This window comes from Protopterus annectens, chromosome 1.part1 (genome assembly GCF_019279795.1).
Source record: "Protopterus annectens isolate FY-2018-M chromosome 1.part1, PAN1.0, whole genome shotgun sequence".
NCBI lineage: Eukaryota > Metazoa > Chordata > Ceratodontiformes > Protopteridae > Protopterus > Protopterus annectens.
This window is the reverse complement of record NC_056726.1, coordinates 1,226,489,529-1,226,633,707: the sequence shown is the minus strand read 5'-3', so window position 1 is coordinate 1,226,633,707 and position 144,179 is coordinate 1,226,489,529. Positions and strand designations below refer to the sequence as shown.

General features: G+C 40.4%; 1 protein-coding gene across 1 annotated transcript; it reads right to left on the bottom strand.

Moving 5' to 3' along the window:
* Nucleotides 1–51,950: 51,950 nt before the first annotated feature.
* LOC122809462 (flt3-interacting zinc finger protein 1-like) lies at nt 51,951–130,019 on the bottom strand. The gene is made up of 2 exons (XM_044080991.1): nt 129,674–130,019; nt 51,951–54,257 (listed from the first exon to the last, which is right to left on the bottom strand). Exon 2 carries the CDS (start codon nt 54,199–54,201, stop codon nt 52,426–52,428), a length of 1,776 nt encoding a protein of 591 aa, XP_043936926.1. The 5' UTR covers nt 54,202–54,257; nt 129,674–130,019; the 3' UTR covers nt 51,951–52,425.
* Nucleotides 130,020–144,179: the final 14,160 nt, after the last annotated feature.

Sequence of the window (144,179 nt, the reverse complement as noted above, 5' to 3'; positions counted from 1 at the left end):
AGTATTAGCTATAGATTTATGTGCTCTTCGATACCAAAAGAGAATGCTTCTGGTAAGTCTAAAGTTTTAGGGAGCCAAGTTGTTAAAAAGAAGTAATATTGTTACCTTCAATATTTTCTGGCAGTCCAAAAATCCTAATGTTATTGCACCTAGATCTATTTTCCAGGTCATCCAGCTTTGTTTGTAAATGTGTATTTTGTTTCAGCAGAAACTCAATGTTGATTTCCTCTTCTTGGATTCTATTTTCCATGTCATTCACAGCTTCTTCTATGCCTGTCATCTGGTTCTTCTGTTGTTGCAGGTCTGTATGTAACAGGTCTATTTGTTTTGTAGTTTTTCTATGAAGGTGTCTATTTTAGTATCCATTTTATCCATTTTATCAGTAAGTTGCTGGATTATAATTATCAGAGACTGAAGTTCTTTCTTGATGCTGGAGTCTTGAGAATTTGTCTTACTGGAACTCATTTCAGACTGATAAACTGACAGGAAAATTTCCACAGTGATTTCTGACAGGAATATTGTTAAGATTTCCTTTCTTTTTTAGATATAGTTCAAGAACTATATAAAACAAACGTATTTAGAAAGAAAATTACTTCAAAAATTAATTTTTTAAGTAATTAATTCCTGTCAGTGTAATGAAATTGGTGGAGCTGAAGAAATCTGCTGCTATCCTGTGTTCATCCTTGGCCACGCCCCCCGGAACTTGGACTTTCTGACTGAACGGTTTAGGATGCTGAGGTCCAAGATGGGCCTCAAGTCCCCGGTCTTTTTTGGCACCAAAAAGAATCTTGAGTAAGTCCCTAATCCAATCTGGTCTGCGGGGACCGGTTGGATGACTCCTTTTTGCAGCAGCTTTGAAACTTCTGAGGCTGCGATATCCCGTTGACTGGGTAGCGGGTCCGGGATTTTTCTGGGCTGAGGGGGGTTGAGAGAATGGGATGGAGTAACCTCTGGCTATAATCCGAAGCACCCATCGGTCCTGAGTGATACCTTCCCAGGCCTTTAGGTGCTTCGAGAAAAGACCCCCGACTGGCTCCGGAGCTGCACAGCCGGGCAATCCCTCAGGGACTATGGAAGGCTGAAGAGCCACGAAACGACTAGCGGTCTCCAGTGTTGTGAGGGCCTCTGCCACCTCTGGGATGGCGTCTTCCGGAAGAATTTCCCCCTCCTCTGCCTCTAGAAGGGGAATCTTCCTGCTGAGAGGGGTAAGGCTTCTGAGATCTACGGAACCACATTTTCCCTCCTCTTTTAGCCTTGGGATAAGGCTGAAAGGGAGTGGAAAATCGTGCCCCTACGGCAGTCAGAGTCTTACCCTCCTGTTCACAGCGGGTTAGTGTGTCCTTTACCTTGGGTCCAAACAGGGAGGACCCATTGAAGGGGGCGTCGGCAAAGGAAGACTTAAAGGCCTCCACGAAATGACACAGGCGGAGCCAGTCTTGTCTCAGAGAGCAATGCCTGTACTGCTGCTACTCGCCTCTCGCCGCATAAGAAATGAGCCTCATGGACGAGTTCAAAATGGACGACATTGTAGCCAGCTGAGAGCCAACCGTCTGGGCCAGCTCCTCAGGCAGGTTACCCAAGAGGGTATCGGATAGCTCCTTAATCAGATCCCTCTGAAATCTGGTAAAGTGCGTAAGGTAGTTCAAGGACCTCAGTGTAAAGGCTGCTGAACTGAGGGTGCGCTTTCTGTACCGATCCATGCTCCTAGACTCCTTATTAGGAGGATGGACGGACGTCGAAGCCTCTGCTACATCTTGCTGGGTAGCAGATGCCACCACCAAAGCATCTACAGCCACACCTTTAGTTAGAAACTCTTTTTCAGGGGGCGCCGAAAGGAACTTATTCGGATGAGCAGGCACCGGTTCCACAGAGTCTATATGTTCCCACACCCTTCGACAGATCAAATCCAAGAGCTCATTGAAGGGCGGAGACACCCAGGAGGCGGAGGGCTGAGCCCCGAAGGCCTTCAGGAACACCGACTCATCAGCAGAGGGAGGTTTGGACTGCCAGCCGCCTCGTTGTTTTAGGGCTTCAAGGATGTCTGCAAAGGAGACATCATCCGAGGATGACTTAGGGGAACCCTCTGCATCATCGAGATCAGTGTCGGATGTTAGAGACTCATCAGGGGAGTCAACGTGCTTCCTCTTGCACAATCTTTTCCTGGGGGGTTCTTCCGAAGAGGCTTCAGAAGGACCTCCAGGAGGGGAGAAACCCCAGCGGGGTAACCTGAGGCCCCGGGGCTCCGCTGTCTAAGGACGGGGGACTGCCAACGACCCAGTTTCCGTATGCAGGGAAGGAGCTGGGGAAACCGTGGAGGTAGCCAAGGAAGATTTGGCTAATGCACTCCTCATAGCCCTGAAGGCGGGACCACCAGAATCCTGGGAGGGTCCCACCTCCATAGCCACGACAGTGGATGGCACTCCCGCTGCCGACGCACCAAGAGGGAGACTTGGGACCGAAAGCATCAATCCCAAAGCCTCCCCTCCAGGGCCGAAGGAAGAAGTCCATGTAATGAACTCCGACCCAAGAGCCGGAGTTGGAGCAAGGGTCGGGCCCGACCCTAACACCTCCACAGGTTCCACCAGCACCGGCTCCAATGGTGCCGAAGCTGTTGGAGGAGGAACCACAGTAGGGGAGCGGACCATTGGCTCCGAAGCCGAATGGGCTGGAGCCGAAACTAGCTTTTGGAACACCGGAGACTGGAAGAGTCGAAGGAGCACCCTGTCGATGTCCGAATCACACATCTTGGATGATCTAGAGGATACCAATCGGGCCCGAACCGATTTCTCCATCGGCTCCGAAGGGCTCGGGGACCGGCTCCGAATGGACTCAACAACTATCGGCTCCGAGGAAGATCTCAAGGAAATTTCTCTCGGTGCCGATAAGGACTTCAGCTCCGAGGGGGAAGAGTCTGAGCCGGTAACCCTTATCGGCTCCAATATCAGTGGAGCCGATGAGGGTGACCTGCCTCTCGATGCCCCAGACCTCGGCTCCGAAACCAGAGGGGTCGAGGCTGGAGGCATCGAGGCAGACCGTTCCGACCTCGGCTCCGAAGTCCGTGGAGCCGATGGAGAAGTCTGCTTAGATTTTTTAGCGGTCGGTTCCGACTGACTGGTCGGAGCCGATGCTTTCTTCTTTTTAGAAGGAGACGGAGAGGAAGATAAAGCCTCCTCGAAGGAAGGCTTGATTAATCCCTTGAGGATTAATTTGTTCTTCCTCTCCTGGAGGACTCTTGATGAGAAGGCGTGGCACACACTACACGATTCTTGTAGGTGCTTGGCACCTAAGCAATAGACGCACGAGGAGTGGTCGTCCGTTATGGACATTTTAAAACCACACCTCGTGCATTTCTTAAACCCGGAGGGTTTGTGTTCTTTAGACATAACGGTCTATCTAAGTGAAAAAAACTAAACTTAGCCAAAAGGTAAAGTTAAATTCAACAAATTTAACAAATATATATATATATATTTTTTTTTTTTTTTTTTTTTAACACTAAACAGTTAAACAGACAGAAAAGAGAGAAAGAGAGTCAAGACCCTCTAACTTAAACGGGTACTTGACCCAAGAAAGAGACACTAGTAGCAAAGCAACAGGGGAAGGCCCCTCTAACTAAAATGGGAAACCTTCCCTGACTAAAAAAATCATGAATTTCTCAACAGAAATTAACCAATCACACTTATATAACAACAATAGCTGTTAAAACAGCTTTTGGGTTCAAAGTAAGGAAATTTGTGACAGGAAAAAGCCTAAATAAATAGTACTTAGCCCAGCCAAGTTGAGACCACGTCTAAGCTTTTTAGTGGCAAACGAGATCTGGGGGATTAGTGGTGGTGCATCCTGGGATAAAGATAGCTCAGCCAATAAGAGGCCTCGCTCTATAGCATAAGCGTGCCGAGTCGGAGCCGAGGGATCGGCTCTGAACCCATCAGTACAGAATGTAGGTGAGATAGGATCACATAACATCTGGCAGTTTAAGGCCCTAATAGCCAAGGTTGCAGAAGTGTATACCTTCTTACCCCATCTATCCAGCGCCCATGAATCTCTATCAGCGGGGGTAGGATGTTTGGCAGTAGTAGCCTTAATGCCCTTGGGTCCCTGTGAAATGGTCTCAGGATCCGCAGTAGGATTTTTAAAGAGGAACTTGTGAGAGTCAGGCACCCTGTAATACCTATCAGGTTTTCTGGGAGCAGGACGTAGAGAGTCAGGGGCCAGGCTAGATTCCGAGAAGGCATCATCTACAATGTCCAGTACAGGAGGAATAGCTAAAGGCCTGTGTTGAGGCAGGAGTAAGAATTCCCTAAGTCTCTTTTTGGAGTCAGAGTAATCCTGGCTTTCCCAGCGAAAATGTTCCCTAAGAGTATGCAAGGTTTCACCAAAAGAGAAATCCTCTGGAGGGAAAACAGAGGGAAGTGAGTCCTCTGCATCAAAATCCTCATAGGTAGATAAGGGCAAATCCTGGTCATCAGAGAAAACAGAAATTTCAGAATCCTGATCAGAAGAATCAGAAGGAAAATCAGTCCTAGGTCTCTTATTGGGGGAAGGATGGCTTCCCCTGATTAGAGTAATAAGGTCTTCAGCCATTCTTATCATTTGTTTTTTAGGCATAGGGGCCTGACCATGTGGTCTGGGTGTCAGTTTTCCAGTCATGGATTGAGTTTTAGGCCTTGAAGAAGACGATGGCGTTGGTTTAATATGCAAGTCAGTAGGCCAGAATACACCCTCAGATGTCGGTGCCTGCACAGCTGCACCGGACCCATCCAAGGTAGAGACATCTGCAGGTTCCACAGTCGAAGAAGCATCTTGCAGCATACTGGACTCCGAATGGGTCTCAGTAGAGGCCTGTGAATCTGAAGTAGCGAGTATCAGGGGCTGCAAAAGTGCCTCACTGAACTGGCGACTAGCTTAGGAGAAGTGTCGCCGGCAGCTTTGGACCTAAGCGGTCTGTCTCTGTCTTTATCTTTGCATTTTTTCAGAATGTCGGCAGTCGAGTGGCTTACCGAAGCAATTTCTGGATAAATGAACAGAGTACCAAAATATTTAGATGCATAAATGAACAGACGATGAATAGTATGACGTTTGAATAAGGCACAAAACCAACAGCGAGGTACGTTGTGGTCTGGGCCTAAGCAAGGAATGCAGTATGAATGAAAATCTTTATGAGGTAGTTGCTTTCCACAAGAAATACAATTGTTAACTTTTACTGACATCAGTTTAGAGCAAGAAAAAGGATCCCCAACGGGGTACTTAGCTTAGTTGAAGACTTCGGATCTGAAACTCGAAAACGAAAATTTCAGGAGTCAGCTGACCGGCACTTGCGAACTGCTTCTGCTTTGGGCACCGCATAACAAGAAAGACTGATGTAATGGTGTCAGCTGCATGCTTTATACCCCTGACTACCTGACGTCATGGAAGATGAGACAGCAACCGATGCAGGACCCAAGACTTTGATAATCAGATTGACTGAGGACTACTGCAAGCAGATAACCCAAATGTGATGACTGCAACAGTGAAACACGAAGAACATCTGATAGTGCATACAGCCTGTCCTGAAATGTAGATATTTCCTGAAAGACTCCCTTATGAGGATGTGCAGATAAGCTTCTTTTAAGTATAGGGTGACTAACTAGGCATCCTTGGCTAGCATAGGAAGAAGATGTTGCAGTGTTAGCATTTTGAATTTTGAGACCACCAGAAAGGTGTTGAGAATTGATAGATCCAGGATAGGGTGCCAAGAGCTCTCTTTTCTGGGCACCAGGAACAGTCTGGAGAAGAAACTCTGTCTCCTTTGTTCTACTGGAACAGGTTGAATAGCCCTGATATGGAGAAAGGAAATTACTTGCTTTTGAGCCTCTGCCCACTGGTTTGGAGGAAGGTCTGCCAACCCACTTGGGGTTGGCAGTGAGTGGAAATAGAATCTGTATCCCTGGGATACAATGTTTAGAACCCATCGGTCCTGAGTAATGGACATGTTTTAGACATGAAGGGCAGTTTTCCTCCTGGGGGTGCAAGTACTTGGGCATGGCTGGGAAAGATAATTGGAAAGTCTTTGTGAACTTTTTCCATAAGGGGGTGGCTTACCACTCCCTGTTTTTGAGGTGGGAACACTCCATTGTTTAGATCTCTGCATACCATGAGATTGCAGTTTTGGGGGTCTGTTTCCCCTGGGTTTGGACCGAGAAGGCCTGGGAGGGACTAGAAAGGACCTGTTTTTTTGAAGACCAATGCCTACTGAATCTAGGTGGCTGCACTTGTAAGAATTCTTTGATAGTTTGCATAGATTTAGCTTTTTCTTCCATCTTTTTAAGAACTTCGTCTTATTTTGTGCCAAACAAACGATCCTGTTTTAATGGAGCATCGCTTTGACATGGTCTGGCAAGACTTGTTCCTTCAGCCAAGCATGCCTTCTCAGTACAGACCCAGTGACAGCTGCCCTGCAAGATGCTTCTAAGGCATCAAACCCACACTGCAGAGTATGTTTACTAAATTGGTTTGCAGAATGCATTAACTCTTGTAAATCTTTATTTTCTGCACAATCTGTAAGTAACACCATTTTTTGTTTAATTAGTTCCATAATATGTTGCTGATATTTCAACATGTGAAACTGGCAATTCAAAGCACTGATGGCAAGAGTTGCAGAGGTATATACCTTCTTACCCCATCTGTCTAAAGCTCTAGAATCCCTGTCTGAAGGGGTAGGGTTTTTGGCTGTAGTAGCCGTAATGCCTTTAGGTCCCTGGGAAATGATCACTGGATCCGCAGTAGGATTCTTAAAGAGAAATTTGTGAGAGTCAGGTACTCTGTAGTACCTGTCAGATTTTCTAGGAGCTAGAAGTAAAGTGTCAGGAGTAAGACTGGATTTCACGAAGACATCATCTACAATATCCAGGACAGGGGGTATAGCTAGAGGCCTGTGCTGAGGCAAATTTAAAAATTCCCCGAGTCGCTTTTTGGACTGAGGATAGTCCTGGAATTCCCAGCGGAAATGCTCTCTTAAGGTATGCAAGGTTTCACCGAAAGAAAAATCCTCTGGAGGGGAGGCAGAGGGAATGAATTCCTCTGCATCTGAATTCTCATAGGTAAATAAGGGTATGTCATGGTAATCAGAAGGGTCAGAGTCATCGGACTCCTGGTCTACAGAATCAGAAGGAAATTCAATTCTTTGTCTTTTAGCAGGGGAAGGCTGGCTTCCTCTAATTAGAGTAATAAGGTCTTCAGCCATTCTAAGCATTTGTTTTTGTGGCATGGGAGCTTGAGCATGCACTTTGGATGCCGGTTTTCTAGGCGTAGTGCGGACTCTGGGCCTGAGAAACGTGGTAGTTTTAGTTAAAAAATAAGTTGTTGGTTTAATACGAATTTCAGTAGGTCGGACAACACCCTCAGAAGCTGGTGCCTGCACAGCGGCTCCGGACCCATCCAAGGTAGAGACATCCGCAGGTTTCATAGTTGAAGAAGCATCTTGCGGCATACCAGACTCCAAATGGGTCTCAGCAAATCTGTAGAAGCAGGCATCAGGGGCTGCAAAGGCACCTCATTCTGTACCGGCAGACTGGCGACTAGCTTAATGGAAGCGTCGTTGGCAGTTTTTGACCTATGCGGTCTGTCTCGGTGCATTTTCAGAAGATCGGTAGTTAGATGGCTTACTGAAGCCATTTTGGAATACGGAGAATGAGGGTGAAAGAATTTAACTATAAAAATAGCACAACGATAAATGGTTCAGGCGTTCACAAGGCACAAAACTGACAGCGAGGGACGTTGTGGTATGGGCCTAAACAGGTGATGCAGTAAGAATGAAAATCTCTATGAGGTATTTGCTTTCCACGGGCAAGACAATTGTTAACTTTTTCTGACATCGGTTAGAGCAAGAAAAAACAATCCACAACGAGGTACATAGCTTTAGAAGACTTCAGGTTTGAAACTCGAAAAATGAAAATTTCCGGTAGCGGCTGACCGACACTTGCGAACTGCTTGTGCTTCAGGCTCCTTCTCGGCAAGAAAGACTGATGTAATGGCATCGGCTGCATGTTTTATACCCCTGATGACCTGACGTCATGGAAGAGGCATCAGCATCCGAAGCAGAACTCCCAAGACTCTGGTATTTAGGCCGACTGAGGGCTACTTACAGGCAGATAACCCAAGTGTGATGACTGCAACGGTGAAACACGAAGAACATCCACAATTAAAGATTTTATTAAGAATAATTGACATACACAAGCTTTCAAACATTACCATGCACATTTTTCAAATCAGATGCGGTTGTGTGCTCAAAATGTGGATCAGTTTCTTCAACATAAAGTAAACATCACATGGTGGGACTCTTGTCACTTTATAAGGGGTCAGCACAAGGAGGTCCCTTGCAAGAAAGCTTTGCAAGCCTTCAAAGAAGGCTTAACACTGACATGGAGGAAAGACATCTAAGATGCCTAGGTACCATGGAGTATCTGCCCACTGTAACAATCCTCACCCTAAGTCAGAGATGTTGGAGATAATTTTAACCTAAGAAACTGGCAGTTGAAAAGGACATTAAAAACAGACATTAAAAATGTCATCTGGCTAAATTTGTAGCAATTTGGTTTTGTAAAAGGTAAATCCTGTCTAATGAACCCAGACCCAGTAAACTTAATATAACACAAGCTTCTGACAGTGGTCATACTGTACATGTAAACCATCTTGCTTTGGCGAAGACCTTTGACATAATATCCCATGCTAGCACAATTAATACACTAAATGTGTCACAAGTAGACCCCTGTCATATGATGGATAGTGGACGGGCTAAAAAAAACAGAACCTACTCGGTGTGGGTGACAGAGGAAGCATCAGAGGATATGAAGGTGGCCAGTAGTGTTCCACAGGGCTCAGTGTTGAGACCAGATTTGTTCAGCATTTACTTATCTGACCTATAAACTAAAAAGCAAGGCCTATGGCTAACCAGATTGGTGGGTGACTACAAACTGAAAGTCATGTTTAAATCCTTCTCTATCACAGAAGCCCTGCAGCAGCAAATTCTGAACACTTGGTGCACTAAAAGTGCATAAAGTCAAATTCTAAAAAATGCAACTGACTCATCTGGCTGATGAACCATTCTCCCCGTATACAGCATTGACAATACCTCTCTTCAAAATAAAACTGTAGTTAGAGATCCACGATTCTGGGTTGATAATTCCCACTTCATTGATTATCGTGCAGCAGCGGTTACCTCTCAACCTCTTAGAGCAAGAAATCTGGACAAAGCCATAAATAAAAGTGGGACAATGGACCAAAAATAGGGTCGATTTTTAAATATTGTTCTTACAAACTTAGAAAATTGATAGAATAACAAGTTTTGCATTAACATGAATTTTCTGAGGGATATGAAGTCTGAAACTCAAATGTCTGTCATTATTTCTGAACTTCAGTCTCTAATGATTTACCACTAATTTGCTAAAAAACACAATTTTATGAAAAACGGACTAGAAATATGAGCCCAAAATCTGGACATTCTGTGAAAATCTGCACAGTTGAGAGGTATGAGGGGTTGAAGGTAGCCTTCTACATGATGCAGTCGATGTCAAAGGAATACAATCCATATTTAAAGATGTTATCACTCCCTTCCACTCAGCATTGATCAGACCAGTTAAAGAATACAATGTCTTCCTTTGGGATGTACCTTTCCAGACATCAAACAATTGGGAAGACCCCGGATGATTCTAGACATCAAACAATTGGGAAGACTCCTGATGTTCCTAACAAATCACAGTCTTAAAATCCATATACTTACAGAAAAAAAAATAGTAGTACTGTTCCTATTTTCTGTAGCTTATAGCATTTTACGCCTTACCTTCTAATCAATTAAGGGCTCAGGAGTCTGGGATCTGTTGTACCATCACAAATCAGACAGTCACAAAAATAGAAAAAGGATCAATAAAACAAGGTGAAGCAACAAATTCTTTACTCAGCATCTCTAGTACCACTGTAACAGCCTTCCACTGCAATTAAAGCTGTGTGAATCAATATCTTCCTTCAAATGGGACTTGGATGATTGGATAGGTGTTCATAAACCATCCCACCCATGACTGGCCAAGCCCACCTTTTGTGGTGAGGTACAGTCTAGCATGGGAACTTGCAAGGGAAAATGGTTGCAATTCTCAGTATCCTTGAACTTTGATTCCTATGACACCTTACTTGGAAGCTCACAACAGTTGTCCACTGGGCTAAGAGTGAGATGGAAAACATTGCTGGAATGTTTATTCTATGGAATTCTGAGGATCCACTGAGGAACTCTTGGATGACGTCCTGCATAAAGAACAATGAAGACTAATGCTAAAATCAATCCTAGAGTCCTTAGGCAGGATGTGGGGAGGTCCCCTGGGCTCAATGGGACAATTAGTATCAAATCCGTACTTAAACTAAGAAGAGCAAGGTTATAATTAAGATTCATATGGATTTTAAATACCCTATTTTAAACAGGGTTTTAATAATAACAATAATTTTTAGGTATTGTATTATCTATTTATATTTTTGGTACTTGTTCGATAACATGATCATTGTTCTATTCTTTTTATATACAACACAATCCTCATTAGATTTTTTAGGGGGCCCATTTTAATGCATATTAACAGGAACATTTCTAAACACAAATGTCTTATGCAATGTATTTAAATTTTTTTAGGAGCCCATTATTATTTTTAAAGATTTTTTAAAGATGTTTTTTGATAAACTAGAGTTTGTTATTGTAAATAATTGTGTGTACTTATGGTTTTTAACAGGATATCAATATTGTATGAACAGTCTATTATTGATCTATTTCCAGCATGTACAAATCTTGTATGTTTTTGTTTTAGTTCTAAACAGAACATCCTATATATTTTTAAATGTAAGTTTACCTTTTAGTGATCAATTGACAGCAGATGTTTTTAATTTAATGTAATTGGCTAGGTATTTAAGCTGTTGTATTGAGTTAGAAAGGCATCATTTGAAAAAGCTCAGAATTCATCTGAGCGAAAGCGCTTGTGTTTGCAAGTCTGGTTGTGTTTTGCTTAATAAAGAGCCTTGATCTACATCCTCATCTTTCAGCTGCTCTGTTTCCTGGCCTTGGATTTTTGTTTCGTTGGTTCGTTTTTTTCACTAATTTTAGGATTCTGATAGTGCTGACTGGGAGGACAAGATAAGAGATGCTGAATGGCTGAGGCACAGGTATCTCGTCTGTGACATAAAAGTCCAGAAATATCCTTGTATTGAAAGGATAATGGATGAAAAAGTATAACCTGAACCAGGAGCAGATATGAATTTGCAAGCTTTAATGTAACAATGAAACAAACAGTTGAAGCAGAGATTCTCTTTGCAGGACAAGACATTTCCTAGGTCACAACAGCAAAAAACACAGTCAAGTTAGATAAGGAAAATCCGGCATCCCTGCATTCTGAGTTGGAATGCTAGTGTGAACATGCATAAGTTGAACATCCTGGTGGGGGCAGAGGTGAGCCAAATGGTAGACTCTGCCACTGGCAGTAGCTGTGAATAACCAAAAAGTACAGAAACATATTCAGTTTCTTGAATATTTTTGTTGCAGATCTAGGATTTTGGAGATTCAAAGAGCACATTATGTCTCCTCTGAAGTGACATGGAAGGATGGGTCCACTTTGACCCATTAAAATTACACTTTGTCAAAACTAAAATAAGCGATCCTAGTTCAGTGAAAGTGCATTTAAATGAAAATGCACTTTCACGAAATGCAGTACACCGAACATAAACAAAAAACATACACACACACAAAAAAAAAAAATAACACAAACGTAATTATGCATGGGGGCAAGCCCCCCCTGCACCTCCCATGTGGGGGGCTGTGCCCCCCATACCCTTGCTACTTATATATACTAACTCCAAAATTGCACTACAATGGGGAAAGGGAATATTCCCTTATTCTCACTGTACTGCGATCTATAACAACTACTCGATGTGCTAAGTTTCTCGAAAGTGCGTTTTCATTTAAATGCACTTTTACTGAAGTGGGATCGCTTATTTCACTTTTGACAAAGTGTAATTCTGAGGGGTTGAAGTTGACCCATAAGGCTACAGTGATCTGTGACCACACTAAAAAACTTTTTGGAATAAAGGTTCTTAAAGTCACTGACATCCAGATTAACCCCGAGAACATCTTTCCCCACATCAGGACGTGGTGGAGAACAAACCACTCCAAATGTCTCCTGATGGAGAAAGTTGTGCAAAGGACTGCTGTAATCTACTATGGGACTCCTTATGGTCTTCTGGAAGTGGTCATGGACCCTGGCCTCTGGATATAAAACTTTGCTGGGTAGTATGTCTAGTGTGGTTACCTGATCCCACCATCCTCCTGAAACATATCCAACACTGGCCCCTCTGTATTCAGGAGAATGACCTCCATGAATAGTGAAATTTAGCACCCACAGCCAATAGGCAATAGTTTTTCCCTTCATATCAGTGACATGGCATTTCATTCCTGGCCAAACAGAACAGGGATCCTAAGTGTGTGTGTGTGTGTGTGTGTGTGTGTGTGTGGGGGGGGGGGGGGCATCCAAAAAAGTCCTACTGTCGCCCTTGGCAAAAAAATGCAGCCAGAAGTATCTGTGAATGATGGTACTGGATCCTGCTGCCCTACTAGTCCCTTCTGCAGCATTACAGGCCACTAAGTTGCTCAGAATGGATAAAGCAGCCGGACCTTAATTTGTTCCTTTTAAGAAGCCTTCAGGCAATTGTTCAGCAGCATGCTTTAATTTGTTGCAATCCTATGGAAAAAAAACCCAGCAAGTCAATGAGGTAGTTCAATGCCCACAAAGAAAGATGGGAAATACAAATTCATCTTTCCCAGCTCTGTCTATAGCAGGTTCTTCTTGTCTGGGGGGTGGGGGGGTGGGGGGGGTGGAAAGTTAGGTCTGTAAAACAAAAGCATTACTGCATCCAATAATAGCAACTTCCCACTTAAGATTCTTTGTCCAATCAGTCCACTCCTTTGGATTCTGGTAACTCTGGTCTGCATTCTTTGTACTACTGTTCCAATATTCTTTCTGGCATTCTGTAGGCTGTCCACAATGAGAAAAGCCGGGTCTATATTAGAAAATATAAGTTTCAAAACTTCGAATGTTCTAATATCAAACCCTATTCAGTGAAAGCTGAAAACATCGAACATACAGGAACAGCGATTTTTTTCCTAGGGAAAAAATTTGCTGTTCCAAAATACATACATACAATACAAGCACACCAAACAAACAGCAATCCACACACATACACCTAAAATCTTACACCTAACCCTACACTAAACTATACACACACCACTAACTATCCACTTACCTTAACCCAAACCCTAACCCTAAGGTCTGTCACTATCACACACTCACCTCACCCATGCCCTAACCCTAACTCACCTACCCCGCCCTAACCCTCACATCCACACAATCGCACACTTACCTGACCCGCGCCTCAACCCTAACTCACCTAACCCACCCTAACCTTCACGTTCACACAATCGCACACATGCCTAACCCGCGCTCTAACTCATCTAACCCACCCTAACCCTCACATCCACACAATCGCACACATACCTAACCCACACCCTAACCCTAACTAATCTAACGCGCACTCAATCGCATACTTACATGAACACGACCCGTAACTTTCCACCACAGCGCTGAAAATACCGAAGCAACAGAAACGGACAACAGAATTCTTTCCCTAGGAAAAAAATCAGTTTTCTGTTGCTTCGATATTTTCAGCTTTCGCTGAATAGGGTTCGATATTAGAACATTAGAAGTTTTGGAACTTCGATGTTGTAATATAGACCAGGAAAAGCCACCCAGAAAAAAAACACACACACACACTAGGATGGGAGTCAGCACATTTAAGGAGTCTCCTTTTTCGGGAGAATACCAGTTCAGTGGGCAAACACCCTCTCTGCTGTATTACTGGATACTGGATACTTTAAAAATGTAGGGTCAGCAGTGGAGAAGCAGGGGAACTGACCATATCTTCATTATTACCACTGTCATCATAAAAATCCTGGACTGGAGAATCTAACAGAAGTCTCAACTGAATACATCTACAAGATGATTTTTTGATGCTTCTTAGGTTGGGGGTTATGGTTCACAGGATTCTGGTAGCTTCTAAAGGACTGGATTAGTAAGAGAACATTTCAAAGGAGATGGGGGGGGGCTGAAGGTTGGCAAATGATGGGGGGGGGGGCTGTAGGTTGGCATATCGGTAGGCAAAGTTGTCAGATGGTCAAAGTCTGGAACAAACAGTCCCAGCAACAAAGCCCTTAAGAGGCAAAAGGTAAGGGAAAAGTAATGGAAAGTGATGGCACCTGAATTGTCTCTGTACTAAAAGAATCATAGCTGGGGAAGACAGCACTGGGAAGACTGACAATACAGAAGAAGATGCTTAACAAGTGGGTGCCAAAAAAAGGTTATGTAGAAAGGAAGATGGTTTGAAGCATTGTCATTAATGGTACCTAAACTGTTTGCGCCAGAGAAGCAGATGTCAACAGCATCAGTGCTGTAAAGCTGACCATCAAAACTGGAAAACTGCTGTCCCAGGAATCAAGGCTGGTCATGAAAGGTGGCTATCAGTGCTGCAAACAGACCAGCACCTGAGTTGGCAGCATTGGGGAAGAAGCAAGTAAATCTGGGAAACTACGTTCCCCCAAACCATGAAAACAATTATTGACCTAGACTGGCATTTATACAGTCTTTAGAAGGTAGAGGTTATCAAGTCATAGTCAACTGGTAGAAATGTCAAAGACAGCTGTAGTGTAAAAAAAAAAAAAACAAAACAAAAAAAAAAAATGAGACAAGCCCAATGAGAAGAAAAAGGGAAGAACAAGGAATCCAGAAACAACAATCTTCATTACTACAACAGGAAGCTTAACAAACTCCACTGGCACACTGCCAATGTCCGTTTACCACTAACTTAGCACAAGACTACTCTGGCAAATGACTTTTAGCCAAGTCTGACTTGCTGGCTGAAGAAGACTGTTTGGCCGCTTGTGGGAACCCATTGATTTTTTTGCAGCACAAGTTCTGCCTGCTGAAACTTGTTTCTTAGAAGAACTATGTTATTAGTATCAAGATGAGAAATAAAAAATGAAGGCGAAGGCAAATTAAATTTTTTAAATCTTTTCCACACCAATGTTTTGTGGTAGAGTTAATCTTAGCACAAGTGCTGGTGTCCTGTGTAGGACCTTAAGTGTGCACATCAACTGGTGGAAAGAGCCTACTGCAGACACACAAAGATTACAAGATCATCAACTCAGAAAATGGAAGGCCAAGGCAAGAACTGTAGGGGGAAGCAATAAAATAAAAAAAATGATTTTCCCCATTAAGGGAGACAAAGGGATCACCACCAAAAAAAAAAAAATAAGAAATAATCTACAGTACTTACAACTCCAAACATGTTCAAAATCCACACAAAATAGACAAAGCAACCTGTGGTTGTTTCCGCTCTATAGCAAAATATTTCTGCAGAAAAAAAGAACTGAATGGATGGCTTACAAGTTAAGCAAATGAAGGCTGGAGAGTAGTACTATGTGATGCAACAGAGGGAAGCTGCTGTAGTGCACAGAAGTCAGATTCAATCTGCATTAAATGGGGGATGGGGAGGCAAGATGTGTTGAAATGTAATCTGGAACAGAAAGGGGTATTTAAGTGACTTCCTTCAGGTGCTAGGACCAATAAAATGCAAAGGGAAAATTTCATTTTAATGCCACCTTCAATAAGAGAGGCCCCCACAATATGTCAGCACCAAATCTGGTCAGGCTTAACAAAGCTTAGACTAAGTGGCACAAGGAAAGTGATTCAAGAGGGTGGGTAAGGATTTACCTTTTCAAGAAACTGGAAAAAGTAAACCAGTAACAGACTTCCTCTGACCAACATAACATCATACAAGGGACAACTGGAAAGTTATCTTTGAGTCATGGTGAAAGCACTTGGCTAAATGGGGAACACTGGGAGTGATTCAATAACAAGGTAGAATATTTATTAACACACTTTTATCGGGTAATCGGATAATTTTATCGATTTTATTGGGTAATCGGGTATCGGATAACAGATACTGATAATATAGGAAACAGCAAGAATACATATTAGGAGTCAATACTGATATGTGAGTTATACATACATAAAAAAGAAGCTACATTGAAATGAGAGTTATTCATATATAAACGAACTGTAAATGAATAATGGTGGAATTGCAGATTACAGTCAATGCTTATATTCAGAATGGTTAAAAGATGAAGTAGGCAAGTATACACTGGAAAAGGAGACAGATGGAAAGAGAAACAGGTAGACAGTTTAGTGGAATGCAGTCAGCATAACTTGGTTATGTAAGAATTTTTAACCAGAAGCAGAAAATGGATAGGTGCCTGACTTTTCAGAAGCTACATTAGGGGAATGTGGCTAGTATTCAACAGGTTAAAAAAAGAAATAGAAGTGAGAAAAGGGATACAGATGGATGCAGAGGTTAGACTTGGAGATGAAGAGACCACACGCCAGATGGTGGAGAGAAGATTCAAGCAGCATTGTCAGTAAATATAAAGACACTTGAAGAATGTGGGAAAAGTATGGATTTACAAAGCTGAAATGACAGGAGGAGAAACATGATGGGTAGTGTCAAAGGGTTTGGAAAATGTCTTAAAGGGACGGGTCATTGATGGGTCAGAAACGAAGACTGCTGCACTGTAGTGATCCAGTCTTAAGAAGTTAATGGGGTCTGAAGGAAGACCCTTAATGCTGAAAATGTGGGAAAGAAGCAAGGAAATTACATGAGCTGGACAGCTACTGAAGTTAGGAACTCAAGAGTTCCTTGGCATAGTAGGCGAAATAATTATATGGAAACCACAAAAGGATGGCTAGGTCCTTTTTCTTTTATGATGTAGAAAAGCAGGAAGGGACAGACAATGTGTCCGGAAACACAGACTGAAGGTTCATTGTATTGGAGGGGTAATGAAGATCAGAAGAGGTACTTGTTGGAAAAAAAGAGCTATGGGCAGCAAACATAGAGACTTCATGTGTGCAGCAGGTGGAAAAACTATCTAGGGTAAACTCACCTAGTGGAAAGGGGATGCCGTGTACGAAGTAAGAAAGTTTGGAATCATGCAGATATCGGAGCAAGTAGAGAAGGGAGAACTGGTGTGAAAATCCTGCAATAAGGGGTTCCCATACAAGACTTGGAGGAGAAGTATGATAGATGATGAAATCTAACATACCCACATTCCACAGTTTGCTTAATGGTAGTGTATATGACAAATTATGGATCCTTTAGTGGAAAGACCAAAAGATAAGTAGAGTGTGAGGAAAGAACTGAAAAAATATAGGGTGAAAAAAAAAAAAGAGTATTTACCCATGTCCCTATCTTGGGATTAAAGGAAACACTGCCAGAGCCATTGAGATTTATGAATTCAGCTATATTGCTTCTTCCAACCATCTATCATGTCATAAAATTTGTTCATATACATTACTGTTATAAATTAAATGAAACATAGTTCTAAAGGCATGTGCATACCTTTTTTCTTCTGTAAGCATGAACTTTTAAAAAAAAGGTATTTTCAAAAGTTATCGTTACTAAGTGATTTGCTAAACAAGCAGTGGTCACTGTGCCTCATCTGCTCTTACTCTATCACAATATCGCAGGTTTACTAAAGAACTTGGGATCAGCTGTCTGAGCTAACATCTGTCTTATAAAGTCATCTAGAAATCCTGGCACAGAGGTATGCAATTTGACAGTATATGGGAGCTTTTCTGTTTTTCATCTGAACAGTATGTTTACTTGAATGTATCTTCTGTTCAACAAGAAAACTGGATGCACATTTACATTTTTGACACCTATTGGAGAGGAGTCCCAGAATAAAACACACTGGTTTTGTATTAGTCCCTATACAGAAGATGAATCTGGTAAGTAAACTAAAATGAAATTGATTTCCCATATCCTCGATTTGGCAATTAAACATTTTTTGTGATCTGATGTAAATGCCCTTTGAGTGATTGAGCTTGGAGTTTCAGCATTTTGGCAGCGCTACACTTGCTATGCCTTTGCAAGATTATTCAAACTGAAGCCTTGTCTCACCATATTTACAGTGGAAGATGCTTCAATGCTCAGGACTAGGACAAATTATTACCCACAATTTCACATTGTATTTATGCAGCTTGTCTATTTTGGATATATCAGCATAATGCCCCCCCCCCCCCAGACAAATACTAGCCCCCAGATCACTACATTTGTCTTTTTTATTCTCTTCTGTACATTTGTAGCATGAATTAAAAAATGGCTTGTGCGGCTACAAAACTTCTGATGTCCACTAAGTTGCTATGTACATATGTCACTATCTTACATAAATACAGCTCATATAAAGAGAGAAATAGTTCCTTTCTAAAGCTAAACTCCTTCAAATTATACTGCAAATTTTATGGCAAGCCTTCTCCTGTTCAGTTACCATCTTCCTTACCTATGGAGGCAGTAGTTATTTTTCAACTACAGATCAGCTGTCATCACCTGAAATAATTACTATTTAGGCAGAATTGTCCCTCTCTGGTTTCAATCTAAAAGCCTTGAAAAGCATCAGAGATCAAAGTGTAAACCTCATGAAGAGTTTAAGCATGTTAGTGAGCAGAAAGTTTGGTTGTATTCCAAAGCTTTGTGGAATATCCAACTAAAAAAGCTTTCAGACCCAGATACTCGGCATCTCAAGCTGCAGAACAAACTGGAACCTTTCTCTCTCTCTCTTTTTTGAAATTATACACACACGAGATTTTGGCTTCTAGTAATCTCACTTCTTATTAAGATGCTGACCAATTTTAAGTCCATAGCAAATATTCACATTATCTGTGTGCTTGAGGACTGAACTGTAAACATAACCTTATTAAGTAAAATACCCCTGATACTAGGTACAGTGCATCAAACTAGTTAATATTTGAAGGACATTGGGCAGAACAGTAGCTAGACTATTTATTCTAGCAGTTCACCTAAGAGCTAGCACTGACAAGTCTTGTCTTCCACTTTTAGATATAACAGGTAATATCGCTTATGCTATAGGTTGGGGATATGTAATATGCCCTATTCAATGTAGAATCTTATTAGTAATCTGAGCTGCAGGCATATAACATCCTGGTCACAATGCATCTTTTAGCTGAATTTTATAGTTGTTGAGCAGTGTCAGTGGCTCAACAGGTAGCACATCAGAAGGTCGTTGAGTTCTATTCCCACCCCAGGTAAATGGATTAATTTTCCATTACTGTCACTGCAGCATTAGGGGGTGTTGCACATCAGCTCGGGATGACATGATCGACAGACCTTGATGCTTTGCCAGAGAAGGTCTTCATCTGTCACCCCTGGGATTTCTGCTACTGTCTAAGGCTCTTGCCAGTCCCATAGTGCCTTTTTAGGCAGCGTCTCAAGGGCAAAATTCCCAACGTAAAAACTCCATCTAAAAACAACCTCAAGGTTATGCTGCTAAATACTGGGAGTCTCAACACAAAACTGCATTCACTGGAAGCTGTCCTCACCTTGGAAGACACAGATATTTGTGCAGTCAGAGACACATGTTTCAAGGCTATGGAAAGCACCCTAGCCATACCAGGCAGGAGCTCCTTCCACACATTCAGACCTCAAACTGAAGGCATGAAAACTAAAGGAGGTGGTGTATCAATACTCATTAAAGATAAATACACCTGCAGATTGGTTAAACAGTATGATTCTCTGGAGACACTTCAGGTGGAATTAACTGTTGGTAGGACACCTATTCAAGTCATTGCCAGCTACAGGGCCCCATCCATGAATCAGGACACCCACTCTGCCTATTTGGATCTACTTGAGTCTATCAAGATACATCCAAACACCATAATTTTGGGTGACTTTAACTACTTAATCATTGACTGGGTAAATTACTCGTGCTCAAACTCACTTGCCCAAAGGTTCCTCAACTTCATTAACTCCAGTTCCCTGGACCAGCTGGTTGACACCCCCACAAGGGGTGCCAACATCCTGGATCTGGTGCTTACTAATACGGCGGACCACTCCAACACCCCCACTGTGAGGTCCTCCTTGGTGAGATCTGACTTTTTTTGAAATTATACACACAGGAGATTTTTTGGCTTCTAGTAATCTCACTTCTTACTAAATTGGTCTTATTCGAAGTAACTATCACACCTACCCCCCCCCACTAGAAGCAACTAAACTAAAAAACTTCTCCAAAGCATATTATAACCTCTTACAGGATGGTATAAATAATTTCACTACATCTCCTGCCTCAGATGGAACTGGCAACTATGCCAAGCTCTACACCAATGCTTTATACAAACACCTGTATACCTGCATGGTCGTAACAGATAGGAACAAAACAAGCTCCTCAAGGAAAAGCAAACCTGCCTGGTTGACAACTGCCATTACAGGCTTTACAATAAGAGGAAGAAACTGCTGTCTAAGAGTAAGAAGGAACAAACCTTCCTAAGCTGGAAACACTCCCTCCTCAGCTTAAACAAGCAAATAAGACTTCTTGTGAAGTTCTCCAAAGCAAACTACGAGCACAGATTCACTTTCTCAACAAAGGACAACCACAAGGCATTTTATACTTAAATCCATAACCTGAAAGATAAGACCCAAATTTGTGCCGAACTGGTAGTTAATGATATCACATATACTGATCATGTGGACATAGCTTGCCTGTTGGCCGACAGGCTCTGTGAAAACTTCACTCCCATATCCCCACCACAAGTACCCCATGACATCCCTAACACCTGTCCCCTACCTTATATCTCTAAAGAGCAGGTCATAAATGCCCTCTCTAAGGCCAAAAAACGCAACATATATGGGACCTGATAACATCCCAAGCTGCGTCCTACATGGACTCCAACATGAATTAGCAACACCATTAGGTACTCTTTTCAATCAGAGTCTAAGCACCAGCTTCATCCCAGCTGAATGAAAACAACCACCATTACTCTTTTGCACAGAGGTGGTGCTTCCACTGACACTGGGAACTATAGACCTATTAGCCTGACTAGCCTTATCTGCAAGTCCATGGAATGAATCATCATGGACCTTATCAACAAAGATATAGGTAATCTTCAAACACTTGACCCTACTCAGTCTGTATTTGTCAAAGGGTGATCATGCCTGTTAAACCTGGTGGACTTCTTTGAGTCAGTCACCAAGGCCCTGGAAGAAAGGAAATCTGTGCATACAGCCTACCTGGACTTAGCAAAAGAATTTGACATTATCCCCCACTCAGGCATCAACAAACTCACCCAACTAGGCATCGACCATTATATCGTTAGATGGGTCACTAAATGGCTCACTGACAGAACTCATGTAGTTAAAACAGGGGACTCCACCTCCCACAGCAGACCTACAACCAGTAGTATTTCACAGGATCAGTCCTGGGACCTCTACTGTTTGGAATATATTTCTCTGCAGTACAAGCAAAAACTAAAGGTCTCTGGCTGACAAAGTTTGCTGATGACTGCAAACTGGGAGCAGTCATAGAATCTCCAAATTATGTCAACATCTTACAAGAGGGTCTTACACAAACAAATGATTGGTGCCAAAGTCATGGCCTTAAACTCAATGCAAAAAATGTATTATCATTCCTTTCGGTAAAAGCGAAGTTCCTGCTAACTACCACAATCTCAGTGGTGAGAGACCTTGGCACACAGATTGACAGCAACTTTACCTTTGACCAACATGCCTCCACAGTGGTACAAAGGGCAGTCTATATTGCTCATCTCATACATAAGGGCACTGTCTCCAGAAAAAAAAAGAAGTTATAACCTCCCTGTAGTCTTCCCTCATCAGGCCAACAATTGAGTACAACTCCCTTTTTGGTATATACCTTTCCAAGCACCTGCAGCAACTGGGGAAACTACAAAGGTTCTTCAGAAAGAAAATTCAAGGTCTTCAGCATCTGTCCTATGGGGATAGTCTGAAATCACTGCCACTTTAGTCTGTTTCATACAAGGCAATCTCTGGCCCTGCTTTACTGGAAATGCTGCATATCCGTAAGTCAAATGTTACATGGGTTACTCACTCTAAAGTCTTTAACCTGGTATGTGACATTAATAAAACTTGCTGGAAGGACAGATTTGTCTCCCAGAGGTTACCACACCTTTGGAACATACTCCCACCATGTCAAACAGAGCACCTTTTTAAATGCAAACTGGACAACTGAATGGGTGACCGTAAATTCATCCCGGGATCTATTTGTGTCCCTCTTGGACAGGGGCAATAGGTGCTGATCGTGGAAATAAGGGCAAGAACCTGGCTAGGCTTGTAAGGGCCCCAAGACCGTTAGCCTAGTAACTTCCTATGAGTGTGTCATCCTTTGAGGAGAGTGTCTAAACATAAAACTATGGAAGTTAGCGCTGTGGCCTAGGCAAACTGGGTTCAAGTATAAGCTCAGGTGCCTAAAGTGCTAGCAAACAGGGATAGTCTAGTTCATTTTGGTGGGGAGGGTATACAAAACAGCATACCCTGAGACTGATCTCTGACAGTGGTTAGGTACATGATAGAGGGTGTTATTTTCGGACAGCCGTGGCATTGGTTAAGTCGCAGCCATTTCACTCTACATCAATTTCATTTTTCTTTTGGTGCTTATTGGCTAAACACATTTTACAAAATCAAAGCAAAGCATGTGACTATGAGAATAGGTAACAAAATATAAAAATCACTTACTCTGAGTAAATACAAAAAAATAAAACACAGAAGCACACACAAACATACACATCCATATATTTACACAAATATACAATCATACTACATAAACAATTTTAAATTGTAAACAACAAAAACAAAGCAATCCAGAAATAATAATAATAATAAAAAAACACATAGGTTAAAAAATAAGAGGTTTCCTCCACAATGGTGCAGACAAGGATCCATAGAATTACAGACAGCAACAATGAATGAAGTCAGTATTAAAAACACCCTCACCCTCACTGTGAGATAAATATAGGCACTATGAGGTTAAAGAGTCTGTCCAACTGAATGCAAATACTCCAAGGAAAAATGAAAAAAGGAACAATGCCAACATCAAATCCTAACTATGGGGCACAAAAATAAACAATCCAAAAAGGAAAAACACTCTGGAACCCTTATATTTCTACTTATTACACAGTGTGTGCCTTTTTTCAGTATTGAGAATATACAGCAAGCTAAATAGACAAAGTGAATGGAGATTATATAAACAAGGTTTCTGGAAAGGTTTGAAAACATAGCATTTTAAGTAAGTTCAGTGCAGACACATGTAAAATGTTGTATCTAGGGAATGGAAACTCAACAGTGCACAATTGAGGAGGATACGGAAATTAAAAAAAATACAGATCGGATTACTTAAATGCATTTAAAACAACAGTGTGAAGATGCCAGTGGGGAAAGCTGTTCAAGGATGTATAGGGAGAAAGACAGAGATCACCAGCAGAAAATAGAGCCCCCCCAACAGGTCTTTGGGGGCACACTACTCCTTTAGGACGTTCTGATGTGCCCTTTATGATGGCATTGGAAAGAACTGGACTCACCACTGACTTTTGTGGTAACAACAGTAGTTAACCTTTCTTGTATATGGACCTGCAAACAACAACTAAATTAACTGCTCACTACAAATACTCACTACAGCTCATGAACATGGGTTGTTTTACTGGGCAGCATGGCTTACTAATGCAGACAGCCCTGCAAAACATGGAAGGGTATGGCAAGAAGAATTTGGCCATAAGCAGCTCATCTACAAGACTAAACACACTGTCCACAAGCAGCTACCCTGTACTACTTATCCAGTGAGTGCTGTCTTCCAGTGTAAATGACTCTACTACACATCTTGGGGATACCTCCAAGTGATTATTTTGGTTTTAGATGATGCAGATTCTGTAAAAAGGGTACTTACTGGGGTTCCTAGGATGGCAGATCCTTGTGAGGTAAAGGATCATATTCAGGATACTGCTTAACACAAATAGTCCCCTTCAAAACCTGGGTACCACAAATTTAAATGATCTAATCACTGAGGGGCGACTGGGGATTTCCAGAATTTGTGTGACACTTGTGGGCCTGACAGCTTTTTTTTTTTTGGCTGCATCTCTCTGTCTCCTGCCAATTGGTGAAGACATCACCTCCCTCTATGAAGCCTTCAAGAAAAGAAAATATATAGGTTATTCTACAAAAAAAAAAAAAAATCACCTTGACTGATTAAAATTGTTGCTTAGCTTTGGGTGTTTTAAGATCTGTTAATTTAGTGTTTCAATACATTTTAGCACATTTTTGCACTGTACTATATCACTTTACTGATTTTACACTGCATACCAGTGACTCAAGATTTTAAAAAGCATGTAACAAATATGATGTGATCTGAAATGAATGTAGGATGGCTGGTGCGGTACTTCAAACATAGAATCTAAGGTATTATGACAGTGAGTTGTGAGTCACAAACAGGGTATTCACTAGTGTTGAGGAAAGTCAGCTGTTTGGCTGACAGGCTAAGGCTTGAGAACTGGCATAGCATCATACCTCTCAACTGTACAGATTTTTGCAGAATGCCCAGATTTTTGCCTTATATTTTTGGTCCATTTTTCATAAAATTGTGTTTTTCTGGCAACTTATTGACAACGTAACATGAAAAGAGTACCTGCACGTGAGGCAGTTGCCCGGTTCCAAAAGTGACATGAAGCAGAAAAAAAACAGAACCAGCAAACCATGGATCCTGAAAATAACAATTTATTGTGACAGGTTAAAAACCTACACATATGCAACACTTTTGCAACACAGACCGGTTTCGGTAGGGTATACACAACCTTCTTCAGTGAAAATAAGAAAAACAAAAGTGTGACAAGAATATAAAGAGGTTACAAAATGCCCATTGGTTAATTCAAAAATTGTCATTAAGCCCAGGTGGGAATAATCCCCCCAGTTTGATAATCCATTTATTTTCCTTACTATTAAGAATTGAATGCCAGCCTGCTTTGTTTGTTCTGTTCCCTTGTATGATATCAATAACCATAAATGTAAATTTGGCAGTAGTGTGTACCAAGGAATGTTTGTATAGAGCATTCGTTGTCTTGTGTGAACTGATATTACTAATGTGTTCTGTGATTCTGATTCTAAGTGGCCGGGAGGTCTGTCCTACGTAAAAAGCACCACAGTGACAACTGGCCAGATAGATAAGCCAGTCACTGCTGCAGTTGGCAAAAAATTTTATATTATAAACCTGTGAACAATTCCGACTGGAAAATTGTTTGGATTTGTCAATTTTGTCACAATTGGTGCAGTGTCCACATGGAAAACAGCCTATGAGTGGATCCCCTGAGAGTGTGGTTTGTTTGAATTGAGTATTATTGTGCCTACTGCCATGCTTAAAATGATTGAAGAAACCCCCTAAATTTTTGCCTTTCCTAAATGAAAACTGACATCGATCTGGAATGAATTTAGAGATGTCAGAATCATATTGTAAGATGTTCCAATGGTTGTTGATACTGTCAATTAGTTGATTCGAATTCCGGGCATAAGTGGTGGTAAATCTTAATGTGGTGCTTTTGTCAGAGGTATGTTTCTGATATTTAAGAAAATCATTTCTGTTATAAACATTTGTCATATTGCTGGCACTGGACACATGGCCCATAGGATAACCCCTGGACCTGAATCTTTCAGTAAGATCCCTCCTATGATGTTGAAAGGCATTATCAGTGGAACAAATGCGTTTGATGTGGATGAATTGTGACTTGGGGATATTGCGTGTGACATGAGGGGGATGAAAACTGGAAGCGTGTAAAATAGTATTGTATTCAGGATGTTTCCTGAATACTTCCATAGATAGTGTGTGGTCAGGCAATTTGGTAATTGCAACATCCAGAAAAGTGATTTTGTTGTAATCATAGTGTACAGTAAATTCCAAACCCCAAATGTTGTTATTTAGGTAAGAAATGAAATCCGTTAGACCTTGTGTGTCTCCTCTCCAAACCATCCAGCAGTCGTCTAGATAATGGCGCCAAATGTCAATGTGCTCCAAATAAATGTTGTTCCGAGAATTGTAAATTATGTGATGTTCAACAAAGGCCATAAAAAGGTCAGCATAAATGGGAGCAAAAGAAGCTCCCATGGCTGTTCTCTTGACCTGCCAGTAACATTTGTCTTGATAAAAAAAGACATTGCTGGTTAAAACAAATTTGGCTAATTCAACCAGAAAAGAATTGAAAAGGGGTTGATATAAACCAGCTTGATCTAACCAGAAGGACAAAGCCTCCAAGCCAAACTTGTGGGGAATGTTAGTATACAAGGAACAAACATCTAAAGTGCACATTAGCCAGTCCTCTTCCATCTGACTATCAGATAGAATGTTAAGAAACATGGTCGTGTCATGTATACGTGATCGTACAAGAGTCAGCAAGGGTTTCAAATGTTGAGTAAGAAACAAAGAAAGGGGTTCTGTGATGTACCCTCTCCCAGACACAATGGGACGACCAGGGGGATTGATAAGACTTTTATGGGTTTTCGGTAAAAAGTATATGTATTGTGGAGTTGGGTCATGGACAATGAGTTGTTGTGCAGTTTCCTCTGTAATGATAAGTTCATCCCTGGCCCAAAGAATGAAGTCTTCAATCTGTTTCTGAAACCTGGATGTTGGATTAATTGTCATACGTGAATAGTACGTTTGGTCAGACAGTTGTCTGGTGGCTTCCTTATCATAGTCAAGCCAGTTTAAAATCACCACAGCACCCCCTTTATCAGCTGAAATAATTACAATATTCTCATTTTTTTGTAAATCAGCAATAGCCTGCCTTTCGGCTAAAGAAATGTTATTTGTTTTCCAATGTGAACCTTGACCAGAAAAATGTAGATCTTTGAGAATATTGCGCTGAAATTGAAGTACATTTGGATGCATTGGTGGATTAAATTTGGATTTGTGATAGATGAATTTATCACTCATAGAACTACCTGAATCACCAAAAAACAATTTCAGATTTAATAATCTGCAAAAAGAAAAAACATCCTGAGCCATGCTGTCTTCAGTGATGATAAACCCAGGTACAAATGATAGACCTTGACAATTGAGTGGGAGAAGGTACAAAATCAGACAGATTCAAAACATTGTTATCAAAAGCAGCATTTATTTCTCCAATACCATTTTCAATAACCCCTGAATGTTTGTGATGCCTTCTGTGTTTCCTGCCCCCCCCTATGTTGCTTTGACCTAAAGGGACAAAACCTGGGGTTCTTTTGGGGGCTGGTGAGCCCAAATTGGACTGTGGCTCACTATCTGTATATGAGGATGCATCCTCAGTTGATGACCCTGATGTATGTCCAGATTTTTTGAGAATAGATCTAGATCTTTTCTTCCTAGAAAATCTATTAAAATTGGAGGTAAACCTAACTTGTTTCGTATTCACAGCAAAGGGATTGGAACCCTGATAGTCACCTTGATCCCTCTGGAATTTTTTAATCTTTCTGCTACGTAATTGTTCTTCCAATATTTTGATATCCCCTGCTATTTTGTTTAGGTGAGATTTAAAAAATGGTTCATCCTCATAGGGTTTAATAGCCTCAACCAATCTGGTGACAGACTGGATCTCAGAGTCTATGGTCCTGTCATAGAATTTAGATAATGATTCAACAAAGGAAATAGTCGCACGTTGTTGAATGGATGACCACTGTTCAATAAGTTCCTCATCCGCATTTGAAACCAGGGGCTGAATACGCACCCTTAGCCCCTGGGTGTGATACCCTTGGCTAGATAGGCCTTGAATAGTTTTGAGTGCCATATATTAGATCTCAGGGTTTTAAGATGTATAAACAAATCTTGAAAAGCTGAACAACATTTAGATTCAGCATCTGAGGATCCCATATTGTTGGTCAAATCACCAGTATTGCAACTCAAACCAAAAACCCTGAGGTCTTCCCTATCTGCAGATAGTCCTGAAATGAAACTGGCAAAATCCATATTTGAAAAGAAAAGCTGACAATATTAGTCATAAAACTAAGTCAGCAATCTAAAGGGACAATGACAGCCCAAAAAATGTATATTGACCAGCTGTGTCCCTGATATCAAATCAAAAATTAAATGGACCTCTGAGTTGTGAAAGATATATTTATGTCCTATAACAGTATCATAGTCAAAAATCATATGCATCAAGTTTTGCACAAAGGGGCCCTAATGGGGATGAACCAATGGGGTACAAAAATTGTCAAAAGATCAGCCACACAAATCATAAAGAATTTTGTAAGCATACAAAGCCAAGATGTTAGAGGGAATACCTGAAAGGTTTAATAGGGAAAGTGCAAAAACATAATGCAGCCCATTTGGCCAAATGTAAAAAAATATAAAATAATATTGAAATTCTAAACAGATGTTATAATGCTATATAGGAGCCAATATACCTAATAGCATATATATAGAAAAGGCCTGAACCCATGGGCTGCTGGCTAATATTCTGTACTGTGTCAAAAATAGTGAGCCAGGGTCTACTGAAGCAATGTTATAACCATGTCAGGCATAAAAGAAAGAAGTCTGTAAAGCCCCTATGACCAAAACACTAAACAAGGTCACTATACTAGGTATGAATGTTCCCTGACAACACAAATGAGATATTAATAACATAAGGTCAAATATTGACACATATGTGTTGCCGTCCTAAAAATAAGATGGTCTGAACAGTGGGATAAAGATTGATAAACAATGTTCAAACCAAAAACAGACAATGAGATGTATGAATCTCAACATTGATGAATGGTCATTTGAAATTGTCAAAATCAATTATAATAACTGTAGGACCAAACTATTATCCAGTACAGTATTCTGCAATCAAAGAATGATAATGCAATATCCCCCAATGGTGTGACAGCGATAGACTTGACACAATGCGTGGTTAGAAGTCTTAATTTGCGCTCTATCGAGTTATTAATATAATCACGCTAAACCACAACAGCTCATACCAATTGTGTAAACAAGTTCCCCAAATAAGTTGTTGTTAGTGTTTCCAAAAAAAGAAATTTAAACACATAAATAGTTTAAACATATAAAATAAATCGCCAGTCAATCCAAATAGATGCTAGACCAACATAATTGTGATAGTGAGTCACATATATGCATCATAAAGTCATATCGCCATATAAATGTGAAAAAATGTGTTGAACAAAACCTTAAAGTCCAAAGTAGTCAATATTGTTCCAAATGCTGTATCACGAAAAATACGTGATATATAATTCCGTTGTACAGTACCTTTGTAGGGATCAAGTTAGTAGGTAAAAGTAAATATACACCAAAACCAACAGAAGACTTGATCCAGTGAACGATGAATGATCCACACAAAAGTACAGTTGAAAAGTAGAATAATACCCTCAGCGGGACACAAAAACAACCACGATACTGTTATAATCGTAAATGAGCTCTAACATCACCTGCAATGAGTGGTATCTCTCCTGTTGGATGGAACGAGTCAGGCATGAAAAATGGCGTGTGCGCTCGTTCAATTAGAAACGCCAAATAAAGTAAAAGTGAATACACTCCAAGTGAACGATAGATAATCCACACAAAAATAACATAAAAATGAGATAATGCACTCTGCTGGACACAAAAGCCTTCACAGAACTGTAATAATCCTAAACGAACTCTGGCATCAACTGTGATAAGTGGCGTCTTGCCTTTTTTAGATAAAGTAAATCAGGCATAGAAAATGGCGTATACGCTCGTTCAGTTAAAAAACGCCAAATTGAGTAAGATGTAAGTAAATAAGTCAGTAAGACATATCCTACTGAAAAAAGAATGGTCAAACCAAAAAATATAAGACCTGGTAGAATAATCCAATGGCTAAGTAAAGTAAATGCGTTAGATCCAAAATGATGAAACCTCCAGTCAGTCCATAGTCTGGATCACCGGCCCCCAGCAGGAAGTGAGAGGGAACAGCGTAACATGAAAAGAGTTCCTGCACGTGAGGCAGTTGCCCGGTTCCAAAAGTGACATGAAGCAGAAAACAAACAGAACCAGCAAACCATGGATCCTGAAAATAACAATTTATTGTGACAGGTTAAAAAACCTACACATATGCAACACTTTTGCGACACAGACCGGTTTCGGTAGGGTATACACAACCTTCTTCAGTGAAAATAAGAAAAACAAAAGTGTGACAAGAATATAAAGAGGTTACAAAATGCCCATTGGTTAATTCAAAAATTGTCATTAAGCCCAGGTGGGAATAATCCCCCCAGTTTGATAATCCATTTCTTTTCCTTACTATTAAGAATTGAATGCCAGCCTGCTTTGTTTGTTCTGTTCCCTTGTATGATATCAATAACCATAAATGCAAATTTGGTAGTAGTGTGTACCAAGGAATGTTTGTATAGAGCATTCGTTGTCTTGTGTGTCCTGATATTACTAATGTGTTCTGTGATTCTGATTCCAACCTTCTATCTCTCAATCAACTATCCTTAGGCCACAAAATTATCTACCACTCCAACAACTGCCCTGCCATCTCCTCTTTAGTTCAACCTAATACTAACAGCAGATCCGTTAGATCTTCCAACAAACTCCTACTAAAAGTATCCAACTCCCACAACCAACATGGCGACTCCCTCTATTCTCACAGAATATCCAAACTCTGGAACACCCTTCCAGACACAATAACAAAAAATCCAGTACATAACCAATTCAAATTTCTCCTAAAGGAACACCTCACCAGTCACTGGCTGTGCTCTTGCCTTTCCCCAGGTTAATCCACTTCCCCACCCTTAGTTACTTTTATCACCAATCCATCTAACATCCCTTTTGTAAACTTTAATTTATATATTATCAACTGTTTTTTTTTCTCTTGTACAGTCCTACTGATTGTATTATTATATTTACTGCTACTGGATTGTTCCTGCAACTATAATGGTGCAGTTCTGCTGATTGTATTATATTTACTGTTACTTGTTTGTGTTTGTACTACTATGGAGTTTTCCCCTGGGTCTCCACTAGTTAAAGGTACCTTGATTTGTACCGTTTCTAGATGGTGTAAAATAATTCTATTGTACTGTTTACTGTCACTATGCTTTGTATATTGTCATATATTATTGTGAAGCTTTTCTCCCCGGGTCTCCACTGAAAATGGGCCCGTGGCCCAGTTGGACATACCCGGTCAACAAATGTAATAAACAATAAATTATATATGTATATAAAAAAAAATCAAATTCAGAAATATCTGTTTGTAAATAAATCAAATACCCTGCAATTGTAACTATACTTTGTCCTATGCACAGGAAGAAGGGAAGCTCAACTATTACGGTGATGCCACTTTGAAACACAGTGTTATAGTTTGTACCTTACATGAATGTGAATGACTGTAGAATGATAACTATGTCCATGTACCATGCAGGGAGGAAGGGAAGGGAAGACAGAAAATTTACTGTTACACTGACTGTTCCGAGAAGGCCTCCTGCTATGGTACGTATCTTAACAACTATATTACCTTTTTTTAGGGAGAATCACTGCAACAGAAAATTGTGATATTTAGGTAGGATCTCAAGCAGAACTTAGGTTACTCCTGGACGGTGGACAGTTACATGATCCCCTGTAGCACCACCAAGCCAAATTCCCCCCTTTCCTGGACTGTATTTCCAACTTCAGCCATTTAGTGAATGTCTGGATTGCAATAGGCAGCTTCCAAAATAGCTTAAGCAGAAACACTTGTGAATTAAACTGCTGATGTTGCTGCCCTGCTGGAGTGAACTACAGCACTGCCTTGCAATGATTTAGTGTATTTACTGTAGCAGTCAGCTATCACTGCCTTGCAATGATTTAGTGTATTTATAACAGTCAGCTATCACTGCCTTGCATTGATTTAGTGTATTTACTGTAGCAGTCAGCTATCACTGTCGTGCAATGATTTAGTGTATTTACCGCAGCAGTCAGCTATCACTGCCTTGCAGTGGTTTAGTGTATTTACTGTAGCAGTCAGCTATCACTGCCTTGCAATGCTTTAGTGTATTTACTGTAGAAGTCAGCTATCACTGCCTTGCAATGATTTAGTGTATTTACTGTAGCAATCAGCTATCACTGCCTTGCAGTGGTTTAGTGTATTTACTGTAGCAGTCAGCTATAACTGCCTTGCAGTGATTTAGTGTATTTACTGTAGCAGTCGGCTAGCACTGCCTTGCAGTGATTTAGTGTATTTACTGTTGCAGTCGGCTATCACTGTCTTGCAGTAATTTAATGTATTTACTGTAGCAGTCAGCTATCACTGCCTTGCAATGATTTAGTGTATTTACTGTAGCAGTTGGCTTCCACTGCCTTGCAATGATTTAGTGTATTTACTGTAGCAGTTAGCTATCACTGCCTTGCAATGATTTAGTGTTTTTACTGTAGTAGTCAGCTATCAATGCCTTGCAATGATTTAGTGTATTTACTGTAGTAGTCAGATATTTTGACAAAGTATTTGGCTACAGGCAGTCTCTCTTGTTGCTTCTTGAAGGAAAATAAGGAGGAGTATTTTCCTTGGAGCGTATTCCTCTTGTTCTTGGTTCAAAAGGAAAATAAGTCAACTTTCCAAGGATAAAGAGCAGATCTAATGGTGGAGAACATATCTTCTTAAAGATCTTAAATGTAGACCAACTTTCAAGAATGCGTTGTCAATTTGGTTAACTCATAAAAGACTAGGAAACATGCAAATAAACCTGAAGCAGGCATTGTGAAGGAAGAGGTTAGGGTCAAAGAGTTGATTCATGTAATCTAATATTTTAGGAATAAGTCAGTTCAGTTGGTGCAGGCCTGTTGCAGATATCCAGGAATTTAACTGGTTTTCATTTTTTGTGGCAACATTGTGAAGGAAGTCAGATGGCTCATTAACAAAAAATCCTGCCGTGGTTACATGGACAGGACTGAATCCCTCCAGGCTGAAGGATTCTTAGTTTACAGCTGGAGTACATCATCTTGTCTTGTTGTTCAAGAACAATTATATTTGAGGCCTTGAGCCATGGACAGACACAGTGGCTACCTTCATTAAAAAAAAAAAAAAAGAAATATCGGTCTCTGCCAACATGGCACCATAACATCGGTCTCTGCCAACACAGTACCATGAGGAATCGACTAGTGCTTCCCTTTCTTGCTTTGAACAGCACCCTCTTAACGAAGGTAAAAGGGAGAAATGTGGAAAGTAATTTTTGATACCACAGGAATGGAAAGGAAAACATATTCTATTCTGATATGTGAGGCAAGAGGGCACACAATATCGGAGATGTGCAGCAAAGAAATCCACCTCCGATATGCATATGAACTCTACAGTGCCTTGTAATATGTGTGGAGACACACTCCATTCATGAGACAGTTACCCAATTACTGAAGGCATTTGTTTCTTTGAAGGCCTGAAAGATACACTATTAACAGCTGAGGTTGTGTGCTGAATGGCCCACTTCCATATCAAGCTTGACTTTAGTATATCTGGTTTGTTAACAAATCACATTTTTGCAATGTTATTTGTACCGAACTGCAAATGCTTGAAAAGAAATGTCTTCTGAAGCCACTCAGGCTTTGTACACTGACTTTAATTCCTTCAGATTGTTGTGTACATACATTTGTGAAACCTGCTGCTTTAACACAGATTGTTGAAATATGCTCCCCAAGTATAATCCAAAGAGTCTGTTGTCATCTGCCGACTTGCTAGCGGGTGGCGGGCATCCTTCAGGAAGGGACTTCTGGGTTGCTCTGAAACTGATGTTCTATTTGGACAGGTGTAGTAGAAGGAAATGTTGCATTCAAGGCATGCAGTGACTGGTTCTGTGGATTCCTTAGGCTTTACTGTCATCTTCTGATGTGTAACCTTGCATAGGAAACTGGAAGAATATGGGACCATGTAGCCTAGTGCACTGAGGCATGTTCTTGCCATGGTGATGTCCTTTTGAGAGAGGGTCAAATTCAGTTTCAGAACCACCCTGTAAGATAAAATACATTCACTTTACGCCTCTACAACAGCCTCTAGGAAGATTAACAAGGCTAAAGGTGTTAGAGGTGACCTTTTTGTAGTTTTAGTGATTCTTACACATACCATCAGGGTAACAGTGGTTGTGATGTGCTATGGTGCTGGCAGGAGATCATCCAGATAAGATGAGCAATATTGGAGCTAAACATCTGGTATAGACTCTGGTGGCTTTTGATTACCAAAAAAAAAAAAAAAAAGTATTTCAGTATTTGAACCTTACACTTTGCTCCAAGATGGCCTTAGTGAAATATGAAGGTATGCATCCTTCATATCCAGGGCTTCCATGTGAAATCCTTTACCAACAAAAGATAAAAGTTTGATTCAGAACTGGTTTTGAAATATCTTTTTGGGGCACTGGAAATAGCATGGAACAAAAGCCTTGCTTCTTTGAGTGGGTTCATCAACAGCAAGGCCTGAAAAATGTAAAAGTGGGAGTATCTGGAACAGAAGGAAGGTGGACAATTTGAAATGTCATTTATTTTAATGACAGTATAGACAGTAATAGAAGCTTCCACCCAGGGCATTTGGGGGTACCAATGGGAAAGCAACAGCTGCAGTCACGTTGGTGATATATTTTTAACATTTTTCCTTTACTCCTGATGTCTGCTGCCTCTTTCTGTACTGCTTCCAGTTATGGGCCTGCTGGACAGGTAGAGATTTTCCATACAAGGACTTTTTACTCATCTAAGAATTTCTCTGGAACTGTGCACTGCTACACTGTAGATGTCTTAAGGAAAGATCTATTTTTTTCTTTCTAAGTCAGCAAGTGGTTTGACTGCAGGTTGACCAAACAAACAAAAAATCATATGACTAGTGCACTGCTACACTGTAGATGTCTTAAGCAAAGATCTATTTTTTTTTTCTCTCTAGGTCAGCAAGTGGTTTAACTGCAGGTTGACCAAACAAAAAAATCATATGACTAGGGTCTTCAATGTCTTACAGTTAACATCTGCAGGATACAATTCCTTTCAAGCAAGCCATGTCGTCTTACGATCATCAGCAAGTGGTTTAACTGCAGGTTGACCAAACAAAAAAATCATGTGACTAGGGTCTTCAATGTCTTACACTTAACATCTGCAGGATACAATTCCTTTCAAGCAAGCCATGTCGTCTTACGATCGTACTTTACACAGCTAACATAACAGGGATATTTACAACATGATAAGCGTACTTCAAAAATACAGTTTAAGGTTCTATAGTTTTTCTCTCTTTTCTGCGTATATTACCTTTTGGAGAGTTTCATGAACCTGTTCCAGAAAGATTACTGGAAGCATTGACTGACCTTCCATAACTGTATCAGCAGTATTAGTGGCGCAACAGGTAGCATGCTCATCTTGGTGCTGGAAGAATTAAGTATGTGGGTTTTACTACCACTCTAGATGACTGGATTGCTACCACTGCAGTGCATCATTAGGTGGGGAACTGCACTCCTGAGTGTGTCGTCCTTTGGATGTGACATTAAACTGCGGTCCTATCTCCCATCTGCTTTAGTTACAGGTAGCTCAGAAGGATAAAAAAGATCCCATAGCACCTATCAAAAACAGTAGGTGACTTTTATTTATAACTTACATACAATATATACATTTACACAAAAAACTATCATTTCATGTTACATTTCTTCATTATTTTACATTCACACAGACCCCCACTCTTTTCACCATAACCACCACTTGATATTTCTTATAATATTGGCAATATCCTTTTCCCATTAAACAAGACTTCTTTTAACCTTTCATTCCAAATTGTCCAAATTATATCAAATCTACATTATTAGCATATTCTTTACTATGCTTAAAAAAGTCAGTCATTTCCATACATATTTGCTTGTAATCTTTCACTCCTTTATTTTACTTTTTTTCCCATAATCTTTTAACTCTTTCACATATCAAAAGACATTTTCTGATCCATAATACAAATAAACTCTCATATTAATCTTTGTATATGCACATTTCCTTTGACAGGTAATTTGTAACCTCCATAAAATATCCTGCTATACAACACTTTTCATACGCCATCTATTCCTTTGCTTTACAGTTTCATTTTTTCTTTTGGTAAATGTTTCCAAGGATTTGCATAATAATTTTTTGTCATAACAATTTTGCACCAGCTTTTCTTATTTTCTTCAAATTTTCTATACTTAATTTCCACAATTTTATTTTTTCTTGATACAGCCTTATCTCTTCATCTTTTCATTCCCTTTCTCTTTTATTCATTTTAAGTTCCATTCTTTCTTATATTTTTTTCTTTGAATATATTAATCACTAACTTATTCTCTTTTCCACTCATCCACTTCAAAACTTTATATAAAAATTTAAAGAAGTTGCAAACACTGTCGGATTCAATAGAGCCAAACTTCCTTTATCTTTTTACATATGTAAAACTACTTTTTTAACTGGATTCAATCTAGCTCTCCAAGTAAATTGTAAAGTGATATCAATAAATTGTTTTTCTATTTCTCTTGGCATCATATATACACTATAGCTAAACATATTTTCCGTATCTGTATTGAATTTATCACATATACTTTGTTATATAATCATTAGCGGGCCAAAGTTCTGCTGTGGCGATCCCTAACTGGGAAAAGCCGAAAGAAGACTTTGTTATATAATGACAATTTATACCTACTCCACTTAACCAAGTCCCTGTAAATTTCATTTTTTCCCAATGCTCCATTATTACATCATACTCTCCAAACTCATTTCCTGAAACTTACATTGTTCCTTATTAATATTCAAGCCAACTTACTGTAAACTACTGTATAAACTTCTGATCACTTTTCCCATTTCTCCTCCATTTGTTGCTATCAATATTACCTCATCAGCATAAAAGATAACAGGATACTTTATCCTTGTTTCTTGTATATATTTCCTCTTATCCAACTCTTCATTTATTCCTTTTATCATGCTATTTATAACTATTATAAACAAAAAAATGTTCATTGGACATCCCTGTTTTCATCTCTAATTTTTCACTAAATCAACCATTCACAAAAAAGTTTTAGTATTTTTACACACTGATTCACATACTTTTTATTGTTACACTAAAATTATTTTTTTCCATTAACTGTCATAATGCTGTATTGAATCAAACACTTTACATCTGCCACTTAAATGTGCTTCCGTCTAACTTTTCTTAATATCTTCTACTTATTACTGATTATCATTAATCTCTCTTAAATTCCTTTTCCTCTAACACCATAAAATCTTTTTCTATTATAAAAATGTAATTTGTCTTCTAGTCTTTTTTGTATTACTTTCATGAATAACTTATAATCACAATTATTCAATATTACAGGTCTCCAGTTTTTACCTTTTTTCCTACAGTTTTCTATATAAATTTCATTACACCTTCACATATTTCTTCACAATTTATTCCATCATTTAACCACTCATTAAATACTTCTATGAAAATCTCTTTTTGCCATATCAATTTCAGATACATCTGACATCTTATATCATCCAATCCAGCTGCAGTGTCTACATTTACACTCTTCATTACCTTATCTATTGTGATTTGCTGTTCCAATATTCTTCTGTAAATTGTTTTACCTTACACATACTTTTTCTTTTCACTACTATTTCTTTCACCATCCCTTTCATATATTTAACTATATCCATTCTTTTATATTGTTCTAATTTCCCCATTATTATTCTTCATTTCTCTCATTACACCTTTATCCTCTTTAACTTTAGTACTTAAATATGGCAATACTTCTTCCTTCTTTCCTTGCAAAAATATCTCTGCTTACATAATAACTCTAATTTTATCTTGATGCTTTGATAAATTTATTCTTTCCTAAAATAATCCTTTTAATTTCTATATAAACAACTTAAAATATTATCTTAAATTTGTCCATATTCCTTTTTATGTTTTCATTTTCTCTCATTCTTCCATATTAAATACGATCCATCATTCTGACCAATTTTTATAAAAAATCATTGTTAAATGATGTTTCTATAACTTTATTTCCTTTTGATTAATCTTATTCTATTCTTTTTCATTTACTTTTAATATATTTTCCTATTCTACTAAATTTATTTTCATGTAGCTCAATCCATATAGCCAAATGATCTGAAAAAAATCATCTCTACCATTTGTTCTATTCTTTTATAGTTTTTGACAAAAATTACATATTTCTGCTTTGAAATCTCCCTCTTCTACATGTGTTCTTAAGTTCCATAATCTTAAATTTCAACATTTTTAATATCTCATCCATTGCTTTTATCTATTGTACATTTTTGTTTAGATCCTAAATTCAATTAAAATCTCCTGTTACTGTGATGTCCATATTCACTATACATAACTTAATATGTCTAAAATCAATTTCTCCCTTTCTTTTGTATAACACATAAGCATAGATTGCTATTAGTCTACATATTCCCCCATCTAAAGTCCACTAACATCAATCTTCCTAATCTGACCAATGTATAATCTAGAATTTTAATTCCTTTACTATACAATATAGCAATACCTGACCATTCCTCATGTCCCAAATTCCATTATACCACCTAGCCATAATATATTTGTCTATTTTCTTTCATCTTTACTCAAAAGCCTAGTATCTTCTAATACAATCAAATCCATGTTACAACCCATACATCATTCTATTATTCCAATTATCCTAACTATATTTGTGATACTATTAACAATAATCTAGATAATTCAAAGAATTACTACTCTTTTTTAATTCATAAGGAATTGTTTTACTTATCCATTTCCTTTCTGACTTTATTCCCAAATCCTGAAATTTTCTTTTACTATAATTATCTTTTTCCTATTGTATTTTTCATCTTAACTACTTTCCAATTTGCATCCTCTTCCTCATTGATTTCTTTTTCCATTCTCTTTCTCCTCTTCTTGTGTATTATCTAGACTCTCTTTTCGGTCTTACTTTTCCCCTTTTTTGTTGAACTTCCACTGGTACATCTTTATCAATTACGTTTTGTAGTTCAGTTTCACATTCTAAATTCTTCTCTCACAGTCCATCCATACATGTCCTGCTTGGTTACACTTATAATGCTACTTTACAATTCTTTGCATTATGACCAGTTTCCCCACCTGAATAACATCTTTTCCTATCACAATAATTCACAAAATGTCACTTCCTCCCACAGAAAAAAAACATGTTTTCAGCTGCCCCAATAATTAACAGTTCTATGTCCATCAACATTAATAATACTCAAAATATCCACATTTTTATAATTCTCCATTTTCAAACTCACGTTACAGTCCCAAGACGAAATTTTGAAATGGCTTTGACTTTATTACAGTATTTTTTCAATAAATATTTTTGCAGTGTCTCTTTCAATGTCTGTTCGCAACTGTATATTAACTTTTTTTCTGTCTGTCTCTCTCTCTCTCTAAAGAAAGTCTTTATGACATATGAAAAATGTCTTATTTCTCACCACATTTCTTTAAGAAAGTTTCTAGAATGTTACCAGTCTCAGAAAAGTCACAATATGTCTTGTTTTATTAGCAGGAAAGCTCTTACCTCCTGTGCCTTTAAGGCACTATCAGCTGGTCCTAAATTCCATACCTGTCCAATTCCACCTCCTCTCTACTTTGAATTCTCACAAATTTCTTCTTCTCAGTATCTTCCATTTTCTTCCTCTCCTTTTCAGTATCTTTACTTGTGCCCACTACCTCAGCAAATGTTTTTGTCTGCTTTTTGTTTCTAAATAATTTTTCCACTACTTCAACTCACAAAGCTTCCTTCCCTGTCTCTGGTTCACTCTGCCCCCAACAAGCACTCCAATATATCATCCCGCAACCTTCCCAACTGGAAGTTTCTTCCAAATTTTCCACTCGAGCCTCTTTTCCAAATTCTTTAATTATTTTATTTCTCTTCCAGGTATAAAAACATTACAACAGAACCAGCATTTGCCTCAACTCCTTCCTCAGACGTCACCATCTTTAAGCTCTGTTTTCCCAGCCGCCTCCACACTAGGAGTAAAATGGATGCACATACTCATTAATCGCACACACTATGAGTGCCTTAATGATTAAGGGAAGTTTCCCAATGCCACGGCCAAATTTTCCCTTCTAGTAGAAATACTCACCTCAGGTCTCCACTGAAAAGAAGTCACTAGTCTAGTGGAACTAAGCCAATCAACAATTGCTGAATACATAAATATATGTTTAACAGTCTAATTTTCCTACAAATGGGCAAAGCAGTTGAAGATCGAAGCCTTCTGTTTAAGGAAAAGAAGGCTGAGTACTTCTCTACAGAATGCAAACATTCCCCAGCAAAATGAGAAGTTCATACCCTACTTCTCCTCAACATGGTATATTTTACCACACAAGCACTACAACAGTCATTAATGTGGTTAGAATTAAGACAAAATGATCAATATGTGTGGTAATCTTTTAGAGCAATTTGTCTACCACAAGCACATATATTTACAGATGTAAGGGACAAAGACATAACCTTAGTACATGCATCACAATTTTTGGAAGATGCTGACAGAAGAAAACTTGTTTATCCTACAAAAAGCTTGATAAGTGTACTTGCTGTTATGCAGTCAGAATCATACTGGTATGAGCTAGACCTGTGACACAGATAGATGAAATCCTGGATGTGACCTGAATGAACCGGACTTGATTCATAACCTGGGCAATGGAGTATTTTGATGGGGAGTCAAAAGGAATATTGAGGTGAAGCTCGCTTCCCTCTCCTGGGAGGGGGGAGGCCTCATGTCATGAAAGGAAATACTGCCAGCCCAGCTAGCTGGAATTTTGTAAATAATTATATGTAATTTGTGAATATCAACATGATTCATATAAGATGCTTGTGTTACAACTGTATTAGAACAGTGTGTCATGTGTATATCAAACTTGGTTTGTACAAACATGTGTGTTGAAAATATATTTTATAAAGTGCTCGTGCTAAAAATGTGATCACAGCATGCCCTACTGGAATAGAACAGAAATGTACACGCACTATTCTAACTGTTTAAATGTATATATTTTAACAGTGGAAACTGGAATACACGAGGTTAACTTCAGAAAAATAAACTACATTAATTTACTTTATGGCAGCAAGGAGAGACAGTGTCTGTGCTGAGAAATTTTCTGTACTGCCATGGAAGTGTTTTATTGTTTTATGACTTCTAGCCTTTGCCAAAGACCTGAGGTCTATATATTTTCACAGGTAGATACTAAATACTACCAGCTGCCATCAATGGTTGATTTGAGCCTGGGAACTAGGAGTCAGATGGCAAGCAATGATGTCATCCTGCAAGTTATCTCAACAGTAATATTTAAGATATTTAGGAAGTTTCTTAGTGAGAGACTGCATTCTGTATTCTGCCCTGGACCTGGCAAGATCCATTCAGCACACATCTGCCTTGCTCTGAGTAAGTCTAGGGAACAGTATAATTCTCTTAGATATAGTCAGGAATATAACAACACTTAATTTAGATATGTTTCTTTATTTATTTGAGACTGTCCTACAATAAGAAGTTATGTCCTCACCATAACATTCCATCTGAGTAGGTAAACTTCATTAGTCTGCAACTTGTGGGATATGGATCCGATCTCGGATCCGAGCCGGCAACTTTACAAAGCTTAGATCCGAGCTCCTAGCTCCTCCCCTCACCCATAATCCCCTGCCAACCCTGACTGACCTCAGATCAAGTTTGCCCGCAAGCACTATAGTGGATAACTAACTACATTATCAGAAATGGTACATCACTATATGACATGAAACACATCTGAAGGTTAGGGGGATGGAGGGGGGGAACGGTTGCAGACAAATGAAGTTTACCTACTCAGATGGAACGTTATGGTGAGTATATAACTTCTTAATCTGAAGTAGTTAACTTCATTTGGTCTGCAACCTGTGGGACAGAGTCCCCAGCTACCTAAACCTTGGGCAGCCTTCATGGAAGGATATTTCGGAGCACTGCTGAGCCAAAAGAAGTTCTCCCTCTGGAGGTAATGTCCAATTTATAATGATTGATGAAGGCATGAGATGAGGCCCAAGTGGCTGCTGAACAGATATCATCCAAGGAAACCCTGGATTTAAAGGCGGCAGATGAAGCCATAGCCCTAGTTGAATGGGCACAAACTCCTTGAGGTGCAGGCCTGCCGGAATTTTGATACGCTGTAATGATACACTGTGAAATCCATCTCGATAAGGAAACTTCCGAGACCAGTTTACCTGGATTAAATTTGGCAAAGGAGACAAACAACTGGTCGGATTGTCTATGACCAGATGTCCTATGAATGTAAAATCTAAGTTGTCTGTGCACGTCCAAAGAATGTAGTCTGTACTCCCCTTTGTTCTGGTAATTAGGAAAGAAGACCGGCAAATTGATAGATTGGTTAATATTAGATTCAGAAACTACCTTCGGGAGGAAGGAGGGATTGGTCCTGAGGTAAACCCTATCCTTGTGAAAGGCTAAGTATGGGGGTTTCACAGAAAGAGCTTGCAATTCAGATACTCTCTTGGCTGAAGTAATAGCCACAAGAAAGGCTGTTTTCCAAGACAAATATTTGAGGTCTACTGAAGAAGCCGGTTCGAAGGGAGGGGCTGTCAGGGCTTGTAATACCAAAGTCAAATCCCATGGAGGTACCGCTTCCTTTATTGGAGGTCTAAGAAGAAAGGTGCTCTTTAGGAATGTTTTGCACAATTTTGTAGTAATCAAAGGACCCAATTCAGTACCTACGTGGTAATGAGAGATAGCTGCTAACTGAACCTTCACCGCAGAACAGCTAGCTCCGCCATTAAAAAGACCTGAAAGAAGGTCCAGCACCGCAGGCAAGGGGGCTGTAAAAGGGTCCAAATTATGGCGTTCTGCCCAAATAGAGAAACGCTTCCATTTACTACCATAGACCTGCCTAGTAGAGGGCTTGTGCGCTGCTACTAGGATAGTTTTAACTGGAGAAGAGATACCGGGAGTCCTAGCTACAAGTGGAACTGGAGCAGCCAAGCCGTAAGCTTGAGGCTGGCCAGGTCAGGAAGTGGGAGCCCCAGGGGGTGGGAGATTAGATCCGGAAGGGGATCTAGAATCCAGGGCGGATTCACTCAATGAGACCAGAGGTAAGGGAACCAAGCTTGGCGAGGCCAGAGTGGGGCAATGAGGATCATCCTGCTCCCCAACCGACTGGCTTTCTGAAGAAGTTTCAGCATGAGGGGAAGAGGAGGGCAGGCACAGAGAAGACCGGGTGGCCAAGCATGCACCAAGGTGTCCCTCAGGGCTTCCCCGGTAGGGGGAATGAGAGCGAAGTAATTGTTGCATTTTGTGTTTCAGGGAGATATGAAAAGATCGCAACAGGGCTGGCCCCAAATGGTAAAAATTCGACTCGCTACTCAAGGATTGAGGGACCACTCGTAAGGTGAAAGGATGGTGCGACTCAGTCTGTCCGCCAGGATGTTGGTCCGTCCCGGAATGTGCATTGCAATGAGAAAGCGGTTGGTGGAGATCACCCATTCCGACACTCTCATGGCTTCTCGACAGAGTGGGTAAGACCTGGTTTCCCCTTGTTTGTTGATATACCATACCGCAGACATGTTGTCTGTCTGGATTGCAATTGTTCCTATAGGCAGAAGGCTCTGAAGTGCTTGCAACGACAACAGCACTGCCCTCATCTCTAGAAAATTTATGTGCAATAAGGTCTCCGAATCGTTCCACGTGCCTTGGACCGTCCTGCTCGAGTAGTGCCCCGTGGTCACCGTGGCAAGAGGGGGGCTGTGGCAAAGGGGCGTCCCGCCTGGAGGTCCGGCAATTGAAGCCACCAAACGAGAGCCCTCTTGCAGGCCCTGCTGAGAGAAACTGGGTGACTCAAGGGGTATTGATGAAGGGACCATTGGACTTGGAGAGTCCACTGTAAAATCCTCATATTCAGACGCGCCATGGGAAGGTTTCTAGCGGCTGCCATGGACCCCCAGGGCCCACAGAACCAATCCCTCCGGAGGTTTTGAAGATTGAAAGATGGCCCGTACATGTGCCCTCAAAGTGTGCAACCGGTCGGGAGTTATGAAGACGAGTTGCCTGCTGGTGTCCAGTCTGGCCCCAATAAAATCTATCACCTGAGTCGGGGTGAGAGAGGACTTGTCCAAGTTTATAGTGATCCCTAGTTGTGGAGCAAGGTTGAGAAAGTAGTCCCTGGCTAAGCATAGTAGATGCCTTGTCGGGGTGGTGAGGAGCCAGTCGTCCAGGTACGGGAAGACCTGCATTCCCTGGAGTCTCAGGTGGGCCGCTATCACTGCTAATACCTTGGTGAACACCCTGGGGGCTGAGGTGAGACCAAAGGGGAGGACCCTGAATTGATAATGACTGGCTCCCAGCTGGAAGCGGAGAAACCTCCTGGACCGTTCGGCCATCAATATGTGGTAGTACGTGTCCTTGAGGTCTATGGAGCACATCCAGTCGTTCTCCCGCAAGAGGGGGAGAATAGATTGAAGAGTGACCATCCAGAACTTTTCTTTGGTTACTGACAGATTTGTAGGGAAAGATCGAGGATGGGCCTTAGGTCCCCCGTCTTTTTTGGCACCAAAAAGAACCTGGAGTAGTAACCCGATCCGGACTGGCCTGGGGGGACGTGGTGGATGCTCCTTTTTCTAAAAGCAGCTGAATTTTCGCAGATGCTACCTCCCTCTGATTGGGTGGAACATCGGGGAGGTGTCCGGGGGTGTCGGGAATGTAGGAAAAGGGAATTCTGTATCCCCTGGATATGATACGAAGCACCCAGCGGTCTGTTGTAATGGACTCCCAAGCTGCCAGGTGCTTCGAGAAATGCCCCCCGACTGCCTCCAGAGTGGAGCAGTCGGGCAACCCCTCAGGGTTGCTACGTGGGCCGATCAGAGAAGGCTTCTCTGGACCCAAAGTTCTTCGGGCCCCCTCTGCCTCTAGGGTGGCTTCCACCCTGTCCTCCTCTGCCGTGGAAGGACTGGGAGTCCGGAGCGGACTGGGATTGTTGTGACTTTCGGAACCACATCTTCTTCTGTCCCTTTTGGTTCTTGGAGAAGGACCTCTGGGGAGCAGAGAAGCGGACTCCGACGGCAGACAATGTCTTCCCATCTTTTTCGCTCTGGACCAAAGTCTCGCGAACTGTCATGCCAAACAGGGCAGAACCATCGAAGGGGGCATTCGCAAAGGACGTCTTGAAGGGTTCCACGAAATCACAATGTCAGAGCCAGGCCTGGCGCCTCATAACTAGGCCTGCTCCGCTGGCTCTAGCGGCTCCCTCTGTAGCATGGGATAAAAGCCGCATAGAGGTGTTGGATACAGACCTAAGAGTGGCCATGCGAGTGGAGTACAACTGTTTATCCTCCCCCGACATGGACTCCGGGGGCGATGCAGCGTACTCTTTGATAAGGTCTCGCTGCAGTCGAATCACATGTGCCATGTAGTTCAGGGACCTTACAGTGAAGGTCGCTGAACTAAAGACCCGCTTCCCGAGACGGTCCATCGAGCGAGACTCCTTGCTCGGGGGATGGACAGAGGGACTCTCTTGGGCTAACTCCCTCTTGGTGGCTGCCGACACCAACATGGCATCTATGGGGGGGGGTTCCTTGCTCCAATGGGATTTCTCTGCCGGTGAGCTCAGGATCTTGTCAGGATGTTTGGGGACTGGCTCCACAGTGTCCAGCTCCTTCCACACCCTAGTGGTGATAAGGTCCACTAAGGGGTCGGCTGGAGGGGACACCCAAGAGGTAGATGGGCCTGCTTCGAACGCCTCCAGGAACACGGATTCATCCGAGGAAGCCTTGGGGGCAGACCACCTCCCTCTTATCCTAAGCATTTCCATGATGTCTCCGAAGGAGACATCCTCGGGGGGGGTGACCTTGGGGAGCCTTCCCCCTCATCCAAATCCATGTCTTCTGTCAAGGACTTGGGGGGGGGGTCCACGTGCCTCCTCTTACACTTCCGCTTGTGAGGAACATCCTCGGGGGAACTGTCTGAGGACAACTCACCAGCAACGTCTTGTTCCAGGGGAACGACCCGAGACGTCAAAGTAGGCTGTCCCTGTGGCCGGGCGATGGAAGCCTTACCCAAATGAGAGGGAGTGCTGGATGGACCCATAGCAGGGAGCGGGGGCCTGGATGCACTCAACAGAGCCCTCTCCACCACATCGAAGGCCGAGGGAGAGCCACTCTCTCTGGGATCCGAGAGCCGACCCTCACTCGGATCCGATGGATGGATCGGAGCCGGCGCCGAGACCATCGGACCCGAAGGGCCAGTGTGCTCCGACCTGGATGGAGCCAAAGGCACACTAAACCCCTCTGATCCAAAGCTCAGAGTACGGCTCCGAGAGTTCGGATCCGACAAGGATGGATCCGGTAAACTCGAAGGAAGAGTCGCAGCTGAAGTACCAGATACTGTCAGCGCCGACCCACCCCCGGCTCCAACGCTGCCCGGCTCCGAGCACTCTGTACCCAGGAAGCGGGTCGGAGAAGGAGCTATCGGGGCAAAGAAGGGTGTTGAGCTCCCCCCCGGAGGGGGGGAGGCAGGAGCACTCCCATCTGCATTTGGGCCTGGATGAACCTTCGCATCACCCGGTCCAAATCAGCTTCAGAAAGGCTACGCGTTGATCTCGACAAGGCCACCGAGGCTGGCCGGGAGTGCCACCTCGATGACCTCGATGGAGATCGGGTCTCCTCCTCCTCGGGTCCCGGTGAGAAGCATGGAGACCGGAGCCGAGAAGGAGGAGACCTGGACGCCGTGGAGGGAGAAGCCCGCTTAGCCGGGGGGGGCTGAAGCGGAGGCCTCGGCCTGCCGCTTGTGGTGCTTCTCCCTCCGTTTTTCTTTCCTGGCCTCCCTCTCCTCTGGCGCCGAAGTGGGAGATTGAGTCCCGTCTGGGGGGAGAGAGGCAGGAGTGGCCGCCACCAAAGCCTGGGAGGAGGCCACAGAAGCACTGGAGGCCAAAGCAGAATCCGGGGCCAAGAGTCCCTCTAGGATCAGCTTCGACCTCTGGTCCTTCAGTGCCCTGGGGTTGAACGCCGTGCAGATAGAACACCCAGAGGAAAGGTGTTCAACCCCAAGGCACGGGACACACCGAGTGTAGCCATCCGCTGGGAAGAGCTAATGGCCACACTCAGTGCACTTAGAAAATATCGGTTTTGGGGCCTCAGACATTTTAAACTAAAAGAAAAACTCACTCAGTAGGCCCCAAACACACTAAACACACACACACAAACTATGACCAGCGAGGGATGTGGAGAAAAAAAAATTGACTAGAATTTAAAAAGGTTATCTAAAAAGGAGGTTATGACAAGGGAAACCTAACCACACAAAACACTCTCACAAGTTTAAATATAGAAAATTAAGAAATGAGGACTTATCTGCCTAAACAAACCAGGAGCTCGCAATCTAGCTGCTGCTTAGAAGTGTGGCAAACTAGATCTGAGGTCAGTCAGGGTTGGCAGGGGATTATGGGTAAGGGGAGGAGCTAGGAGCTCGGATCTAAGCTTTGTAAAGTTGCCGGCTCGGATCCGAGATCGGATCCGTATCCCACAGGTTGCAGACCAAATGAAGTTAACTACTTCAGATTGTTCTTTTAAATATTTCCTGTGATTTTGAACTCTGATGGCACTGTAATGATATACTTTTCTTGTTCTTTTATTATTTATTATTAAATATATTTAAAACTTTCATTGTGTCTGATCTTTGAAGAGCTATTCAAGTTCTGAGAGTACTTGCATATTTATTTGGTGACACTGTGGTCCACTCCAAACAGCCTTGCTCTTGGTCAAACTACCATTTATATTAATAGTTACATTACACAGTAAGACTGGACACCCTTTGTTAAGAACCTTAAAGTAGCTGATAAGGAGTGACTGGTGGCAGGGGAAACTACCTTATAGTATGGGCAGAAGGGAACATAGCTAGTAAACCTGTGCCAGCCTTCCCCAGGTGTGTGTGTGTAAATCAAACCTCAAAGAGTATGTGTGTTAGCTACTTGGGCAGGGACACGAAGCACTGGTTGGACAGAGAGGGTGCTGGAGGTCTTGGCTTGGTCACTCAGCTGAGATCTCAACTCTATAGCTGTGCCAGTGGGGAGTATTATTGGGGATCTGGAGAAAGAGGGAGAATCCAGCCCCAGACTGACTGTGGTCTCTTAAGAGAAAATTCATTTGATGCAGAGAGCTGCATCTGGAAATACTGTGTATGTACCTTGTCATCCTCCCAGTGTACATCCCCCACTGTTGCCAGTGGTGAGGATTGAGGCTCCTTGATTACTGGTCCAGTGGTGGGTCATCACACCTCACATGACTTTTGTGCACAATCAACCCTTGGGAGATTGTTAGCATACAATGGAATGGTATGGACTAAGTAAAACTCCTCTGATGGCTACTTGGATGCTGGCCATGCTGTGGCTGTGCATTGCTTCCTAAAGGAAATGTGTGGGTGTCAGTGACCATGGTGGCAATTCAATCCTCAACAGGCACAGATACCAACAAAAGAAATCTGGGGCTTAGGAATGAGTGGTATTCTAGATGGCAACAAGAAATGAAAAAAGGTGGGGACAATGTCAATCTTATTAGAGAGCCTTACGTCACTGTATCAACACCAGTACAAGTACAAGAGAAACATCATTCATCAAAGGGAAGGGAGCAGGTGATATAAACCTGACCAGGACTAAAGATTCAGATGATGGACAAACCCAAATCTAATGGCATACTGTTACAGTGACTCTCCCTGAAGATTATCTACTTTATAAAAACATGCAGAACTATGAGCTGCAAGAAAGGAAGACAGTGACTTAAATAAAACAAAAATAAATAAATGTTGGCCAAGATGCAATAATGCAACAGCAACAATGAGGTGGTGCAGTAACTAAACACCCAGAACTTCTGTTAGAGCACTCAGGCTTCACCATTGTGATCTAAATGTGGGACTTATGGATAGACAGCTGCATAACCCATACCACTCAGTACTATTTAAATATCAGACTTAACACATTGTTAATATTTTCACCACATATGAAGCATGCTTAACTCTCCTTTTGTGTAACATCTCATTTTATGGGTCCTGATCAAAGAAACGGGTCAATTTTGCAAGCAGCACAGGGGGGAATACAATGGATTCTTCCAAGCAAGTAGGAGGAAGGCCTGTAGAGAACTATGAGTTAACTTCTGTTTGACTGTCTTACATGTCTGCCTCTTGGGGGGACTATAATGGGCAGGCCACATTTCTTTTCACTCCATAATGTAAAGCAGTTGGTACCCCAAATCCACAGCTCTTGCTTAAACAGAACCAAGGAAAGGGAGCCAGATGGCAGACACTAATAAGGATGGGCATTTAAACAAAGTTACATTGAGGTTTATATAAATGATTTCAGACATCACATGCTCTTGTAATACATCAGAAAATGAGGAAAGCAAAGAAAAACATCTTGAAAATATATGACAAAAGCGTTATGCAAGCTTGGCTTCAGAAATAAAGGACATTTCAGTACATACAGAAACTGTGACTAAGCTAAACTGCCCCATGTTCTACCTAATAAAAAGCAATAACTCCTGATTAACCAACACCCTTCTTCTTACATCCCAGAACATATGTCCAAACCACTCATTTTTGAATTCTGCAACACTTTTTTTTTATTTCTGAAGACATCTTTTGAGTGGTAGTCTATGCATCTGCATCCATCTCTGGGAATCTATGCATCTGCATCCATCTCTGGGAAACATAACACTTCTATTCACATGCAAGTTCTCCTTCCTTGAATTTGCACCTTCCCTTAATGATGCTATGATCTTTGACTTTGTTTATTCATTTTAATTATTTCACTCACCCACAAACTCATTCTCTTCATCATGTGTACACACAAAGTTCTTTATTCTCAGCCTACAACATCTTTAGTTGCCCCCACATCAATTTTGCTGTCCTTTGCAAAGCTCTTTTTCTGCTAACAGCTTTATAAACATGCAATTTCTAGAGTTTAATTTTACCTGTTAACTGACAAAGTGAATGGCCATCATTTACGCAGGCCAAAAGGGAAGGTTAACTATAAAGAGACAGAGTTGGGAAGCTAATCAGCAAGCATGTCTTGGAGAAAACACAAACGTTGGAAGAACACACAAATTCCACTGACCATACATAAAGACCTAACCATGGACCTGTGAGGCAGAAAGCTTAATCCCTTTCAAAAAAACACAGAACTGAAGATTACATGAAAGGGACATAAAAACATACAAAAATAAAATAAAAATAAAATTAAATTAAACATTGGCCAAAATGTAACAGCAACAATGAAAATGAATGGTGGAGGATGGGTCATCCAGCACCTACCCACCATGTGCCTCTTCTGTTAAGACTACTCAGACATGGTCTCACAAAACTACCTATAAATCGAGGAAACACACCTTCATGGTAGTACCTCATCCATCCATGAAGCCTTCCAGATTTTAATATTGCCATCTTCAGCTTTCCTAACATAACTAAGACAAAGATCCTTTTCTTTTCTGTTATGGTGAGTATCTTGCCACCAGCTATGGAATCCTTCCCTTGTTATTTTATTATTGCTACTGAGATGATGTCTTGCACTTCTTTGCAATGAAACTGTGCTGCTACACGTGTGATCATTTATCTAATTTTGTAAAGTAACTTCTCAAACTAATGATGCTTTTGTATATCTTAGTGTTATCTAGATGTATTTTTGCTTTATCCTAGCCGCAAAAATCAATCTACCTGTAAATACAAAATGAAGATAACAGGTTCTGTAACTGAGCTCTACAATAAACCACATAAACACCGTTTCTTTACTACTCCCCTTACTAATATCGCCACCATCGTGTAACCTGTTTATTAAACCTACGGCAGCTGTCAGGTATCTATTCAAACTTACATAATCTGTACATTGACACTGAGTTAATCAAAGACTTGGTGGACAAAATCTATATGCTGAAAATCCCTTGATGCCTTGTAGAGTGTGTCACTAGCTTTTAAGTATTTATTTTTATAATCAGTTTTACTGATTTTCTAACAAATCCACATTGTATTGGTTTCCTTTACTTCAAAGTTTACTAAAAAGAAACTGGATGTGCCTCTAGTGTATTCAAGTATGTTGTGCTGAGAATGCTGACAGGTATTGTGAATGAAACATTTATTTCATTCAGGAGTCTTGGGTGGATCTCATTTGGTGCCATTGCTATGTCCACTTCCCAATCTAATAGTTCATTAACATCCTGCTATTATGACAGACTGACTCACACGGAGGTCCCTATCAAGGACACATCTTGTCTGCTGCCTCCTCCTCATCTTTTGGTAACACTAAAATGTCTTCTCAGTGTCATATGCTGCACATATCCCCCACTATTTTTAAACTTCTGGTACTCTTCCTTAGTTTTTCTCTGTTCCATAATGTATATGTTAAAAGACCTTTTACCACCAAAACAGCACTTAGCTAGCCTGGACAACCGTTAAGTTTGCTTGTCTTTTCTGCTTAAATCTATGTGATACTTTTCTCTCACCTACCCCCCACCCATTACCTTACTTTTCTTGTTTTTCTGTTAGCAATCAATGTAACCATATTAGAGAACCACAGATTTTTTGTCATTTTTCTTTGCTAATTTGCTCCCCTTCATACATTTTTCAACTCTTATCCTTTTATTTATTTATTTACTTTTTTTTTTAAATAAGGCATCCTTCCTGTTTTTCCCAAAGTCAGATTGTCTAAAGTACTTCATCCCTAGAGGGACAACTGGTTCTGTGAAACACTAATGCCTCTCTGTCACAGAGAAGTTAAGAGGCAAGCACTCCAAGGCCAAATTAACAAATTGGGTTACAATTTCTAATATCCCCTGCCTCAGGCGCATTCATTTCTTACCACAAGGGAAAAATAAGTGTGTGCTGAAATTGGTCAGTCATTACCATGTACTACAATTCTAAACTAAATGTTGTCCTTTTGCTACAATACAACAGTTCTGTAGGGCATCTGTGGAGCAGAAATGTTTTGTATCATCTGAATGCTACGGAGGTGGGGGAGCAGCTGAATTACAATGTATAAGAATGTCTTCATACAGCTCAGACTAGTACCTTTGGATGGATTCAATGAACTTTAACCAAAACAAACACAATTACACAAGTCTGATCTTTAAATGTTGAAGGCCTTTATCAATACTGATCTAAAAATGAAAAATAACTTGCACGTTGAAAATGAAGAAATAGCCTTTAGAATAACGGAGTTAAAACAGAAAACAAGCAAATTACATCTGGCCAGAACTAGTATGACAAACTAAGGGAAAAAAATACAGATATATATATATATATATATATATATATATATATATATATATATATATATATATATATATATATCTATATTTGTGTACATAGATGAAATAAACTATCAACATGGTAATGACCAAGCCACAAATGTACAATAACATAAAACCCAATTCTCCCTGGAAAATGGAACAGACTAGCAAAAACTTAGGTCTTCTGTCCCATCCACCACCACATACATGTTGTATGATGCAAGGCCTTTTACAGATCCTGACTCATTTAGGAACTGGATAAGTACAGTCTCAAAACCTGCAATACATGCCACACTTTCCAAGCTGTTACACCTTTGCTATGTGAGTTTCCATGTGCTTTGAAAGGCTGCGAGTCGTGACAAAGCCCTTCTGGCAGACTGTGCACTGGAAAGGCCTCTCTTCTTTGTGAAGCAGTTTGTGGTACTTTAGGTAGGATTCTTGTTTGAAACACTTGCCACAGTCAGTACATTTGAAAGGTCTTTCACCTGTATGGACAAGTAAGTGCCGTTCCAACTGACGTGGGTTGCGGAAGCGTTTATCACACTCAGGACATGGATATGGCCTCTTTCTACCAGGTTTAGGGGGTTCCTCATCCACCTCTTGATTAGTTACAGTAGGGCTGAAGTCACATAATGCCACCTGTTTGGGAATAGTACCCCACTGTCCAAAAGCAGCACTGTGAAAGTCTGTCCCTGTTACATGGCTCTGACAATGTCCTTCAAGATGGTACACAGTCCTGAAGCTTTTGCCACACTCTTCACACTGGAAGGGTTTGTCACCACTGTGGACAGCAAAATGTTTCATGAGGAGATCAGAATCTTCAAAGCCCATGTTGCATTCACTGCACTGATACAGGAGTTCGCCTTTTTTGATATCTGCAGAACATGGACTATACAGTACCTGAATTACATCTCTGCTGCCTGAAGTCTGTTTTTGGGTGGAATGCTGTGAATGGAATTTCCCACTTACTAGCCCATCTTCCTCCTTTTTAACTTCAGCTCCTGAAGTATTCTGCTTGGCACTGTTGAGATGCTTTTCATGGGAGCTGGAAGCATGCCTTTTAGAACCACTGTTCTCATGCACTGTTCTGTGGGCTGCAAGGTCCACAGCTGTCGTGAAGTTCTCAGTGCATACAGCGCACTGAAAGGCAGTGTGAGTCATCTTGTGCCTCTCCAAAAGTGAAGCACTGTTGAATTCCTTCTCACAGTTAGGGCACTCAAAGGGCTTTTCCCTCACATGACTGCGATAGTGTTTCCTTAGTCCTTCATGACTATCAAAACTCTCATCACATACATTACAATTATGCAAAGGCTCTTGGCTCTCTGTTTGTTCTTCAGCATTCTGTGATACAGGAGACTTCTTGACCCCAATTTGGTGCAGTTTCCTCAAATGGCGCCTTAAGTTACTACGCAAGGAGAATCTATTTTCGCAGATCTCACACTTGAAAAGTTTTTCACCGGTATGGACAACTCGGTGATGCAGAAGGCCTGTTGAGTCACGAAATCCTTTTTTGCACAAGGTACACTTGTAAGGTCTTTCACCAGTGTGAATTCTGATGTGGCTGGCCAGGTTAAAGGTATGTTTGAAGCACTTGCCACAGAACTTACACTCATATGGCTTAAGTCCGGTATGCCGAGCAAAATGTCGCTTCAGTCCAGACTTGAAACGAAACTTTTGGTCACAGGCAATGCAATGGAAAAGCTCTCTTGTCACAGCTACTGGTTCCTCCTTGATACGTGCATATCCTTCATCTACCTCAGTCCCAGGAAACCTAACCTGCTCTTTTTCTAAAGGAGATAGTTTTCCAACTTCACGATTATGACACCCACCTTCTCCAACCATGGTTTCCTCAATGACTACAGGGTTTTCATCCAGCACTGCTTCTATCCATGGCGGAGATTCACTCCCGTCTGTCCCCTGTACCTCATCTACTCTATCTATATTACTATCAGGACTTCTGTCACACACAGTTTCTTTTTCTTCATCAGGAATGGCATAGTCTCTTCTTTGCAAGGTCAGTTCAGAAGTTCTGTTCTGCTTGTCATACTCCTGAGGAACAGTGCTCCCATGAGAAATGTCCATTTTTTCTTAATTTAGTGAAAAATAAGACTCCTTTTAGACTGCTGGCTTTCACTAACCTGTAAAAACACAAACAAATCAATCAATTAATTATCACTTTTTTCATTTCTCATCTATCTCAAGAGACATATCCACTCATTTATGCTTCTGTATAAATGTTCATCAACTGCCTCCAACTCTTGAATGTTGTTTTTTTTCAGCATATATACACATTTAAAAAGTTAATTTCTTTGGCAGTAGGAAAAAAGACAAAACAAACGACTTCAATTTGCAAAGAAGCTATTAATAAGACAGGCAGGGCTACAACCAGTAGAGAGTTGATTATCTGAACTAATTGGGACCTAGGGTAGTTCGGACAATCAAATTGTTCGGATAATCAATCATATAATTGAACAGGATAAACTTCTAAAATCTTTCTACATGCAGGGAATACACTTTTCCACCATTCAGAGATTCTAGTGGATAATAAAGAATATTTTTCCCACACGAGCAGGCTGCAAGATCAAAAAACATGCACACGCGAATAAGTACAATGTTTATATATTCTGACTTTGTGTTTTTTCCACCCGAAAACTTTGGAAAACTGTGTGTTGGATAACTGACTCTCTACTTTAAGGATAGCACCAATATCCAGAACAGTTGAGCAATTTTCAGTAATAATTACTGTTAGCAAGAAGAAGAAAAGTGCTGGAGAAAACTGCAGCCCTCATTAAGTACAGGTGCAGAGCAGCCCATTAAAAAGTACCCTGCACTTTGAGGAAATGCATTGCAAATGACCAAGCCATTTAAGCTTAAACATATTTATTTATTTGCAATTTGATTACCGGGGAAGTCCACTGGGCCGAACTGACCCATTTTCAGTGGAAGCCCGGGGAGAAAAACTCTAAGATGCATTATACAATTTAGATACAACTGATCATTAATATTAAAGATCCTATTTAGATTAGTTACTCATAAATGCATTCAATATCATGCATAGTTAACACATTCATTAAGCTTGAAGGTAGGCATCATACAGTTTCATTTGAGGAAAACAGATATGGGTTAGGTGTGGAAACAGTTTACATACAAACCTTTTAAGAAAATGTAAATATGCTTTACATACACACATCAACAGTAGAATGTTATTTACAATATTTACAAGGTTGGGCTGTGTGAGGGTAGCTGTAGGAGTTGAGAGCTTAGACAGAAGCTATAGAAATTGTTGAGAGCTCAGATACACTCATAGGAAGATAACTATGATAGAGTTGTAGAGCTTGGGAACCAGAGCGAGAACCCCCTTGGATTAGGTTGGGTGAAGGCAGGTACATTTCCATTTAGTGGACATGTGTTTGAATAGTTGGGTTTTGAAGTTTTCTGAGTTTGGTATGGTTCTTAGTGTGGAGGGGAAGGGAATTCCATTTTTTGCCTAGTGAGAAAGATAGGAGAAGTTGGCCAGAAGGACATTTAGGTTTATGGATAGTAATTAAGTTCTGATTTTCAGATCTGAGAGCTCTGTTGGGTGTATAAAGGGGAAGGATGTCAGTTAGAGCGGGACATTTTGTTAGGTGAAATATGAGTCTATGTGCAGTAGTGAGTTGGAGATAGTCTAGGTAGTTTGGGAGTTCAAGCCAATTCAGGGATTGTAGGGTTAGGCAGTGATGGGTGGTATTTTTAAATTTAGAGGCAAATTTAGATATTTTGTTGCAGCAGTTTTCTAGTTTAGAGGTGATAGAGGAAGACAGGTTGGTTAGGAGAGGGGCTCCGTATAATAAGGGAGAAGAGAAGTCGAGGCCAGAGTTTGCCTGGTAGAGTTGGAGAGAAAGCGATTATTCCTATACAGCATACCTAGCTTTTGGTGGGTTTTCTTAATATTTTGTTGAATATGAATATCAAACTTGAGGTGTTCATCTACAGTAATGCCAAGTAGTTTGGCAGAGGGGACTACTTCTATAGGTGAGTTGGTTTGACTATAGACTTTGAAGGGTTCCGGCGTGTAGCTCGCAAGACATTTCCCTGCGAGTTACATCGCCGAAACCAATTGGCTGCAGCAGTAATTTGCCGTAGAGCAATACGGCGGAAAAGCATAGCCGCTGCAGCTGTACACTATGCACAGTAATCCTACAACCGGTGGCGATCCTTACAGACAGCTGCCCGGGCGTATTCTAGCAGGGACAGCCGTACTACATGTGTACCACGTTCTGTATTTTCATGGAAGGAATGCATTTATTGTATTATTTATTTATTTTATTGTCAGACGTCTGTCTCCTGTAAGTCAACTGATCCAATAGGTACTGCTGTACCTAACTTCAGAGACCATCTGAAGTGGGTAAGTGTTTGTAAAACTCTCCAACAAAAGTCCAAGCCAGTGGAAGGGGAAAAGGCAAGGGTTGAGAAAGCAAATTCCTTTAGCACCAAGGTACTAAAGAATGAGCAGTTCCTGGAATTACGGTGCAAATATCAGTGCTAGGGGAAAGTGCATATTGATGACCAACTGGCCAAGGCTAGCACCAGATTTTCACCCCCAACAGTGGGTATCACTTCTACCTCCTAACCTGTAACTGGCTGCTAATCATACCTGAGCAGAGATTTAAGCAAAGGGAGTTTGGTACACTGTGCAACACATTAACTTCTGCCCAATCCTTTGTATACTATAAGTGATTGTCATTAAACAATCTGTAAGGTGTTAAACTTTTTTTGGTATGAAGGAGTTATTAACATAGAAAGCTAATACGCCATTGCTACCTTTAAAATGAAGTTTGACAATTTACATGATGTTATTAAGTGATCATTTCTAGATAGTCTGTAAACTAAAAAAAATAGTCTTGACAGTTTACAAGCTACCTATAAATGTGTTCATGAACCCTTCATTCAGCTTGTAAATTGATGGTTTAAGCAGTCTCAATCACTAATGACAACTTTTTTTTACAGTAGCATATGCCTACAGCTCCTACTACAAGTTTACATTCAGGATGGTCATCCCTTCCACATCAGCCTTCCTACGGCTGTGGGCCAAGGAGCTGTGATAGACTTAAACTGGAGAGTCAAAATTAGACTTTCAAGTCATGTCTCTGAGTCAGAATCTCCATGTGATTTTGTGCCATATGAACCTGCATTTAAATTTGCAAAATTTTGCCTGAAATTTCCTTTAGTGATTGAGACGAAATTACTTATTATATTGTATTTCGTTTACTTTAAAAGAACTGAACTGGAACATGGCACAGCAACACCACTCACTAGCTTACTGAGATGCTGGAGGACGGGTCTTCGGTTGATAATGGCATAAACGTTACTAATCGTAACACTGACATCTGAACACACTGCATTTTTGAAAGTCTTGTTATCATGTAGCTTAGTTTGCTTTTAATTCTGTGGTCTCCAGTAGTACTGACAAGACAAGAATAGTGTATGGGCAACCTTATCCTAATGCTGCAAATGTGATGAAGAAACTCAGAAGTAAGTTAGTTATGTTAGACACTCATCATAACCTACAATCTGTGACACGAGACTAACAGTAGTAACAGTATTAGGACTATTCCTGAAGCTGTGTGTATGTTAGCTCAGTAGAATCCTTTTCCTCTAACATTTGGAGACCTCCACCATAGATGCATTAGCATCCATCTGACTGAAGCTGTCTCTCCTATCCTGTCTGGTATCTACCAGGCACACACTATCAACATTACTAAAGGAAGCAACAACAGGCATTAGCTTATCAATCTGATCGTATCTGGTTACAAACATACCGTACTGAAAGCAGAGACCTAGCCCTTCTGTAAGAGTAGCACCTCACAAACCCACACTTGTGGTGTTTACCTCATACAACTATCACATTTAGACTGGAAAAATCTGTCAACTCCAGACTGATCTGCTTAGTGTTGGGCTCCAGGCAGTACGTAATTCAAAATCATTCTGAAAAAGGAAGCATGAGATATTGAGATCCTATTCAGTTTACGTCGAAAAGGTGTGGAAAGTGAATGATGGTAGGACAGCTCTTCCACATGCAACTATGAAAGGAGCAGTAACAGACAACTGTATGAAAACCAAGACTGCTGCATGAAGGAACTCTTTCACCGAAGGTTCAGTAACCTCAGTGTTGATTCCATTATTAAGTATGGTCTGCAGAGTTCAGACTCCTTGAATGGTCACAGAACAAAATGAATGGAGACCTCCACGATGAAAAGTAAACTTAATTTATTGTAGGACCAAGCGCTTTCACGTACATCCAAGTACGCTTCTTCAGGTTTTTAAAAATATAGCTCTATACAGGTGCTTTATATATCTTAGTAAAACAAATTAACTTCAATTCTTAAATCACTCATTCAATTAATCAATTAATCAATATATATATATATTCATATATAGAAATATATTTAACAAACTACAACAACATTATTAAAAACTAATACTGAAAAAATGCAACAATCTAAGACATACAAATCTGGGTGAAACATATGTTAAATACAAATGCATATATAAAGTAAAAAAATACTAAGCCCTAATAAGATAATGATGTTGGACCAAACAATAGCTAACATCCAAGAATCTAGAGATTCAAACGTTCCTAGTCTCAAGCCTACTTAATACAAAAATATAGGCATATGGACGTTAAACTTCAAACTCTAGAAATCTGAAAAATGTACAAATACCTGGAAAATTATATATATATATATGTAACCACATTGTAACCAATGGCAAAAGACTTGAATTTAAACATTTTTACCTATGTGCGGCTAATACAGGTTTATACTAACTGACTGATTAAGTCCTGGTTGAAAATGGGATTTCAACCTTAAGATCCAGTTTAACTCAACTGTTTCTAAATAATTCTGGCTATCACCCCCTCTCTTATTTGGACTTATAACTTGTAGGACCCTAAATTTAAAAGTGTGATCAGGATACATATCTATGTGCTTAGCTAAGGCATTTGTTAAATTAATTTTTATGTCATAGATATGATTATAAATACGATCTTTCAACCTTCTAGAGTTTAAACCTACATAATAGGCCATGCATTGTGTGCAGGTAGCTAAATATATCAAATTTTTAGTCTCACAGGTAGCATGAAAATCACATATAAATACATAATTAAGCTCAGGGACAGTAAATTGATGGTCACTAATAATAAACTTACACATATTGCACTTATTGCAGGGAAATGTACCATATCGTAATGTCCATCTATTCCTAATAGCTGTTTCCCTATTAGTTCTCTCAGAACATAATAGCCTCTAAGTTCTTGCTATTCCTATATCTAAAAGTTGGTTGTACACCTACTATATTACTAATATCTTGATCTATAAGTAGTACATCCCAGTTTTTCTTAATAATATTAGTAATGTGTCTATTATCATTAGTGTATCTAGTGATAAAAGCCACCTTCTTGTTGTTAAAACTAACTTTAGGGGTATATTTATTTTTCAGTTCTGTAGCAATTTGTGGTCCATTTCTAGTATTTAGACTTGGAACTATACCATTTTTGGATTGTACATCTTGTTTCATACTTTCTATCATTGGCGTAGGGTAGCCCCTATCTCGAAATAATTCATGCAAAACGTCAAACTGCATATCGCTATCTGCACTGTTTTTACATAATCTAGAAATTCTTGTAAACTGATTTCTTACAATATTAGAAAATATAAACCGTGGATGCATACTATTGAACTGTAATAATGCATTCCTCCAGCATGGTTTTCTATATAATGTAGTTGAAACCATGCATTCCGTATCTTTACAAATGGTAATATCCAAGAAATCTATCTTGGACGATGATGACTCCATAGTAAATCTGAGAAAATCAGTAGTGGATTCTAGATAAGTAACTAGTTGTTCTAACTGCTTGTGATCACCATTCCAAATAGTAAGTATATCATCCACGAAACGTCTATATAATACTATGTTTTGCATAAATATACTTCTAAACAAAAATAGGGACTCCCAATAATACATAACCAAATTTGCATAAGAATTAGCACAGGGGGTGCCCACTGCAACCCCCCATGTCTGTATATACAAATTATCATGAAACAAGAAAAGATGATTATTCAACACCATATCTAATAAGGCACAAATAAGTAATTGTAAGTTATTGTCAAAAGTTCCATTTTTAAGTAATAATTCCCTGACAGCTTCAATTCTATAATCATTTGGAATTACTGTAAACAAATTTTTAACATCAAGTGTCACTAGTACGTAAGAAGGTGAAGCCACATTATTATCCATTAAACTTTGTACGTCATTTAGCAACTGATAAGTGTCTTTTACAATTGTGGGTATACTTCTAACTAATGGTCCTAACTTGAATTCTAAGTAGCTGGAAATGTTTTCAGTCACCCACTTCTCACCTGTCACTATAGGATGTATAGGAGGAGGAAAAACACCTTTATGTATCTTAGGAAGTCCCTTTATAAGTGGGACTAATGGATCCTTTACTAAAAAATAATCATACAGTTCCTTTATTTGTCTACACATAAGAAGGTCATATAGGGTGTAATGAACCATCCTAATTGTTTTAATAAGCCTATCACTGTCTATCTGTTCATATTTGTTGGTATCTTTCAGCATGTCTAGCATTAACTCAGTATAAAAGGTGGCATCCATTAAAACCATTCCACCAACTTTATCTGCTGGTTTTATAATCAAATTAAGGTCTTGAGATAAAGCTGTCTGGGCACTACGCTCATTAATATCTAAATTATAATATAAATCATTGTTCTTACGTGTAAAATCAGAAAAGTATTTATAAAAATCCCTTTCACATAACTTAATAAAACATTCAATATTGAAGGAAAAATTGGGAACAAACATACTTTTCCTTTTGAAGCGATTTTCCATATTAAAATCAACCTCATTAGTGTCCTTATAGTACAGTTTTAAAGACACTGCTCTTGCAAACAAACGTAGATCAACCAAAATCTCAGCGAGGTTGCTGTTTTGCGAAGGTATAAAGGAGAGACCTTTGTTTAGGAGGCTTCTCTCACTTGTACTTTAAAGTGTGACTTGAGAGGTTAAAAACAAGTTCTATCAGTTCTTTTGTCTTCTTCTTACCTCCGTTACTTCTTCTGAGAATTTCCTCTTCCGTCGATCTCGACTGTTCGATCTCACTTGAGATTGTGTGCGATACTGTACTGGAAGTGGTAAAAAACCACTTGAGGTAGATCCAGGGGCTGTTTTTGGTCTCGCTCCATTTTTATTTTTATTTATCAGAAGATCCTGTTCTCTAAGGCCTTCTTGATTTGGCGGTGGCGTGTTCATTACTGGCACAGTATCCGCTCGCTTACTTCCTCCTGTTGACGTCATTTCCATATTACTGGGGATCAAAAATTCATCAGTTAGTGTCGGATTTAAAGGGGCAATGTCTACTACACCATGTTGATTATTTAAGTTATTAGGTTGATTTACACAATCAATAGTATGATATTGGGTTTTCGGCCAAACAAAAATTTGGCCGGATAAAAAGTCTTGATAATCTCTTTGTAGCTTTTTATGTTTCAACTGTTGCAACCTGTCACTATAGGCAGTAACTTGTATATACATGGCATCAATCTTTTTATCATAGACTTCGCCTTTGTAGCGACTAAGTAAATCTCTATGCAGAGTCTCTACTTTAGAAGCTAACATATTTTCAGTGGGTGTAAAATAGTCAATCAAGAGTTTAATATATTGCTTACTGAAGTCTACATTTAATTGATGCCACTGCTTCAACAATTCAGGATGGCTGTCGCCATATGTGGGCATACAGAGAACCCGCATGCCTCGAGGTATTACTTGAAAGTGAAGGCACGCTTCCAGGTGTCTTCTTTGCCATAGTAATCTATGCAGTTTATATAGGTCATTCTCGAGTTCTCTGAGATTATTAAAGAAATCTTTAAGATCTATTACAGTACCTATATTATTTGTAGAGGCAGGAAAGTGTAGATCCAGATTCAGTAAAGGATTTTCACGTTGGCAAAAGATATCATTCCACTTATTAACCAGGCTCTTCAGACCTGGATTATAATCAAGCTCCACTGTGGGTGTTTCCATCGTGTGTTGGTAGCAGAATCCCAAAAGGAATACAAATATTAGAAGCAACAGGAAAACTACCATCCAAAGGTCTCACACCGAAAAACAAATAATATCCACAGAACAAAACGAATGGAGACCTCCATGATGAAAAGTAAACTTAATTTATTGTAGGAACAAGCGCTTTCACGTACATCCAAGTACGCTTCTTCAGGTTTTTAAAAATATAGCTCTATACAGGTGCTTTATATATCTTAGTCAAACAAATTAACTTCAATTCTTAAATCACTCATTCAATTAATTAATCAATTAATCAATTTACTAAAATTTTTGCTAAAACTGAAGTAAAACTCAATATCATTAAAGTATATACACATTAGATCCCTTTATATATATATATATATATATATATATATATATATATATATATATATATAGAAATATATTTAACTAAAACTATAACAACATTATTAAAAAGTAATACTGAAAAAATGCAACAATCTACGACATATAAATCTGGGTGAAACATATGTTAAATGCAAATGCATATATGAAGTAAAAAAATACTAAGCCCTAATAAGATAATGATGTTGGACCAAACAATAGCTAACATCCAAGAATCTAGAGATTCAAACATTCCTAGTCTCAAGCCTACTTAATACAAAAATATAGGCATATGGACGTTAAACTTCAAACTCTAGAAATCTGAAAAATGTATAAGTACCTGGAAAATTATATATATATGTAATCAATGGCAAAAGACTTGAATTTAAATATTTTTACCTACGTGCGGCTAATACAGGTTTTATACTAACTGACTGATTAAGTCCTGGTTGAATATGGGATTTCAACCTTAAGATCCAGTTTAACTCAACTGTTTCTAAATAATTCTGGCTATCACCCCCTCTCTTATTTGGACTTATAACTTGTAAGACACTAAATTTAAAAGTGTGATCAGGATACATATCTATGTGCTTAGCTAAGGCATTTGTTAAATAAATTTTCCTTATGTCATAGATATAATTATAAATACGATCTTTCAACCTTCTAGAGGTTAAACCTACATAATAGGCAGTGCATTGTGTGCAGGAAGGTAAATATATCAAATTTTTAGTCTCACAGGTAGCATGAAAATCACATATAAATACATAATTAAGCTCAGGGACAGTAAATTGATGGTCACTAATAATAAACTTACACATATTGCACTTATTGCAGGGAAATGTACCATATCTTAATGTCCATCTATTCCTAATAGCTGTTTCCCTATTAGTTCTCTCAGAACATAATAGCCTCTTTAAGTTCTTGCTATTCCTATATCTAAAAGTTGGTTGTACACCTACTATATTACTAATATCTTGATCTATAAGTAGTACATCCCAGTTTTTCTTAATAATATTAGTAATGTGTCTATTATCATTAGTGTATCTAGTGATAAAAGCCACCTTCTTGTTGTTAAAACTAACTTTAGGGGTATATTTATTTTTCAGTTCTGTAGCAGTTTGTGGTCCATTTCTAGTATTTAGACTTGGAACTATACCAGTTTTGGATTGAACATCTTGTTTCATACTTTCTATCATTGGGGTAGGGTAGCCCCTATCTCAAAATAATTCATGCAAAATGTCAAACTGCATATCTCTATCTGCACTGTTTTTACATAATCTAGAAATTCTTGTAAACTGATTTCTTACAGTATTAGAAATTATAAACCGTGGATGCATACTACTGAACTGTAATAATGCATTCCTCCAGCATGGTTTTCTATATAATGTAGTTGAAACCATGCCTTCCGTATCTTTAAAAATGGTAATATCCAAGAAATCTATCTTGGACGACGATGACTCCATAGTAAATCTGAGAAAATCAGTAGTGGATTCTAGATAGGTAACTAGTTGTTCTAACTGCTTGTGATCACCATTCCAAATAATAAGTATATCATCCATGAAACGTCTATATAATACTGTTTTGCATAAATATACTTCTAAACAAAAATAGGGACTCTCAATAATACATAACCAAATATGCATAAGAATTAGCACAGGAGGTGCCCATTGCAACCCCCCATGTCTGTATATACAAATTATCTTGAAACAAGAAAAGATTATTATTCAACACCACATCTAATAAGGCACAAATAAGTAATTGTAAGTTATTGTCAAAAGTTCCATTTTTAAGTAATAATTCCCTGACAGCTTCAATTCCATAATCATTTGGAATTACTGTAAACAAATTTTTAACATCAAGTGTCACTAGTATGTAAGAAGGTGAAGCCACATTATTATCCATTAAACTTTGTAAGTCATTTAGCAACTGATAAGTGTCTTTTACAATTGTGGGTATACTTCTAACTAATGGTCCTAACTTGAATTCTAAGTAGCGGGAAATATTTCCAGTCACCCACTTCTCACCTGCCACTATAGGACGTATATTAGGAGGAAAAACGCCATTATGTATCTTAGGAAGTCCCTTTATAAGTGGGGCTAATGGATCCTTTACTAAAAAATAATCATATAGTTCCTTTGTTATTTGTCTACACATAAGAAGGTCATATAGGGTGTCATGAACCATTCTCTCCTTGAATGGTGTGTGTAACTGGCACTGCACCCACCACATAAAACAAAAAGAAGGTGGCACTGACTCCCCACCCAAAAAATACTGCAACAAGTCTGTGCAAATGTTACTTCAGCCATTGCTTTGTAGATTTAGAATTCACACATTTACTGGTGCACACACACACTCAAGGTGGACCATGATGTTTCTGCTTCTCAAACAATATTGGGGTGAGCCTTTAAAACTGTCCACATAAATTAACTGACAGAACAAAAGGCTATAAAGTTTGACAGCCACATACATGCAAATTTAGAACACTTTTCTTAGCAAAAGAAATACAAGTTGCTGATGTTTATGGAAAACTGTTTTTTTATTGGTCTAATAAAGGAAATGCCTGGGAACGTCCACATATGCAGACAACATTCACGTGGTCTGGACTGACTTAGGAAGAAAACCTGACTGGAAAGTTTCAAGGTCTGGACAGAGACTACTTGAAGCACTGACTGACTATTATAGAGACGGCCTACACTTTGGAAAATGATAGAAGGATGTTGAAATGCACCAGATTTAAAGTTCACAAACAAATTAGGCCAAAGTAATAGCCACAAAGGACAGTGTCTCCCAAAACATGCACCAGAGTTACATGATCCCTGCACGTTCAAAGGGAGAAAGATGCAGCTGTTTCAACACAAAGTTAGGTCCCACAGGGAAGTAGAGACCTTATCAGAGGCTTAAACAGCACAACAAAGTGTGTTTTTTGCAAACTTTAATATAAAATAATGTAATATATTTATGTATTCCATCACAGAAACAGACATGACAAAAAAATGAACTCTAACAATGGATTAACACAACCACTGACCTATCTCTGCAGAATGTAAATGTATTTCACAGAGAAAGCTCAGTGTTCTATTACTGGACTTTATTCTGTCTTGAGTGTGGCTTTTGGTGGATTCTGTGGATCTGATAGTGAAGTAGCTCAACCTCAAATGGAACAGTGAAGCTAAGTATGAATAAAAAAATACCTACTTGACATTATTCACTTTCTAACTAAATTCCTTTTCAGTAGCTAAGAGGATACAAAGTAGTTTTGCTAAAGAGATCAGGAACCCCAAACTATTTGGTAAATGGGGAAGATGGACCATAGGTCTAAGTGACCACAAGGATGGCTGCTATGGTGTGGTGAGGTACCTCAGAAGTGATTTAATCCATGGAAGCACCACATCAGAACCTATAATGAAACTGCATAAGAATCACACAGAAGTGTTGGCAGGGCCAAAGTGGTGACTGAAGGATCAAGCAAGCTGATGAGAAGTGGTTTGAGATAAAGAATGGGGGGGAGGGGTAAGGAGAGAAAAAAATAAAGCATCCATTTGTCTATGGGTGTAAAACATGTATTAGTAGTTTATAGGCTCATAGGTGTTAACTAGTCTAACAACCACAAGGGCCTTTTTAAGCCTAGTCATGCATCCCAAATCTCTGGCAAGTTCTGGTATACTTGATAGGTGTAAGGAGGGGCTTGGGAGGTAAAACATTTACATATAGGGGCCTGGGAGATGCACCATCTACAGGCTGCCTGTGTCCATCAGAGGCCATGTTGGGGATGGAGCAGAAAGAAGTCTTTGCACCTGGCATTAATGGGAAACACAGATACAGATGTACTACTGGAGTAACTAAATTAAAGCTCTGTTAGGAAACTCGGTAACAATGATCACCTGTGAAGGCTGAACATTTTCTGCACATTGAACATGGACTGCTTATAAAAATTGTGCTTGTGAGCTCAGTCCTAAAGGAATAGGTTTTCTCTTCAAAGAGTAGAAGGAGACATGTTCCCTATGTATGATGATGCACCCATCTAGTGGAAACATTGACAGACTGCTATCAGGATATGGCCTCTTGACAGAACAGGAATAAGCTGTTGAAGACCAAAGCTGACTAACTTTCATTCCCAAATAAATGATGCAGCAATGAGCATGTAGTGTGGTCCATGAGCCCAGGAATGGCTGGGGTTTACAATGCAATGCATGTGTGGCTACTGTAGCCTTTAGCTTGGATTGGTACAGATGGAACCCCACTAGCAGATTCTTGGAAAATGTCCACAGTGTACAGCTATGCAAAAACACTGGTGAAAAAAAAAAACGGAGATCTCTGAAGTCAACTGGAACTTCAACATCCACTGCAGGGTTCTCATGTGAAGATGGGCATAAAGTACCAGGGAAATGGGACTTCCAAGATGGCTGCACATTGATCAGCAGCTTAATTTCAGCTCTCCCAGTGTGAAAAAAAAAGAAACTAAGTGATAAGCGCTAGTAATTCAGCCAGCTTGAGCAAACTTCAGTTACTGGCTAGTAAGTACACTGCCTGCATAACAGCACAGAAGAAATGCACAGAACCAGAAAGAAAATCAACTAGAAAAGGTAAAGAAAAAATAACTAGGAAGGAGCCTGCAGCTGTTCAGCAAAAAGCAGTTCATGTTTCAGAGCTGGTACAAGAGATATCTTCCAGTAACTTAGAGGAAAAAGAAATGAAATATACTCAAAGCTGATTAAATGGAACACTGAAGAACTATATCAACTCAAGTAACAAAAGGCTAGAAAAAATAGAAGAAACATTAACAGGCTATTCAGATGAACTGATAAAACTGAAAAAAATATAAACTGTAATGAAGAAAAGGCTGGTTGAGTATGAGACTTCAAAATGGCAGACACCAAGATTCTGCAAGGAGGGCAAGTGCAAAGGTCCAACCAGCCAAACTGCAAACTCAAACCACCAGACCAGCACAGTTGGAGAAGGAAAAAAAGACTTTATTATAAAAGTCAAAAATACAGCCCACAGACCAGTTTCAGCCCTAAGCCTTTATCAAGGTACATTGATAAAGGCTTCGGGCCAAAACGGTCTGTTGGCTATGTTTTTGACTTTTTTAATAAAGTCATTTTTCCTTCACCAACTGTACTTGTCTGGTGGTTTGAGTGTGAGTATGAAACTTCTCAATAAGACCTTTTTCAAAAAGGGTAGAGTCAGAAGACAGAGCATGCAAAGAAAACCTGCAATTTTTTGCAGTACCAGAGAAGCTGGAAGGAACATACTCTATTAGATTTATGAAAGCATAAATAAGCATCTGGATTGGCATTCTACAGCAGGATTTGTAAACTGAAAGGGCACATTGTGTGCTCCAAACCTGGCCAAAAAAAGCACTGAAGATCTGTATTAGTAAAGATGCAATCTTGCCAGCAGAAATAGTTGATCCTAGTAAAGCTTTGGCAGAAGGGAAGAGTGTTAAATATTGGAGACAGAAAAGCATTTGTGGAAAATGATTACTTACTGTACATCAGGCAGAAGAGAAGGACATTTATCACACAAATCAGGGAAAGTTGAGAGACAGTTGTGATATTCAAGCTGTTGTATCCAGGTATCTTCAGAATATTATTTCCTGGAGGACCAAAGGTATTTTTTTACACAGAACAGGCTAAGGAGGAAATAAGTTTATACAACAAAAAAAGTGAGCCATCAAATGGAAGAGGACTCTGCCTCTCACTCTTCTGACAAAAAATCTCATACACTTTGCCAGTGAAACTTTTTCTAATGTTCCAAACAAAAATACTCGAGAGACAAAAAAGCACAGGAGTTGACTAGAAGATTCAACAGTATCTTGGACTTCAGCGGGAGTCTGGTGTTGGGAGATGGAGATGAACAGGAAGAAGAATAGCAACACTGACCTTTGTGAATAAATGTGAGATCATGAGGTATCAACCACATCTCTAAAATATGGCTTTGCAAGAAAAAGTGACTGAGAAAGACTAGACTTCTGTTGACTTTATTAAACTTCTGGGTGGAATGTAAAGCATATACCCCACTTTGTGTCATTAATGCTTAGAAGGGCACTAAAAGGGGGAATAAAGTAAGTGTAAGTTAAACAATTTTTGTTCTTGATAGTATTTGTATAAAACATTTCATGATTTAAACCAAATGTCATATAAGAAAGCAATTTTGTGTAGTATGCAGTCGAGGGTGTTTTAAACGTGGGGTGTGAATACGTCTTTTCAGTGATTGTTGTATGTGAAAAGATATTAAAGTAAACAAGTACCCTTTTTAAGAAATATAGGCTTTAGAATGTAAAGATAAGAAACGCTGGACAAAAGCAAGTTTGAGCTAATATGCTGTAATCTTGGGGTGCTGGGGTGGGATGTAAAAGTGCACTAATTATATTATATGTAAAGTTGAGCTGTTTTCTCTTATTTTAGCATATGCGACTATCTGAATTAATGCCCTTGGCTTAATCTAAAAAAACAAGTGTTTACTATAAGCAAGTAGGTTTGAAAATAAGACAAACTGATGAATGTGATGAAAAGTGCTAAGTTTCCTGCATATGCAATGATATTAGCTTGTTCTTTCCTTCAGCAAATGTTCAGTGGTAGGCAAGAAGTCTGAAGCCGAATGCAGTTGTACATTCTGTTATGTAATGAGTGAAATAGACAAGGACTCAAGTGCATCTGCAGAGTTGTTATCAAGTCGTCTTCTCATTGCTATGTTTCCATGTCTGCAGGTGGAAGCAAGAGTACTGAGCATTGCTTGCTGAGGGAAATGCAAAATTTAAAGGCGCAAGGGCAAGCAGGTTGATAAAGTATGAAATTACTGAAAGTGAATAAGAGATAGCAGCTTCTCTAGCAGCCTTACTACTTCAGTGCATTTAATAGAACAGTTTATAATTCAATTTTATTTAAAGATACTCAGTGCACTTTTTCTTAAGGTTAAAGTTATTTGTTCTGAAATCATACAAGCTGTTTTCATATCTGGGAAGGAAACGGAGATAAGAAAAGAACAGACAGCAATCAGTGTAAGTGGGAGCACAAGCTATTGATTTGTGGCAATTGTTCCCATCTGGAAGGTTAAACTTGCTTGAAGATATGCATAATTTTGTGCATTTGTTCTAAGTTAATAGGGTATGGAGGTATTTTGAAGGGTTTTCATTAAACCAAAAAGTCTTAAAAAATATGACATAGGTTCAAATGGAGATGACAAGAAACAACTGTATAAAAGATTAGCCTGCTAAACATTAGTGTGTGCATGTAACATGAAAGTTGGAAATATGCATTCAAAAAAGCAGTCATGTAAAAAAGATGGGAACAATAACTTATCATACTGGCTACACTACTTATATTAATTTGAAATATAAATGGCCTTACAAGTATAGACAAAAATATAACAGTATTAAATGATATTAGGAAAAGCAGAGTGTAAATAGCAATGGTGCAGGAGAAACATTTGGAAAGAAATGAATATGTGAATTTGATTAAGAAAGGATTTCAGCATGGATATTCAGCATAACATCACAGACAAAAGACAAGGGAAATAATTATAATAAATGCTACAGGAGCTCCAAAAGTGACAGAAGATGGAAAAAAAAAGATAATAATGATAGATTTGTGACAGTTAAGGAGCTACTGGTAAGAGAGGATGATTACACTGCCATGTATTTATATTCCACAAAACAAATGATTAAAACACAGCTATTATGGAGCTTAATGAAATAGTGGTAGAAATAATCAGCTTTTACCAGGGAATATAATTTATAGATGGGGACTGCAACTTGATTTGCAACAGTAAGGATGTATCTGGGGGAACCTAGAACAGAAAATATAACAAAAGAGGGTAGATTTCTAAAGAGATTTAAGAAAATATTTGGTATGGAAAATGTGAATACAGTAGTAGGAAGACAGAATTTACATATTCCCCAAGGTACAATAATTGGGCTACACTACATAGAATTTATATTTCACACCAACATGCACATTTAACTGAAAGCTTTGACACACATCCAATAACTTATTTCAGATCATGCACCAATAAAAACAAAGATAAAAAATGCATGGTAATGAAGTAAAAAAATGAGACAGTGGTGCTTTCCCACCTACCTATTAAAAATAAATTTGAGGAATGGGTAGTGGAAATTATCCGAGTGTTATTAGGGAAGACAAATTTCTTCAGAAGTTTTATCTATTGATTGGGATAAAATGAGAATGGAGTTTAAAATAGGATAGAAACAAAAGAAAAAGAATATGGTTAAGTAAAAGGAATTATTTAAGGGGACTGGCAAAGATTAAAGTATTGCACAATTAGGAGAATCTCATGGAACAAGAAAGACGAGCAACTGCAGAGTGCTGAACAGAAAATGATGGAGTATTGGGATAATATGCATGAGTTTAGAAAGCTTGCTGCTGAGCAACTGTTTTTTGATAACTCCAGAACACAAACACTTTTAGCATAAAGGATCGTTTCTGAACTTACAAAGCCTATACAAAGAAATATACATCCAGTAGATGTATTAAAGATATTTTAAAAATGTCATTAAAATTTGTATAAAGAAGAGAGAAAGGTGGAAATCAAGAAAGAACACAAATGGAAATACTCACGGAAGACTTAAATATGCCCATGTTAGACGTAGAAGAAGCTTAACAATTCATAGGTTCATAGATTAGTACTAGGCTAACTGCTCTTTTTGGGCCATTTGAATCCTAACCAGTTACCCCATGTGAGAATCAAACCCTGCACTTTGTGTCTTTAAGGTAAATACCTTAACCATTATGCCATCCTCAGTTAAAGGAAAACTATGGGCAAATAATGAAAAAACATACCTGATTAGAGATGTTTTTTTACCTTGGAAAGCTAAATCGGTCCCAAAATTCAGTATGACAGCTCTGAATGTAAGAAAAATTAGCCTTCCCATTTGTTGTCAGACTAGACTTCCATTCACTTACAATGGGAAAACTGAAAAACCTGCCAAGTTTAAGAGTCAGCAGATCAAGTTTCACTGACTGGTCTGCACTGAGTTTTACAAAAGTTGTTCCCAATAACATATTATATATTCTCTGAAAAAAGCTTGCTAAAGTGCCAACAAATTACTGAAATAAAAAAGACTTTTTACAAGGAGGATTTATGTTAGTTTCAGTTCCTGACCAAGTTACTCCTCCCATCTCCCCTCCTTCAATGAGCCAGAATCTCACATTTCCAGCTTGGCTAGATTCAACTACTTAGTCCACTTTGCATGACAATAGACAAAGAAATCACCGCCTGGTGTGCCACTAAAACTCTTCCTTCATATGTTTCTTTACGCCTGACTTTTGACCAGCACTTTCTCAAGAATTAGGAGTTAAAAAAAAAACAAATATCAATCCACAGTTTAGGCCAATATACCAATTTCTTAAAATATGTACAGTAGTACACATACCTCTCAACCTGGAATCCTACAAAATCTGGACAAAGTAGGGTTGCCAACTTTTGTTGTGGCAAAAAATGGACTTAGCCACACCCCTTGCACCAACCATAACCAACTTCCCTCCTATTTTGTGACGTTATCAAAGCATCATTCGTGCAGAAAGCCCTATTTTTATGTTTGTGATGCCTATATTCAGTGGATTTACTATACTTTTTGTAAAAAAAAAAACATAATCATTTTGCCAATTTAACAAACTCCAATATTATGTTTCTTTTTATGAAACAGAAAACCAGAGTTTGTACAGTGTTTTCTGGACTACCGGACAATCAGTTTGATTTCTGTACAGTCTGAAAAAAAACGGATAGCTGGCAATGCTAGGACAAAGGCCCATGAAAAACAGGTATAACTGGCCAAAAATCTGTGCAGTGATTAACATAAAACTTGCATACATAATTATGTAACCCCACCCGCTCTGATGGAATTGTGGGATACCAACTTTTAAACACAGATTGAAAAAGAGACAAGAATATTAAACACAAAATAAACAGAAGAACAATAGTGTTTTATTTATACTAATATTTGAATTTGTATCAAACTTTGAACTTGTGCAAAACCAAAACACAATTTTCTTTTATAAAAATAAAATTAACTGCTTGTCTGCTTCTACACTAAATCTGCAAGTGCAATTTTTATATTAAAAAAAACTCCCAGACAGCAATGGCAGAACTGCAAGGGTCTCATATCTACAAAGAATGGAAACAGCTAGTGAACTTCATAGCTAATCCTGAAAGTACTGTCATAATAGACAGTGATGTACAGTACACATCAACATGATTAGAGAAAAAAAAAGTCCTGTCAGAGCTGAAATCACACCTCTCTGTAGCAGAGCTGCATGAAATATAACCTCACATTCTTCCAGAGAGTAATATAAACTCACATTCTTCCAGACAGCAGTAAAACCAAGTAGACAGTTCCAGTATAGAGAGAGTCACTTGGTATTAGTAGATACAGACTGGCAAGAACAAAAAAAATAGAATTCTGAAGTAAATGAAAAAGGGCATTTTTGGCAACTGCAGATATCTTGAGCAGAGGTCCTTGAGCAGGACAAGAAAAATCATACACATGATACTGACAACAAAAGGCAGAGTTCACCAAGTACTTTTGTTCTTGATCAAACGGAATGCACAAATGAAATTCAGGATGAGCCAGTTGTGTAACTTCAACCTGATAAGGAAAACAGAGGCTTTATTTGCTTATTAATGTCATTCGGAAGTCTACAACAGTGTTCATAAGCAAAAAAAAAACTAACTTTATATATATCCATTTGAATTAAATTTAATAATTCTTTTAATTCTGTGTTTTCATTATCTGCTGTACATTCACAACCATCTTCATTATTGTATGGAAGGTGTAAAAAATACAAAAACTCTGTGATTTAAAGAGAAGTTATTCTGTGCTAACAACTAGTAGATGGGTATTAATAGTAGACATTGGCCTAACTCTCATCTATCCCCTCAAGAAATGTCCCTAATTTTGCCTCATAATTTTGCTCTGTCCCTCATACAATTTTTGATTTTCTAGTGAAGCACTGAGGGTTACAGACTGTCAATCATGCCATATTTTTGGAGTTTTGTACTCTGTATTGTTCAGTATACGTAACCAGTTTGTTTGTTTGTGTCTTTCGGCTTTTCCCGGTTAGGGGTCGCCACAGCGGAACTCCGGTCCGCTAATGATTGGCAGTTGATTTTTATGTACCGGCTTGCCAGGCCTGACGCACAACCTTTAACGAAGGTACGCCCACTCACGCATATCTCCACGCAGAAGACGCTCTAGCTTAAAATTATCACTGACTCTTGTTTCGACATTTGTCCCCTTCCCCCATGATTTTTAGCTTTGTCCAGTGAGACTTCTTCAGCAGAGATGTTGTTAACTGTGTCTCTGAAAGCTGGGTAGACTTAGGGAAGAGTGAGGAAACCACTGTGTGCTTATCATCTAACTTCGATGGGGGACCACTGTGCCAGCAGCAAACTAAGGGACCCTAGTTCTAGTACTATACTCATGAAACACAAGGATCATGAGACAGACAGTGCAACTTGTAAATGTACTAACCACTCCAGACCAGAATACACAAGCAGAAAGGCAGCAGGAAAATGGAACTTGATTTAGCTGGCTCTGGTACATCCGGGAAAAAAAATCCTTTCCCCAATCCCCAGTAATAACTATCATAACCATCCATCAAGCTACTGACAAATTGCTGAATAAATTCACTATACTTCTATACACGCTCGCGTTTTTTATAAACTTTCTTATCCTCCTTCAAGTCCTGAATCCTGATCCGGGTGTGCAGACGCTGGCTGGGCAGATGGGGACCGGACTGTGCTCTGCTACACTGCACTGCAGAAAATACTTGTAAGCTGCTGCTTCTTCTTGGGCTTGGGCTTAAATTAAAAAAAGTTAAACTAAGTCAGACTTGGTCCCGGTCAGTTCTGAACAGCTCCGTCCATGCTCCATTTGCTGATCGGCAAGATCGTTGCTGCATTGCCTTTCTTCCCGTCCCTGCTATTCTAAATCCACAACTGCACAACACGATGTATGTTTGAATGTACATAGCTAGTAAACAAAGAGACTGTCCGAGAGCCCTCAGTTGAGTTTCTGATAGGCTAGCAGCCTGCCTCACAAAGTTGACATCATTGTGCATGCACCTACATGTGATGACATCAATAAAACCTAAAAAAAAAAAAAAACAGGAATTGAAGGGGCCACTCGAGAAATCGTGGCACCTCATTATTTAAAACCTAAAAAAAAAAAAAAAACAGGAACTGAAGGGGCTACTCGAGAATTCATGGCACCCTATTATTTTGCCCTCAAAACTGGTAAATACAGAGGAATTCTACATGGTTGAGAAGTATGACAATATATTTACTCTGTATTGCTTTCTGGCTGTTCACATGGTTATTTTTGCATAGTAATTCTGTCACAGCATAACCTCAACCACATTATGTAGAGGCAAGCTGAAAAACAGAAGAGCTTTATTTCTTCTCAACAACAACCTCCCAAGCCTCTTATGGGACAGACTACTTTCTGTTATGATGGCTTTATGCAGCTTGTCTTAGTTGTATAGTTGCAAACATATCTATCATCCTCTCAGCACAGACTCCTGTAGAAAGCTTCCAAATCATAAACTTTTCAAAATGGCACACTACTACTAAATTTAGTAGGCTCACAAAATAAGACTATGTGAATTGGCATCCCTTTTATGAAACATAACAGAAACTCTGTGTTGACACTGCTGAAGGTGTCGAAGGCAGTAATGAAAACTGCAAGTGAATCCTTCGGCAAATCACCATGGCTCAATTATTACAAAAACAAAAACTTTAATCAATTTTTTTAAAATGCTTTAAAATAGGTAAAAGCAAGCAGAAACAACAATATTCAAATCCGATAAGCACTTTCGGCTGTTAGCCTTCATCAGATCGTATTACATTTCCTGCTCTCACACCTCCTTAAAACTCAGAATAACCAATCGTATCCATTTCCTGCTCTTACTCCTCCTTAAAACTCAGAATAACCAGTCATAGTCTCATATGAAGACCACATCCCTTATTTTAACTAATAAGATGATATCCAATCACAGTCGTTCTAGATGTCAAGCCTCTTTGTTAGAGCAACTAGTCAGCCTTCTAGCTTTGAGTATAGGTTTCAATGGAACCACATTGTTTAAACCTGGAGAGCAATGCGCTCTCATGTTGACTATCCAATTAATTCTATTCTTCACATCCCCTTCTCTTAAAGATTGCTGAATGCATTCAACAGCTTTAAACTTGAAACTGTGTGTAGGATTATAAGCAATGTGCATGGCAAGAGCACTACTCAAATCTATATTTCCAATGTCTCTTAGGTTCATAGGTTCTTACTAGGCTATCTGCCCTAGGGCATTTATAAGCCTAGCCAGAATGTGTTTGGCTTTCGCCACCCATTTTAAATTTATTTTGCTATGCCCTTTTTCGAGGTTAGTATACTGTGCCTCTGTCTAACAGTGACACAGAAGTGATACCCGGGGTAAACCTACGATCTCCCATCCACTCATCAAGATTCCTCTTGAAGAGAGTCAATGAGGGACTCTGCCTAACCTGGACTGGGATTTTATTCCAGAGTGAAGGGAACCTCTGGGTTATGAATCTGTCCCTCCAGCATGTCCTATTTATTTCAGTGCTGAGGTTCAAGTCTCTCGAGTGCGTAGCTCGATGGGATTTGGATTTTTCTGAGGTGCAGCATGTCCATTAATTCCGGGCTGGACATGGCTTTACACATCAGGCACAGATCGCGTCTGAACAGGTGGTATGCCACTGAGTAGAGCTGGAGTTTCTTTAACTGGGCAGCATATGGCATCTGTTTGAGCCCTTTGATCCTCTTGGTGAGGTACTTTTGGGGTCTTTCCAGTTGCTGCAGGTGTCTGGTAAGGTACATCCCAAAAGGGGCATTGAACTCAATTATGGGCCTAATGAGGGGTGAGTAAAGAGGCACGATGACCTCCCCTGATCTAGATATGAATCCCTTCATGATTAGGTGGGCTATATAAAATGTTTTTCTAACCACTTTCGCCACATGGTTGTCAAATGAGAGATTGCTATCAACTTGGGTCCCCAGGTCCCCAATTACTTCTTCTGTACTTAATGGATTACCACCTATGTGGTAATTTGTGGGCACTTTGTTTTTGCCAAAGGGGATGACTATACACTTTTTGGCATTTAGCTTGAGGCCATGGCTCTGGCACCAGTTGTCTGTTTCTATGAGGCCCTTTTGGAGGATGCTTGTGTCGGCTGGAGAGTCGATTATGGCGCCCAGTTTGCAGTCATCTGCGAACTTGGTCAGCCACAGTCCTTCCGTGTTGGCCTGTACCCCGAGAAATATATACCGAACAAGAGAGGTCCCAGGACTGAGCCTTGTGGGACACCACTTGTAACTGGTTTGGAGTCTGACATGGCTCCAGCAATTCTAACCATGTGGGTTCTGTCCTTGAGCCAGTTTGCAATCCATCTAGTGACATAGGGGTTTATATTTAAGCTGGTGAGCTTATCTATAATGCCCGAGTGGGGTATTGTATCGAAGGCTTTTGCGAGGTACAGGTAGGCTGTGTGGACCACCTTCCCCTCGTCAATGGCCTTGGTGACTGTTTCAAAGAAATCAACCAGGTTTATGAGGCAGGAACTGCTCTTAACAAAGCCGAACTGGGTAGGATCCAGTGTCTGTAGGTCCCCAATATCTTTATTTATGAGGTCCATGATGATCCTTTCCATAGCTTTGCAGACCAAGCTAGTCAAGCTTATGGGGCGATAATTTCCAGGATCCGTTGAGGCACCACCTTTATGGAGAGGGACCACTGTTGCTGTACGCCACTCTTTGGGCACATATCCTGTAGTAAGGCTGAGACTGAACAGTAGTTTTATGTTTGGGTTTAGCTCTTCTTGGAGTTCATGTAGGATGCAGCCCGGGACACCGTCTGGTCCCATTGATGTTGTGTTTTTTGCTTTGGAGAGGGTGGCTCTTACCTGAGCATCTGAGATGTCAGGGGGGCAGCACTCTGCTGGGATAGATATTTGCCCTTTTGGTGGGGGGGGAGTTTGCGCTGAACCTGTCAGCTAGGATGTTGGCAATGTCTGTGGGTTCAGTGTATTTTTTGTCATTTTGGACTAATTCTGAGCATATCTGGGAATTACCACCCAGGTTCCTAACATAACTAAAGAAAGCTTTGTGATTATCCTTAGTGTCCTGTGCAATTTTTCTCTCGAAGCTGGCCTTAGACAATTTTATGAGTGCCCGTAGTTTTTTGCTAATACTGATCAGTGATGCCTTCCCTTTTGGGATTTTGCTCTATCATTTAGTAGCTTACTCCTTCTATTGTATAGTTTGTTTATGGCTGGGGTCCACCAGACAGGACGTCTGCCTTTGGAGGATTGGGTCTTGGTTTTATTTGGGATCACATGATCCATGCATTCCTGAAGGTGTTCATAGAATGCGTTTATAAAGGATTCTGCGGTCTGGGCCATATTTTCCACAGGCCCGGGGGCTTTGAAGGATTCCACCTCGGTTTTGAGGAGTGTGAAATTTGCTTTAGAGAAGTTTTTCACTGTGGTTTTCTGGGCAGGGGGTGGGGTCAGGATGTCAATATCCAGTGAGATTAGTTTATGGTCTGATCTTACCAGTGAGGGATACACTTCTGGTCTGGAACATAGAGTCCCCATGTTGGTGATGATCAGGTCCAGTATGTTTTCCCCTCTTGTGGGAGTGGTAACATGTTGTTCCATAGCATTTGAGTTTATAAATTCTAGGAACCTTTGGGCTAGGGTGTTGGAGCTAGAGTAATGCTCCCAGTCTATGTTTGGGTAGTTGACGTCACCCAATATAATGGTGTTTGGAGAGACCTTCATATTTTCCAGTGTTCTCAGGAAGGCCGAGTGGGGTTCCTGGGTTTGGGAGGGTGGTCTGTAGCAGGCTATAAACTGGAAGGCAGTTTTACCCACTGTTAGTTGCACATGGATAGTCTCTGATGCTTCGTGCTTTGCCACCAACCTGGAGGTGTGGGTATCTTTGATGAATATCGATACTCCCCCTCCTTTTGTGGTTCGGTCCAAGTTTTGGGGCTGAAAAGCATGGTATGAGGTATAACCTGGTAGTGCTGGGGTGCTCTCGGAAGCCCTGAACCAGGTTTCTGTTACTGCACAGATATCGATGTTCTCCATGCTAAGGAGAGTTTCGAGTGCATGCATCTTGAGGTTTAGACTTCTGGCATTGAGTAGCATTACTCTTAGTTTCTTATCCCTTGTGATACCTATGGAGGTGGGTTTGTTTTTGAGCCTTGCCTAAAAAAGGCACTATGGGGGTAGCAAGAGCCTTTGCCAATATCCGTAAGCCCAGGGGTGACAGGTGCAAGCCATCCCTAGCGAAGCATCGTGGCTTGTCGAGCATATCATCCCAAGCTGACAGGCATTGGATCCCCTTTGAATGACACCAGTACTTAAGCCAATTGTTGAAATTGATCATCTTGTCTTCATATTGTGGCATCATTCTTGGTGAGGGTAAGATGCTACTTAAGGTCAGGGTCATACCGGCCTGGGCTACATGCTCAGAGAGCTCCTTTATGTCTCTTTTCATGTAGTCCAGGGAGGTACGTCTCAGGTCATTCACACCAGCATGGACAATGACCGAGTCATATTTGTACTTGCTTTGGAGTGACCTGACCTGAGTGCTTGTGTTATGTGGCAGATCCAAGCGTCCGACAGGCTGCTCACCGTGACCCTCTCCTTGTTCAGCCTGGTGAGCGGGATGTCAGTGTGCCTGACGATAGAGTCACCTATTACAAATGTATCAGGTGTGTTGTTTAGTCTTAAGGGCTGTGACTGTTCGGCACACTGGCTTTGTGAGATATGTGTTGCACATGTTTTGTTTTGGGGTAGCGGTTGCTTGGGTGTCTGCTTTGGAGGTCTCCGCTGCTTAGGCAGATCTTTATTTAGAGCCTCCGAGTATGTTTTTGTGTGATTATGTGTTTGGTTTGCTGTCGTGGTAGGTCTATATGAGACTGGAATTGTAGTGAGTGTGGTTTCCTTCTCCTCCTGACTGGTTACGCCACTACTGAGTTGAGAGAGCTTAGCCTCCAGTTTGGCTAAATGGTTGCATCTCTCACATGTGCTGGAATTTGTTGGGAGGAGGAGAGGGTTGTCTGTGTACATGAGGCAGTTGTAACATTGCCTCAAGATTCCCAGATTCACCAGCTGGACCGGACAGGAGATTGACAACTGACCTTTGGACATGCTAGAATAATATTGGGAATTCCTTAATAATTGAAAACAAGGGCCAGTGGGGAGTGAGGGCGTAGTGCTTTTAATTTTTAGTGCTGACTTATATAATTGCTTTAGTGAGCAAGTGCCAGGTAACTTAAATGCAATGTGTTACAGGTAACTTAAATGCAAAAACGACAAACAGTAACTTTCTTTCAAGTGAAACAAGGAAATAAGTACAGTAAGCAAGCAGATATCACTAGTGATCCACAGAAGCACTGAGAAGCCGCGTATTAGGTGGAATTAGCGTTCCAGGGAAATAACAAGCAAACAAACAACAAGCATATAAACAAAGCTAGATTCAGCAGGCCTGGATCTAGTCTATGCTACAGCAAAAGTACAGTTTTGTACCTACCATAAATGTAGATGTCCGATAGATATGCAACTGCAGTCATAACATATGGGTTGTCCTGCCTCAGGCAGCCCTCGGTCGGCCGAATTCCAAAGTCTGGGTCCGGCGTCAGCTGGTGTTGCCTCCTCTCCGACGTCACAACGGCTGGAGTATAAAGGCATCGGCCGACACCATCTTCTTCAGTGTTTCTTGCCCCAGATGCCAGGTGCCCTCCTAGGAAGGCTAATTTTGGTAAATGGATAAAAATAATCCAAACATTCACAACAGTAATAAACAGATGCACAGGACACTAAGGATAATCACAATGGGATAAGGGGTCGGGACCCAAAAAAGAAGGATACAGAGAGGTAGGAGGGTGGGAAAATCCGACTGCAGTTGCATATCTATTGGACATCTACATTTATGGTAGGTACAAAACTGTACTATGTCCTTCAAGAATGCAAATGCACTCATAACATATGGGTTGAATACCATAGCCAAGCTGGGGGTGGATGGATCTATGATAAGGATGGTGTAGCTGAAATCCCCTGCAGGACTGCCGAAGCAAAGCCTGCTCGGGATCTGGAGTATAAAGGCAGGTTGTAGTGCTTGGTAAATGTATGCACGGAGCTCCATGTAGCAGCCTCTAGAATGTCCTTTGTTGCCACTCCTCTTAGGAAAGCTGTGGAAGTGGCTAAAGCTCTGGTGGAATGTGGCCTAATATTGGCAGGCACACCTTTTCCATGGAATGAATAGCAGAATCTGATGCAATGTCCAATCCATTTTGAAATTGTTTGTTTGGAGATTGCTTTTCCTTGTATTCCAGCAGCATAGGCTGCAAACAGTTGGTCAGACTTTCTGGTGGCCTTAGTTCTGTCCAAGTAGTAGTGTAGTTGTCTGTGTATGTCCAAAGTATGCAGTAGTTTTTCCCCTTTGTTTTGAGGATTGGGGAAGAATGTATGCAGCTGAATAGCTTGATTTAGAGACACCTTGGAAATAACTTTTGGCATGAATGTAGGATTTGTTCTTAGAGAAACTCTGTCTTGATGAAAAATGATGAAGGGAGGCACTGCCATGAGTGTCTGAATCTCCAAAACTCTTCTTGCAGATGTGACTGCCAATAAAAAGACCGTCTTCCATGAAAGAAATTGAATTTCTGAAGTTGCTGCTGGTTCAAATGGAGGAAGAGTTAATTTTTCCAACACATAATTGAGGTCCCATGCAGGTACTGGCTGTCTTCTGGGAGGTTTGATATTCTTTATTCCTCTTAGAAACTGTTGTAGCAAAGGATGTGAAAACACTGGAGGGTCACAGTTGTATCTTGCTGTGATTGCTGAGGCATGAATCTTTATTGAAGAGTATGAGAGCCCAGTATGAAATAGTTCTGCCAAGTATTCTAATATCTGAGGTATACTCGGTAATGTTGTGTCCTGACCCCTGTTGGCATTCCAGATGCTGAATCTCTTCCACTTGGCCGAATAGGTTTTTCTGGTGGAAGGTCTGTGTGCTTCCAGCAAGATCTCTTGAACTGATTTGGAAAGAGAGCTAGGTGGAGAAATCATGGTAGCCTCCAGGCTGTCAGGTGTAATGTTTTCAGGTCTTGATGTACAGTCCTGTAATTGTGTTGTGTTAAGAGCAGGGGCCATAGGGTCAGAGGCCATGGTTTGGTCCGAGTTATGGTCAATAGCAATGGGTACCAGTGTTACCTTGGCCAGTCCGGAGCTATTAAGATGCCTGTTGGTTGTTCTGCTTTGATCTTCAGTATCACCTTGGTCAGCAGAGGCAGAGGAGGGAATGCATAAATTTTCAGAGAATTCCAGCTGAAGGAGAGAGCATCCGTTTTCCAGGCTAGAGGATGGTGAGTCCTTGTGCAGAACTTTTCCAGGTGATGATTTAAGTGGGAAGCAAAGAGATCTACGTCCGGTCTTCCCCATGTCTTCGTCAGTTGAGAGAAAATGTGAGGGTGCAGCATCCATTCGTGTGGATCCATAAAATTTCTGCTCAGCTGGTCCGCCAGTACATTGTCCTTGCCTGGTACAAACTGGGATTGTAAATATATGTTCAGGCTCAGAGATTTTTCCCAGAGAAGCATTGTTAGTCTGCAGAGGGGATAAGAATGTGTTCCCCCCTGCTTGTTTATGTACCACATGACAGTGGTGTTGTCTGTCCTTATTAGCAAATGCCCTTGTTGTAGTGATTTTTCGAAAGTTTCGATTGCATGTATCACTGCCAACATCTCCTTTTGGTTTATGTGCAGATGCCTTTCCTTTGGCGTCCAAAAACCTTGAATGCATCTGCCCTCCATGTGCGCCCCCCCATCCATGGTCTGAGGCGTCTGTTGTAATCATTTGGCCTGCTTGAGGTCTGTTGAAAGACATGCCTTTGTTTTGCTGACTGGCTTGAGCCCACCATAGGAATTCCTTTTGCAGACATGGAATAAGAGGGATTATGTCCTCTAGGTTTTGGTTGTGTTGAGACCATAAGTTTTTTAAATACCATTGCAGCTTTCTCATATGAAGTCTTGCCAAAGGTATCAGAAGGATGCAAGATGCCATGAACCCCAGGGCCTGCAGGATTTTCCTTGCAGTCAGCTGGGAGAGTTTTGCCAGGCCTTTGAAGTACTCTGGTAAATGCTGCTGCTTTTCCTCTGTGAGGTAGGCCATTTGGTTTTCTGTGTCCAGTTTGGCTCCTAGGAAAATAATCTGTTGGGATGGCAGTAGTTTTGACTTTTGAATGTTGACTGTGTATCCCAAGGCCTGCAGTAGATGCATGACATAGTCCAAATTTTCTTTTAAGGCTTGTTTGTTGTCTGCTTGTATGAGGCAGTCATCCAGGTAGGGGTATATTTGAATCTCCTGCAGTCTGCAGTGTGCCACTACTGATGCCAGGCATTTCGTGAACACTCTGGGCGCAGTAGATAAGCCAAACGGCAATGCTGAGAATTGATAATGCTCTGTCCCTGCAAGAAATCTGAGGTATCCTCTGCAGCTTTGTCTGATTGGGACATGCAGGTATGCCTCCTTGAGGTCCAGAGTGACCAGCCAAGACCCCTTGCCCAGCATGGGAAGGAGTTGCTGCAACGTCAGCATTTTGAACTTTGGCACCATGAGAAAAGTGTTTAGAGTTGACAAGTCCAGTATGGGTCTCCATTTGTTTTCTTTTCTTGGAACAAGGAACAGCCTTGAATAAAATCCCTGGCCTTGCTCCTGAGGAGGAACCCTTTCTATTGCTTTTATACTTAACAGCTTGGAAACTTGAGTGAGCGCCTCTGCCCTTTGATGAAGTGGCAGGTTTGGCATGCCTTGTCTTATTGGTAATGTGTGGAAGTGGAATCTGTAACCTTTGTCTATCAAATCCAAAATCCAGTTGTCCTTGGTTAAGATATGCCAGTTTTGAGAGAATAAGGATAATTTTCCGCCCAAAGGTGCTTCTCTTTGAACCTTTGTAGGCGATGAAAGTCAAGTCATTGTGATTGTCCTTGTGGTGCAGCTGAACTGTCTGCGCCACTTCTTTGATTTGGAGGTTGCCATTGGCGGCCCCTGTAAGATCCTCTGTATTGCCCTCTACCTCGGCCATGCCTGCTTTTTCCCCTTTGAAACTTGTCTGAGCCGGGGAAGGACCAATTCTTTGAGGGCCAGTTTCTGCTGAATCTGGGTGGTTGAACCTGAAGGAAATCCTTGACTGTCTGTACTGACTTTGCTTTTTCCTCTATGGATTTCAGTACATCTTGTGCATTAGCACCAAACAGCTTCTGTTTTTCCAAAGGTGCATCAAGTAACTTTACTTTAACATGGTCAGGCAAAGACTGATCCTTTAATCAAGCATGTCTACGTATCACAGCCCCAGTCATAGCTGCCCTACATGAAGCTTCCAATGCATCATAACCACACTGAAGAAAATGGTTATTAACCTGCTGAGTGTTATGTATATGATCCTGCAATGCCTTTTTATCAATAGGCTCAGGAGAGGCTAGCTTTTTCTGTAAATCATCCAGGAGAAAATCTTGGTACTGAAACATGTGGAAAAGGCAGTTAAGTGACCTCATAGCTAGGGTAGTAGAGGTATATACTTTTTTACCCCATCTCTCCAGGGACCTTGCTTCTCTGTCTGCCGGCAGAGGGTTTTTGGCAGAGGAGGTAGCCACCCTCTTGGGGCCCTGTGAAATAGTTTCTAGATCCACAGAGTGGGCCTTAAAAAGGTGCTTGTGAGTGTCAGGGACCCTATAATATCTGTTTGGCTTGACAGGAGCAGGAGGAAGAGAGTCAGGGTTAGCACTGGAGTCAGAGAAAACATCATCCAAAACATCCATAACAGGTGGAATAGCCAAAGGTCTGTGCTGGGAAGCTTGAGGAAGGTAGTAAGCCTTTTCCTGGAGTCAGAGAATTCCTGACCCTGCCATTGAAAATGTTCCCTCATGGAATGCAGGACTTCACCACAAGAGAAATCCTCTGGAGGGGAGGCAGAGGGAATTGATTCCTCAGCATCAGAGTCCTCGTAGGCCTGGAAGGATTCTTCTTGGGTATCAGAATGCTCAGAATCCCCAGAGGCTTCATCCGAAGAGAGGTCGTCCGCCTGCTCAGTTCTAGGCCTTTTCTCTGCAGGTGGCTGAGAACCCCTGTCCGGATGAGGCTGAGTCCCCCTGATAAGGGAAATAAGATCTGCAGCCAGAGACATGATCTGCTTATCAGAGGAAGGGGCCTGGGTAGCAGGCTTAGGATGGGCCTTGGCCTGACTGGCGGCCTTAGCATGTGCAAAGGCCTTGATGGACATGGAAACAGGGGGCCTAGCAGCCCCACGTGCAGGCGTAACCTTGTCCACAGAAATGGTGTCGGGTAGATCCAGAACTTCGGTTTCCGGAGGAAAATCAACAACCAGCACCGGAGAGATCTCTGAGACCGAAGGTCGTGTTAACGCTGTGTCGTCGGCCTGGAGCGGTGGATTTACCACTTCCGAAGGGACCGGAGCACTAGCAGAGGGTTTAGGAGTAGCATCGGTAGTGGACGCGGGCCGAGAATGTCGGTCCCGGTCCTTGCGTTTTTTAGCAGATTGGGTTGTTGGTTGATCCGACGGCATGATATACGCAAAAGATTCACCGAAAAAGTTCTCGGCGAATTCTGCCCGGCGCCTGAGAGTGCGCTTATTAAAGCAAGCACAGGCAGCACAGGCCGAGACGTCGTGGTCTGGGCCCAGGCAAGGAAGGCAGAGAGAATGGAAGTCCTTATGAGGTATTTGTTTACCACAAGACAAACAATTATTAACTTTCTCAATTTGTTCTGACATCGGCTGAGGCAAGAATAAATGTTCCCCAACGGGGTACTTAGCTTTTAGATGACTTCGGTACTGAAAACTCAGGAGCTGACCGACCGGCACTTGCGAACTGCTTCTGCTTCGGGCACCGGGCGGCAAGAAAGACTGAAGAAGATGGCGCCGGCCGATGCCTTTATACTCCAGCCGTTGTGACGTCGGAGAGGAGGCGACACCAGCCGACGCCGGACCCAGACTTTGGAATTCGGCCGACCGAGGGCTGCCTGAGGCAGGACAACCCATATGTTATGACTGCAGTTGCATTCTTGAAGGACATCAAGGTGTACCAATTTCAGTAAGATACAGTTCCGGTGGAGCAAGATCCGATCTTTAAACTGTTGGTCGGTTTTTCCTATGTAAAAAGCTTTGCATAGGCAGCAGGACGCTAAATAGACCAGATGCTTGCTGTGACAATTGGCAAACACATTAAAAATATATTTCTTATTGGTAATGGGTGGATGAACATGTTACTACTGTCAATGGAGGCACAGGCTTTGCACCTATTACAACTAAAAGTACCTCTCCTATCTGAAACTAACTGGCGATCAAAGCCATCCTTATTACATAATAGTCTTTTGATATTCTTTTTATTTTTGAAAGAGAATCTAGGAGTTGCTCCTACAATGCTCTTGATCTTCTCGTCTGCTGATGTGAAGAACAGAACGGAGATCTGTGAGAGTAATTGCTCTTCAGGTTTAAACAATGTGGTTCCAATGAAACCTATACTCAAAGCTAGAAGGCTGGCGATTTGCTCTAACAAAGAGGCTCGACATCTAGAACAACTGTGACTGGATATCATCTTACTTGTTAAAATAAGGGATGTGGTCTTCATATGAGACTACGATTGGTTATTGAGTTTTAAGTAGGATTGAGAGCAGGAAATGTAATACGATCTGATGAAGGCCAACATAGCTGAAAGCACTTATTGGACTTGAATATTGTTCATGCTGGCTTTTACCCATTTTAAAGCATTTTACACATTGATTAAAGTTTTTGGTTATTAATAATTGAGCTGTGGTGGTTCGCCGAAGGATTCACTTGTAGCTTTTATGAAACAGAGTTGTAAAGTGCAATAAATGTCATTATTTGTTCATGCGAATCCAATACCTTATTCGAAAATCATTATGGATTGTACCATGTCAGAGCATACGTGTAAGCCAAAAGTAGGGACTCTGGTGTGAACTTTGACAATGTATTTTATTCTTTTTTTTTTTTTATTTTAAATAAACCGACTTTCCCAAACATACATGTGTAGAAAAAATATCTATATGGAAATGCAGAAATAGAGTTCATATAATATATGTGTGTATGTACACACACACACACACACACACACACACACACACACACACACACACACACGCACACGCACACACCACTCATCAGCGAGTTAGCTAGGGAATACTTTGTTCAAAGAAACTGTTGTCTTTCACAATTATTTATGTATTAAATTATCTCTACCTGCATCATTTGCCTTTCCTCTCACATATTCCCTTCCTTGCCCTCTTCTTCAACCCAATTCACTCTTCAACAATGACTTGCACATCTTGTATATATGCAAATATCAGTTTATAGTACTGCACTCACTGTGTATGCTAGAGTTGTTGTTGTCTTTTGGCTTTTCCCAGTTAGGGGTCGCCACAGTGGAACTCTGGTCCGCTAATGATTGGCAGAAGATTTTCACGAACGCCGAGGTACCAGCTCGACGTTCAACCTTCAGCGGAGGCATGCCCATTTACGCATGTCTTTCGAACGCCCACCCAACCACGGGGAGGACATGAAGACTCCACACAGAAGGCACTCCCCACACTCCAGCCGAGAATCGAATGGGAGAACCTCTTGCTGTGAGGCAACAACACTACCGCTGCACCACCGCGGCGATTTTACTAGAGCAGTACTAACAAATACATGTATGCCTTTTCAACAAATGATCTATATTTTTATTTTGAGATCTACAAGGTATATTCAATCTGTTGTGACTACCTTAGATAAAGTTGAAAACAAGCACTAGTTAAAAATAAATACATAAAATGTTGGGGGACAGAAAAATGATGATTACATTCAGTGTACTGGCATCACGCAATTTTCAAAACATACACTATTATCAAGGCATGTGAGAAAGATGCCTTGGAGTAAGCGTGTGGGTATCAAAAGGCAGATATGAAGTACATAGGGGAAAGCACCCTGGGGAGGTGAGCACTCAGGATTCAAACTGAAATGGATGCCTGTGAAGGTACTTTTTGCAAATAAGATTATAAGAGAATACAGCAACATTTCTTCTGAAATGCAGGGTTGACACCTCCCTACTTTAGCAGGAAACACAGCAGTCATATGTCTCTGAATTACTTCAGAAATCATAACGTGTGAGGGTAGTTGAATAACAATGACCCAGAGTGTTTTCAATAGGAAAGGAGAGGCTTTGTAAGGAAACATCAATGATTCCATCTGAAAGGCAACTGCAGACATTGGGACTCCTATGTAAATGAGTAGGTTTTATTTTTGACAGAGACAATGGAAGAACAGGTTTGACAAAAGGAAGTGGGTTGTCAGTTATCTCACAGATGGCTATAATCCCTGACGAGTGTCCTAATTGTGCTATCTGATTACATTGCTTCAAAGGAAATAAACAGTAGTTTTTTCAAAATTGGTACTTGACTGTTATGACTGTATTATGTCTGTCAAGTTCTCCTGACAAACTGATGTGTTTTCATATTTGTGACTGAATGTTATGACTTTATTAGGTCTGTCTAGTTTTTCCTTGTGTTAACCATATGTATCTGGAGTTTTTCTCCCCGTGCCTCCATTGAAAACGGGTACCTCATGGCGCAGTCTGACTTTCCCTATTAAACAAATGCCAAATAAAGAAATAAATATCTTTCAAAAACACTGAAACACAGTCCGTGCTGGCTGCTCAAGTGTCATACAGCAAAGAAAAGGAATGCACATCTTTTTTAACATGTCATATGCGGATTGCCTCAAATGGCCTATCACTACACTTGGTACCCTGCAGAATGCTGATGGGTTATGTAGGTCATATGAATACATCCCTGGATTCTGCTCTCTAGACTTTTCATAGGTGCCACGGGATCTTTTACATCCACCTGAGCTATCATCAACTCAAACAGGTGGGCTTGTGGGTTTAATGTCTCATCACAAGGATGATACACTAAGGAGAGCAGCACACCCCCAATGATGCACTATAGTGTCAGCAATCCAATCACCTGGAAGGAGACTAGAACCCACAGCCTTCTGGTCTTCCCATACCAAAGCAGAGTGTGTTATCTGTTATGCAACTGGCACTACACATATATATTATATATATATATAAATAACTTGCTATGCTACTATAAGATAAATGATATAACTCTCTGCTAAATACGCTCCTTGAGCTGCTACATTTATTTGTGTTTTTTTCTTCACCTCCCTTTCTTATTGTGTGCCACTTTAAAATAGTTAGTTGCTCTGTTTCTTATCCTCTGCTCCTTTAATAATAATACTTGTCTATACAAAATGTGTATTCTTCAGCTCAAAATAGTACTGTACCTTAAGTTGTTACATAATTATTTATCTGTACCTGAAGTTGTAAGTTTTGCTTATGTGGAGCTTTTCTCCCTGGGCCTCTACTGAAAATGGACATATATCCAGTTAGACGAGCCCGGTCAACAAATGTAAAATAAAAAATAAATAAATCTATATAGATACAGAGAATATGTCAACCATATCCAGACTTTTACTTAGTTTAAAAGTGATGTATAAAGCTAAATGGGAAAGGAACCAATGAACACTGTAAACAGAAAAAATTGGAAATTAAAGCATAAAGTGACACAGGCAATTGTGTTAGTTAAGAGATGTAATGCTTCATCATTTAGGCTAAGAAATGAGGTATATATTCAGAATATTAAAAGATACTTGCTTCATATTCCTGATAACTAATATATTAGAGAATTTACGTTAATTATTTTGTGAAAATGTTGTGGCACAGGTGAGAGGAACAAACTTATATGTATAACACCATGAAATAACTGAACCTGGAAATATACTGGATGAAGTTCTAATTTCTTGCATATGAAAATAATTTGCATTAGGGTAAATAGTAGGAGTCAGAAATGCTAATCGCATATTTTTTAAGCAAGCATACTACAGGTGACTTTTTAGACAGGTAATCAAAATGCTTTAAAAACAAACATTTACAGTGATACTAAAATAAGTCTGCCAGCCTAAACAACCATTGTAAAGAATATTCACAGCATCTGTGACAGCATTTTTCCTTGAAGTAGGTATCAAGGACTTTCCAGGTAATTTTAAATGCCTGACAATGTGAATGGATGAATAAACTTTCTCCATTACTTTCTAGGATATTACAGGAAACTGAACGAGACAAAAAAGTGAATAGCATTACTGCAGCAAATCCTGTTTTATTCACTTAATAAAACAGCAGTCTTCAATAGGTTCTTTTTTCGGCTTTTCCCGGTTGGGGGTCGCCACAGCGGAACTCCGGTCCGCTAATGATTGGCAGTAGATTTTTACGGTGCCGAGGTGCCAGCTGGACGCTCAACCTTCAACGAAGGCACGCCCATTCACGCATGTCATCCGAACACCACTTGACTGCGGGGAGGACATGCAGACTCCACACAGAAGGCGCTCCAATAGGTATAAATTTCAAATGCAATGTTACAGCAGCAGTTTGTTGAACTTTTAACAATGTGGAAGTAAATTTGTGGTTTTGATGTTCATGACAGTATTATTTTGCAGCTGGCATGTCCTTGGGAAAATTACAGCTCAGTGTATTAAAAGCTATTCTAACACCAACCATTTGACTGCATGTATTGAATTTTATTGCTGTTTTCGCTGTTTAGCAAGCTTTTTTGTTGTTTCCACTGTTTAAGTATTTGCTAGTATTTTTCACTGTTATAAAGCTATCTGTTCTGCCTGCTCTGGTTTTCCCACCAAGCAGTTCTTAATTAACTAATCTGTTCTTTAGAGCCTCCTGGTTGATTTTCTGCTGTTTTAAACTTTTTTTCGGTGTCTCACTGCTAGTTTACTGCTCTGTTAAACATTCTCTAGTGTTTCCCACTGAAACTAGGGTAGCTTGTAAATGTAGCATAGTCCAGATCTAGGCCTGCTGCTTCTGGAACTGTTTGTAGTGGTTTGTTTGTTCTGAGTACGTTTTCCAGGCCATCTTGGATTGGAAGGGGCCTATCTGCACTTTTGTGAGACAACAGTGTTTGACTGGCACCTGACTGGTAAAGGGAGGCCAGTCTAGGGCTTGGAATAATTATCCTCATTGGCCTTTTTGAATTTTGATAGAGTTTTTTTTTCTTCTTCAGGTTTTAGCTTCTGGTATTTAGATAGTTAAATTCAACAAATTTTCCTTTAAAACCCAGGTAGAAATATCCATTTGCTGAGCACCTCCATGATCGTTTATGAAAAGCCACCTCTAGAGACAATAGTCTTCAAGCTAGCATTACAGACAGTTGGACTACCCTGGTTTCTCCTGCCAACCTTGTTGTCTTGGGTCTTTTGAGGCAGTGTAGCAATTGCCTCATGTACACACACAACCCTTTACTAATAACACACTCTAGTACAGAGTGCAACATCAAGAATCTAGAATACATGCTCCCTTTTACTCAAGACAGTAACACGGGGAAGGCTATCAACTTACCCACCACTACATATTCACATAGTACCACTACTCATACACATACCACTACTCACACATAGTACGCACCAACACGTAAATCCACATATGTGGAGGTTCTCACATAAAACCTACTGAAACACCAGAGACCTCCAAAACACAAGTCTGCTACAGCTAATATAGTCTCCACAGCACCCATGACTCATAGCAATGTCAGTGTCTCACCCACCAAGCCCAGAAGGCATAACACTCAAAATACAAGTTTTCTTGTCACTGGAGACTTAATAGTGAGACACACTGATGTTCCACTCAGCAGGCTGGACAAGGGGGAAAGTCATGATCAGCTGCCTGTCAGGATTCGCTAAATCACACATGCACTCAGGTCTCTCAGCAACAAGTACTGTTATGACTCTGTCTTAGTTCATGTTGGCGTGAATGACCTGAAATGTACCTCACTGGGCTATATAAAGACAGACATGGTCGAGCGCTCTGAGTATGTGTCGCAGGAGAGTATGTCCCTAGCCTTGAGCACCATACTACCCTCGCCTAAAATAATGCCACGGTATAAACAAAAAATTATCGATTTCAATAATTGGCTTAGCTTTTGGCATCTTTCCAAGGGACTCCAGTTCCTGTCTGCGTGAGAAGCTATGGTCAACAAACCTCACTGCTTTGTCAGACACAGTTTCTACCTGGCAGCCCTAGGTTTTCGGCTGTTAGCAAAGGCTCTTGCCTCCGCCATAGTGCCTTTTTAGGCAAGATCTCAAAAAAAAAAAAAAAAAAAAATTACCAAAATGAAATTAACCAATCAGAATCAAACAAGGGTCATGCTGCTAAATGCTAAGAGCTTAAACCAAAAACTGCACTCCCTGGAAGCACTTCTATAACTAAATATGTAGATGTCAGTGCAATCAAAGAAACCTGGTTTAAGGCCTCAGAGTACCCTGGCCCTGCAAGGCTACAATGCCTTCCACACCTTTAGACCGCAAAATGAACGTGTGAAAAATAAAGGAGGTAGTGTTTCAAACTACATTAGAGATAAATGCACCTCACGTCTAGTTAGACTGCACAACTCCATGGAGTTACTCCAGATCCAGGTTAATGTGGATAAGACCCCAATTATTCAAGTCCTAGCCAGTTACAGATCCCCCTCCATGGGTCACGACACCCACAAAGACTACTTAACCCAACTGAAGACAATCCAAATTTTACCAAAACACACTGGTTATGGGGGATTTCAATTATCCTACCATCAACTGGGAAACCTACTCTAGCCCAAACTCGCTAGCACAAAAGTTCCTTGACTTTATGAATTCAAATGCCCTAGAGCAAATTGTCCATACCCCGACAAGAGGAACAAACATTCTAGATGTGGTCCTCACCAACATGTCAAACAGGTGCACTGCTGCAACTGTTGGACCCTCATTAGTTAAAACTGACCACAAATCAGTTATGTTCGAACTGACACTAATGCTAGAACTCACAAAGGGTAAAATAAGACTAAAAAACTTCACCAAGGCAAACTGTACCCTCCTAGGTTAAGGTATAAATGCATTCCAAGCCCCACCCCAAGTTGAAAGTGGTAACTACGTAAAGTTTACACTAAAGAACTGTACAAATCACAGGTTCATTGGTTCATAGGTGTGTACTACACTAATGGCCCTGGGGCCTTTACAAGCCTAGCCATGGGATTACCCTGGCATTGTGCCACCTGACCTTAGTTCCCAGTGCCTCTGTCGAGTAGAGCTACTGGAGTTATCCCCGGAGTGAATTTTCTATTTCCCATCCACTCATCAAGATTTCTCTTGAAGAGGGTCAGCGAGGTGCTCTGCTTGACATATATGGGAAGTCTAATCCATAGCATGGGCAGTCTCTGGGTTATGAACATGTCCCTTCAGTACGTTCTGATGATTGTGGTAATGAGGTTGAGGTCTCTGGAGCATGTGGTGCGGAGGGATTGGGATTTCTTTAGATGTAGCATTTCTAACAGAGTTGGGTCAGACATGGCTTTGTAACTCAAGCAGAGATCGTCTCTAAGTAGGCGATATGAGACAGAGAACAGCTGGAGTTTTTTTGAGTCTGTCCATATAGGACAAGTGTTTAAGGCCTAGGATCCTCTTTGCGAGGCACTTTTGCGGCCTCTCCAGTTGTTGCAGGTGTCTAGTGGGGTACATGCCAAATCTGGCACTATACTCCATGACTGGCCTAACGAGGGAAGACTAGAGGGAGACAATGACCTTTTTCTTCCTGGATGCAAAACCCTTAGTAATGAGATGTGCCACATAGAAGGACTTTCTGACCACAGTGGAAATGTGGTGATCAAAAGAGAGGTTGCTGTCAACCTGTGTTCCCAGATCTCTTATAACGCCTTTTGTGTCCAGTGGGCTACCATCAATGTGGTAATTCATGGGAACTGGGTTTTTCCCAAAGGGGATGACACACATTTTTTGGCATTGAGCTTAAGGCCATAGTTCTGACACCAGTCGCTGGTCTCAGTGAGGCCATTCTGTAGGATGTCAACATCACGCGGGGCATTGATAATAGCTCCCAATTTGCAATTGTCTGCGAACTTTGTCAGCCAGAGTCCCTTCGTGTTGGCCTGGACTTCAGAGAAGTAGATACCAAAACAGGAGAGGACCCAGGACCGAACCCTGTGAGACTCCACTCGTGACTAGTCAGCAGACTGACTTGGAGTCAGCTACTTTCACACTGTGGGTTCTGTGAGCCAGTTTGTAATCCACCTAGTGATATTAGGGGTTGATGTCTAGCTCAGTGAGTTTTTCTATGATTCCTGAGTGGGGAATAGTATCAAAGACCTTGGCTGTATGAACCACCTTGCCTTCATCCACACCTCTGGTGACTGACTCAAAGAAGTCGACCAAGTTGAGCAAGCATGATCTGCCCTTCACAAAACCAAACTGTGTGGGATCCAGAGTTTGGAGATTCCCTATATACTTGTTTATTAGGTCCATGATGAATTGTTCCATAGCTTTGCATATCAGACTCATCAGGCTAACGATAGTTCCCAGTATCTGTAGTTGTTCCTCCTTTGTGTAGAGGGATGACTGGAGCAGTGCGCCATTCAGTAGGGACAAAGCCTGAGGTGTGTCTGTGATTGAACAGGGGACACAGGTGAGGTGCCACTTCATAGTTCATGTAGAACACAGCCAGGGATATTGTCAGGTCTCATAGAGGCTGTATTCTTGGCCTTGGACAATGCTGTTTTAATCTGGGCAGCAGTAATACTGGGTGCCTAGAAATCTACTTGTATTGTGATTGGTCCTTTGGGAGGGTAAAGTTGGCACTGAATCTGTTGGCCAATATACTGGCAATATCTGTAGGCTTGGTACAGAAGGTGCCATTGTGCAGTAGCTCAGAGCATATCTGGGTATTGCCATGGAGACTCTTTACATAACTATAGAAGGCCTTGTGGTTGTCTTTACCATCTACTGCAATTCTGTTTTCATAGCTAGCTTTAGAGGATTTGTTGAGGGATCTCAACTTTTTGTTGCAGCCGATAAGGGAGGTTTTTCCAATCTTGGGACTTCACCTTATTCCACAACAGTTTCCTCCTTCTGTTGCAGAGCTTGTTTATGGCAGGGGACCACCAGATTGGCTTCCTTTTTTTGGAGGGGAGCATCTTGGTTCTATTGGGTATGGCAAGATCCATGCATTGTGTACATGTTTCTACAGTGCATTGGTGTATGATTTGGTGGTCATGCAACTATTCTCCATTTGCATGGGTGATGTGAAGTTAGCCACCTCTGTTGTAGGAACCCAAAGTTAGCTTTGGAGTTTTTCAAAGTGGTTACCTTTGCATTGGGGAGGGGGTGCTGGGAGGGATGTGGATTTCCAAGGGGATTAGTTTGTGGTCAGATCTTACCAGGGAGGAGCTGACTAGTGGTGTAGAGCAATGGTCACCCATGTTAGTAATGACCAGGTCAAGGATGTTGCTACCTCTAGTGGGGTAAGAATGAGCTGGTCTAGGGCATTGGAATTAATGAACTCCAGGAAACACTGGTCAAGTGTATTGGTACATGAGTAGTTTTCCCAGTTAATGGAGGGGTAGCTGAAGTCGCCTAGTATGAGTGCGTTAGGCTGGACTCCAACATTCTCCCGGGTGCTTAGGAACATGGAGTGCGAATCTTGGGACATGGTTGGGGACCTATAACAGGCTACGACCTGAATCGCTGTCTTACCCAATGTTAGCTGCACCTGAAGTATCTCGGATGCATTACGTTGGGTGACCAGTCTTGAGGTGTGCGCATCCTTTATGAATATGGAAATACCACCGCCTTTGGAGCTTCGGTCCATGTTCTAGGGCTGAAAGGTGTGGAAAGAGTTATAGCCAGGTAGTGTAGGGGTGCTTTCTGGTGCCTTGAACCAGGTCTCTGTTACAGCACAAATGTCAATATTCTCCATTTTAAGGAGTGCTTTGAGCGAGTGCATTTTGAGATTTAGACTTCTTGCATTGACAAGCATGACCCTCAGATTGCATTTGTAACTTTTATGGTGGCAATTTTGTCTTTGGAACACCGCCTAAAAAAGGCACTATAGGGGTGTCAAGAGCCTTGACCAGTATCCGGAAGCCCAGGGGTGACAGATGCAGGCCATCTCTGGCAAAGCTTCAAGGTCCGTCAACCATGTCATCCCAGGCAAACAGATACTGGATCCCCTTAGAATGACACCAGAAACTTAGCCAGTTGTTGAAATTAATCATTTTCTGCTTGTACTGTAGTATCACTCTGGGTGATGGTAGGATGCTGCTCAGGGCTAGGGCCATACCCGCCTGGGCTACATAATCCAAAAGCTCCTCCATGTCTTGTTATATAGTCCAGGGAAGTACATCTCAGGTCATTCACACCCACATGTACAATGACAGAGTCATATTTGTACCCGTTGTTGAGGGACCTGAGTGCATGCGTTATGTGGAGGATCCTGGCACCTGACAGGCAGCTGACTGTTACTTTCTCTCTATTCAGCCTAGTAAGTAGGACATCAGTGTGCCTCGCTATCGAGTCGCCTATGACTAGTGTGTTGGGTATGCTGTTTTGCCTTAGGGGCTTTGGTTGAGTGGCACAGTGTTTAGGAGAGTTATGTGTCTCGTGATTAGTGTTGTGTTGTGGTGGTTGAGTGCATTACTCCCTTGGAGGTCTTTGCTGTTTGGGTAGATTTTTATTGAGAACCTCTGTGAAGGCGGGTGTGTGGTTTGTGTTTTTATGTGAAGGCAGTGCTGGTGTGTGTTCTGGAGGGCTATGTGTTCCATGTGGTGTGGTGCAAGTGTTGACCTTGTCCCCTTGGCCAGCTATTCCAGTCTTGGCTGGAGAGTGCGTGGCTTCCAGTTTGGATATATAAGTGCATCTCTCGCAAGTCTGAGTGTTGGGAGGTAAGAGGAGAGGGTTGTCGGTGTACATGCAACAGCTGTTACATTGCCTCAGGATGTCCATGTTCACCAGGTAAATAGGACAAAGCACAGGGAACTGACCTTTAGACATGCCTGAAGGGGTGGGCATGAATAATAAGCACTGGATCCGTTTCCTTGTAGAGCATTTAGTGCTGGTAGCACTTTTGTGTGCTACAATAATTGCTATAAGAAGTCTGGTAAAATGCTAGACTAATAAGCTAGTAAAAGTGCAAGAGAGGAGAGAACTAGTAGATCTAAGGGAAAATTTGAATAGCAGACTTTGGCACCGCTCAGAAGCTTACACACAGTCCTGCATACAGCAAGTCTGTATCTGGACTAGGCTAGTTACAGGAAAGGCGGGAAAAGCGCAAACGTGGGCTTTTAAATCAGAAAGTAGAAAGAGATGGAAAAACTGCCCAAACGGCCAATAAACTACAATTTCTGGGCCAGAAACCACTCCTCTTGTGGTAGATAGGCTACCTAGTGCTTGCCACTCACACTGACAAGCCAGAAGGCTTCCCTCCAACATAGAAAGGCTTGGGGGGGGGGCTCAGAAACTTACAAACAGTCCTGGATACAGAAAATCTGTATCTGGACTAGACTAGTTACAGGAAAGGTGGGAAACAAGCGAAATGTGGGCTTTTCAACCAGAAAGTTGAAAGAGATGGAAAAAACTGCCCAAACAACCAATAAACCACAATTTCTGGGGCACTTGCATAAGTGTATAAACTTGGCTGCACCAGATAGAATCAAAGCCAGGGTCCCAAATAAAATCAAGCTGCCATGGTAGACTTCCAGCATCAACAAACTCTACAATAAACTCAAAACGTTGCTGTCCAAGAAAACAAAGGCAAGAATAGAAAAGCATCCTCCACAGCCTTAACAGGCAAATAAGACAACTTGTTGAATCATCCAAGAGCTCCTTTGAGAGTAACTCTGCAAGTTCTGCCAAGGATAACCAGAAGGCCTTTTACAGCTATGTAGGGTACCTAAAGGGTAGGACCCAAGCATGTGCAGAACTGGTGGCCAATGGTATCACACACACTGACCCCACAGAGATAGCAAACCTGCTAGCAGACATGTTTGGTGAAAATTTCAATCCCTTATCCCCTCCTAACTTAAAACAAACCCTCCCCCAACCCCCCCCTCCACCTTACATATCTGAATAGCAGGTCCTCAATGCCATGTCTAAGGCAAAGAACATGGCCTCTATGGGACCATATCAGACTGTTTTCTAAACAGGCTAAAACATGAACTAGCATCACCACTAAGTACCCTTTTCAATCATAGCATAACCACAGGCTTTGTTCCTGTGGAATGGAGAACAGCTACAGTTATTCTCCTCCACAAAGGTGGCTCTGCAACAGACCCAGGGAATTACAGACCTATAAGCATAAGCACCCTCATTTGTAAGGCCATGGAAGGTATCATTATGGACCTCATAAATAAAGACATGGGGTGACCTCCAAACCCTGGATCCTACCCAATTCGGCTTCGTGAAGGGCAGATCCTGCCTGTTAAAACTGGTAGATTTCTTTGAAATTGTGACCAAGACCATTGATGAGGGCAAATCTATGCATATAGCACACCTCGACTTGGCGAAGGCTTTCAACACAATCCCGCATTCAGGCATTACAGATAAACCTAGCAAACTGAATGTAAACCCCTTTGTTGTAAGATAGGTTGCCAATTGGCTCACAAACCGGACACACACTATCAAAGTGGGTGACTCCACATCAGTCAGCAGACCTTTCACCAGTGGGAAGCCACACCGGTCAGTGCTGGACCCACTACTGTTTTGGTATATACATCTTAGAAGTTAAAGTCAAAACTAAAGGGTAGTGGCTGACCAGGTTTGCAGATGGCTGCAAACTAGGTGCAATCACTGAATCCCCAAATCATGTCAGTATACTCCAGGATGGCCTTACACAGATCAACAACTGGTGTATTAGTCACAGTCTCAAAGTGCATGCAAACAAATGCATAATCATTCCTTTGGCACAAACAATGTCCTTTCACAGTATCAAATCAATAACAATACCCTAAGTAGCCATGAAGTGGTAAAGGACCTGGGAACACAGGTTGACCACGACCTTAACTTTGACCATCACGTGACTACCATTGTAAGGAAAGCTTTCCAAGTAGATCACTTGATTAGTACAGGCATCACCTCGAGACCAAAAGAAGCTATAACCTCCTATACTCGGCACTTATCCATCTCATAATTGAGTATATCGCCCCATTCGGTATGTACTGCACTAAACATCTAGAGACAACTCAGAGGTTTCTAACAAAGATCAAGGGCCTCCAGCACATATCTTACATGGACCACCTAAAATGCCTCTCACTATACTCTGTATTGTATAGACTTCTTAGGGGAGACTTATGCCTGGCCTATAGAGTAACCCAAGTCCCATACCTAATGAACTTAATGCATATCTGTAAATCAAATGGGTCTAGAGCTACCCATTCCAGGCACTTAAACATGGCTTGTGACAAATATGACATGCTGGAAGGGCAGATTTATCTCCTAGCAACTGCCATATCTTTGGAACAGCTTATCAATTCATGTGAAACAGAGCACCTCTATGACACCTTTTAAGAGGAACCTGGATGAATCGATGGGGAACTGTAAATTCTTACCGGGGATAGTGCCCACAACCCTCCTGGACATGGGCACTCATCACTACATGCAATCTTGGGTATTGACTATTACCTCTATAGTATTACATTAGGTTGAAACAGCTAGGCTAAAAATGACCTGCGGGTAGACAACTTAGTAATCTCTTATGATCCTATGACTTGGTCTGTTATAATATGCACACAAAATTTCCAGTTTGAGAAATTAATTTTCAAATACCACTTGTACTTGGCCACTAGAAGAAGAGCACACTTCAGTGAACAGCATCTCCAAATCACTGTTTTGTTACTGGTTTGCTTGTTATTTAACCTTGTAAGGACAAGCAAATCACTCTCCTCATACCTTTCATCTTCATCATTGACATGATAATGCTGTGCTTGATAATGCCATGCATCTCAGCATGTCACTTAAATGTCAGTGATCTGCATGTGGGGCTGTCACATCGTGCAGTGCTGTCTGGTTTTGTGCGCAGAAATTGTTAAAATACAAAGCCAGAACAGCAAAGCAGATTAAAAAAGCAGTTGCACATTATACATTGGGAGAGCTTATGTTTCTGTGTTGCTATTCCACAACTGCATGCATTTACTGATTGGCTAATGTGGAGCTTGGTGGGAGTTCAGTCAGAAGATGTGACTGCTCCCTTAACAGGCTGTACCGCAGAAGTCATGAACTTCAAAAACATTAAAAAATATGGCTTTCAATCCTTAGCTTGCATCATTCCCTTCTCATATTCCTAGGTACACATGATTCAAAAATACTACATTTCTTGGTTTAGCAACTCTACATCAATTCAATGACAATGCCTTTGCATAAGGGACAAATGCACAGCATACCTCTCAACCTCACAGTGCAAGAAGTCTAGACAAAGCCTGTCATAATGGGGGTACAAAGGCCCAAAACAGGGACAGATTTTAAATATTGCTCTTATAAACTTGGAACGTTGGTCCAATAACAGGATTTGTGTTAGCATGCATTTTTCTGAAGGATATGAAGTCTAAAACAGAAATGTATGCCATTATTTAGTGACTTCTGTCCTCTGATCATCCCAGTGATTTGTCAGAAAACCACACATTTTATGACGAACAGGCCAATAATACTTGGCAAATCTCTGGACATTCTGTGAAAATCTGGACAGTTGAGAAGCATGATAAAGTAGTATTATAAACTTACAGCAAAACAGTAAAAGATTTTGAGGATAGGAGTGTCCATGAACATCGTTAGTGAAACAAAGTTGTGCAGCAACAATGAACTGAAAAAGAAGTTCTTACTTCTTGACATGGGCGTTTTTATGTGCACAGGAAAGCAGTATGAAGGGCACAGATTGATTGCTAATGCTTCTGAGGGGGTGCATAATTATCAAGTGGGTGTTTCCAGGATGAAAACTGAAGAGGAGGGCATGTTCATTGGCATTACAAGGAAATAATGCAGTTTGGTTGATGGGCGACTTGTCAGTGGATTAAGCAACTGTGAGAGTAGGTTGTTTTTTTTTTTTTTTTGAAGATGGCCTGTAGTACCAATAGTCGCTTGATCAAAACCGCTGAAATAAATAGCTTCTTTTTGGTTTAGTTGCATTTTTTAGTGGTGGGATCATTGGATAGGAGAGGAAAAGGTATTTTAGAGATAAAACAATGTCATTCCTCCCATACTTGTCCTTGAGACAAAAACGAAGATGTATTATCAATCTGCAGGAAAGTCTCCAGGAACAAACGAAATTCCTGTGGAAGTTTAGAAGTTGGAAGGGAAAAAAGTGATAAAGATCTAGAAGGTTTTAACAGTATTTTAAAAGGAGGGGAAACACAAACATCTTAAAAGAAAACTGTGGTGGCTGTAATTCCTAAAGACAGTAAAGACCCATCAGAACCTGCTTCGCATAGACTCATTTCAATTTTAAACCATGATTATAAAGTTCTTATGTCTACATTAACTGAAAGAATGGGAAAGGTGTTGCCTAAATTGATACATATTGATTAATGTTGTTTCATGGAAGGGAGGCAAACATCTGACATCAACAGAACAATGGTGATCCAGAGGGAAGCAGAATGTAAGAAAATACCACTGTTGTTGATGGGCCTTGATACTGAGAAAGCATTCGACAGAGTAAACAGGGATTTTATGAGTAGGTCAATGGAAGCATATGCATTCCTCAATACAATAATAAGGTTAATTAGTAGGATATATAAAGAATTGAAGTGGGAAGGTTCCTGTCTGATAAGGTGTCTGACTAGAAGAACCAGGCAGCCTAATATGTTAAATAAAACAGCTTAACAGATTAAGGACAAGACAAAACAGTAGCATTGACAAAGAATCACCATGGAATATCCACTCTTTGAATTTTTACCCTGGGATAATAATTTGCCCTTTGTTGTGGCTCAGCTGCAAAGTGTTTTGCCACTGCTTCGTAGTTACTACAGTGTAATTTGATCAATGCAGGGTGTATCTTTGTACATCTATAAGCATTCATTTACCCTTGAATGTTGGATGCTGTTAAATGCTTTACAGTCATCTATCCATACCAAACTTGGATTCTTCCCCTTTTTACAATTCTCTGTTATGGCTTTGTTTAGTGACAAATGATTGTTTAATAATCAACATGACTTTCTTTTATCACCTTGTTCTATTCCCCATAACTGTTTTTTTTGTCTAGGTGACTATGAACTCTTTCTGCATCAGTTCCATATTTTTTTTTTTTTGTGGCTAGGTGATTATATAATTTGCATATTGCTGGAAGGCAAGCTATTGGTCTATAGTTCTTTGGATGGCCTGCAAGTTCACTCTTAAAAAGGAGTATCATTTTTCCTTTTGTTATCCAGGCTGGTATTTCATCAGGATGTTTATAAAGGTGTTTATTAATACAACAGATTTGTGAAAAACATTAGATAGACCAAGAAACTATGATCTGTTTGGAAAAAGAAGTATCTAAGGAAGTGTGAAAATATAAACAAAGCCTAGAGATTTTTGAAAAGTATAAAAAAGAAATATGCACACAGTAAAGAAAGAGAAATTTGATATGGTGCAATATTTATGCAAAGTCGAAAGCCAAATTGATCAATACAAAAAGGCAGATATCTGAAGAGAAATACAGGCAAAAAAATGTATATATATGTATATATATATTTATGTATATATATATATGTATGTATATATATATATATATATATATATATATATATATATATATATATATATAAAATCACAAAGAGGGAATGTAAAAAAGAAAATTAGTTAAGTAAAGTTAAAAAATAGAAGCTGAAGTTATGGAATGCTTGCAAAGTTAAGGATTTGGTGTAGGAGGTCTAACACAGGTTACATCACAGCATGACGGAACGAGTATATACAAAATTAAGGAGAAACTGGAAGATCAGGAAACATCTGAAGAAGAAATATGGGCATGGGAAAGAAAAATAGATTTAATATGGTGTAATATCTATGCAAAGGAGAAAGCAAAACTAATCAATACAAAAAGAGGATCACTAAAGATATTTGAAGAGAAATACAAGCAAAGGAATCTGGACATGGGATACTTTACAGTAAAAAAAAAAGAAGACAAAGAGGAAAAGTAGAAAAGAAGATTAGCAATGGAGAAGTTAAAGAAACAGAAACTGAAATTATGGAGAACCTGTGAAGTGAAGGATTCAGTATAGAAAACCTAACTCAGAAAGCACCACAGCAGGATGGAGCAATGTGGACATCCAAATTAAGGAGAAACTAGTGGAACTGGAAGCAACTGGTCAGTTGCCATGCGAAGATCATTTAGAGCATTCCACAGGAAACCAGTATAAATGTTCACTTGAAGCTGGACAGCAAGGAAAGGAACAGGAAACTGTGACAACTCTGACACAGTAAATGTTGAGCGTGATAGGCCAGTGAGTTCCCATATGATGGAGCAACGGATGACACTGGATGAAACTGAAGAGAATCTGCCACATGAAGATGTTATAGAATGTCCCTAGGAAATGGAGAACAAAAATTGTGGCCTCAGTTTAGAAGAAAATGAGCTAAGAGAAGATGTGCTTGATTTAATAGAGATAGACAGACTACAGAAGGTCAATAAAACCCATAAAGTCAGAAATTTGATAAAACAAATGAACACAGTAATTAGGACTGTCCATAGAGATCCATGCGATCTAACAGAAGTAAACAGGATATATTACTGTGTAGCTAAGTTAATAACAGATAACATTCTACCATAAGGGCACAAGGGTAGTAAGGGAAGAGAAAGGGAGAAACTGAATACCATCATGGAAGTACTGAATAGAGAAAACTATAAACCAATTAAGACAAGAAGTGTTAATATAGAAAAGGGAACAGATTAATAAAAATAGTCAGAAAGATAGATATGATAAAAGCAATGAGCAGTATTATAACAGATCAGGATCTGTCATGCACTACTGCAAATAATAAACTAAAAATCTCAGCACAGGCAGAAATTGTATTTATTTACTTATTTATTTTACATTTGATAACCGGGTTAGTCTGGCTGAACTTTTTTTCCTGGGGAGAAAAACTCCTCAGGACTAGAAAACAATTTACTAGATTTTAGTAACATAATAGTAACAATCAGCTATAGGATCTTACAGGCAGAGACCTGGAGAGAAAAAATGCTCCTCAGGCAATTCAATTACACAGAGTATTAACAATCGGCAGACAAGTATGCGAGTTGTTACAAACAAGGTTTTAAACAATTAGCAGAAGAGAATGTGATTAGTTACAGTATTATTTAAGCTGCTTAGAGCAAAATGAGTTAATAGGCAGATGCTAATTTAAAGTGGATAGGATCTAGTTGTACAAGAGTTTGGAAACAAGAAAGGAAAGTAATAATGGCTAGTAAGAGATGTAGGGGAGGTAGAGTATAGGAGACAGACTAGACAGGTAGGTTGTTTTGAGACTGTAAGAATTAAGAGTGGTTGGAGATAGAGGAAGGGAAGAGGTAGAAGAGGCAGGGGGACAGTGTTAGAGATACATTAAGAGTGAGGTGGTGAAAGGATGGTGGTTTCAGGGTGGTTGGCTACAGTGGCAAGACCACTTTGATTTTAGGTATTTCCTTGTGGCTAATTTGAAACTTTTGCTATGCTGGAGGGATTTTATTTCCAAGGGGAGTTGGTTCCAGGATATAGCTGGGTTATAGTTATAGAGAAGGCAGCCTGTTTTGGTTTTGGGTTTGTAGATGTCTAATAATTCTTGATTTGAGCTGCGTAGCATCCTAGCAGGGGGATATTTGGATATGATACTTGAGAGGCTGGGGCAGAAGGAGGGTAGATAGAGGACAGAGTGGATGATTTGTAGTTGGTAGAATTGGACCAGCTGAGGGAATTCTAGCCAGTCTAGTTGCTATAGTGCTAAGCAGTGGTGCGACTTGTAGGTTTGGTTAGCTGCAAATCTGGCGATCTTATTATAGGTAGTTTCAAGCTTGGAAATAAGTGTAGAATTTAGGTTTGTGAATATGTGGCAGCTGTACAGAAGTGTTGGGAGTAATAAATCCTGGGAGCGCGTTATTCGGGCAGTGTTAGTTAAGTATTTCTTGCTACGGAAACAGTGTCCAAGTTTCTGATGAGTTCTTTTACCGAGTTAGTAATATGGAGATCAAACTTAAACTGATAATCTATTGTAACACCTAGCAATTCAGTACTAGATTCAGCTGAGATGATAGTGTTGTTGCAGGATAAGATGGTAAATGTACTTTTGAGTGTGGTGATGTTTTTAGGGAGGAAGATTAGGAGCTTAGGTTTTTTTGGATTAAGTATTAGTTTGTTATCACTAAGTCTCAATGGTGTGGAAGGATGCCTGGGTAGTTGAGTGGAGGTCAGTTGGGTTGTCAGCAATGGTTATAACAGCTGAGTCATCAGCATATTGCACAAGAGATGACTGGGGACAAGAGGAGTAGAGCAAGTTGGTGAAAATATTAAAGAGTAGTGGTCCAAGTATGGACCCTTGGGGGACTCCCATTTGTACAGTGAGAGGAGAGGATAGTGCAGAGAGCCATTTAACTGATTGCTGGTGGATAGAGAGATAGCTGGAGAACCAGGAGATAGTAGGGAGAGAGAAATGTTAGTTAGTGAGTTTATCTAGGAGTGGGTGAGAGGCAGTGTCAAAGGCTTTAGAAAGGTCAAGGAATAGGCATGAGACAAGTTTATTGTTATCCCGAGCTAGGGAGACTATGCTGATGAATGATATGAGTGCAGTAGTTGTACTATGCTTGGGACGGAAACCATGCTGTGTGGGCGTGAGTAGGTTTTCCTGGTGAAGATAATGCATTACCTGCTTGTGAATGCATTTTTCTAGGATTATTGAGAGTGGAGAGAGTATGGCAAACGGTCTGAAGTTGGATATGTTTGAGGAGTTGCCCCCTTTGTGAATGGGTAGAGTAAAAAAATTCTTCCATACAGTGGGGACATAGGATTCAGAAATGGATCGGTTGATTAAGATGGATAGAGGACAGGCAAGAGGTTCAGAGGCAACCTGCAGGAAGTAAGAGGGTAGCTTGTCAACAGATGGGGACCAAGGTTTAAGTTTAGAGAGTTTAGAGGAAAAGTGTAGAAGATACACAGATAAATATAAAGGAAAAGTACAAAATAAGCAATGTATTGATGACCCCAACAAGTTCTATAGAGAATTAGGAAACAAGGCAAAAGGCATTGAAAGACCACCCAAAAAAAGAACAAACAAACAGATACATTTTGGAGAAATATCTATGAAGATCCTGTGGAACATAAAGATGCTAAATAGACAGAAGGCATAAAAGAAAGAATAAGAAGTTCAAAGGTACAGGATATGAAATGGGATGAAGTAACAGCCAGAGAGATTGACATAAAGTTAAGAAAAGCCTCCATCTGGAAAGCCCCAGGCCCAGATGCAGTACCTAACTTCTGGCTAAAAATATTAACATTTTGCATGAAGATTTAGACATGAGTAAGAACAATTTATATGTGCAACCTGAACAGGCACCAACCAGGTTAATAACAGGAAAAACAATGCTCCTACTTAAGAGTGAAACTGCAAATTATCCTAAAAATTATATACCAATAACTTGCCTTCAGATAACGTATAAACTATACACTGGAATTGATGCCAACAGAGTTTATAGTCATTTAGAAGAAAATTCAATCATGGCAATAGAACAAAAGGGTAATAAAAGAAAGTTGTGGAACAAAGGATCATCTGTTGCTAAATAAAGTCATAATGGAGAACTGTAAAAAGGGGGAAGAATCTAAGTATGGCATGGATTGATTACAAAAAAGCATTTGATAGTATCCCACATTTGTGGATAAGAGAGTGATTAAAAATGTATAAGATACACCCTACACTGATCGACTTCATTACAGTGACCATGAAACAGTGGTAGACCACTTTGCAATTAAGCCATGATAAAGGATAAATTATTATTCCAGGAATAAAAATTCAAAGGGAGATATTCCAGGGTGGCTCCCTGTCACCGCTGCTATTCTGTCTTCTCCTTAACCCATTAAGTTGTCTACTTTAACAGATTAGGTTATGGCTATAATATGGCTCCTCGAAAACAACAACGTGTAAAGACCTCTCATCTTCTCTTTGTCGATGATTTAAAACTGTATAGCTCATAAGATGAGGAACTGAAATCAAAACTGCAAGTAGTCAAAACTTTTTCAGATGATATAAGAATGTCATTTGGACTTGATAAATGTGCAAAAGCAACCTTTAAAGCAGGAAATCTGCAGCACCAAGAAAATATCAGTTTGGGACAAGAATGTGAGATACAAGAACTTGAGCAAGATGGAGTGTATAAATATTTGGGAATTGATGAAGGATCAACAATAAAACATTAACAATTGTGAATAAAACCTAGTTGTTGTTGTGTCTTTCGGCTTTTCCGGGTTAGGGGTCACCACAGCGAAACTCTGGTCCGCTAAGGATTGGTAGTTGATTTTTACGTGCCGAGTTACCAGCCCTGACCAACAACCTTCAGAGAAGGCACGCCCATTTACGCATGTCTCCACGCAGAAAACGCTCTAGCTGAGAATCGAACCAGACAGCGTCTTACTGTGAGGCGACAAAACCTAGTATGGACTTAAATTACTCGTGAAAACAACATTGACATCTAAGAACAAAATTCTAGCTACAAACCAATTTGCCCATCCTGTCCTAACTTACAGCTTTGGAGTGACTGACTGGCCCCAAAACGTGCTGGACAGATTACACAAGAAAACAAGAAGGATGCTTCATGCTCATCAAATGATTTATAAAAATCAGTGTATACCAAGATTAAATATTCCCTGTTCCGAAGAAGGTATGGGCCTCCTTGAAAATGATTACACGTATAGACCTGCAACTGTGGGACTGCACACATATCTGCTGACCTCACAAGACCCAAACATAGTGAACGTTTTGAATAATGAGGAGAATACATCTAAGATGACTTCCCCTCTTAGTCTAGCAGAAGCAAATCGGTGTGAAGCAGGAATGGAAAACAAACCAGAAGTCGATAAAATTCAGGCAGCAACTGAATGCGCCAAAAAACAAAAGAAAGAATATAAGGTCAAGGATCAAATGAGATGGCAAGAAAATGGAAAATGCATAAATATAGCTGTAAGTATAGATAACTTCTGCAAGAACCTCATGTTGATCAGGATTGAATGCAGGAATGATTAAAGAGAGGCAAATTCAAATGAAACGAAAGGTTAATACTGGTGGCCCAAGACAGTGGGCTACATACACATTGGTTTACAGGGTCCATTGAACATGTGAGAGAAACAGACAAATATAGGTTTTGTAAAACAGAATTGGAAACAGTCGCACACCTTGTTGCTGGTTATGACATACTAATGGCAGAATGATTGTAGATTGAAAGGCGTAATAATGTGGCAAGACTGTTGCACTGGGGATTGTGCAAACATTCTAATACTGAAGTAGCTGAAAAACACTGGAAACATGAGCCATAAAGCATCAAAGAAAATATGAAGTGTACATCACATGGAATCATCAATTACAAGACAAACGCAAGAAAACCAGACATAGTGGTCTATGAAAAAAAAAGGCAAAATAGCACTGATCATTGAAATTGCTACACCCTGTGACTACAGTGCCTTATGTACAGAGAGACACAAAGTAATAAAATATCAGGATTTGCAGGCAGAAATGAGAGCAATGCAGAAGAAAGATACCCACACAGTTCCAATAGTAGTAGGAGACACTTCTGGCTGACAAAGATTGAAACAATACTAATGTCATGAACTTTAATCATATTTTCACTTAGGAATGCGGTCCATTCCTGTCATGGTATTAGAAACCCAAAAGATTTGGTGAAATTAAAAAAGGAGTAAACTTGCTGAGGGCAGTACTGGTTATTTGGTAGATGGAATAATTTGTTGCTGTTTTAAATGCAGTACACATTACTGTTTGGAGTTCTAACTGCTTTCTTATTGGCTCTTTTACTCCCCCCTCAGCTTAACGGTTGATCGTGGTACTCAGCACAGTACTGTTCACCTCCCAGTTAAAGATTTATGCCGTAGCACATCGTTGCACATTTACTGCCAATATCACTGCCAGTCTAGACCAAATTATTTACTAGCTACCTGGTTTTGGTGCTTGAACCAATTTTTTTTTCTTTTCCTCTTATTAACTCACCAAACTTACCTTATATCTAGGCTAGCCTAGAACACTGACTGCATGCAATCTACTTCTGTTATGTTTTTATTTGAACAAGCACTTTAACCCAGGAACCACAATACTATTACATTCTCTTACTCTTCCTGGACACACTTCTCACCCTTAGTCTAAATGGAAAGTCAGCAACCCAGTCTACCCTCTGTTGTCAGGCTCAAAGCACCTGGTATATCAGAAATGTAAGAACTGCCTGATGCTCACAGACGATGATCGTTTACCTAACTCCTCACTATTTGTGATAGATGTAAATACCTTGCCAAATCTGAGGCACAGTCTCACAATCAGATCAATTATGTGAGCATTACTTACCTACACTACAGTCCACACATGCTAAATTATATGCCGAAGCACCAATTTTACACCTAAGCAATAATCAAACACAAACAGTAATGTAGTAGTGACTCCAGTTAGGCATACAGATTCTACACTTGTAAGGCTGGACAAAAAACAAGGCGACAGTAAGCTGTTTCTAAGGAGCCAAGATTGCTGACGCTTATGACTCTTAAACCAGACAAATATGAGGATGGTATGGTGGCCCAAGAGGAATAAGGGATATAACCACATCAGCCCTACTATCCTTTTCTAATACCATCAATAACTTCAGAAACAATAATAAACTATCATCTGCTCTTTTCTTAGACCTCTCACTTTTTTCTTCATCTCTCCTCCAAGGCATTTGAAACTAACTGAAAGCAATTCCTCCTCTGAAATGGTTCCAATCCTACCTGTCCAATAGGCTGTTCTATGGTTCTACAACAGGACAAATTACAAAATTATCTACCTGTTACATAGGCAACTTTTCTTTCTACTACCATCTCTTCTTCTTTTGGCCCTTCACCATCTGACCTTCTTCTCTTCACCCATCATGTCCCCCACCCATCCACATGCATTCAATATGCAGATGATTCAACTATCATCAACACTGCCAACCACACTCACTCCCTCACTTCAACAAAGACACCTTCAACCTAACCTAATCAAAGTTGGTTCTCAAGTCGAAACCCAAAACAACAAAACAAAAAAACTCTTCATACTTCTCACAACTTTCTCACCCTTCCACCTTCCACATCCTCACATCCTCTATCTACATCCACTATATCAATCACAGCTCACACAAAGCTTGTTGGTGTTACCATTGATACTAAATTCATTTGACACCCATTTCATACCATCAAATCAAAACCTAAAAAGTTTGGCTTAAAAAGTAAAAAAGTAAAACAACTTCTCACTAACAACGCTCAAATTACAACACACCTTCACACTACACTTCTCACTTTTTCCCTCTGCACTACAAACCTAAACAAACTTCTTCCCACAACACACTTTTGTTCTTCTCACATAGCTAGATTTGCCACAAATTCCACCTTTAGAACGCACTCACTGCACACTAACCTTGAAGCAGCAGGGTGGTTAAGTTTTCCAGCCCACCATTTCCAACTCAAACCCAACTCAACCAGATACTGTATCACCCAGAGAAAGATCACACAATGAAAAAATCACATCATTCTCATCCACCCTTTATACTCCTGCAATCTATCTATCCTCTCCAAGATCTTACTTAAGCACTCCATAAAGCCCATGGGGGATTCTCTATTTCTCTACTCTGTAGGTTTGTAGGGAACTCCCTACTGATGACCATCACCTCTCTCTCTCCTCACCTTCCTAATTCAAAAAAAAAAAAATCTCATCTCAATACTCTCTCTGCTGGCAATGTCCCTGTTCCACCTGATCAACCACATTCATTACCTCCTTCTCCTACTCCAATTCTTAACTAACGCTTTTAACTTTGTTGACCTATTTTTTTTTATTTTTTTTTTGTTTTTTTTTTTTTTTTTAACATGTGATGTATCTTTATATTGTATTTAGAACTCAACTATCTTCTTTTTTTTGCATTAACAATGTTCATATGTCTGTTATACTTTGCTTTTTTTCTCCCCCTCCGCTGAAAAAAAAAATGGTATCAGTCGGACTCTCCCGGTTAATAAATGTAAAATAAAAATAAATAAATAAATAAATAACAGTGTTTCAGTTATTCCTCTGACGTACATATACTCCAGCATGACGTTACACTTGGCATTAGCTGGTGTACTAAAAATTGTCTCAAGCTCAATGCCAAAAAGTGCAACACTGTAGTATCTGGTAAGAAACTCTTTGCTTCAGCTTATAATATAGATAACACATCACTTCAAAATGGAAAGGTCATGAGAAACATGGCTTGATAGTTCCTTTATATTTGACCATTACATTGTAGCAGTGGTTAGGACCTGGTACACCTAAGAGGCATGGAGACAAACATAACAGCAATCTTCAAGTATGTTGCAAACAGAGGAAAGGCCTAGTATTTTGTGGAATCCTTCCATCACCAAAAATGATACCGAGGTATGAAGAAAAGATGATTGGCTTTAACAATTGTCTAAACAATTGGTGTCATTCTAAGGGAATCCGGTATGAGTTAGCATGGCATGAGATGCTTGACAACCATTCTTGCCTCACCATGGGCATCCATCACCTTGCATTAAAATGCTTTCACAAAGCTTTTGCAGCTCACATTCTGCCTGTTTAAGGTAAAATCCGGCTGATTAATCTCCTAACCTAACTTTCAGAACAATTCAGCCAAAAATTCAACCACTGGACCACATTAAAGAGGCTCTACTTAACGCTAGAAGTCTACAAAACAAACTGCCTGACCTTGAGGTCCTCCTGCATTTGGAGCACATCCATATGTGTGTTGTTATAGAAACCTAGTTTAAGTGCCCAAATCAATACATGGGGGCTAGGCTTACTATTTATTTAGATCTGGTGGAAACTGTGCTGGTGTATCCATCACATTACTTTGAACAACCAACTGCTGAAAATGAAAAACCGCTAATCCACATCAAAGAATCATGAGTAGACCTGTATCACACACCAGTTGAGTCCAACTAGATCCAAAAAAGCAGTATTTATTAAGCTCAAAAATGATAAGACACTTTTCAATACTTCACAATAGTTTACCTTCATCCATTACTTTGAGACAGACACCTGGAAACCTATAAGCTGAGATTATAGAGACTCAAATCTCACTAAATAAGACAAGCTATCAGTTCATAGCATGCTACAGAACTCGTTCCATATCTCCAGAAATCACACAAGTATCCTAATTATTCTAGATGAACTCCCTGTAAGTAGGAACACGGTTATCCTGGATGATTGTAAGTATCCAGTGATTAAATGGGGACCTATAATCACCAACAAAGGATATGCATAAAATGTTTCAGCTTTAACAAAAACTCCATGAATCAGACTGTTAAAGAATTTACTTGACCTAGTCTTAAACTTGGCATCTGTATGTACCATCTCCAATGCATCTCTCTCAAATCAGAACACAAACTGGTCCATAAGCAGCTACAAACCATGAGAAACAAATATCACAGAATTCAAAAACTCCAGATGCACAAATGTCCTACAATTCTATGACAATGCTACTATATTTGAGAATAATGGTTTTACCAATAACACTGACTCTACAAAAAGTTAGAGAGAAAAGTTCTACTCACACCTGAACAAATGTAATAAATTGTTAGTCCCAACCAGATCCAAGCAATTGGAGAGGTCGAAAAGCAAACCAGTGTGGTGGTCCTTAAGCCTTAATGAACTGTGTAATAAAAAGGAAGACACTCCTAAACCTAAACAGCAGAACAAATAACTCCCAAATTAAGGAAATCATAAAGCTAGATAAAAAAATTTAAAAAAGGACATAAGAAAAATGAAGGCTTCATTTGAACTCGGGGTAGCTATTGAAGCCAAGGAAATATACAAATCCTTCTTTATCTACGTCAGAAAAAAAGGAAATAACACCCAACATTGCTCCAAACTTATTCATAAGGGTACTAACTATGCAAATTCAGTGGATAAGGCTAACACACTGGCTAATAAATTTAGTGCCAACAGAGACATATTCTCCAAACTCACTTATCCATGATACAATCCAGACACTAACCATTACAAAAGAGTAGGCAATGAAGGTACGCTTCAAAACAAAGAACACTTCGTCCATGGGGCCTGACAACATATCTGGCTGTGTAATTAGTCGGACTTAACAAGCATCAGTGCACCTACTCATCAACCTGAGCCTAGCAACTGGTTTTATTTCACAGAAGTGGACCCACAGCTGTTGTGATAATATTCCACAAGGGTGGCTCTACCACAAACCCTACAAATTACAGACTCCTCAGCCTAATCAGTCATATGAAAAGCCATGAAACGCATCATAACTGACCTAATTAACTATATCATCAAAAATGTTATCAAGCTCAACCCCTGACAGTTTGGTCTTGATGAAGTTTGATCTTGTCTAATGAAACCTTTGAACTACTTTGAGAGAGTTACTCAGGCTGTAGATTGTAGATGAGCTGTTCACACAATATACCTTGACCTCACCAAGCCATTCAATACCATATCATGTGCAAATATAATACGCAAGTTGAAGGAGCTCTGAAATGACCTGTACACGGTTAGGTGGATCACCAACTGGCTTGGTGACAGGACTCACAGGGGGTGCATCCTCTGAGTGCATGAAGGTTACCAGTAGAGTTCCACAGGGATCTGTTCATATATAGGTTCATATATTAGTACTAAGCTAACTGCCCTTGTGAGCCATTTTAAGTCTAGCCGATTATCCCTTGTGAGACTCAAACCCTGCACCTTGTGTTTGTAAGGCTAACACCTTAACCATTAGGTCACCCTCCGAACTCCTGTGCTGTGATCTCTGCTGTTTGGCATCTACTTCTCAGATCTCCACCTATCAAATGAGGATCTTTGGTTAATTAAGTTCCTTGATGATTGTATGCTGGGAGTCATCAACAAATCCCCCACTGCCACACATGCATTCCAGCAAAAGCTTACACTTGTCAACAGCTGGTACATTAAAAATGGGATCAAACTCAATGCCAAAAAGTGCAACATTGTACCACTTCAAAATGAAAAGGTTGAGAGACACATGGGTGGACAGCTCATTTAAATTTGGCCAGCGAGTTGCAACTGTGGTCTATCTTGCACAGCTCATATCCTCATCTTCTTGTCAGATCATCACTGAGTACAATGCCCTTTGGGATGCACCTTACTGATCATATCAAGCAATTGGAAAGACCTTGGAGGATTATGTCTAAAAAGATCAGGGCCCTTAAAGATCCTGGTGGCTTTATGCGTATACTCAGTTTTGGAAACACTCCACTTACTCAAATGTTCTTAATCTCGAATTACTTTAACACCAGCAGAGGTGATCAAAACTCATTTGATCGCTTCTACCAGTGTTAAGACTGTGCAAGAGTACGGATCAGGGAAACTGCCTTTCCCCACTATCCGGTGATCTCAGAGTTGGTATATAATATTAGCAGGTGGTGTGGGGGGCCTTGTCCCCTGGAAAAAAAATGGTTTTATTTTTTTCACTGTTTTGGCTTTTGAACTTTTGGAATTGATCGTTAGCAGTTTGAGATTTATATACTTTGATGCTTAGATTTTAGTTTCCTTAAGGGAGACCTGCATCTTGCATATAGGGCTATAATGGATCCAGGTGTCCAAGAACTCATAAACCTCAATAAAGCAAACAGTCCAGCTAACACTAGGGCCAGAGATCTAAATCTGCTCCAACAAATAAGTCAAAGAAGAGGAATAGATCTGTCACGTAGCACCTACTCTTTCTCTGGAACAAACTTCTTCAAGTTAAGCAATGTGACACACTGTCTATCTTTAAGAAGGAGCTGGACAACTGGAAAGATGTTCATAAATTCTCCCTTGATATGACTGACTTCGTCCTCCTTAGACTGAGAGGCAAGGCCTAATGGTGGGTACTGGCAAGGTGGAAATGGTATCATGGCTTATGTTGCCTTGTTAACTTCTATGATCCAATGACATGAACACTCACATGTTGAAAAGCTTGACAGTCTCCATTCCTTGGTAAATGGATGACTCCAGAGGACAGAGGGACAGGACTAAATTTCAGAAGAGCTGCTGTTCTGGTGGAAACTAGATTAGACATTTCAGATGGCAGGGCAAATTTTGTAGGTAGTAGAAAGACCCAAACCACTTTTGTGAGCTACTGTTGCCATCTATAAGGATGTAGCTAAACTGCTTTTACAGCAGTCTGGAACTTGTCTGCAAGTGGGAAAACTACTCAAGATATGCAGTGTGAAGCCCTACAGACTTCTTGAAAGTGTCAGTGAAGTTGAGGTATGTTGACTATGGGACACAGGTTGTGCTCTTAGATTAGTTGGAGCAGTCTCCTGAATTTCTTAGATTAGTTGGAGCAGTCTCCTGAATTTTGGGCAGAGGAGGGAGGATGAAGAATCTCTGTCATTCTTCTCATCCACATGTCAAACAAATTCTTCTCTGAAAGAATCAATATAGCTAAAAACTCAAGATCATCCTTGGTCTGTTTAGATTTTGGTTTGTCTTTCCTTCCAAAAGGATTCAACATTTTTCTTGGAAGCTCAATCACTCGTGTGCACACACTAAGCCAGCACTTGTCAAGTCAGGTATAGCACCAGCTCACTCACCTCCAAAGACTGCTAGTTATTTTTGCTTCTCATAGCATTTGAATCTCAATCCTTTTAGTTGTTGCGGTAAAGTAGTTTATTTTTCCTCTACCTAAAGCACTGCAATCTTGCAAGCATTAGCCTAGATGCTAAATTACCAGCCAAGGCCCACAGTAGTACTGCCTCAACTACCCACGGACACACACACACACACACACACACACACACACACACACACACACACACACACACACACACACACACACACACACACACACACAGACACTTTGGTGGATGACAAGGTGCAAGAGATGCAACCCCAGCAATTATCTTAGTGGATGCACTGCAGGGAGTAGACACCAGTTATTCTCTGCCTGATCAGGAACAACATACATGGGATGAGACAGATCTCAGGTAGTGGTCCATGAGTTGCCTGGCTGCAGCTCAGTGGTAGCACTTGGGAACAAGGACTCTTCTCCTCAGGCTTCTCTTCACAAGTCCCACTAGTGTAGGATATGGACTCACTAAGTCACCCCATGTCATAGCCTGCAGCCCAGGCTAATAAACTTCAGAAAGATTTTGAGGTCTGTGGAACCTATCTTTGCAGGTACAGGAATGCACTCCAGTAACATGGACCACTGGCAGTTCAGAGACCTGTGCAGACATCTCAAACCTCTGTGTTGCCACCACCAGTTGCACACCTGAGGTGACAGCACCAAGCAGCTTAACATTTGCCCACTGCATGCTCTAATCCAATATGTAATCCATGCACGAAGCACATCCATTCTGAAGCTTGCGGGTGGGGAATCTCTCTCTCCGCTCCTTTTCTGCTTTCTATTAAGAGCCAAGCAGTATCACAGACTCAAATACAAAAAAATAATTACTCCCCATCTCTGCAGCTCACAACTTTAAGTTTCATGAACTTTACCATGAACTGTCCTATGACCCTCATTCCTACTCCTTAAAATACCTCAGTAATTATGTAGAAGTGCCCTTGGGGCATCCCAAGGGGAACCGTCTCATCAAGGATGTCACATCTGCAAACTAGAAGTACTTTGATTCTGCTCCAGCAATACTCAAGATGGCAGATGTCCTTAATAAGCCTCCAGCTGAATGTTGTGAGATCCTGCAAAAAATGTATCCTAGAGTTGACACGTGTGTGACCTTCTCAGTTCAGCAGGACTCAAAAAAACACAACATAGTGCCATGCAGCTGCCTGACCAGATGTCTACAGCACCAAACAGGGTGGGCAAGTCTTCTCCTTGGTCGTAATAGAGCCACCATCCTGTCTCCCTGCCCAATTTCTAGTTCTCCCAAGTGGATCAGGAACTGGGAAACCTTTTGACCCTCTAACTGTTTGGCGTTGAGGAGAAGTTGATAAAGACCTTCTACAGTGCACAGTCATGTTGGATGATGCAACTCTGATTATACTAAGGCTTGGCTGAGGGAAGCCAGCTCAAACCAGTACTTGCACATGATGACATGGCTGAGGATCACCTTTCTTTAATAGGAGAGCAGGAGTCCATCCTAAATGTCCCATTAAGAGATAAAGTGTTATTTGGCCCAACTTCTTTGGATTCTGGAAGGGAAAGCAAATCCTCACAACTAATGAGGGCCTTTATGGACATCTCAGTCCCCCTACTACTTTTTGCTAGATCTAAACACCCCCCAACTCAACAACAAAATACCTTACTAATCAAGGAGGCACTTGAAGCAACAGAATATTTGCCATCCTGACTGGTGTTGGTATGATCAGCAAACTTACACAAGAGAAAGGACCCTGCGGGCCAAAGGCCATATCCCTAATCATCATTTAGGGCTGCCTGGGATTGGGAGAAGACTGTTTTCCAAGCGTACCACAAATCAGAAATCTAGCACAAAAGACTGGTGGCTTTATTTATATGGTCTTGCATGGCCACATTTGAGAGTTTGTAAATCCTCCCTCATAAAGGTATCTCAGAAACCAAGCTTCTCCACAGAGCTCTTGGGAATGTCCCAAGACACTACTGCTAAAACAGACCACAGAGAATGTCCTTCCCTCGGAGTAAGGCCAAGAGGTCTAGTTTTGTGTCTTTTGGTTCCAAAAGGAACAGAATACTTCTGTTTAGTCCAGAAGGTCATCATCCAGATTGGTAATGCCAACATGTGAATGCTGATGCTTCACAAGAGCATGATTCTGCTGCTGAATGGCACCTGTATGGAGTCAACGAGCAGGACAGATACCTACTGTAGTGTCAGCAATGACAGTGACCGTGGGAATCAACCACATGGGGGAAGTAGTAGTGTGTGTGCCACTGCAGACCTCATAAGACCAATCAGTACAGTGTCTGAGGACTTGTATCATAGAGTCATTCATATATATTCCAAGGCCATTGAGTCTTATGACCATTATGCTTTGGTAGCACCCACACTCAGGATTCACCACCTTTCTCCAGGAGGCCCATACCAGTCAGGCCCAGAGTAGCAGATTAGGAGCTGCTGCATTACAAGTCTGTTCTTCCACTACGTTTTATTTATCGGTTTGTGAAGCTCTAGATCCCTGGTTCTGGTACTGCTGGAACCGTTGGAATTGTGGAGATCCAGCAGGTTCAGAATAATTAGGTCTTTAATGGCACATTAACCAAGACAGACATCTCCCCTCAACACTATTTAAAACAATGAATAAAGGACTAAAGCTTACAGTATCTCTTGGCAGCAGAGGGACTTTTAGGCCTGTGATCTTTCCATTTAGGAACCTTGGGGTCTTTATAATTATTTGATAAATTAAGTGAGACAGACAACGAAGGGGGCATTGTACTCGACAACTGGTCTGATCAATGTCTAAAAAGGTAATGGTTAGTACTGATGATATTCCTCTTGCAATTACCTGTGCTAAATAAAAGGAATTCCAGAAAAATGGGAACTGCTGGAGGGACAGATATGTATCCCAGAGACTACCTCATCTCTGGAACAAGCTCCCCATCCATGGGAAGCAGAGTTATTCCCTAACCCAATTCAAGGGTAACTTGGACAATTGGATGGGGAACAGGAAATTCATCCTCGGTTTGGCACCAGTGTCTCTAATGGACACAGGCAACCTGTAAATGGTTCATCTCCCAGACCCCCTGCTTGTAAAGCCATCATCTCTGAAGCACCTACTTACACTTATCAAGGGTACTAGAACTTGTGAGAGATTTGGGATGCATGCCTAGGTTTAAAAAGGCCTTGTGGCCGTTCGCCTAGTAAACACCCATGAAACCTATGAACTCATAAAATGTTAAGACACCTGGTGGTGTAAACCTTGGCTCTAGATGATTGCCACTGAAGTGTCATCCCAACCCCATGTGCAAACATGGGAAAAAAGACAAAGTCAAAGTAAACTTTACTGTCGATCAGATATACACAACAGTGCAAGCCAACGAAATTATGTTGTTTCAGTCCCCATGCAAGACATAACAATGAACAAAGAGTTTGAATGACAGTAAGACTAATGCACATTCAGTAATAATTAAAATATTAACAGCACAGTAAATTACCAGAAATGGACAGCAAGACATCAGACAATATTATACTACCAGGTATTGCAAGACTATGACTTCACATTGTGATTGTGTAGAATATTGCACTTCATCAGCTGTAGTATGATATAGTCTGATGTTCATATTACATATGTACGGAGTGGTGACAAACTCCTGCATATTTCACATTCAGGAAGTAATAACGTAAGAAATCAGGCTAACTGTACCAGTTACTGAAGCAATTTGCCAGAATGATTACTATAAATGATACTTCAGAGCACATGGCATATTGATCTGATTATTGAGTTGAGCCCATTTCGTAGATGAAGAATTTACTGTGGAGAGATTATGCTGGAGAACTTAGGTTTCAGAGGGTGAGTTAACAACAATATCCAGTTTGCAATTGTCTGCAAACTTTTTTAGCCAAGGTTTTTCGCTCTCTGATTGGAGATCTAAGAGGTAAATGCCAAAAGGAGAGGTATGCCTTGCCTTGGTTACACTTTTATCATTTTTGCAATCAGAACTCCAAAAACAGGATTTTTGGTAACAACAAGCTTCATCTACCTCCAAGGGGAAAATCCCAGTTACTTGTTAATCCATCAATATATAAGGAAAAGTTTATCTCATGTCTGCACATCTCTGACAATGCTCTATGTGTGTATAGAAAAACAAAAAAAAAAACAAGTGGGCCATTGCACTGCAAGATATGGCACCTAGCGCACCTATTTTTGATCTCTTTTTTTATACCACATTTCCTCATCACTTATAACCGCTTTGAAGGAGTACTAACAGCCTACTCAGCTACAAGGGCCACGACTCAGAGCTAGTAGCGGGAGAGAGCCCAGAGGTTATTTTTCCCTTCATTATTTACCATAGTCTGTAGTAATTCATAATACAGCTCTCAGGCCACATATCTACAAAGGACACAAATTAGTGTTAGTAACGGGAGAGAACCAAGAGGTTAATTCCCTTTACTATTTATTACTCTTTTTTAACAGTATTTACTCTGTACTCTTGCCAAATTGATTTTGTTACCAAGTGACTCCTAGGGCTAGAACTGGGTAACCTCAAATAGCCTGTCATATCCAGTAAACAAATTCTATAATTACTGGGGATTAAAAAGAAATAAGGGTTAATGCCTATAGAACACTCAGTGCGCTAAATGTTATACAAAAATGCTGGCCTAGTAACATGGACTTTAAACTGCTTCATTATTAGCGCAGAGTGTAGGCAGCATTTTTTGTTTCCTTTCCCTGGCTTACCTAATAGCACCTGGTAATTTTAAATATTGTTATATCAGCTTTTTAATTATGTTACATTGTGCTCATTCTCTGAATTTGATGTAAACCAAATTATAATCTGGAATAGTTTACTACATTAAGCACTGTTTTGTTTTTCCATGAACTGAGGTAGACCTAATGGGTCTTTTGTTAAGACCTACACAATTAGTGTGCTATTTCTACCTGTTCCTCATTTTAATGGCATTGTGTTATGCAGCTCTGACTTGCCTTTTGAAACTACAATGTGTTAAGTTAGTTTTTTTAGCAACTTTGGAATCTCTGCTGATACAGTGTATATAGCTACTATATTAACCCTGAGATTTTACTAGTTATGTTGCTGCCATATTTGCTTTCTTACTAAGTGAATGTATTCATGTTTTTTCCTATCTTATATTACCTGTACCCTTATTTGCTAATTTACTGTATTGTCTTTACTGTTTTTTTTTCTCGCTCTTCTATAATCTACTAAGTTTTCCAGCCTGATTATCCTGTTCTAAGAATTTAAGAACTTACCCCACTGTTTTTCCTGCTGTGTTATCCTTTAACCAAGGACTTTGGCCATATAAACTCTGCGCCCCTACCACTACAAGGATCAAGAAAGTATGTGGTCTCCTACAGCTGACACTAAAGCCCAACTTTGTATATAATATTATACTAAGGGTTTATACACGCTTCCCAGCCAGGTCTGCCAGCAGCCATATCCTCTCTCTAATTTATAATCTTCTTACCTCTGTCTTTTCCCTTACTGTACCCTCCTCTGTACCTCATACATTCTATCATTGTAATCCCTGACCAGTTACCCCTTAAGGATCTATTGCAAACTTATCCTTGCCCACTAAGTGGCACCACTATCTACCTTTTCTTCACTCCCATGTCTATCCCCCTTTTTTGCTTCTCCCTAACTGCCTTTTTCCCTATTCTGCTCTTCATTCCATCCTACTCTAGCCCCCTTCTTTCTCTATAGCTACCAAGTTTTACTACTATCTATTACTGAGTATCTACTCCCATCACTTATCCCCTCCTTGCTCACCTTCAGCAGCCTGCATTTTACTAATTATCTCTCTAGACCTTTAGCCCTTCACTTGTCTCTTCCTGCTCCATTCGCCCTTCGGGTTCACTCCGCTCCCCTCCCCTACCCCCAATTACCAACCACCCCCAGGGGTCCTAGTCTTATACTTCCTAGCCACTCCCACCTCCTCAACCAAAACACCAATTAATTACACCACCCTAGATAATTAACACCACACCCTTGTCTCCACTTAACCTATCTTAGCTCTCATTTCTTAGGATCTATCTCCCACTCTTAGCTCTCTATCCTATCCTCTACTACTACCACCTACCTTAGTACCTTTTTCAAATTATATAACCATGCCCAAACAAACCACCTCTTCACTAACTAAAATACTACTCAGTGCCTCACTATCTTTTATAACCTCAGCCTATTAACCTTCTTCAAACACCTACATTTCTCTCAGTTACCCCCCCAACCAAACAGCCACACAAACCCTCACTTTCTCCCATGACAACATAACTATAATATCAACACCTAGCTACCTACCTGCAAAGTATCATAGATTGGCTCATATTAAATATAATAATCCACTAACCAAAAAAACTCAACATCTATTCAGTAACCTACATTATTCCTTACTTATACTAAAAAAGCAAACCTTAGAAAATGGAGATATCCATCCTAATCCAGGCCCCGCAAATGTCATGCCTATTGATCTTCTTACTACCAATCCTTCCATCACATGGACCCCCAATGAACACCCCAATTCCCTCCTAATAGCACATCTCAATATCCAAAGTGTTAATAACAAAATTCCCCAACTCCATTCTCTCCTGGACATAAACTCTTTTGATATTCTATGTTTGACAGAAACTTGGTTAAAACCTTGAATTCCAGATAATGAAATTATCCCACCAGGGTATAATATTATAAGATTAGATCGTAATAAAAGAAAGGGAGGGGAGTAGCAATTCTCTTCAAGGATGGGCTCCAAGTTACCTCCTTATCCTACAACCCACCTAAGGACACTAATGCTGAAGTCCTTATTTCCAAAATTCAGCTGAACTCTACTAAGTCCACAGATATCATGTGTGTCTATTTTCCTCCTGGAAATAATATTAGTTCACTAGAGGATATTCTTTGCTGGATCTCATCAACCTTCCCACAATAAACTATTATCCTAGGTGACTTCAACATTGACTGGAAATGCATTAATACTGAGCACCCCACTTCTCATATTAACCTTCATGGATTCTCCCAGACCATCACCTCCCCCACAAGAACTAACAAACCCAACAATAAAGAAAGCACCCTGGATTGGATTCTCATTAATAATTACCACCAAACCTACAAAGTTGGTATTCTCCCTGATGATGCTAGTGATCACTCTTTGACCTACATAATCAGGCCAAAAATTGACATCTCTCACCCAGCATTGTATAGAACTATATGGTTCAACAAGCATTTCAACCAATGGCTATTCCAGAGTGAACTTAGTGCTTGCAATTGGTCTTCCATAAAAACCCTACCACTTGAAGAGGCTGTCAAATCCTTTAACTCCAGGTTCTTAGATATCCTTTACCAGCATGCACCCAAGCGTACTATCAGAACAAGGTCAAAACCAGCCACCTAGATCTTCCAAGAAACAAGGCAGAAAATCCTGATCAGAAATAAAGCCTGGACCAAATGGCGAACTACCAAAACCTCATCAGATCAGCTAGTATTTAGGCAGATGAGAAATATGACCAAAAAAGCAATACTCTTAGACAAAAGAAACTTTTACTGTAAAATGCAGCAAACACACCAAAATAACCCTCAAAAATTCTGGGCCAGTATCAGACTCCTACACCCAGGTCATTCCAGTACATCAACCCCAACAGGTGCAAATCATGAGATTCCCAACCAAACTGCTAATTCCTTCAATACCTTCTTTACAGAAGCCATCCAAACACTAGCCAGTCAGCTATCCCCAGACAGCTCCAGTCTTCCTACCCCAACAACTAGCTCTCTTCCTAAATTCCTTCTGCAACCCATCTCAACTAATTTCATTTACAAACTCATTCAAAAAATTAAGCCTTGTACTCCTTCTGCTGACCAAATCCCAGCTGAAGACCTGCAAAAAGCAGCTAAAACTGTATCTTATCCTATATCTATCCTGATAAACAGAACCATTACTGAGGGAACTATCCTTGCCATCTGGAAAATCTCACACATTATCCCCCTACACAAAGGTGGTAATTCAAACGAATATTCTAACTATTGGCCTATAGTTCTACTATTCCCCTTAGCTAAAATAATGGAAAAATGCATTCATCATCAGCTTTTATACCACTTAATCCACCACAAAATACTAGCTAAGAGCCAACATGACTTTAGGCCATTCCATAGTACCACTACTGCCCTTTTATCCTTCACAGACACCATTAACAGAAACTGCAACAACATTCTTCTTTCCTCAGCTCTATTTAATGATCTTTCAAAAGCTTTCGATATGGTAAACCATACATTGCTTATAAATATCCTCAGATCCCTCTCTCGACACATTGGCGGTAAAATGGTTCACCTCTTACATTAGCAATAGGCAGCAGGCTGTTCCCTGGCAGAATAATCTATCATTCCACCTGCCAGTGACACTGGGTGTCCCCCGAGGCTATATTTTACATCCTCTTTTATTCCCTATTTTTATTAATGATCTTTACTTAGCTATTTCTTTAACTACCTGTATACAATATGCACATGATTCCACACTAATCTGCACAGCTAAATCATCACCTGAACTGCAATCCGTAACTCAGAATGTATTTAACATAGTAGAGTCATGGTTCTTAAAATGTTGTCTCCTCCTGAATACCAACAAAACTAAGCTGCTGCTCTTTACCCCTACCCGTAAAACCCTGCCAATAGATTTTTCTGTGACTTCTAATAATGGTACCCTCATATCCCCTGACTCTACTACCAAACTCCTAGGCATTACTATTGACAATAATCTTACCTTTGTCACCCACATTAATAACACAATAAAAACAATTAACATAAAAATGGGATCCCTGTATAGGATCAAACCTTTCCTTACTCCCTATAGCAAGAACTACTATTGCCCACACCCATCTTATCTCCACACTTCTGTATGCCTCCCCTATATACAATAACCTGACAAAGAATAATCTTCTGAAACTAGCTAGCTCCTATAGTAACATTGCCAGATTTGCCACTGGTAATCCTTTCAGATCCCATCATTGCCAGAATCTAAAACAGCTAGAATGGCTGGAACTACAAAATCAGATTTAGTTTAACCAACTTACTATTGCCCATAAAATCCTCAACCAGCCTAATAATACCCCTATACTCACAAACCTCATGATCCCCTACAAAAATCTAAATACCTTACGCTCATCAAACAAACTACTTGTTAGCATAAGTAAGTCTAACACTATGGCAGGTAACTCTCTGTTCTCAAACACAACTGGGAAAAGCTGGAACCTGCTCCCTACTGAACTTACTTCTCTTCCTTCCTTACCCCTCTTCAAACAAAAACTTAAAATATTCCTTAAAACACACTGGCTATGCCCATGCAGTAACCCAGGCTAAACTACTACTCTTACACTAATATCTCCATAACTCTATTCTCTACTAACTTAATTGCTTACCTTGTAAGAAAGGTAAACCAGAAAAACATTTATGAATTCCTCTTGTCCAGAACCTGTCCTATATTGTGTATAAAGTTGCGTTATTTTTTGTTAAGGACTGCTTATGTGCTGAAATATCCGATATATTCATCTTTATGGTCCCTTTAGTAACCTTATCTCAATGTTTACTAATTGTATTCGTCTTTGGAGCTTTTCTCCTCGGGCCTCTACTGTAAACGGACATATATCCAGTTACACTAGCCTGGTCAAAAAATAAATAAATAAATGTCAACCCTCAGAAGTAATCCTTTCAAGTATCATACAAACTTTGCACATTCCCTCCTCTAAGCCACAGGGATATTAACTCTGCTACTGAATAAACTGTAATCATACTTAAAAAATCAAGAGTATTAACCTTGAAGCACACCACTTCAATAATAACCAAATCACAACACTTCTGAAAAAGAAATGACCTTACATAACAGTAGGAGCCCATTGCTACTCACCTACAATCAGGTCCAGTCTTCCTAGAACCCATGTTTCTTCTCAGCCTCTTACCACACATCAACCTTCTTTAATATTAAATTACTTGCATCACAGTTATGACTAGTCTGACACTTTTGTTACTCCTAACCACAGGCTTTAAAGCACCAACAATGCATGAACAGTAAAAGTAGTAAACGAATAAGTGTACGTCAGTTATTTCCATTTTGCAACTGGGTTACAGCCAAAGAAAATCTGTTTACAAAGGTCACCTGAGGAGAAGTTACAACATACAAGTTACTCATGCAAGTTGCTTAATCTAAGCATTACATGCAAATGCAGGGGGAAACAAAACATGAACAAGCCATCTACACCGTATTTGCAGAGAAAAGGATCAAATCTACACTATGAAGTTTGAAAGGCATCAACATCAACAAGGTTATCACCCGTCAGTGTTTACCAAATGTCTTCCTATGACACATAAAACCTTCCAAGAAATATACTTTTATGCAAAAGCGTTGCTACCATCCGGAGAAGCTGGTAGGAAAGCAATTTTATATATATATATATATATATATATATATATATATATATATACACACACACATAAACACACACAGAGTGGATATAAACAATTTACACACCCTTGTTAAAATGCCATCTTTTTGTGATATAAAAAAAATGAGACCACAATAAATCATTTCAAAACTTTTCCCACCTTTAATGTGACCTATAACCTGTTCAATTCAATTGAAAAACAAACAAATCTGTTAGGTGAAAAAAATAATAAAAAAATAAAAAATGTACAATACGCTAGTTGCATAAGTGTGCACACCCTTAAACTAATACTTTGTTGTGTGTGCACACCTGTAAACTAATACTTTGTTGAAGCACCTTTTGATTTAATTACAGTATTCAGTCTTTTTGGGTAGGAGTCTATCAGTACGGCACATCTTGACTTGGCAATATTTGCCCACTCTTCCTCGCAAAAATGCTTCAAATCTGTCAGATTGCAAGGGCATCTCTTGAGCAAAACCATCTTCAGGTCACCCCACAAATTTTCTATTGGATTTAGGTCTGGGCTCTGGCTGGGACATTCCACAACTTTAATTTTCTTCTGGTGAAGCCATTCTTTTGTTGATTTGGGTGTATGCTGGGGGTCACTGTCGTGTTGAAAGGTGAAATTCCTCTTCACCTTCAGCTTTCTAGCAGACACCTGAAGGTTTTGGGCCAAAAGTGACTGGTATTTGGAACTGTTCATAATTCCCTCCACCTTGACTAAAGCCCCAGTTCCAGCTGAAGAAAAGCAACCCAAAAGCATGACACTGCCACCACCATGCTTTACTGTGGGGATGGTATTCTTTTGGTGATACAAAGTGTTGTTTTTGCACCAAACATACTTTTTAAAATTGTGGCCAAATAGTTCAACCTTGGTCTCATCAGACCATAACACATTTTCCCACATACTCTTGGGAGACTTGTATTGTTTTGCAAATTTTAGCCAGGCCTGGATGTTTTTCTGTGCAAGAAAAGGCTTCCGTCTTGTAACCCTACCCCATAGTCCAGACATATGGAGAATATGGGAGATTGTTGTCACATGTAGTATACAACTAGTACTTGCCAAAAATTCCTGCAGCTTCTTCAGTGTTGCTGTAGGTCCCTTGGCAGCCTCCCCGACCAGTTTTCATCTTGCCTTTTCATCAATTTTGGAGGGATATCCAGTTCTTTGCAACGTCACTGTTGTCCCATATTTTCTCCACTTTTTGATGACAGTCTTCACTGTGTTTCATGGTATATCCAACGCTGTGGAAATTCTTTTGTACCCTTCTCATAGGTTGGTACTAGGCTATCGGCCCTAAGGCCTACAGAAGCCTAGCCATAACAATTCTCTGGCTATTTCTTCCCACACTATTTACTTCCCTGGACCCCTGTCTAGCAGGGTGACTGACGTGATCCCCGGGGTGAATTTCCTTTCTCCAATCCAATCATCAAGGTTCCTTTTGAAGAGGGCCAAAGAGGCACTCTGCTTGACATGTATGGGCAGCCTGTTCCAGAGTCTGGGGAGTCTCTGGGTCAGGAACCTATCCCTCCAGCATGTTTTGTTTATTGTGATGACAAGGTTTAGATCCCTGGAGCATGTGGCTCTGAGGGATTGGGATTTAAGTGTAGCATGTCTAACTGTTCTCCTGACTGATATCTTTCAAGAATGAGATCCCTTTGATGTTTTGAAAGCTCTCTACAAACCATGGCTTTTTCTGTAGCAGGCAACTGAGTAAATGTCAGGAAAATCCTACTAGGACAGCTGAACTTTATTTGGGGTTAATCTTTAACTGATGGCAGGTGTGTACCCAAGAAGACAGAATGGTGTAATTAAATCAAAAGATGCTTCAACAAGGTATTAGTTTACGGGTGTGCACACACAACAAAGTATTAAAGGTGTGCACAAATATGCAACCAGTGTATTGTATGTTTTTTTTTTTTTTATATATTTTTTCCCCTAACAGATTTGTTTTTCAATTGAACTGTACAGGGTATAGGTTACATTAAAGCTGGGAAAAGTTTTGAAATGATTTATTGTGGACTCATTTTTTTATATCACAAAAACCTGGCATTTTAACAGGGGTGTGTAAACTTGTTATAACCACTGTATATCTACACACACACACACACATACATATGTGTGTGTGCTACAGGACAGAACTCTGATATTCTACTTAGAGGTGGGATTTTTTCCATGGCCCAGTTACATTCAAATATGCTCCAGCAGACACTTGAGAACATCTTACAAAAATGGTTAACTACCCACTTGAGCATACACATGTGTACATCCGCGGCTCATGAGTTACCTTTTCCACTTCCTAAATTCACTTTCTGTGAAGAATTTAAATCTTTTAATTTAACTGCTGCAAAATACTTTCCTTTGAAGCAGAACAGTAATAGCTGATTTGACACACTACAAAAAAAAAAAAAACTGCAGAGATAAGCAGCCACGTCTCTTTTTATTGTGTTCCTAATGCAATTCAGACAAAGCTTACCAAGTAAAAACATTACATACTCTGAAAAAGTTATAAAATAAAGGGACCTGCCGATCATGCCTGGTTGATGCAATTTTAGTACTTCTATCATTTTAACTTTCTTTTCACTGCAGAATTGTTACAAAACAGTTAATTATATGTAATCTTCTCAGTACAAACAGTTCATTTGCAATGTTATTTTAGGTTCATAAGTAAATACTGGGTTATCAGTCTGCAGAGTATTGCAAGCTCACTCAACAACCAGAGGTTATAATTAAACCCTGTACCTTATATATGTGAGGTTAAGACCTTAACAGTTATGCCAACCCTCCCTTATTCTTATGCTGAAGACTGGTAGAATCAAAATAAAGGCATATTTCCTGTCTACATAAATTAAAATGAAAACATGTTTTCACTTTTGTTGGTGGAATATGTCACTATTTTACATTTTAACAGCTTCTTATTTAACGTGGTAACATCTAAACGAAATTTCCATCATAGCTCTCAACCTTCCATCTCCAAAAAGAGGAACACTGCCTCTTTTAATGTGTGACAAATGGGCAAAATGTGGAACACTTACTAACAACTTCACATAGGAAGCTCATATAATGGTTTTACATGTTATTTACATATAAAAACGTATCTTGATGAATTAATATGATTCTGCTCTCTTTATCATAGACATCAGTTAAAAATACCTAATACTGAATGTGCATCATATACTTTCAATGTAGAACTTCCAGGAACATAAATGTTTCAGGACTTCAAATAAGGAACGTTCCTCGTAATGAGGTACACTTAAGAGGTATGATTTTCCCCATGTTGACATAAATATAAACGAATGCATGTGAACCACTGTTGCACAATTCCGTAAGTATAAAGATGCAGGCCTGCGGCTCCAAACCAGTGTTTTTGGCCAATCAAAGGCTAGGTCTCTTTTCCAAAGTGCCGACTGACTTGCTAATATACTTCAGACACTGCAAGGACGTTTTTAAGCTTAGTGGGCAAGACCTCCTACAGCCAATCACCAAGTAGGAACTTACTCTACAACTACCGCGGAACACAGACTCGTTCCTGAACCCGAGCTTTAACTCCGCCTTTAATCAAAATAAACAATGATCATACAATAACAGCTCTTAAATGGGCAACAATTTACTAATTAAGCATGCACCTTAACACAGTAGGCAATGTCAGTTTAAATAACCGGAAGCAAACTGTGGGTCACGATCACAACACTACGGTTGATACGTAGGTCTGTTCATTTTTAGACCTAAGTATCAACCCTAGTGTTGTGATCGTGACCCACAGGAGCTGAGCTGCAGGACGTAATCATACTATTAGGGGTACTTCAAAAAATTACACAGCGGACAAGGCTAAAGGACAGAACTTAGAGCGGAACGCGCTGTAGCAAGCAGATGCGCTCCTTCATGTTTACTTTGGGCTGCACATGACAGTTTAACAATCCGTCATCATCTGCTCATCAGACCCCCAACCTCAAGTCATAAATGTCAGTACCTACCACTGCCTCTGTTTCCTGCTGCTTAAATACCTCCGCTCCTTTTTGCAGTTTATTGAGAGACAAGATAATTAACCGCAGCGTCTCCAGATTGCTTGCATAACATTTTTAATTTCCTCCCCTGTTGACCCTATCCAGAACTGGGCACCCAGCATTGCTCTTTTTAATTGCTATTTTACAACAATCCGGATGAATTTTAAACCAAACAATAGAACAATTTAGAGTGCTGCCAGACTTCCCGAGTTAGCACACAATCGAATCAGGGGATTATCTTCCTTCAGTCAAAGTGCATTTGCTCACCCATCCAACCAATCTACTAGCCTCCTTTGTGCGAATCCTTCCTGTCTACCAGACTGAGGTTGTTTTTCCTGCTAGCAGAGAGTTCTTGGGAGGGGTAGTTCAGACGGTGGGTAAACCTCTCAACCATCCCTGATTTTTAAGGACATCATCGATTTTGACTCATATTTTAGGTCTGTCCCTGTTAATCCCTCCTAAAATAGGTGACTTCTGGAGAAAACGTGATGAATTACACCTAGTAAATAGTGATAGTCAGTGGTGGATCCAGGATTTTGCAAAAGGTGGGGCGCAGTCTGGCAAGTGGACGAGGGAGGTGGGAAGTACAACACTGGGGAAGGTGGACATGAAAGGATTACCTTAAGATATTGTATCAGTGTGAGTGAAAACACAGTATACGTTCAGTTGCAAATTACTGGGGTGGAATTAACATAATGGTTAAGGTCTTCACTTCATAGAAACAAAAGTACTGGGTTTGATTCTGACCTCAGGTTATTAGCTAGACTTAAAATTACCCTTCATGGCAGTTAGGCTAATATTCTCCAGTGATCCAATGAACCCGTTGTGGCTGTGTTACTGAAAGTACATAACACATTTGCAGACATTACCAGTTTCAAACCACACCTAGAATATATGTTTGGTTGGACATGCTAAATTACAATTCTTTTCTAGGGCATACCCGACATATGCATTATGATAAACTAGCAAAGAGTCCCATTGAAAGTGATATCACTCCAACAGTACCCATAGCAAGTTTAAGTAAATGATGATTTATGTGAAACCAGCAAAGTTAATTTAAGTAAATAATTTTATGTGCACAAGTGAAGTTCAGTTAATTAAAAATAACATAGCAAATTAAGAAACTACATGTTATGAAAAAAGTCCTAAAAAGCAAACAGTCAGTTTTACGTGTATGCAATGTATATAAACAAATCTAACTACTGTAGCATTTCACAAAGGGCAGTAGAACAAAATCTACTTTCAATGTCTGACCAGCTTAATATGCAAAGTCATGGAAAGACATATAAGGACACAGGAAACCTCCAAACACTGATCCCATTTAAGTTTGGATTTGTCAAGGGCAGGTCATGCTTCCTCAGTCTGGTGAACTTTTTTGCAAAGGTCACCAATGCAATGGAGGAAGGTAAAATGGTATGCACTGCATACCTCAACCTGGCCAGAGCTTTTGACACAATCCCCCACTCAGGCATTGTAGAAAAGCTAAATAAACTGGGAATAAACTCCTGTGCCACCCAGTGGATTGCCACCTGGCTCACAGATAGGATGCAAGAAAACAAAATAAGGAAAGTTACTTCCACAAAGATATGATTCGCCAGTGGAGTCCCCCAGGGTTCTGTGTTGGGAACATTCCTGTTTAACATCTGTTTCTTTAAAGTAAAAGCCAATACCAAAGGGCTCTGGCTGACTAAATTTACACATGACTGCAAGCTCGGAGCAGTTACAGAATACTCAAATGACATAGCCATCCTTCAGAAAGGTTTGTTTCAAATAAATAACTGGTGGCAGAATCATGGACCAAAATGAAATGCCAAAAAAATGCATTACTGTATCCTTTGGGAAATCATCTACCCCAGGAAACAACCACAATGACAATAAGACCCTAGCAGTAGACTCAGTTGTTTGGGATTTGGGAACTTATCCGGACAGTGACATAAATTTTGACCAATGTGTCCTCTGATGTAAGAAAGACCTTCTGTATTGCACAACTTATAAAGAAAGCGGTTATATCTAGATCTAGGGATGTCATTGTCCTCTTTTACTCAGCCCTCATTAGGCCAGTCATTGAGCATTATGCCCTGTTTGGCCTGTATCTGTCCAGTCGCATCCAACAACTGAAATGCCCACAGAGATACCTTACAAGGCCTAAACAATATGTCCTACATGAACTGACTTAAAGTCTGCCATTTGCTTTCTTCCACTGATGGCCTCCCATAGCTCTCAAACCCTCATCTCCAAATAAAGTAACAATATGGAGCAAACATTTGAAACATTTACTAACAACTTCACCTAGGATGCTCATAGCCTGGTAAATAAAATAACTGTTTCCTCATACTTAAAAAAAAAAGAGCTTTTCTGATTAACTAACATGATTCAATATTGTACACCATGGCAATTTGTTAAAAAATCATATCATTGAATATATCAGAGACTCTTTTAATGTGGAACACCATGGAACATGCAGGCTCCACCTGCGGCGGCGGGCCTCATAACACCCCTGGACAGGCATTAATTACACATTAACACACACCATGTCAGGCATTACTTGGTTAACACAAACTCACAAACTGAGGAACATTCCTCAGAGAGCTATGCTGCCTTTCTATCCCCAAACAGACAGCTGCTTCTAGCCATCAGCTTCTTCTTTCAACTTTTCCCAGTTAGGGGTCGCCACAGAGGATCACCTGTCCGCTCATGATTGGCAGTGCAGTTTTACGGTGTCAAGTTGCCAGCCCGGAGCCCAACCTACCACAGAAGGCACACACATGCACGCACTCACACCTAGGGCCAATTTAGAGTGTCCAATCTACCTACAGCATGTCTTTGGGATGTGGGAGGAAACCGGAGGACCCGGAGGAAACCCATGCGACCACAGGGAGGACATGCAGACTCTGCACAGAAGGCACCCCAGCCGAGAATCGAACCGGAGAACCTCTTGCTGTGAGGTGGCAACGCTAACTGCTGCACCACTGTGGCCACCCCTTCTAGTCATCAGCTATGATCACCAACAGTAGCAAAAAATAGACTTAAAATTATATTTCAAGTTGCTATTTCAGGGCTGCAGGTACTAATGCAAATAACATCTCATAGCCTCAACCTTTTAGTTTGTGTATAAGGGACAAACCCAAAAATACTGGGAGTCAAAAGTCCAAAATCAGAGACAGACTAAATATTGCTCATATATTTAAGTTGCTGGAATAATACATTTTGCATTAGAATGCATTTTGTGAAGAATATGAAGTGTGTAACTTAGACGTCTGTCATTATTTAGTGATTACCATAGCTCTCATCCTTACATCCCTAAAATGTGGAAGACAACATTTCACAAATGAGGTCTGTCCTGAAGCATAAAACCTAACATATTCCTGCTGTGTAGACATCATACATTGTCTGTGAAAGTACTCTCTGTTTATGCAATTTTGAAACCCAGTAGGCAACAGATCTTCAATTGTTCCCTAAATCAAGTTCTTTAATACTACTCTCTTTGCAACCAAAATAAGTTGCTTGAAAAAAAGAAGTACCAAATGTCCTTTGCCTTCTTAATGTATGTTTCTGTGAAAATGTGTATCTTGTAACAAATCACTTATGCCCATATGTAAACCTTTGTGAGTGTCTTCTTTCATTCCCATGCCATTCTATATGACATAGTGAACAGATGAAGTTTTTACATCACAGAGTCCTCTTACAGAAGGGTTCTTAGCTACTGCTTGTCCCAAGTACACTGCCACAACAGTCTGCTTTAACTCACAATAGACACACTGATAACCACTAATCAAATAACCCAGATTCCTTTCTGTTTACATTTACATATATTAATAACAGAACAACCACCACAAACAGAGTAGAAATGCACAGAACGGTATCCACAGCATTTCAGAATGTAACAGTAAAACAGTTACCACCTCACACAGGTCCCTTTCATAATTTCTTTTATACAAGACAATGTTAAACAAGATCCTAAAATATTAATATGAGAAAATAAAAACAGCATGCTGACACAATTCAACAGTTTAGCAAAAAATAAGTCTACAGGATTGAAAAACTAAGCAAAGTACTGACTCCAAATACTGATGGGAGCAGCCTTAGTAAAACAAATGTGCACTGAGTGCGCAGAGGCAGTCCACTTGAAGTTTGAGACCCTGACTGACTCATTTTCTTTTTGGTTAATAACAAGCCTTAAGGGTTTGTTATTAGCTATAACTTAGCCACATACTTCTCATTATGAGAAATGCTCCTCACCAGGAGTGTTAAAAAGGCCACATTCAACACTATTCCACTTTGAAAGGGCTTGCCACACATCAGTGTTAAGAATTCTTTAAAATGAAATTCATGCTAAACAGCACAAAATCATTTATCTCATCGAATGCCTTATATTTACAGCGTAGCACATTTTAACCATCATGTGAGCTTTCTAGGTGGAGGTACTAGTAAAATGTTAGTATTCCACATCTTGGCCATCTGTTCCACATTATGAAACACAGTGTACCACATTTTGGATAGAAGGTTGAGAGCTATGCATATCCATCCTTCAGAGAAAACCTGAATCTATGAAATAGGTAGTTAGAAGAGCAGTATGCAACATTTACAGCTCAGACTTTCATCTCAGCATTGCACTCTGGTACTGAGAACTATTACCCTGTTAAAGAGTAGGTAGACAGAGGTGTGACCTATTTCTTAAAGCCCCTGTGAATAGTGAGTAACAATCAGGCAACATTACCAAGTGTAGAGTGAAAACCTGTCCCTAATCCATGAAAACAAATCACCAAACTTAGAAAAAAATGCATTTAATAGCAGTTATATGTAACAGTTAAACATTTTTGTCCAATAATTTGAATGGAAAGACTTCACCAAAACTAAAACTATTTTACTTCCGAAAATGTCCTAGTTAATAGGTCTGAAGGAGTCCCTGTTATCAAATAATTGGTAGGAAACACTTTATAGCTTCATAGGTAGGTACTAGGCTATCGGCTCTGAGGCCTATACAAGCCCAGCCAAAAAGGTACCCTGGCTTTTGCCACCCAAGAAAGTTATTTTCCTGTGCCACTGTTGAGCAGAGCCACAGAGGTGATCCCCGGGGTGAATTTCCTATTTTCCATCCAATCATCAAGATTTTTCTTGAAGAGTGTTAATGAGGAGCTTTGTTTGATATAGACAGGTAGCTTACTCCAGAGTATGGGAAGTCTCTGGGACAGGAATCTATCCCTCCGGCATGTTCTGTTTATTGTGGTGACAAGGTTTAGGTCCCTAGAGCATGTAGCTCAGAGGGATTGGGATTTCTTTAAGTGCAGCATGTCCAACAGCTCTGGGTTTGACATAGCTTTGTATGTTAGGCAGAGATCACCTCTGAGTAGGCGATATGCAACAGAGTAAAGCTGGAGTTTTTTGAGATGGTCTGCGTAGGGCATCTGTTTGAGGCCAGTAATCCTCTTTGTGAGGTATTTCTGCGGCCTTTCCAGCTGTTGTAGATGTCTTGTGAGGTACATGCCAAAAGGGGAGTTGCATGGGTCTGATGAGTAATGAGTAGAGGGGAGCAATGACCTCTTTTTTTCTAGATGAGAAACCTTTTGTGATGAGGTCTGCCACACAGAAGGATTTCCTGACTACTGTGGTGATGTGATTATCAAAGGAGAGACTACTGTCCACCTGTGTCCCAAGGTCTCTTACCACACTTTCGGTGTTAAGTATACTACTGTCTATGTTGTAGTTCATGGGTACAGAGTTTTACCAAAGGGGATGACAATGCACTTTTTGGCATTCAGCTTGAGGCCATGGCTTTGACACCAGGCATCTGTCTCAGTGAGGCCCTTTTGTAGGATGTCCACATCGTTAGGAGTTTCAATTATGGCTCCTAGTTTGCAGTCATCTGCGAACTTCATTAGCCAAAGATCTTCTATGTTAGCCTGTACTTCAGAGAAGTAGATACCAAACAGGAGAGGACCCAGGACTGAACCCTGTGGTACTCCTCTTGTCACTGGTCTGAAGCTGGATTTGGAGTCTGCTACTTACACAGTGTGGGTTCTGTCAGTGAGCCAGTTGGCAACTCATCTTGTGACATAGGGATTTATACCTAGTTTAGTGAGTTTATCTATAATTCCAGAGTGGGGGATGGTGTCGAATGCCTTGGCAAGATCTAGATAGGCTGTGTGAACCACCTTACCCTTGTCTATGGCTTTGGTGACTGCTTCAGAGAAGTCTATCAGGTTTAGGAGACATGATCTGCCTTTTACAAACCTGAATTGGGTGGGGTCCAGAGGTTGGGGATTACCAATGTCTTTGTTTATAAGTTCCATGATGATACGTTCCTTGGCCTTGCAGACCAGGCTCATCAGGCTAATGGGGCGGTAGTTCCTGGGGTCCGTGGTGGCTCCCCCCTTGTGGAGTGGGATAACCGTCGCTGTGTGCCATTTAGCAGGCACAAAGCCTGAGGTGAGGCTATGATTGAACATGGTACTTAGATGGGGTGCCAGTTTGTTCTGTAGTTCGTGTAGAACACAGCCTGGGATGTTGTCTGGTCCCATGGATGCTGTGTTCTTGGCTTTGGAAAGTGTGGTTTTTACCTGTAGAGCCGTGATTACAGGAACTTTGCATTCTTCCGGTATAGAGATGGGCTCTTTAGGGGGTGAGAGGGGGGTAAAGTTAGCACTGAACCTATCTGCCAGGATGTTGGCAATATCAGTTGGGTCTGTATATTTAGTGCCATTGTGCTGTAACTCAGAGCAGATCTGAGTGTTGCCATTGAGATTCTTGGCATAGCTATAGAATGCTTTGTGGTTGTCTTTAGAATCAGTGGCGATTTTGTTTTCGTAACTAGCCTTGGAGGATTTTATCAGGGATCGCAGCTTCTTACTGAAGCTGACCAGGGAGCTCCTCCACTCATGGGATTTTACTCTCTTTTGCAACAGTTTCTTCCTTCTGTTGTACAGTTTGTTTATGGCAGGGGACCACCAGATTGGCTTCCTTTTTTTGGAGGATAGCATCTTGGTTCTGTTTGGGATAGCATGATCCATGCACTCATGTAAGTGCTTATAAAGTGCAATTGTGTAGGATTCAGTAGTCGTAACTGTATTGTCCATCTGCATGGGTGTCATGAAGTTCACCACTTCTGTCTTAAGAAGCATGAAGTTGGCTTTGGAGAAATTTTTTACCATGGTTTCCTTAATGGGGGTGGAGGCAGGATGTGGATATCTAGGGTAATTAGCTTATGGTCATATCGGACCAATGAGGCATTGACTTCAGGTGTGGAACACCAGTCACTCATGTTGGTAATGACTAGATCTAGGATATTGTTGCTTTATGATAGATATGACTGCTCACATTTTTTTATGTATGTGCATGTTCATATGCACACAATTACAGTATTAAAAAGAGTCTTTGAAATGTGTTGGGGCATTTACAAGGCACACTATTTTCACAGCAGGAGCATATGCCCCAGTGTTGTGCTGCTAATGGTGGGCCTTTCATAGGAGAGAAATAGCTAAGTAAATAGCAGCAAATTAAAATGCATTGCAGGAGTTACTGGCTCTCTGGACTGTTCAACTTTAAACTATTTTCACTGCAATGCCATAATGAATGTACTGTTTTTTCACAGTGAGTTTAATTTAGATCAGCAGTTTAGAAAGGGCACCTAAATCCAATACGAATTTTCTATTAACTTTGGTATTACAATGCTCATGTACAATACTCCTTTGTTTCAATTTTTTCTTGCATGGCAGCACTTTTAGTACAACTCATCTGCAGAAACAACCCCATTAGAAAGGTTTTATTTGTTCACATAACTTATAAACTACTGTTCACGCTGTATCTGTAGATGGAATGGCTAAACTAAATATGCAGAAAACCCACACAAGCCTCAGAGAAGCTTAAAAGAAAAAAGAAATGCATACAGCTGACATTAAAGTTCACTTGCTGCCTACCAATAGTTATGTTAAGCTCTTTGGTTTCATAAGTTTAAAAACATTTTTAGAAGGTAATTCACAAAATACTGGCTGATCAGAAAATGTACCACAAGTGGAACAGGGCACAATACTGTATTTGGCTGTAGATTTTCCTTTTAACTCAAGTAAGGAAAATGCACCTCTAAACCAGAGGTGCCAGAAGATGCTGAAGGCTGGGTGTGTGGGGTTAGAGGTCCAGAGGGGCACTTAGTGACCTGCAAAGGACATTTTAACCTTTTGTTTTTTTACACTGTGATAAAATCCGCATACACATGATATGTATTATATAAACTGTTAACTGGTGCTGCATTAAGAATATTCCACAGAAATTTCATATCAAACTTATAAATGAAGATACAGGCCAGATTCATTAAAGCCTACACTAAGTGCAAATGGTCTACATTCAAGAAAATCCCTACCATATTCTTTGTGCTCTCTAGTCACTCGGAAAGATTACACTAAGTTTACACAGTCAAAATTTTTTTGGTAACCTTTGTGAATCCCCTTCAGTATTTAAATCTGCAAGAAAATCTGTAGGAAAACTAAAATTAGGAAGAAGAGGTTATGAGCCATGTTTGTATTGTCTGTTCACTCAGAACGGTGTACACTTAATGTAGGTGTTAATGAATCCCAAGGACTGTCTTCTTTCACCCCATTCCAAATATGAATTAGATGCGTACTGTCACCTGAATGCATGGCCTTTGAGTATACCATTCACACACATGGTCTGTCACTAGGAACCTGGATGATTATAGGAAAGGGGGGGAGAGAGATTAACAGGCAACATCAGTAAAATTCACTCGTTTCTGTTTGGTACTTGGACACTGCAATACTCAAACTGCATACAGATGAACAACTATTGTAATTGCCATATAGCATGGACTCTATGGTTTCAGTCAGTTTTTGGCCATAGTCCTAACAGCTCACTGTACACTTTATAAGGGGAACCTTTTCCAGAGTCTTAAGCCTACTTGCTTTTGTCATGGAATTACCTGCTCTACAGTATAGCAAATTTGGGTTCTGTTTCTTTCAGGAATAAGTGGTTGCTTGCAGTTTACAGAGTTTGGAACTGGTAGTCCTTGTAGCATTTGCTATACATGTTATAGTAGGAGAACCTCTGACTTGCTGAATGTTAGCAGTAGAGTAGCCAGTCATGCACATGATGGTGGCTGTTTCTTCAAATATGAGTTGATGCCAAGGATATGGAGGAGGTGGAGGCCAAATATTTGTTAGCATGAATAGCAAATTTTTGGTGGCATTTTCTCTCTTTTATATTGTTCCGTGGTACTTGAATGCCAGCTGTGGAGTTAATTTTTTTTTTAGAAAGAGTAGAAGTTGAATAAATAACAACATTTAATTTGCAGCTACGAGATGGTTACAGAAAAATTCACACAACCGGTATGTCTAACAGGTATGAACTGGTACACTTTAATCACATGATCAAAAAACAGGCAGCTCATGGCAGAAGCCTAATTTCTGAATATGCTTAAAAAGGAGACTGGGATTAGGAACCCAAATGTATTTAACAGGCTGTGGATGGTATTTCATTATGGCTTGTATTTATCAGGCTGTAGATGGTATTTCATTACTGAAACTAAGTGGAAATTTCTTAAGATTCCAAGAGCAGGATAAGTTATTTCTTACACTTATTTCACTGAACTGCACTTCTGAAATGCTTATAATTGTGCTATACAGTTAATCTACTACATGTTTGCACTGTTATAAAGTGTTTTGTTTTATACTGTTTTAACTGTATTTTTCATTGCTAGATACTGTTTCATTACTCTATTTGCATGTTTACTGAATTACTTAACTGTAAACTGCTTTTTCATACTGAGAGTTGTATTTTCTGTTTGTGAGTGCTCTATCCAAGCTTTTCTGTGCATTTTTGATTTTTTTGAGGTTTCTGTGTTCTAATCTAGTCTGTTTACAGTTAAAAGCATTCTCTAGAGTCTGCTTGCTCCTTGGTCTGTTTAAAACTTTCATTTAGTGGCTACAGCTTGGAACTGTAATAGTGTGCATTACTATAATTGCATTTTTATTTAATTACTAAATTATAAACTGCTTTTTCATACTGAGACTTGTATTTTCTCTTTGTGAGTGTTCTTTCTATGCTTTTAAAGTGAGGTTTCTGTGTTCTGCTCATAATCGTGATAGATGCCTGCTGTTGTTTAGGCCTGGTAGTTCTGTTTGAGTTTCCTGTGTTTCTGGCAGCCATTTTCTGCTGATAGTCTGTCTTCATTATTATTGAGAGTAGCAAGGCCTCCTGGCCTTCTGTAGTATGAGTGATTGGGTAATAGCAGGGTCTGAGTAGTAATTTGCTCTTCTAACTCTTCCATCCTTACTGGTATACAAACCCTGTGTCTTGAAAAGGTTGTGCTTGTATTTATCAAGCTGTGGATGGTATTTCATTACTGAAACTAAGCGGAAATTTCTTAAGATTCCAAGAGCAAGATAAGTTATTTCTTACACTTATTTCACTGAACTGCACTTCTGAAATGCTTATAATTGTGCTATACAGTTAATCTACTACATTTTGCACTGTTATAAAGCTTTTTGTTTTATACTATTTAACTGTATTTTTCATTGCTAGATACTGTTTCATTACTCTAATTGCATGTTTACTGAATTACTTAACTGTAAACTGCTTTTTCATATTGAGAGTTGTATTTTTTGTTTGTGAGTGCTCTATCCGAGCTTTTCTGTGCATTTTTGATTTTTTGAGGTTTCTGTGTTCTAATCTAGTCTGTTTACAGTTAAAAGCATTCTCTAGAGTCTGCTTGCTCCTTGATCTGTTTAAAACTCTAATTTAGTGCCTACAGCTAGGAACTGTAATAGTTTCCCTATCCACCCTCCCTAGTGTTGTGGTGTGGTGTTCCTATACTTGGTGGCTTTGCAGTTGCCCACCCATACTGTATCTTTGATCTGGGACACTCCTCCAGTCCCATCTCTTTACCACATTCTACCTAATAAACTCATTCTATACTTGCTTTTAGTCCTTTTTAATTGAATTGCATTTTTTAAACTGCGTTTGGTCTAATATTGCTACATACTCAAGTGTGCTAGCTTGCACTGCATGTGAATTGTTTTTACTGCTGTTTTAGCTACTTTTCTGTATAAAAAAATACTGTAAGCCTGCTTCCTACCTTTCCTGTAACTAGTGTAGTCCAGATACAGATTTGCTGTATCCCGGACTGATGTATGCTTCTGAGCCCCCCCCCCCCCAAGCCTTTCTATGTTAGAGGGAAGCCTTCTAGCTTATCAGTGGGAGTGGTAAGCACTAGGTAACCTGCCTACCACATAAGGAGTGGTTCTGGCCCAGAAATTGTAGTTATTGGCCGTTTGGGCAATCTTTTTCATTTCTCTCATCTTTCTGATTTGAAAGCCTGCATTTGCACTTGTTTATGTCCTGTAACATGTCTAGTTCAGATACAGATTCTTAGTTTTGGCACTTAAATTTGCTTATTCATGCTCAGCACTTGTTCAGAACTTGTAAGCAGTAAGCACTAAATAAGCTACTAATTACTATAGCACTCAACCTTCCTCATTACCTAGAGGAAAACAGTTTTTGTACTTACTTTTTTCACTTGCTTAGAGAAAAACAGCTCTTGTACTCACTTTCTTCACTTATCTAGTGAAAAATAGTTTTTTATTCAGGCATGTCCAGGGGTCAGCTCCCAGTGTTCTCTCCTGTCTATCTGATTAATCTGGGCATCTTGAGGCAATGTAGAAATTGCCTCATATACACAGACAACCCTCTCCTCCTACCACCCAACACTACAGCCTGTGAGAGAGGCACTTATCAAGCCAAACTGGAGGTAAAGCTCTCTCCAACCAAGACTGAACTTGACAGTCAAGATGAGAAGGTAAACATTTGCACCACACCACACTCATCACATAGTCTCACTAAATCTACACCACCAAAATCCACACATAGTAACACAAAAACATTCGCGGAGGCTATCAATAATAATATGTCTAAAGCAACAGAGACCTCCAAAGCAGAAACGCAAGCAACCTCCATCCCCCAACACAGCCCAAATGACACATAGCTCACAGACTCAGTGTGCCACTCAACCACAGCCAATAAGCCAAAACAACGTACCTAACACACTAGTCATAGGTGACTCTATAGTCAGGCATACTGATGTCCTACTAACAAGGCTAAACAAGGAGAAGGTTACTGTCAGCTGCCTGTCAGGTGCCAGGATCCGCCACATAACCCACGCACTCAGGTCACTCCACAACAAGTAAAAATATGACTCTATCATTGTCCATGTTGGTGTGAATGACCAGAGATGTACCTCCCTGGACTACATGAAAAGAGACATGGAAGAGCTCTCCAATCTTGTAGCCCAGGCAGGTATGACCCTAGCCCTGAGTAGCATTTTGCCATCGCCCAGAATGATACCGCAGTACAAGGACAAAATGATTGACTTCAACAATTGGCTAAGCTTCTGGTGTCATTCTTAGGGGATCCAGTATCTGTCTGCTTGGGATGACATGGTCAACAGATCACGATTCTTTGCCAGAGATGGCCTGCACCTGTCGCCCCTGGGATTCCGGATACTGGCTAAGGCTCTTGCCGCCCTATAGTGCCTTTTTAGGCAAGGTTCAAATGACAAATTCACCACCATAACAGGAACATGCAAGCAAAAACTGAGGGTAATGCTACTCAATGCTAGAAGTCTAAATCTCAAAATGCGCTCACTGAAGGCACTCCTTAAAATGGAGAACATCGATATCTGTGCAGTGACTGAGACCTGGTTCAAGGCTCCAGAGAGCACCCCTGCACTACCAGGCTATAACTCATACCACACTTTTCGGCCATGTAACCTGGACCGAAACACCAGAGGTGGAGCTGTGTCCATATTCATTAAGGATATCCACACCTCCAGGCTAGTTGCTCAGCATAATGCATCCAAGGTTATCCAAGTACAACTAACTCTGGGCAAAACTGCAATCCAAATTGTAGCTTGCTACAGATCCCCCACCATGCCCCAGGATTCCCACTCCTCTTTTCTTGATGTACTGGAAAATATTAGGGTTCAACCAAACACCCTAATAATGGGCAACTTCAACTACCCCACCATTAACTGGGAAAACTACTCATGTACCAACTCCTTAGCTCAACGCTTTCTGGAATTCATAAACTCCAATGCCCTGGATCAACTTATCCACACCCCCACTAGGGGCAACAATATCCTAGACCTAGTCATTACCAATATGAGTGACTGGTGTTCCACACCTGAAGCCAACTCCTCGTTGGTCCGATCTGACCATAAGCTAATCACCGTTTATATCCACATCCCGCCCCCACCCCCCATTAAGGAAACCACAGTAAAAGATTTCTCCAAAGCCAACTTCATGCTTCTTAAGACAGAAGAGGTGAACTTCATGACACCCATGCAGATGGACAATACAGTTACAACTGCTGAATCCTACATAAATGCACTCTATAAGCACTTACACAAGTGCATGGATCCCAAACAGAACCAAGACGCTATCCTCCAAAAAAGGAAGCCAATCTGGTGGTCCTCTATCATAAAAAAACTGTACAGCAGAAGGAAGAAACTGTTGCAAAAGAGAGAGTAAAATCCCATGAGTGGAGGAGCTCCCTGGTCGGCCTCAGTAAGAAGCTGAGATCCCTTATAAGATCCTCCAAAGCTATCTACAAAAACAAAATCAGCACTAATTCTAAGGACATACACAAAGCATTATATAGCTATGTCAAGAATCGTGATGGCAACACCCAGATCTGCTCTAACTTACAGCACAACGGCATAAAAATTACAGAACCAACTGATATTGCCAACATCCTGGCAGATAGGTTCAGTGCTAACTTTACCCCTGCACCCACTAAAGGGCCCATATTTATTGAGGAAGAATACAGAGTCCCTGTAATCACAACTATGCAGGTAAAAGCTGCACTCTCTAAAGCCAAAAACACAGCATCCATGGGACTGGACAACATCCCAGGCTGCGTTTTACACGAACTTCAGAACGAACTGGCTACCCAGCTAAGCACCATATTCAATAATAGCCTCACATCAGGCTTTGTGCCCACTGAATGGTGCACAGCAACAGTTATCCCACTCCACAAAGGGGGAGCCACCATTGATCCCGGGAACTATTGCCCTATTAGCCTGAAAAGCCTGGTTTGCAAGGCCATGGAACATATCATCATGGAACTCATAAACAAAGACAATGGTAACCTCCAAACTCTGGGTCCCATCCAGTTTGGGTTTGTGAAAGGCAGATCATGCCTTCTGAACCAGATCGACTTCTTTGAGGCAGTCACCAAAGCCGCAGATGAGGGTAAGGTGGTTCACACAGCCTATCTTGACATCACCAAGGCTTTCGACACCATCCCCCATTCTGGAATTATAGCTAAACTCACTAAACTAGGTATAAATATCTATGTCACAAGATGGGTTGCCAAATGGCTCACTGACAGAGCCCACACTGTACAAGTTGCAGACTCCAAATCTGACCTCAAACCAGTGACAAGTGGAGTACCCCAGGGTTCAGTCCTGGGAACT

Excerpts from the sequence above, each read along its gene's own strand:
- LOC122809462 (XM_044080991.1), bottom strand. The coding sequence starts at position 54,201 with ATGGACATTTCTCATGGGAGCACTGTTCCTCAGGAGTATGACAAGCAG.